This window comes from Vespa mandarinia, chromosome 12 (genome assembly GCF_050613455.1).
Source record: "Vespa mandarinia isolate Hongniang chromosome 12, ASM5061345v1, whole genome shotgun sequence".
In the NCBI taxonomy this organism is placed as follows: Eukaryota; Metazoa; Arthropoda; class Insecta; order Hymenoptera; family Vespidae; genus Vespa; species Vespa mandarinia.
Genome location: NC_140821.1, coordinates 16,436 through 130,013, shown reverse-complemented (window position 1 = coordinate 130,013; position 113,578 = coordinate 16,436). Strand labels below are relative to the sequence as shown.

Sequence of the window (113,578 nt, the reverse complement as noted above, 5' to 3'; positions counted from 1 at the left end):
GATCATTTTCCTGTGAGACACATCCTTCTCTTCTCCTCCTGTCCCCGCCCTCAAGTTATAAAAGTTATAGAGTTCAACTATCGAATTTCTAATTGTTTTTGAGGCGGCGCCAGTAGCTATCTCGCTAGTTGACCCCGTTAATAGATGACCATAATGCTAGCTAAGATGTAACCGCTGGTCTATCTAGAAGCAACATCGTCAAACGTCGGTGTGAAAGAGAAAAGTGGACCAGATCCGAAACGATAAAGTTTTCATTTTGCGCCCTCCGACGATGTTCTTCGACTTTCCCTAACTGGACGAGAAATGTTCAAAAGTTTCGATCGATATTAGGAGAAGGAGGAACAGCAAGAACACGTTGGCTTTTACCGCTTAATATATTCGTCGAATTAATTCTCCGCTTGGTGTGACGGAACATTTCTCGCGTAAACGGCTATCGATCGATCGTCATCGTACCAACAAATTTACGCTACATTTACTTGCCAATGATAATTAATAATCCGTCGAAGCGCGGCCACGGGAGCCAATCTACAAAGGAGTCTCACAAGTATACACGAGATAGAAAGCCTTGGTATGGTCGATCACCTGTGTCCGACCATCCTACTCTAGTAAATCTTTCCTGTTCGCCTAGGATCCTAGGGGTTAAAATTTCAGAGACGCGAGAAGAAGACGTTTCCTCTTTCCGAAATTAGTCGCCTATCGAAGCGAGTTCGGTCCTCAAAGTGATGCTTATACGTAAGCTATATAATATCGTAACCTAGCCATTAGAAGTAGTCACGGTCGATATTATATCGGACGCGCAATCCCTTTGATTTTGGTTACGCCAAATATAATCCTCTCGCGAAAAATTCTGTCTTCTGGGATTCTGAAAAATGACGTTTATAGTTGACGATGATATATATATATATATATATATATATATATATATATAGGTGAAATATAGAAATGATATTTCCCTAGGAGATTTTGCAATCAAATTGTTTTCGACTCTATATATACCGACCTAGGGTAGGTATTATTCTCGACGTATGAAACGAAATATCGTTATTGCATTTTAAAACGTTCCGTTTCTATTCCACAAAGAATTTAAAGTTTAAGCATCTCGTTCTGCTCGATATCGGATTGGTCCGTCCGTTCCATTAGGAAGATAGAAAGAATTGTACGCAGAAAAGGTTGGAAAAAAGAGAGTTCGGAATCGGAAGCGAATCTCTCGTTCACCTTGGCAATTTCGCGATTCCGCTTCAATACGAAAGGAGGAAAAGGCACGATTTCACGCGTATACGTGCCGGATGTCGTTGCATTTCCAGGAACGCCTTATCTTCCTTCCGGTACTCGAGAGAAAGAGAACTAGTTTCTAACTGGATCGTGCCAAAAATGTGATCGTCTCTCGAATCTTTTTATTTTCCCAATTTTTTCCAATTTTTATTAAACGAAATTTGATAAGAAGATAAAGAATACATAGATGTGGGAATGAAAAATTTCTCAGATGTAAAAGATGTTTAAGAGAAAGGAATTAGCTCGGTTCCCGACGAGAGGAGGAACTCAGTCGTGCTCGCCTGGCTAGAAATATGAAATGGGCAAGGGAAGAGGGAGTATCGTAGGTAGATGGTGGAGGAACCTTCTCGGTTAAATGAGGCTAACTCGAGTTCTCTCTTTCTCTCTCTCTCTCTCTCTCTCTCTCTCCTTCTCGATCTTCACCCTCCGTCTTTTCCCTCTTCGTAGTCGAACTCGGTACGTCAGAGCTGGGCGCGGCCCCGCACCGACCAAAATCGATTTTGGAAAGACGAGGAGAGTCCGGGATACGAAAGCTGCGAGAGAAGGAGAAGGACGCGGATACAGATTACGGAGGAGGATGCCACACGAACGGGCTTCCTTCGATCTCGCCTATCAGAAGGGTTTCCTCTCTTCTTTCGAGGACGCCTCTTGGCTGCAACTCCCTATTTTCTTCGGATTTTATCTTTTTCTTTTTTCCGTTTTTCTCTATTCTATCCGTTCAAGAAATTTCGAAGCTATTCTCGCACAGAGGAAAAGACAATCTATCTCGAGGGGATCTCTCTTTTGTTTTCGAACGTTTGCATGTCGTGCCTTAGCAAAAATCATTGCGAAACTTGAAAACGTCGTAGACCGTGTGGTGGAAAAATATCGCATAATATTATTATTATTTCTCGGCACTTGGCAATTCATCTACCGCCTTTTCTTTAACGATAAAATTTATCCTTGGACGTTCCAGTAAAAGATCTTCTCTTCAAATTTATTCGACGTCCTAATCCTCTCTCTGAGTTATGCTCCGACGTAAGCTTTTCCACTTTCATGGAGAACTACTAAGATTTTTCCTTCCTTCCTTCCTTCCTGGTTGCCTAGCTGCCTGCCTGCCTCCGACTAGATCGACTCAACGTATCGGCCCCGCGAACATTGAAGGTTCGTTATTGTCTCCTTTGTACCGACGACGATAATGTGATACACGCAACGTAATAAATGGCATTGCGCCGCTTGTCACCGAAATATGTGACCACTATTCGCGTTAGAGTAATACCGTGTGATGTATACATGCCGTCTCGTCATGCTGCTAACTTGAGCCACCATAAATATCCTCCTTCCTCTCGATGGTTCTTATTCATGTTCGACGCTCATCAAATTTATTTCTCGCACAACGAATGTCATAGTACTGTAACTTATATCTCTAACATAGCTATTGCATCGCGCTAACAATGATATATAGGTCTCGCTTGAAAAAACAACGAGCCCTGCTTGAAATCGATGGCTTCGACTAGCGTTTCCAATCGAATCGAAAGTTTTTTCTTTTAAACGCGATTATCGCCAAAACGTGCTGACAATAACCATAAGATATATTTGGAGCTTATTCACCTGGCACATGCAAATGGCTTCCCTTAGAGAAGGGAGCAAAATCAAAGGAAATACATCGTCCCTTTCGCTTCCCGTTATTAAAGGTTTTCGCGAGAAACGACATTTCCCGTGATGCCTCGTATCTTTTCTTTTCCTTTTTTTTTCTTTGCAAGAAGAAAGGCCTCGTCTCCCTCGAGGAAATTCGAACTCTCGGCAGTGAGAATTGGACGTTGCTCGTACGAGCTTGCGAACGCAATGAACAAGCGATTGAATTTGACCGGAGGGTCGAGAGAGAGAGAGAGAGAGAGAGAGAGAGAGAGAGAGAGAGGGACTTGGTTCGTTTGAGGATTAGGCCGTACCACGTTTCTTCTCTTCTTCCGCTTACCTACCCGCGCAAAGAAAGATCGGATTTTCTTCTCGACGTGCCTTTCAATTTGTTTCACTTCTCAACGCGTACGAAAGAAAAGAGAGCCGGACTTTTTCGTCGATCTTACCGATGCTTTTTATTCCTTGAAATATGATGAAAAAATGGAGAGAGAAAATTTAATAATTTACGTTGGCGAGTTCATTTCGATTCCGAACGATTTACGTTGATTTAACGAGTTTTCGATGAACCACGAATAAATGGAGCACGGTCATCGAGGAATAACCGACGCGACGCACGGTACGAATTTTAAATAGATTTCGCATCGATTTTAAAGCCGTTCAGTTAATTGAAACGCTGATGATCCGTTACTCGCGATCAGCCTGGTTTTCGAAAAAAATATATGGGAAGAGAAGATATATATATATATATATATATATATATATATATCACCCCGACACGCGGTCCTCGAAAAGAGATCAATACGGGCCGTGAAGCCGAGCTAAAGCTTCTTTTCATCTTGTCGCGCGCGAGTTAAACCCTCGGCGATGCTGACCGCACGCGCGTGCGTTACAAATACATATATACGTACCTACATACATACATATATAGATTGTATTTATTTCTCACGGCATTCGCCTTTCGTAGAAGAAAAATTCTATCAAACTTTGTTGTATCATTCAAAGTATCTTAAAGTAGTACGAATTCGCTAGGGAGAAAATCGTCATCTCCGCTCGAGCGGCCGTTTTGAAACATACAGGAGACGTCATTTGACCTTTCCCTTTGGAAATATCTCGGATAAACCTCCGACACGAGGAGTACTGACGGGGCGCCGCGCCCCCGTCTCTCTCTTCTCTCTCTCTCTCTCTCTCTCTCTCTCTCTCTTCTCGATAAGATATCGGAGAAACCTGATAGAAAGTTGGATGCGCGGTACGTAATCAACAAGAGAGTGGAACCCCTTATGAGATACGTGTCTAGCATCGGATATTTCAGGGCGTAATTAGATCGTTGCATCCAGAGTACGTATATCTCTGCTTTTCGTCGGTCGAAATTTGGCAAGACGATGGATCGATCAGACGGGACGTTCGAGCTCCACGTTCCTTCGAAATCAATTCACGTAGGCCAACCCTAATTCGTCCCTGATTCCTCTTCGCGATATCTACCACTTTCTACTGATTTATCCATCGATCTTTTCCTCTCCCCTTTACGAATATCTTTACAATTAAGCCGACGGTCCGTTTTCAACCCTGACATAATCGTCTAAATTAAAAGAAAAATCATAAATTCATCGACTCTACCTTCCAATGAAGGAAGAAAGAAGAGCTTTTTCAACTCTTGAGGGTTTCGTTGATACGCACCCAAAGGAATCGATCGAGTCTCCCTCTTTCATTCTTTCTCTCTCAATTTTCCTTTCTTTCCACTTTCCGAGTGTTATTGCGGCAAACGCGCGAGTCGAACTCGGCCATATCGTGTAATTCGTCGAGTTTTAGGATCAAGGGTCGCTCGTAAACTTTCCTAGAGACAGTAATAAAATCGACCACGAAACCTTCTCACTGGCATCTCCCGAGAAAGTTTAATTTCATGTACGTTCCCACTTCATGATATACCGTAGCGCTAAATATACTCTTTCCTCTCTCGATGACTTCTCTTCTCGCGACTTTTTTCTAATATTCTAACATGTACGAGTATCGTCGATTAAGCCGGAGTCTCGAAAGTATGTAAGTATACAAATTCGATGTCCTTTAATCATGACGACGAAGAATCCAAATTCTCTCCTCGAGTTGTCCTCGTCGAGAAACAACGGGTGGCATTGTTGCTCCGGAATCCCTTGAATTCCGTCAAAGGGCAAATACGAGGTGGGTTCGATCCTTGAGATTCCTCGAGGATCGTGATTATACCCTGTTGCACGAAGTAGGCGCAAAACAATTCGACACGTTCTATGATCTATCACTCGAGTCAAATCGATCGGTAAATCGAATAGCGATTCGATCTTTCAAGTTTTCCCGTTAGAAACAAAAGCGTGGAAACGTGCACGCATCGATAACACTTTTGTCAAACTACTCGTTTGTCTTTCTCGTCGGTCTTCCAGGTCGCGAGCAGCCTCTTTCTGGACGAATTACCTTGCGATTCAAGCAAATACCTTGTCCTCGTTTTAACGGGTAGCTTTGTTTTTTTTTTTTTTTTTACCAAGGGAACAGGAGGGAAAATGAAAGGACGCAAAGAGACGAGAAACGTCACGGTTGGAAGAGTCGTTTTCCTCCGTTCCAGAGGGAGGGAGAGTGGGCCTTCGTAAAACGATAATTGGATCAACTTGCTTGGAGGAGGCGCGAACGGAAGAAGAAGAAGAGGAGAAGGAACGCATAATTAGGTAATTGTGCTCCAGCTAGGCCTTCGATCGATTCCTTTTGCCCTACCGACCGAGGCTACCAAAGTAATTTCATTTTAATCAAGTACTATGTACCTTCCTTTTCCTCTCTCGTAAATTGTATCGTGAAATCCGCGTTTGTATTAATAATAATTGGATCGACGGTAATGTTGAATTTTGGAGTATTACCTCGATCAAGAAATGATTCTAGCTTGTTAACTACGTGGAAATACGAGGAAGAACTCGTGAGAAACGAGCTTTACTACTTTCGGATAAAAGGAAAGCCAATAAGTGCAAAGAAGGAGAGACAGAAAGCGTAAGGACTCTTTGGCTAAACTTTAAAACGTTCACTGCAGAGTTCGTAAAGCTCGAGATCTCGTAACTGAGACGTTTCAAATTGGGGACACGCAAAGTCGAATATGTCCTTCCGTCTCTCTCTCTCTCTCTCTCTCTCTCTCTCTCTCTCTCTCTCTCTCTCTCTCTCACTCTCTGTACTCACATACAAATCCACGTATACGTGATTCTGGAAGCATAGAGGGGTAGTTCCGCTTAATCCCAGATTTAGCGTGCTCGGATCGTCGAGTTCAACCCCGCTAATGGAAGGTTAAGCCAGCTGATCCTACGCTAACTTTGTACACCTTATCGAGCAAGGAGACGATCGAATGCTCTTGCGTTTACCTTGGCTTCCGCGTTTCGTTCCTCGATCAAACAGGTGTTCGCCTCGGCAAAATTTACATTACCGACAGACGTCAGTCTCTTTCTCCTTAATTACATCATTCCTGGAAACTGATTTTCGTAACGACCTAATTCGTACAACGTTCAAACTATCGTATATAGGTATCAGCGAAATAATTGGAGAGTAACGAACCGATGCAACTTTGACAATGACTTTCGATACCTGGCCGTGTAATTTATAATGCTATTAAATATGATCTCGAGTTAAGATTGTGTCGTTTGTTTCGATGAAATCACGAAAGAAACTTGAGCACATCTTTTGAAAGTACGCGCTGAACTCAATAATAGGACGAGTCCTTATATTATTTGATTCGACTATAATGAGAATAGGTATATTTCGAGCGACTAAATCGGAATTCAAATTATCTAATGAATCGCGAAAAGAGAAGAGAAGAGAAGAGAAGGTATAGCATATTGAAAAATTGATATTTTTCTGTATTTAAACGAATTCAATCGCACAACGTTTTATCCATAATACGAGAAACGATAGTTACGATATAAAATTTTCGTCTGAGAATCTGCGGGGTGGAGGGGTGGGGAAAGGGAGAGAACAAAGAAGACGACAAGTCTGATCGAAAGAAATAGAGAGAAACGCGATGAATAACGCGTGTTTCCGCGTATTTTATATATGTATATCCATCTTTGTACCGAGCAAAGACATTTCGAAAACTCGTTTCTCGTAGAATGCATCCCTCGATTTCTATCTTCCAAACCATTCGGAAGGAACGAAATAAATTTTCTATCCTGTCTGTTCTTTCGCTAGAAGACGTACGGAGTAACGGAAGAGTACAGGGTTCCGCTACGTTAAGCTTGCACGCGAATCGAAATGCGCCATAAGTCGAGTCATATGTATTACATACGAAAAAGGGAAGGAGAGAAATGAATAGAGATAGACTGACAGACAGACGGACAGATGGTTATATGGATATACGTGTCGATGACAAGTCCGCTCGAAATGCTATATAATTTGTATCTTAGGGTATCGTTGGCCTCCTACTGGCCATTAAGAGAGACGATTTACGGGCGGTTAGATTATCTTGGAGATAAAAGCGGACAATCGATCGGATAATCGTTGACATTCAAAAGAGTCCTATTAACGGAAGATCGAATTTATCAAGTTCGCTCCTCGTCTATGTTCCGTTCGCCGAAGAAAAGGAAACTTTTCTAATCTTCCATTATCCTCTACGAGTCCCACTGTTCAGTCAGCTTTCTGAAAATGATATTAAACGGCTGGGCGTAACCAAAATAACTTTCTCTTGTTGGTTTTCCGATGAGACAATGCCACGGCTTAACACGTTGCTATGCTCATTTTTACAGCTCACGTTTTCAAAGGGAAGGTTATCGTGCCCACAGTTGCCGCACGGTGGGAATGCCATTGCTTACCTAAGCTCGTGTAATCCACGCTAGCTTCGTATAACATTCATTTTATGTATATATATATATATATATATATATATATGTATATACATATATGTATCTTCGTCCCGCATAAGAATTACCCAGCCTCGCTAAACTCTTATACCTTTTATGCTAGATCGTATTTCTTCTTTCTTCGCCATCTTTCTTTTTCTCTCTTCGCGACTCAGGAAACAACGCAACAGTCGGTCGGTCGATCGGTCGGTCGGTCGGTCGTCACGACGGGAATAAGAAAAGGGGATCTGCTCGCGTATCACCTTTATACTCGTAGCCTCGCGAGTTATTTATTTTTATGGGCTTTCCCTAGCCTTCCTTCGCGAAATTTCTACAGGATTCGGACCCTACGTTGCTCGGTAGGCAACGAGAGAGAAAGAGAGAGAGAGGGGGAGAGAGAAAACGACCGTATTCCAGTGGAAACCCTCGCCGGGAGAATCCCTGTAGCCGGTTAATGGCGCTACGGAGTTGCCATGACGACGAAACCCCATGGAACCGGCGCTACCAACGCCACCGCGCCCGCTGGAAAGCCCATCCATTCTGGAAAAACATTATAAGAATGGCACGAGTCGAGTTCTCGTCGCCTTTTCCTTACTCGTAAAACTCGTGGTAGTCTCAGCTGCGAGCACGTGCGAAGCGATTGTCGAAAGGGAGAGTATTGGGGGGGGGGGGGAGGGCGTAGAGAGAGATAGGACGATTGGTTTTTCACGATGACGACGAAAAAGTCTGAGAAGAATCTTACTATACGAAAGATGTAATATCTTTTCTCTTCTCTTTCGCGTTTATTTCCTTTTTCCTCTTGGACAAGATGCCACGATAAATAAGCGTCTCCTTGTCATCGCCCGACCGGAAGGAATTCATCGGAGGAGAAAGTTCGTAAGATTCTTAAGCACGGACTTTTCTTCCTTTTTCCTTCCTTTTCGAAAGCTTTATAATATACAGGAAAGAGTGACTCTGAACGACGTTAAGATTCAAGAGAATCTTTTAATCTTTTTACCTAAAACATTTTCTCCTTTTATTCTTTCGCATACCATCGTAGAATTGTCGCCAAAGAAAAACTCAAATAGGTATCGAACGTGAATGAATGCCCGAATCGAATGAAATTCAAAAGTTAACGTCGTGAATTTTCATTGTGGAAGTGAAATAAAACGTTTGTGAAACGTTGTGGCTCTCCGAAAAACCCTTCGCGGTTGAAACGCGCGTCAAAACATCGGCCAATTAACCCTCGAGGGGATTTAAAAGCAACGAGTGGAAGAACTCGGAGCATAGGATAGGCACACGTATATACGTATACATATAGAAATTCATGGGGATGAGGTGGGGGGAAGGAAGCCCCCCCCTTGGGGATCGTGGGTTTCTGAGAGACCGCGGTGGGAATTACTAAGGATTACATGAAAATTCTATTATCGTCTTAATGTCGAGCCAACCCCCTTTTATATCTTCATGAAGAAATCGGGCTAATGTTACGAATCAATTCTATGCTGTATGAAGCTTTTGCATCCATACTCAGTGTCAACCTACAATTTTGTTTCCTTGCCGATATTGCATACTGTTTTGCGTGCCGTCCATGAGAATGATCCGAAGAGATCATTGTATTTACGGTCTTGCGATTATTGACGTTCCGCAATGGGGATTAATATCCGATCGTCCGAGTTCCCGCACACACACACACACACACACACAGATACGTCATAAGAGACACTACAAGTATATATATTTACTGATAGAGATTGATACGCATGGAGATGTGCGCACGCGCGTACGGAGCTTATAAAGGGGTGCCCTCGGAGGGCTGGGAATGTGGCGAGTACAGCTTCCAGTACGAACTAGCCGCAGCCAATTATCGTTCCCTCATTAATCCGATTAATCGTGGATCATGCGAAAAGTCTATTATCGCCTTACAAACGTGTACGACAGATTTTAATGGAATCACATCGGGTGTCGAGCGGAATGCGATTTTGATTTAGTCGACTTTCTCTTGCTTTCTCATAGAGTAAATTAACCTCCCGTTTCAACTCGGATAGGTCGAAGCACGCAACTTTCGTTCGAGTAATGCTTATAGACAACTCGTGCGTAAATCGAACATTCATCGTTTTTGTTTGAGAAGAAGGGAAGGATCGTTGGAAAGATTTATCCTAATCTCGATTTGATCGATCGCATCGATAAAACACCGACGATACAATTTGCAAGGCAATTCACTCGGCTTCCCGAGCGCGTTCTAGATACGTCCTTCGTATTTTTCCAGCTATTACCTCGCCTATGTGGTTAGAAGCGTCTAACGCACATTTGCGAATGTACAGGTCTTTCTCTACGTACAGGTTGTTACGATCGCGCGGAGAATCCCGATAAATGCGACGTACGCCAAGGGCTGTTGAACGTTGGTCGAACGATCGCCCGTGGTTGCCCACAGCCAATTAACGTTCTCTCATTAACCGTGTAATAATCGTTGTCGGCTGCATCGTCCCTCCACTTTCTCTTTCTCTGACGTGCACTTTCACATTTAACCGTCTAGACCGTTATACCTATGATCGTTATACCTATACCTATTGTTCTGTCTTATAATTAATGAAGATCTAAAGGGAGAAAGAAATATACGGTCTAGCCCGATCGTTTATAAGAGAAGGTACTTAACGAGAGATATAACTAATTCGTGAATATGCATACGTTGGAAAGAAGCAAGGTAAGTAATTGTCGGTTAATTGTCGTACCCAACTTTGGAGTTAGAGGTAGGCACAGGAACAATTTAGAGCGACAAAAACAACGCATAATAATTTAATCGTCGAATTAATCGCAACGGGACGAGAATTACTCGATCTCTTCCTTTTTTTCGCGTGCAACATGGATCGTACGGAGATGCGTTTGTAGGAACCGCGTTACTCCCTTACTCATGAAACTATAATCGTATAATATTCGCCGATAAAATATCGAGTACTCTCCTCGCAGACAGTTTTTAATGAAGCAAACGAAGGCATTTTTAACGAAATTCAATACTTTCAATTCTCTTTCGCTCCCTCTTTTCTTTTTCTATTTCGACTTTCGAAATCAAAGACCGAGGACAAAGAAGAATCAAGCCCTCTCCTCTTTCACGAATGGCTACTTGACTGGCAATGAAAAAATTATCGAAATCGTCGGATACCTTTTGCCCGAAGGGAAAACTTTCCAAAGGCAGCGCTCCGTTTGACCGTTCGTTCAATGGTAGAAACTGAACTGTTTAATCGATCGCCTGCACGAACGCAAATATTAACGTACCCACGTATGCACATAATGTGCCCATTAAATAACGCAAGATAGTTCCTATTGAAATTATGCTATACACCACAATAGAACGTACCATTTCCTAAGAGAGAGAGAGAGAGAGAATATAAAGCTGTCTCATCATTTTTGCAAATAAGAAAACGATTGCGTAACGGAAAAGTCATATAACGGATGAAGATGATTATTTTCTTCTTATGGGGTGCGTGCAACTATGAATGGAATATATATGAGAGAAGTGAAAAGGTATGCGAAGGGTCGGTGCAAGTCTGCTCCTATGAGCAAGGTTAGCTTGTGCCAACGCGTAGTAACAGTCATCGAGGACGAGAAACCTATTCGCATGGATGCGTCCCTCGAGGGCGACTTCCCTATCTAGAAAACAGGCCCACGATGGCCCTTCATTTCGTACTACTCACGTTTTCCTTCTTTCGACGCCAAAAAGGACATCCTCTCGTTTATGATATCACAGGAGAACTTGGAAAATCTCCTAAAAAAGGAATTAAACGGACGAACGGCATTTGTTATCGATTCGTTTTCTCGTCGCTATCGAATCTATTTATCCTTACCGCGTATTTTTTCTCTCAGAGGGAGACGTATGACGAATAGAGATTAATTATAATTTTTTTATTATATTTCATTTATCCATTACTTCGCGTTTAATATAAGAACTACAGGGAAGGTACGCGCGATACATGTACGCGTCTATTTTACACGCTTGCTTATTTAAAAGCTTTAATTATTCGATTAGAAAATTGTTATTTACATTTAAAATCGAAATTAATTACATTCTTCGTGTATATCATACTCCTACGTATTCATATTATATATTTTTTATTATTTTTAATCAAAGAAATTAATATTTGTGTTGACTCGCTATGTACCCACAGTGACGCCATTATCCGAACTACGGGGTCCACTCTGCGTGCTGACAAGTGTACAGAATACTTTATCGCTCCTCATAGTTGCAGGTAATTACGACATTATTTTCTAACATATTACCTCTTCCGATATATCAATCGATAGCCGAACGTGCGATACTTAAGAGGCCGTGATCACGAGTCGGGCGATCAACGCGTTCGAAAGATATCTTCGAAGATATAATCGAAGAATCCCGAGTGGGATCTATTACGTCATAATTTCTCTCTTGGATATTTTCCTTTTATTTTCACGATATCGATATTTTTCTCGCTTTTTACGATCAGTAATTTTACAACGATTCGATGCGATGTCTCTTGCATCGAATTCGAATTTCATATATACTCGTCTGTACACACACGCGCATATATTTTCTACACGCACGCACACATGCACGCACTCTTTTAATCTTATCCTAATACTAATGTAAGATCTTACGCTTTTCAGAGATTTCCCAAAATTTCACAAGATGGAACAGCAGAGCGCCAAAGTAGCTGTTGGTGTATCATTTCTTCGTGTTCCTTGGTCAGGAGGATGCTCATAATCCAAAGGATCAACGATATATCAGGTAAGTAAATTTCTTTCTTAAATATTTCCTCGATAATTGTATAAGAAGCAGCATAACCTGTTATTCTATATGATCGGAAGGTTGGGCTTTTCGAAGAATTTGTTCGCCTATGTACGTCGTTATATATATATATATATATATATATATATATACATATATATATGTATATATATACGAGTGTGTGTGTAAAAAACTACTTATTACGAGCGTATTGTCGTCGCTGAGCTCGACGTTCGTCTACACGTCTGCACTGTCCGTGTGGAAAAAAGCGACAGTTTTTTTTCGTCCTCTCTTCCGCATCGAAATCGGATATTTTCTAAGAAATTACATAGGTCAGTACGTCGATCCAGTTCTACAATTTATATAGGTTAGTCGTCACATCCAAAAATATATGTCGTGGTCTCTTTTTCATTTCCACCGTCTATATACATTCAATGTATTCCTTCGCTATGTAAATACATATATATCGTTTTAGTTTCTTCTTCTTCTTCTCGATAATTGACCATATCCGGCTATTATCGAATCATGATGCATTACTTTGATCATATAAATGACGCACGATTCGATATTTGTAGATAGAAATTCGATAAAATATTTCTTCCTTGCAAGATATATATATATATATACACATGTAAATAGGTAGATTCTACGAATTGTCCGATTTAATAATGACCGACGCAGAGAGAGAGAGAGAGAGAGAGAGAGAGAGAGAGAGAGAGAGAGAGAGAATGTAGAAACTAATGATGGCTCGATCGTTTCGTCTATGGATAAGAGTAAGTAGACCTATGTGTACACTATTGAAATGGCTATTCGATGGTTTAACAGAGCTTTGAGTCTCCCTCTCGAATGGAGTAACGACGTGAAGTAATGCGTTTCGAGACTGATGGCGTCATCGTTTTTGTTACGGGGCCGTATCAAAGGCTCTCTCTAGATGATGTTTAGGCTTCGAAAGCCGAAGCCGGTCACGTTCCTGATATAAGAGGAGTTTTTCTTTTTTCAACACAGTCTTTTCAACGGGACGAAAATTATTAGGGCGATCAACCGCGCCGATCGAATTTCTCTTCGTGGAAAGGAATCGCGAGATATCGATCTATTATCGTTGTTTCGCCGACGTTTGCTCGATACTTTTTCGATAATTGCTTCGACGCGATATTTATTAACGACTAACATTATACGTATTTATAAATGATTATGTTTTTTTCGTAAATATCTCGCTCGAGAAAAAGAATCGTACATGGATGTTGCTTTGTGTCCCATCGGACACGCGCGGGCACGTTCACATACTCGCTTTCAGGGTCGGCTCTCCTAACACTTTGTCCTCTCTTTTTACCCCCTTCATCGAAAGCCCCCGAAGCCGCAGATTGATGCGTCGAATTATATTTGTCGCATGGCGCAGCTGCTGTCTAAATTATACGCTACATTTAGTCGGACAACCCTCTACCTCCTCCTCTTTCTCTCAACGTCGCGTACAGCTAGGCGCATCGTCCCTCTCATTGGCTTTGATGTACTCCGAGACTCTTGGGAGTCGATGAATTTTATTCCACCTTTGCGGTCGTCGGGAGAGAAGAGAGACGGGGGAGGGAGAGAGAGATTTTCAGACGGGGAGAAAGTCGATGGTGGATTATTTGGCGTTCTGTGACGAGAATCGGATAGGAGAACGAAGAGAGAAAATGTTAAGTCGTTAGAATTTTGCGCCTAGATCTATCGGCTGCTACAGATGAAAATCCTAACGATACACAATCTCTCGCCATAGTCTCGAATTCTGAGAGAATTTACACTAGATTCGACCTCAGCGTACTTTCTTTTACGCTTTTAAATTTTGACGCATGACAAACGACGGCGGGTGTGCTTCCATTAATTTCTTTTTCGTGAGAATCGACTCTAAAATTCGACATGCATTCTCTTTAATATCTTGGATTACGTTGGAATTATGAAAAAATATCTATTGTTTTGGATACATCTTTTAGATGAATGCTTTTCTATATATTTCAGTTTTCTATTATGCTAGAAAATTATTTATCTTTCGAATAACTCTCTGTATATACGCATATGTCAGATTATTTATTCGAATCTTCAAGCCATTTTAACGTCCGCGCATAAGCAACGTGTTTTTGCGATCATCTCGGATGGAAAACAGATCAGTTTGTTCGTTTATTTTACAGTACTCCGATGCAGGCACACGAGTGATTAAGTTTCAGAATATAGAGGTGGAAAGGGCGTCGACGATAACAACGTTGACCAACGAAGAGGTTACATCGATGACACGTTGTTTACGAACAAGGAGAGGGTGTCGATAGACTAGAAGGCAACGAATAACGTGTATAAGAACGTGTACAACTCTCGTCCAAATATTCTTTCTTCTCCTCCTCCTCCTCCTCCTCCTCCTCCTTTTTTTCCTCTTTTAATGCGCACATTTTCTTATGGATTTTCACTTAAAGACGATCGTCGTCGTCGTCGTTGGCGAGCGAGCATCTCCTTTATTTCATATCGAGATCAACCTCTCTTTCTACCTGTCGGCTCGCGTACCTGACGCGTACTAAAAAGCTTTGAAAAATAAATAAGCTCGGTTATACGCTACGCTGCGTTGTACCATTCATCCGTTATTGCATACCTGGTTTCGTGCACGCGCACATAAAATAGAGACAAGTGCAGCTTGTTTCGATAAAATTGCAACCGACGTTTTTGCTTTCCTTTCGCGATCATGCACGCGTTGCAACAAGTTTTTTCTTTTTTTTTTCCTTCTTTCTTCCAACCAATGGAGCACCGACGAACGGAGAGAGACTCGTTGCTTTATTATGAATTTGTTTCACGGAGGAATGGCGATTCAATATTCCATGTTGTATTTATTCTCTTCGTCGACATTGTCGTCGTCTTAATCGTACATACATATATCGTTGAATGAACGAGCATTTTAGTATTTTTTAATTGACGTCGATGAGAGGTTTCAGTCGAGCGTTATCGAATAAACGACTCTCGTTTTTCTTTCTCCTTCTTTTCATCTCTCTCTTTCTTTTTTTTTTATCTCTTCACCCATTGCTTTTCCCAGTATCACTTTTTCATGACGTTTCACATTGGTGCATATAATCTCGACGAGGAACGAATTTTCAAGTGGTTGATCGGTCTCGTCCCTCTCTCTCGTCCCTCGGCCTCTCGTCGGAATATTATATATATATACATATATATATATACACGACGAACTCCATGAATTATGCATATTTTCCGCGATATGAGTGCCTGAGCGATGGGGTGGCACGTAGATTTGACAGACTGTAAATTAGGTTGGAAAAATGCACGCAAGCCCAGAATCCGACTTCGTATCGCGATCCTCTCTGATGCGTCGAGAGAGAGAGAGAGAGAGAGAGAGAGAGAGAGAGAGAGAGAGAGAGAGAGAGAGAGAGAGAGAGACGAGAGAGAGAGAGACGAGAGAGAGACGAGAGGGACAGAAAGATGCGTCGAGAGATCGATACATGGCCTCGTTTAAGAACGAACGTCATATCTTTTCCAAGAAGTTTACAGACACACGAACGAAGAATCCCTTCGCATACGTATTCCTGAACGTTTTCTCGACTATTATTTTGGAACTAGTTCAGCAAGATGCATTTCAATCGTTCGCGCTGTCTAACATCGATTTATCGAAGAAAAGAAACATGGAGCTTTCCGCGAGAAAGGGAATTAAAAGACAGAAATTACACGGTATCTGTAAAGGTAGCGACGCGCTTTAACGCTTGCCTAGACGTTAGGTAATGCGATTACTAAAATGAAGTGCACTTAATTAGCTTCTATTTTCGTTTTCCACCTATCGAGAAAAGGAAGACAGCCACCTTGTCTTTTCTCCTTTGCGAGACGAAAGAGAATTTCCGAGACTACAATTATATAAGCTTATATAGGTACTTTGGTATAATAGGTATTTTTTCATTCTTCTTTGCACCTGTCACTTTCATCGTTTCCTCTTGAAAATTTATTGCGATTAAGTGGTAAATTTTCGAAAATGTTTAATAACAGATTCGAAAGGAAAAAAAAAAAAACACGAGAATCTCGCAATTTAGAATTTTGCAGGTGATTGGCACGTAGCTTTACACCTCGAATTACTATCGTTCTCGACTCACTAGCTCTCTCCGTCTAGAGCGAGGAGAAGAGGGAGAGAGAGAGAGAGAGAGAGAAAGATGGTGACAATAGCATAGAAATGATAAGCGCTTTCGAAAACGATCATTCGAACAGGCACCGTCCATTCGCGTCCAACCAAGCACGTCGTCGAGAGGAGGACGCTGTTCGATAATTCTGATACTACCTTCTATGAATGTAAATCGACAACGACGATTCCGCCACGTTGTAACATTTATTTCGTACTATCGAGTTGCATCGCGAGATATTCCTTTGTTAGAATTCCATGCTAGTTCGATTATTGAGAATCTTGTTTCTCGATGAGAGAGATCTTCTGCCGCCAACTCTAGATAGTTGGTCTAAATATCTAAAGAGCACGAGCGCATAATTATACCTATATAATTCAATAATATCCCTGTACATTGTATCTCTGTCTTGTATCGTTACAGAAACATCGAACCGATAGAGGGATCGTTTATCATCCGTTTATATCCATTTACGTCACACGCGTATCGATCCAAACTACATTATTGATAAATAAATTATCGAATTTCACCGTTAATTCGTTATGTCATATATTCGAGGAAAAATACGAGCGATTTTCTACCGTAAAACTCGTCGTTACCCTTTGATATCTAATTTGTCATGGTAGACGGGGTATTTCTAATCGATATCGTTGCATCTGTCAAGTTTACCCTTCCGCAGGTTGAACGCACTATATAATTTCGCTCTGCGAGCCTTCTCTCCTTCCCTCCCTCCCTCTCTCTCTCTCTCTCTCTCTCTCAAGCACTTCCTAAAGCCAAACAATGCGTAACCATATTGGCACGTATCACGAAACATTAGAACAGATTGAATTAAACGCATCGATCTTGGACAAATATAATGTTATAACTAGCCTGTGGGCTTTATGAACCAATATGTATGCGCGCTCATACACACACACATATGCTTAGAAATTCATAAATTCTATATAATCATTATTGCATATCAAATTAATATAATTGAGAGCTATCGATTGCATCGTAGAAAGAATTAATCGTTTTCAAGATCGGATCGTTCATTTTTAACTTAGGTGAAGAGAATATTTGCCAAAAAGAAGAAACATAATATCTTCGAAGATATATACGACACTATATTCTATGAGACTAACGTAATGTCGACTAATTTATTGGTTAAATATTTGCACAGTATGCAATTAATGTTACAAACGACTGCATGTGCGTATCACGGAAACTGTATTTACACACGGCAAACGAGATCATATTCTCGCAATTAGAATCTCTCTCTCTCTCTCTCTCTCTCTCTCTCTCTCTCTCTCTCTCTCTCTCCCGGCACTCAGATAAAGATAGGAAAACAGCAAAGAAAGATAAGAGTGAGATAGAGAAAAATTTACATTTACTATAGAATGGTGACATAACTTTTGAGGTAGATGGAGTATATAAAATTGATGAAAAAAAGAGTATGCGTTTGTCTTTTCTTTTTCAAAGTAGAAATTCTTCGTTGGCGTGGTAAGAATAGCTAAGAACGTAGGCAGGAGTTATCGATTTTGTTTGAATCTCATAAGCAAGGATAGAAAAGGCAACTCGTAGAGCGTGGAAGGCAGAAGACTCGAGTATGAGAGATGGTGGATGGTGGGAGACGGGAGGAAAACGGCGACACGATTTCGCGACGTTAACACGGATCGTCGTCCTTGGAGATCGTCCAGCCGACGGGGTGTTCGTTGCCAGGAAACCCGGAGTCACCGGAGTCCGACAAAACGCCATGGAAAAGCGCCTCGTCCGACCTTTTTGTCGGCGAGCAGAGAACAAAATTCGTGTCTCTGCTCGCTCGTAAAAGGGATCAGAAACGATTTTCGCACCGAGTTTTGTGCCTGTTCTCGCCTCGAAAATCTACCTTTGCGTATTACCTAGGTACTTTTGCAACCATCGATCTACTCGTCGACGGCGACGACGGCGACGATAAAAATGTTTCCTCGACTTTACTCGTTCTAGTTTTCTTTTGTTTCTTGCTTTCTCTCTTTTCTATAACTTTTCCTATAAGCAAAACGAATTTATTATTTGATCATTTCAATGTTATAATTTACGTATATATTATTATTTTAATAAATGTATACTCTGTCTCTCTCTCTCTCTCTCTCTCTCTCTCTTATTTTCTCTCTATAACGACACTTGCGTACTTTAACGCTTTTCGAAACCACAATCGAATCGTTATGTATTTATAAAAGCTCGTTTATACGCGTTAGAGCTCGAATTAGAACGTACATTGATACGTACTGTGAATTTATGATATTCTTTATTACCCTGTGCATATTTATAAATTGGGGTTGTGCGACGATATACGCACAGAGAGATAGATAGAGAAAGAGAGAGAGAGAGAGAAGGGGGATAGAGTATTCAATGTTTGGAAGCCGCGACGAGTCGTACCGAAAGAGATCGTGACGAAAGATTTAAAAAAAGATGACGACGGGGAAATCTTTTCTATTCCTAAATTTAGCACTTACGCGGATTAAAATCCATTAAATCGCTCTGTCCTTTCATGGAACATGGTCACGGGAGCTAACCCGACCCGCTTTTGTGCCGTGCGTGTACATACAATAGACAAGTATCCCGTGGAAGAATTTGAATTTAATACGTAAATGGAGGCAATACACTCTGCTAATACAATAATTGCATTAGGTCGAAACGACGTTCCAGCGCGATAATTCAAGAACCCATTGCCCATCTATTTAGACGTCCACGGAGTTCCGGACGACCAAGTTTCCCTTTATTTAAGTGCCGAACGATTCTAGCTGTGCTCTTCCATCCGCGACCGATCGAGAAGCATCCAAGTAAGGAACGATAAATGATCGCGAGTCGATGCACAGAACTTGTCATTTATTTTCGAGACATCAAGGAGGCACTTTGTGTTTTTGTTTTTTTTTCCCTTTAATTACTTGCCAACATTCTTTCTTTCAATTTGTCAGGATAATCCAGCGCACAAACGAACTCGGTACGTGATCGTACGTGACCTACCCCCTTTCCTTCCTCCAAGCGAAGGTACGTGTATTTTCTTCACAAAAGAATGTTGACAGAAACGAATGAATTCCGTTTGCATAACGCACCAGTCATATTCGTAATTTGCATAGCAATTTCCGCGCTCGCTGCCTTCCTCATTTTCCCCGTTCTAACGTTCTTTGCTCTATTGTATTCGTTCAGGAAAGAAGCAAAGAGGAAAAATAGGAAAGCAACGACGGCAACGATAATAATATCTCGGTTCGGTTAAGACGGTTGATAAGTCATAGAAGAAAATAAGCGGTTGCGTGTGACGCACATGGACGAGAAACGTTTAAAATTTATCCGGACAATTTATCGAGGACAAGTACAGGAAAATATCGCAACTGTACCGTTCCTGTTCAAATCGCACAAAACTGAAAGAGCACTTTCTTTGCGTAGTTACATCTTTATCAGTGCGCATGTAAAACACCGATATCGACAAGACTCTCGATAAAAGGCGCGCATGTGTGCATGAAAAGCTACTCGTTAAAATTTTTACGACGCGGAAACGCCAAAAAGGAGGAAAAAAGAGAGAAAAGAAAAAATCTCTGGTAGAGACAGGTGATTCTCTAGCGAAAAAACAATCTTTTCTCGATTATATGGGTAAAGGTCAAAATCCTGTTTCCCTGTTTTCTACTGGAAATCGAGGAAAGATAGCGCAGCATCCCTTCCCCGAACTCGCGCGCTACAAATTCGCCAAGTCCGGTAATTCCAGGATACGCCGTCGGACGAGGGTAACGAGGTTCCTGTCGGATTATCTGGCGCTCGCTGGCGACCTGGGAGGGCTGAAAGGGAGATATATGTACACGCGCACATCTATGTATAAATGTATATTGAGAGCGAGCGAGAGAGAGAGAGAGAGAGAGAGAGAGAGAGAGAGAGAGAGAGAGAGAACTTGGCAGGAGGGTTCGCGTGTGCGTTGAGTATCGTTGAAACCCCCTCGGACGGCGCATCGCGGAAAATATCGATCTTCCTTCTCTTCTGGACGTTTAACAAGCGCATTACGTTAGCCCCTTTTAAAAGATCGCACTTCTGACTTCAATGGGCCGTGTAATCCGATTAGGATCGGCACAATGCACCCTTCTTCTTCTCTCTTTGTTGCAAATGTGTAACGTTCCATGCCGTTTGCATCTGCTGTCGGTCTCTCTTTTTCCGAGGATATGCCATGGCCTACGTAGCATGCATATGTCCGATTTGCATCGATCGAATATCACCCGACAACGAAGTGGTCCACATTACTGGACGTCGAATTTTTATTACGCGACTTCCCTCTTAATTAATAATCGTCATTTACGATCGTCATTCCCTTCTTCGTTTTTATTTTATAAAATGTATTTTTCGAGAAAGAGTCGACGATCGTAAAAAAATCTTTCGGTTCCTTCTTTTCAGAAACGCTCGATAAAGATGTTATGAAAATATTTAAATAGAAAACGATTACTCTCGTTCCAAGATTCTCTGAGTAAACGCAGACGCGAATGCATCATTTTACACGATATAAAAAAGAATTCTTCGCAGGACGATAAGCGATTACCGTTTCTAGCGCGTTATCGTCCTTTATCGTGATCGAATTTCTCGAGCGAGGGACAACGATGATAAGGAAACATCTGCTTAAGGTACGGCAAGAAGGTACGATAATCGAAATACGCTGTTTCGCGATCCCTCAGAGTTATCCAATTGCATGGAGGCTTGCTTAATAGACGCTACAATTTCAAGGATGTAAACTTTAATTGGCAAAAATTCCTTCGAAACTCGAGGACGATGTACTCTCTATATCTCCGAGAAAGGGAATTTCTACTTTAACGGGTTCGATAGGGAACAGACGATCGCTACGGTAGAATGCCGATTATTTTCCAAGTTGAAGGGAAACTAAATCTTTTATCCGGAGTATATTTCCTTTAGATTATTTTTAAACCTTATCGATATCAAAACAATATTACAAAGTTTTCCTTTTTATCGTACATCGTCGTAACCACTTTTCCTATTAATATTGATAACTACGAAGAAAAGGGAAGAGAAATAAATGCACATCTATCATCTACGTATCTAGAAATCTAAACTTTTTACTTCCGTCAGTCGAAAAGTGTTTATATATCCTCGAAGAAGGAGGAGGAGGAGGAGGAGGAGAGGGAGAGGGAGAGGGAGAAAAAGGTTAAAGAAGGAGTAGGTAAGTACGCACCAAGAAGACACGAACAATACTGCCTTTTTACGGATAAAAAGCGGTTACTGTCTACGTTCGAAAGTTTTCCCCTCGGAGAAATAGCACCTTTCTTTTGGTCGTGCTCGTAGGACCGAATAAATGTAACTTTACCGGCACGGTGCGGCTTCCTCCTTAAGACGATTCACGGCCTCGCCCTTCTCTCTCTCTCTCTCTCTCTCTCTCTCTCTTTTTCCCCAAAGGGGTGGGGTGAGGTAGTCTCAGGAGCAATATTTCTCAACTCAGTCCACCCTACCTAAGTTCTACGTGTCCTCCTTTTCCTTCGAACAGCGGACCTATCGATTTGTCCCGCGGAATATTCCGATTCGGTGAGCCCAGAGAGACTTTGATTTTCAACGTAGATCCCGGCATTCTTATCTTCCTCTCGGTACTGAGAAAAAGCATTAAAACATTGGAGAAATCCTTATATCGGCGAATCAACGATAATCGTCTTTGCAACGCGATTTGGTATCCGTTCTTGTTTGGCAACATTTAGTTTCTCTTTGTAAATGCTTTCCTCTCTCTCTCTCTCTCTCTCTCTCTCTCTCTCTCTCTCTCTCGCTCTCGTCGAAGTAGGACGACACAAATATCTTTCACTCCCCGCAATATCGTCTCGCGTCTCGGTTGCTCTAACAAAGAATACGTATACCGACGACAGATGCTGTCCTCGTCTGGTCGATGCGAAACCCTTTCCAGCAGAGGCGCCCGCCTGGCTGCCTGCCTTTCAGGCGCCAGCAAACCTAGTTCGAAGGAAGAGTAGTGGGAGATAAAGGGAAAGAGAAAGAGAGAAAATCAGCTAGCAGTGCATCTCCTTCTTTTTCATCCATCCTGCGCGTCTTTCTTTTCTCTTCCTCTTTCTTTTGATCCATTTTGTTTCGTTTCATTTCTTCCAACAGTTACACCTACCTCATACTTTTCTAAATGATAAAGAAGCAAAATTATATTATATGGAAAATTCATATGTCGTTCCAACGGCTACTCCGCTACACTTTTCAAGGCACATTTTTTTCTTTCAACTTTTACCTCTTTTAGAGGTAGACTCTTCGAATTGATTTATCTCATCCTATGAGTCATCCATTTCTTCGCGTTCGTCGTTCCGAGCTCACCCTCGAGCCCTTCCACCTAGCTGCTCTTTTACTTCTTCTCTAAAAGTTCGACGAACCTCTTCGAATCGCACGACACTTTTCTCGATCGCAACGTAACGCAAATATTTATTTAACGTTGGTATTTGCTTCTTTCGAAGTTTCTTGACCCGTTGTATATTTTTCCTCTTTCCCCGGTCCCCATTCTCAAAAGCAATGCTTTTCTATTCAGGCAGAAAGATTTAAGTGTTTAATAACCGAAAACTTTTATCGCGGCTTTCTAGAGAAACGGAAAGAAAGAATTCTAGCATCTAGTCGACGTTCATCGGGCATCGATGGCACTTTACTCCTCTATCTGGCTTTTCCTCCTTCATTGCCTTCGCCTCTGACGTCTCCATGAATCGACGATACCCTCGACAGGCGTTTATTAATCGTGCCTTCCGTCGGTGCAACGGTGCCGCTCTAGAAAATGAAATAAAACCATTCGAGGAGGGTAAAAAATCGAACAAGGGCTGTTCGAATAAGAAGCCATGCAAAAAAGGGTCGTCTTTTTCTAGAGAATAGAATACCTCTGAAAAATTCTCATGGAACTCGTCGATCAACGTCGATATTGCTCGTGGCATTTCGACATTAACTACAATATGTTATTCACAATGGAATTATCGGATTGACTATTGGAATGTTCCAACTGGTCCTCATTCTAGAGAACGTTCGCAAATGATCTTTCAAAGGGGAATCGTAAGAGGAGGAATCGTTAAAAAGTTTTTCTCCGTTGTTCTCTTTCGCTTTATGTAGAACGCGTGCACTGCGCGTGCATGCGCATAAACGTATATAACGTTTGGATTATCAATCACGCCAATTGTGATGCGAAAACAACGAAGAAATTTGTCTTTTTTCGGATTAAAAATGAATTACTTTCGTGGCAAAGTTTGAAAGAATCGACTCGAAAGAGTGATCTTTTTGATATATCGAAGAAGATGGAAAATACGTGGGAAAAAGAGAATCATCTTTTCGGTTCGAAGAATAAACGTTCTGCTAACGAGAAGTTTTTTACTAAAAAAATGAACGGCCCTCTCTCTCTCTCTCTCTCTCTCTCTCTCTCTTACTTCAGTTTGTAAACATCACGCCACGCACCGTGACAAATGACAAATATGTAAAGAGCCCTCTCATCTCCTCTCCTTCCTCTCCAATCCTCTCTTTTCTTTCTGCCGAGGTGGATAGTCGGTTAGACTCGGCAGCATCGCGTTTCCTTGCGTCACGAGAGGCAAGTTGATGCCGCGAGCAAGCGGAGGAGGGTACACGCGAGAACATAAACCATCACTGTGGGGTCGACGAGTTTATTTGAACAAGTACGAATCTCGAGAGACAGAAGGGAGAGGGAGAAAGACAAAAAGGCTCGGTTTGGGCCAAGAAGAAGATAAAGGGAAGGAAGGGAAAGAGAAATGGAGGAGAGAGGGTGTTTTTCTAAATAAGAGAAAAGCACTCGAAAGAAGTCCTGACTTTGAGTATCGTTCAGTGTCGGAACGTAGGTTTGTCGTCTCGCCTCGTAATCGGACCGTCTCTTAATTTGCATCGCTATCGTATCTTTTGATATTCGCACATAGATGCCTTTTAATTTCTCTTCTTTGTCTTCTTTTATTCCACCATCGTCGAATTAAATTTATGTTAATTGAACATAAATACGCCTTGAAAGTAATTTATAGCTACTACTACAACCATACGATCAAATTCTAATTGATTTGTTCGGGGGAGAGTCGTTGGTTGTCGTTACGCGTGTTTGCCCAATCATAAAGCAATATGCAAATTGCACGAGGTATTTTGCCATGATAACTCGATTATTAGCATAAATTTGCAGATTTATCTTTGCTCTCATATATAACGCGAGCTTTAAACGAAGTCGTATAATTTGACTCCAGAGGAGTACCTGCGTCTTTACTTTTCACTCGTTCTGTGTTCTACGATCGAGAGCAAGATAGATGAGTAGACGGATGGATAGAGAGAGAGAGAGAGAGAGAGAGAGAGAGAGAGAGAGAGAGAGAGAGAGAGAGAATGAGATAATTTTCCAAGCATCATAAGCAAATCTTCGTGCAAACAGCATACCGATTCTAGGCGCCTGGCTCGAATAATGCTGAACTAGGAACTATCACATGCTCGGCATTATACACACGAGCTATTATCACGCGCCTAATTACAATGGAAGAGTCGTATCGCGATGGCGATATTTGTTCGAGGTTTACGACGGAGCTCATCAATCTTCCAGATCCTCGAGAATCATCGACCATTCGTAATTCTCTCTCTCTCTCTCTCTCTGGTTCTTGCTCGTCAGTTAACGAGAGGGGCAAAATCTTCAACGTCGAGTATAGGTCGCACTTAGCAGCCTGCTACACGATTTAATTTTTACCTCTTCGATTCGAAATCTTTTATCTTTTATTTTTTACGCGTGTCAACAAAGAAAGATAGAGATCGTGCCATGTCGCGATAAAGAAATATATATATATATATACATATATATATCTTTAGAAACGTGTGCCGTATCAAAGAAGACATAACCTGATTCGTAAAATCGTACCTAACCTCAATTACGTGATATTTCATGCCTTTTTTTCTTCAAAATGGATCGCTCACAGAATTACAACATAAGTTTGCTCGTTCGTAATAATATGGTAGTAGTCATAGCATTGTTACAAAGCTAAACGATATATAATGCACGCAGCATAGCTAAATATCGTTTACGTATCAGTTTCTCTCGACAGTATTGTATTTTATCTCGTATTTACCAGAACGAGAGGGAGAGAAAGAGAAGGGGGAGTGAAATCGAACGGAGGTAACGTCGAATCGAGGTAAATTTTAGGAAATGTAAACAATTTACCAAATATATTGACGTAAAACGTGACTAATATACACGAAATATCGTAGCGTTTGCGCGTCTATAGAAATAAATGCAAATAGGACGCGTCGACACTCGCCCGCCTCCTTTCCACGAATACGTGTTCTTTGCTTCTGTCGTATAGTTTAATTAGCTAACAGAATCATTTATTAATACAACCCTTAATTGATTCGAATAATATTTCTGGCGAGATACATACACTTTCGAATTCTTTATAGTCTATGATGGATAATGTCGATCGATACGCGATCGACTTTTCTATCGTTTACGTTACGCTTTCTAACGTATCCCCATTTTACGTATCGTCGATTGCTTCATCGATATCACTCTTTTTTCTTTTTTCTTTTTTCTTTTTTCTTTCTTTCTAGTAGCAATAGCAGCAGTTCATTGAAAACGACAGTCGAAAATAATACTAATTGCAAGGACAAGACGTTTCATTGTTCAAATTTACCTGTACTAAATACTGACTTTTTTTACGTTCGACAATGCATAACAGGCCGTAGCAAAGTTAGTTCGTTATCTTTCTCTTTTACACTATTTTAATAAAGCAAACTCTACGTTTGGCGTAGAAATTCTCTTTCGCGAATTTCATTACCTGTACACCGTGTATAAACGCGTTGCGTGTAGGAGGTACGTACGAACGGAAAATGCGTATTATAACGTATATATGTCCGCCGCTACCACCACCACGCATATGTGTGTGTAGAAAAGAGAGAGAGAGAGAGAGAGAGAGAGAGAGAGAATACGAGCACAGCCGAAGGTCGACGATTTCGACCGAAGGCCGAGCCGAGCGCGTTCGCGGCGCTCCCCGTCACAGTTTGAGATCGGCCAGCGTGACGATACGACGTGGAAATCAAGTAAGAAAGAAAGAGAAAGAGGAGGCGCACCGTGTGGACTCTCACCTTTGCATTTTTTTTTCCCCTCTTTTCTCTTATGCCGGTGATGGCGCACAAGATGCAAAGTATATAACGAATTTTTTTTATTTTACATTCGTGATTATTAACCGTCGCTCGTTGGCCAAGATAATAGAGAGTTCGCGTGTGGTGAAAAAACGATAGTGCGAGAGAGATCGGAGAACGGTGAGATTCCACTATAGTAGAAGAAGAATATATTATTTTACCGTCGACGACAGTCAAGAAGAAGAAAAAGAGTGGAATCAGAGTGGAGACGAGAAGGAAAGAAAAGGCGATCGGTTAATCCACGATGGCAGATCACGGGCATCCGGCTGCAACAGTATGGCTCTTTGCGTTATTTTATCTTATAGGTAAGCGAATAAAGGAAAGGATAAATTTTATTTCTTTCTCTCATTTCTCTTTTCTGTTTTTTTTCTTCCTCCCCGTCCCTCACCTAATTCATCGTCGTGATATTAGCAAAGATCTCGTCTCGAAAAAGACGACGCTCGATCTCGCATAGGCGGCGAAAAACACTTGCGTCTTTTTTCTTCTCTCTCTCTCTCTCTCTCTCTCTCTTTCTCTCTCTCTCTATTCCGCCATTGGTAGATGGCGGTTACATTGGTTGGAATTCGTTCGCGATCGCGGATTCATACGCTGTTGGCGCCGTGATTTCAACCACGTTTTCCCTCGTAAGTCAGCGACAGAAGACGGAGAGAGAAAGAGAAAGAAAGAGAGAGGAGAAGATCGCTGCCTGGTTCGAGCGATCGCTACCTTTTAGAATCGTCTCTTTGCCATGACTTCGTCTCGCGGTACCACGTTCTCAACCTTTTTCTTAGCGGTGATTCATCGTCTTCTTTAATACGCGTGAACTTGTGTCGTTCGAGGCTAATTAGACGGCAACGTAAAACCTAGTACGCATTAAGAAAGGACGTACGTTGACCCTCGTCTCTCTTTCCACGTACCTACGTACGTATTTACGCGCGCATAGAGAATTTTTTTTCTAAAGGGCTCGTTGGGCCTTGCCACGCACCTGTTAGAGGCGGCGCTTCGGATTACGACACCTTTCGAACGGAAAAGAGAAAGAAATCGACGACGAGCATTTTTTTTTATACCTTCGGAGAAAGGAGGAAAAGGAGACTCTTTTGGTAACGACTCGTTTCTTAAAAAATCGTCACGTAGATAAAAAAATCGCTTCTTTTTTTACGACCGGTGCTAATCGTCGAAAGACGTCGAAGAGAGATGGCGGTGGGGGGGACTCTTTCTCTCATATCTCGAACGCGATTCGTTTCGTTCCTTTACTATCCCCCGTCTTTTCTGCGAGGCCGTGCGTTAAACTCTCTTTCCCTTTCGTCCTTTGCTCTTTCGTTCTTTCTATCTTTCTCTCGCTTCTCTTGGTCCGGTTTCAAACGACTAGCCTCCGTGAGCTCGTCCTGCTTTTCTTCTTTTTCTCTTCTTGTCCCTTTGGTTTCCAAGCGTACGAGCGCGTTACTGCTCGTAGCCTCTCGTAGATTTTAATTTACGTTTTAAAGAAGCGTGCCGAGAAAGAAAGAGAGAGAGAAGGTAGATAGCCGATGGATAGCGCTTATATACGATACGCCCGCATGTGTATATATATATATATATATGTATTAACGTTCCTTCGATATCAGGTTTCACTTTCGAGCGATTTCGATTCGACGAAAAAAGAGGTTTGCGACACCCTACAGTCCGTTCGCGAAAATGAAATATTTCGTCTTACCGATCGAGAGGAAGTACAACGATGATATATATGATTCCATATCGAATTGTTCGAGCTCTTATCGATATCGTTCGAGCTCTCTCCTCCTTTTTCTAAGGAAAGCGTTATAAGAAGAAATGTAGAAATAGTGCCGTGAAAAAGGCGCTCCTTTTATTCGAGGCGAAAGCAAAGATCGCCTTGTTGGTGCGCGCGGGCCTTGCGACAAAGCCAAGAAAGAGGAACACCTTTCCTCTTCTTTTCATACACTTTCTCTCTATCTATCTCTCTTTTTCAGCGTACAATAAACGATAGAAAGGTGAAAAGCGTATCGTATGGATGATAAAGAAGCTTCATTCCCTGACAAGCACGCGCACGCACACACGCGCGCGCGCGCTTTTTCTTCTCTTCCTCTTGTTGCGTTGTAATAAGCATGCGCGTGTGTATGAAGAAGAAGCAAGCGAGGAGGTCGTCAATCTTCTACTTCTCTCTTTTAACACACGGTATTGTCGTACCGTGACCCGCGCGCGTATGGATTACGGATTCTCCACATTCCGTTCTTTCTTCGCTCGACGACAATATTTTACATACCTACGGTTATCTATGTACGTTCGACGCGAAGTGGCTTCCTCCGGTAGTCGTCGTCGTGTCGCAAGAAACTTCCTATTCGAACAATTCCGCGTTTCGAGTACACCTCTAACGTAGGGAATATTTATTCCATTATGTTGGAATTTTCCGAAAGAATATGGTATGTCTCGTTGTGCACGCTTTTTCCACTCGATGTAATAAGAAAAGATGGGAACGCGATAATTCGTTGGAACATTAACGTGAAAAGATAGCGATATATGCGTGCGTACATATATATATATATATATATATATATATATATATATATTATCTTATCGATAAAACGACGAGATAAATCGGAATCAATGGAAAACGAGTACTACTATGGTAGTAAAATCATTAAGTTACATTAAACGCGATCTTTTTCTTTCAATTTCTATGACAAAGATTACGATGGCGAAATATGCGTAGAGAAGAGAGAAGAGCGTGTTCTCGAAGCGTGAAAGATATTTCTTTATACTTTCGAGACAATGATATCCTCTTTCGTTCTCACGAGACCTTTTATTTCGATCGTCACGCACATCGCTCTCCGTGTTAGACGAGAGAGAACGAGACAGCCATCTTTTTTCTCGATCTCGAATTTAAGACCACCTTTAGAACCAAAATCCTGAAGGTTCGCTTTTTTTTTTCTGTTAATTCTTAAATCACGATCCCCACCCACCCATCTCCCTAACTACCATTTCGAGTCATTATAAGGGAATTTGTAGTCTTTTTTGATTTTCTTTTTTACAACGACTATCGTTGGACCTTTCAACGATATATCCTTTGAACGACTCAAAATAACTTTAATCGACTCGAGACCGTCGAACAAGTTGTTGTACGAGATAAAAACGTTTTACGTTTTTAATAAAAAGATTGAATCGATTATATGTGCAAAAAGGAAAGAAGATAATTGGGAACATATAGTGTTTTGTTTGGGTAATTAATCGATTAAACGATTTCTTTTATCACCGATATCGACGTTAATGGACGTAATAGGAAAGGGAGATTGATTTGAATCGTAGCGAGCCATACCAAGGGTTTATCGTTTGAGAGAGGAAGCATGCAACTTGGAGAGGAGGGATATTAGAGATACCAGCAGGCAAGAAAAGAAAAGAAAAGAAAAGAAAATGAAAAAGAAAAAGGAGGAGGAGGAGAAATGAAAGGACGTAGAAAGAAGACGTATAAGAAGAGATATAGACTAGATGCACGCATTTTCTCTGGTCTATATCTCTTCCTCCTCTCTTCATCTCTCTTCCCGCCCTCTGTATCTCTTGACAAGCCGAAATGTGACGTCATCGAGCAACCCGTAGGATCAAACAGTTAAATACTTGACGCGAATTAAATCCACTGCCCACCCGTGCGTTCGTCGAAGGCACGTCGGACGGTGACTTACTAAAATAACAGACGTTGTTATTTAATGAGAGAAAGGGAGAACGCATGGATCACTCTCTCTCGAGGAGGAAAATAGGAGTGGAGTTGTCGTCGTCGACGTCGTGGTTAATACGAAATTTTATCCTTGAGAATTCAGAACTCAACCGATTTTAGATTCTTCATTTACGCACGTAATTTTTTTCTTTTTTCTTTTTCCCCCGTATAACATAACAATAGGGCTCTTTTCACTTCCGACGTTGCTCTCGTCGAATATTCGTTTTTGACGAATTCTTTAAACGCGTCCTAGTTTAAAAGAGACAAATTACGATGCCCGAATCGTTCCTAGACATTATACGACGATTCTTTTTCGTTTTTTCCTCGCCTCGTATTTTACGACGCTGTCCTCGCTGAGATGGAAAAAAAAAAGAAGGTTGAGACATTGTGGAAATAGAATTTAATTAAAATATCCCCCAGCACCGTTTGTTTCTTCCTCGCCCGTTATTGCTATTAAACCGGTAGAAAAAAGAAGATAGCTGTTCGAAATCATCCCGGTTAAAAAAAAATAAAAAGAAAAAAAAAAAGAAAAGGTGAGATATCTTCGGGAAAGGCGAGAGAAACGGTAGACCTCTTATCTCTCGGGATAAATGAGACATTCTAGGTAATTAAAACCCTCTTGGCATGTATTTCCTTCCTGTGTTATCTCTCTCTCTCTCTCTCTATCCCTCCCTCGCTCGCTCGCCGCGTCTCCTTTTATTTTCCCAAGCACGGAACTCGATCGCAAAGAGACAGAGCGAATATGTATATCGAGGTTCGAAATAGCTTCAAAATGGTCTTGGAAAGATCCTACGAAACGTTAGTTTTAAATTGCTCGAGGTAAGAGAAGTTAGCGACGTATTTCTCTTCTCTTTGATGATAGAATTGGATTCGCTGCCTAGAGTTCTCCTCGGTGTGTTTTCCAATTCAAAACGCATTCCCTCCACGAGGAAGAAATAGAGAAAGGACGGATCCGTCGAATTTCAATGCCTTGTCCCTTGCGCGGATTTTTGTGGAAACCTGTTTTGGGCTTCTGCCAGCAACCTGCCGTGTGCACCTGTACGGACAAAGGGCCCCTTCTTCAACTTTTCAACGGACCACCGAGTGCTGCTTCCCCTTTGAGATAGTGCGTGCCTTTCGTAGGTAGGTAGGTAGGTAGGTAGGTTGGTAGGTAGGTAGGTAGGTAGGAAAGGCCTCGCTCTATATCGGGTGTCTAAACTAAATCGTAAGTCGTCGAGCACGAAACGTAATTTATCCTAAGTACAGAATCGAGAACAACCGACTTTGTTGCATTTTGTTTTATCACGCGAATTAAAAGAAACTCGAACTTTTCTTTTTTTTTTTTCTCCTCATCTCATCCGCAGGACCATTGAAAGTTACTCTTTTTCTCGATCGATCGTATCGAAAGATCTCAGGAACTCGTCATTTTCGACGATGCCGTGGAAATTTATCTCGAAGGCTCGTTAACCGTCGAAGAAACGTAAGAAAGGAGAACCCATAAAACCGCCCTCTCTCGCCCCTTGAGTTCTTTTTTTGTTCTTTTTGGAGCCCATTGGAGGAAGTCTCTCCTTTGAGTCGACGGGGGGAGAGAGAGTTCGTCGTTGTTACGACGCGAGGTCAGCCGTGACTCCCTGTGGTTCTAAGCTTCTTTCCGTTAGTTTCGCGTCGACCGATACGAACGTGAGAATAAATCAGAATCTTCGGTGTCAAAGAGTCGAGTGTGGTCTTTTTTTCTCTCTCCCCCCCCCACCCCCACCCCCACCCCCCAAGTTCTATATTACTCACCCTTTACGATGATAGAGCTAATTTAGCAAAGGTTTCTTCTTGAAAGCGATAAGAATCCTTCTTAATTTTCCTTTTCATCCTTTTGAAGGATTTCATCGTTTTCCCTTTTTCATCATTATTGTCATCTTTTTTAAACGAGGAACGATCGCTTAATTGCTTTCGTCGAGAAGCGAAGGCCGCGCGATAAATGACGTGTTATTTAGGCCGATTATTTACCAAACCTGTAATCATTATTTTCTTTTTATTATTATTTTTCTTTCCTTTTTTTCCTTTTATTAAAAATTCTCGACCACCTCTCTTTCCTTCTCTATTATTGCCGATTGTGCATTCAAAGGGTCGTTTCGACAAAAAAAGGGCATAAGGAAAAGTAAATCTTTGATACGAGTCCCTCTCCATAGAAGTAAACGCTTTGAAACGAGCTCGTTTCATCTTTCTCTCTCCAATTTGTTGAAATATCTGGTCCTAAGTGGTATTCAAGCAGTGCACGAGGTACCCACGGTAGAAAGGAACTCTTGCGTTGCTCCTACAGGATACATACTTCTACCTATCTACGGGACTTTTGCGCCGGCTTATTAAAATTGAAGCCAAGCTCCTCCGCTTGAATTTTTTTTTTTCAAACTTGTATACTTAGACGAAACCAGTATAAATCTAGTCTAGTTCTCTGCCAGTGCTTCATAATTTTATCGTAAATCTAGACACGCGCATTAACGACCTCGCGTATGACTCTTTCTCTCTCTCTCTCTCTCTCTCTCTCTCTCTCTCTCTCTCTCCTTTTTCGTAGTAATTTTACGCGCGACCGATAACGAGAGCGACGAGATAATCGATAAAGTATCGATGAGATATAGATAATCGAGCAAGAAAGGGGGAGATAGAGAAAGAAGAAAAGAGCACGATGACCAAGAACGATGTCAAGTTTGCGTTCCCTTTAACGCGCGTAATCGATGAATAATGGATTTCTAGAATTCTGGATATGGTATCAATGACTAATTTTCACGAGCATTTTACGATTTTTTTCCACCGAGAAGACGCTTGTACTTAGTACTTTCCAATCTGAGAATATCCTCTTGGGGACGATAAGATCTTAATCGTTTCAGAAATAATTTCTAATGTTATCTACTTTTTTGTGTTGTATTTTTTCAACTCTACTTTTTTCTTTTTCATTTTATCTGCAATTCCTTTCCATTTTCTCTATCCCCCCCCCCCTCTCTTTCTCTTTCTGTTCCTTTTTCCATCCAAAGGATCCTGGAACAAACGAAACGATCGAGGATCGTCGACGGTCTCTATAAATATTTATCCTTCGCTACGGGCTATTGCCAGCAAATATTTGGCCGTATTACGGCGGTAGCAGCGACAAATAATAGTTGGGAGTGTACCTCTAACGATATATGAGAGAGAGAGAGAGAGAGAGAGAGAAGCTGTGTACCATAAACGGGGCCGGTTGAGCGAATAATTTATTACCAGAGTGCGGTGCGCAGCGAGATTTGCATAAAACAGGGGTTTTCGCGCGGGAATCGATCGAAAATTGTAACCTTCCTTCTCTCACCCCTGGTGCGTTCTAAAAGAGAACGCGAAACATACGAGTTCCTCTAGCTCTCTCTCTCTCTCTCTCTCTCTCTCTCTCTCTCTCTCTCTCTCTCTCTCTCTCTCTCTCTCTCTCGCTCGTATGAACGTGGCCAACATCACACCAGCAGGTAGAAAACGTAGCTTACACTTTCGATCGAGGGTCATCGGTTCGATTAATAAATTAGTACGGCGCATCGAATCTAGTAATTATCGAAAATCCAGGGAGTATATGGGATGCGCCTCATGAACTCACTCATTTTCTCTCTCTCGCGTGCGCGCGTTCTGTTAACCGTAATACGTTGTACGAATCGTAGTAAAGAGGGTTGCTCGCGTTCGTCCCCCTCTCTCTCTCTCTCTCTTTGTATTGCAACAGACCAAACAGACTTTCTGCTTTCCCGTTCATCGATCTCTTTCATCTCTCTACGTCTCTCGCTTTTGCTCACTTCATTTCGATCCTTTAGTTTTCATTGAGTGGACCTAGCGTAAAGTCAGCGATCGCGAAGGGACGTCATTAATGAGTCCGAGGGAAATCGTCATCCTCCTTATTAACCTCTGTCACCTTGCTCGTCGTCGGAAATGAAACGAGGAAAAAGTTTCTAATAATCGTCGAGTCCTCGGCTAACGGCTTTTTCATGGAATTCCCGCCAAACGATCGAAGGCTATTAAAAGTTTCGATGTTGTAAACCGAGAGATAGAGGGAAAGAGAGCCATTGGTGGTAAATAGGAGGCACGCTATACTTTGAACGTTTCCTTATCGATGAGGATAAAGAGATTATCTATTTTATTCCGTATAGAATAGCCCCCCTTCCTTTATCTCTTTTTATTTCTTAGCTTCTTCCCTCTTTCCGTTCTCGACGTTGTCGCGATGGAAAAAAGAAAGGAAAAGAAAAGAAAGAAGAAGAAAAATAGAGCGTAAGTAGAGATCGAGGAGGAAGATGTCTGGGTCCATTCGATCGCGCTTATGAGATCGCGAGCGAGAGTATCTCGAAACGAGACAAAGTTACAAACTGAGACCTGAATCGGATGGCGATACTCGTCGTCGTGCTGCTTCCGAGTCGATTCAATTGGAAATTCCTCCATTTTCTTAGATTAGAGTCTTCCTCGTCGTTCCTTTCCACGACATCCTCCCCTTTTACCTTTTCATCTCCTCGTCTTCGTGATAAGGACTAACAAAAAATATGTCGAGATTCCATATTCATTTCGTTCATTTCGGCCTCGATAATTTCGGTCGGCTTTATTTTTCGAAGCTTATCGGCCATTAATCGCGTCATTGCATTCTGTATGGGCCAACGAAAGAGAGACGAGAGAAAATGGTCGAAGGGTGAGAGAAATCGAATTTCGCTTAATAAACGATGTATACGGAGAGTATGATTCGCGCGCGAATGCACGACCGAAAGGATCCTCTCTCTCTCTCTCTCTCTCTCTCTCTCTCTCTCTCTCTCTCTATTATGCGGTCGTCTATTTCGCAATTCGGTACGTATTTCGTTTTTTATTTCATTTTTTTCGTCGAACGTTCGATACAGGGACGTCGCGATTAGTAGTCGTGTTAAATGGATTATTTCAGTCGTAGAGGAACATTCATAGTAATAAATTTCCCGATCAACGTCTTCATTCATTCATTGGGGCAATCCTTCTCCCCCTCCCTCTCTCCTCTTTCGACGCATTTATTTTCGAAGCGCCGTCGCGTCGCGTAGTCGCGATTCGTCATCGACTTTTTCGCCGTGCTACCCGTTCGATGCTTCGTCAAAGGAACGATTTATTTATTCTCGACTCCAAATATTTACCCTCGGATGGAAGAGAGAGAGAGAGACGTGATAGAGCGGGAAGGACGCTGGACAAGTAGAAGCATTTTTGAGAGGAATGAAAATGGAGAGAGAGTTCATTGTAATTAATAGCCCGCAAAGTCCTACGACGGTAAAAAAGAGATGGAAAAGGAGAGAGAATTAAAGGGGAGAAGGAGACTCGTTTTCAATTGAATGGAACGTAATTCGGTTGTGGGCTTGTGATTTCTTTGTGAATAGAGCTTGATTCGCCTGCCTCCTTGTCGTCGTCGTCGTCGTCGTCGTCGTCGTCGTCATTAGGACGACGCACGCAGCCATCTTGTCGGCCTACGACACAGAGAACGAGAAATTGCGCACAGGGCCGATTTTGATGGATCGTTCGGTGATATCCTATCCTTGTCCCGTTGCCAGGAGAGAATTTCGACGAATTTCTTCCCGTGGGATCTGACCGAGCTCTCTTCGCTCGACGTAGACAGGACATAGAAAGGCACTCAACTTGAGATGCGAGTTTCTAATCGGGACATATTCCTGGCCAAAGTTTTTTTTTTCCGATAGAATTTGTTCTCGAGAACATTGAATCGTTCATTTTTATTCATAAATCGGAACCCGCATCCCGCACGATCGAACGAATAATAAAAGTCTTTAAATCATTTTTGCCCATTCGGATTATTAGATAGACGGGACTTTTGGGAATTGCATGCTGTGAGTTTTTCGAGCGTACGATAGAGCGTCGATATAATACGCCGTACGTACCGCGTGCAAGGGAGACGCGAAAGGAAATACAATAATTGAATTTAGATCGAAGGGCTGTGTTGTCACTCGTCGTAGTCAGTCTTTTTCTCTTTTTACGGTCGCTTCGCTTCCTCAATTAATTTGTGAGGCTTCTCTCGCGTGCCCCTATCCTCATCTTCGCTCCGCCTACCTTGGGAGCCTTTTTCTCGGGATTCATCATCCCTTGTAAGTCTTCCGCGCTTGGAAAAACACTGTCCAATGACTCTGCATTGTTTTCTTTGCCGTCTCTCACTCGCTTTGTCCTCTACCCTTGGCCTTTCTCTCGATCTAGACGACGCGCTCGATAATCAAATATACTATTTCGAATGAGCTTCGATATGGCTCGTTGAAAAGAAATTGAATGCAAAAAAAAAGGAGATTAACTGTTTGTAAAATTTCAAGGATTTTTAAAAGAAGTCGTAAAATAATATAAAATTTTTTTTACATGAGCCTGCAAATTGTGGAAAAAAGTGGGAAAGAGTTGCATTATCAGAAGAGGAAAAACGGACGATTATAACGCCTCCAACTCCATGTGCCATCATTTTTCTCTCAGTTTGAGTGTAGGCAGAGACTTTTGTCTTTTCTTCAATCGAAAGAGGAGACAATGATAAAGATTATTACGCGTCCTTCCTTCCTTCTCTTCTCTATTCGTTTTATTCGTCGGACAAACATGGAAATGGAGAGAACGTTTCTCATTTCTGTTCCCCCGACAATTTTTTCCTTTCTTTTCCACTTTTTAAATTGCGACTTGCGTCGTCGTCCTCGGGGCAATGGAATGCGTCGCGGAATTTACGAACGTGCGTGCGAAATGAATTATTAATGACTTCTGCCTGCGTCTGCGTGTACCCGTGTACGTATGAGAGAGAAAGAGAGAGTAATCCAGTAGAGACTGCTTAGATTATGTACTATCGTAAATAAAGTATTTTTCATTAACCACTTTCATTGCTCTTGCGTTTTCTACTTTCGTTGATAAATATGTGTATCGGCAATGTAGAGGAATATCTCCCTATAATTTTCAGGACACGGTGAATCTCTTCTTGTTCGGTCTCTCGTCCTTTTCTGTGCTTTCGTCGACTAAAGATATGTGCCTTCATGCGTACATACATACATACATGCATATATATGCATATATCGTTAATCGAAAGAACATTTTTACCAAGCGAAATCGAAAATTCGCTTCGTGGCGTAAGCAAGTTCCAATTATTAGCTCGATCTGAAACTGAGTCAGAAAACACGATCGAAAAGTCGGCTCGAGAGAAAGAGTGGGGCGAACACACACTGGTAATTTCTCGTAGGATTAATGATGAGAGCGTGTACTACGTTTAATGGATTCCCCCCATGCGTCAACCATTGTTCCGGAGGATCGTTTGCGAGAGAGCTTTGAGAGTATTTTTCCGACGGAAGAAAATGCTCTTTATGAAACGACTTAAAGAGAAAAATGGTAAATAAAAAAAGGCCTTAATGTACTTTTCTATGTATATTTACCAAGTATCTTACTAATTATATCTGCAAACTTTGCGACGATGTAGAAAATGTGATTTTCAGCTCACGCAAAAATCACGACTGGTTCGCGTTGTTCAAATCGTCGACGGTGATGGTAGATAGTGCAGACTTCCATAACATGACACTAACTACTTGGATTTAAGGGCAGACAAAGCGTTTGTGTAACTCGAGTACCAGGAAATCTCGCAATTGCGTACCTCTTACCAACTCTCTCTCTCTCTCTCTCTCTCTCTCTCTCTCTCTCTCTCTCTCTCTCTCTCTCTCTCTCTCTCTCTCTCTCTTTGTCGTCGTCGTTGTCGTCGCAGTAGAGCCTTCGATATCCTTCGTATAATCTCGTGGCCCATCTTTCACAGCTCGAGGCGAGAAGTGGAAAGTGACACGGAAACGTTAAAAGAGTGTTCCGAGGGTCGCGTGTACCGTAAAAAAAGAAATGAAGAATTCCCCGGCTTTTTTACGAGTCCGTTTGTTGGCCTAGTAGACGTTTTGCGGAAACACGAGAGCCTTCGTTACGACAGAAGAGGATAACACACAGCGTACTTTTCTTTCTTTCGCTCTCGCTCCTCGCACTACTCTATCTTTCGCATTTCCTTTTGGTACACTTTGCCCGAATCATTAAAAGACTCGTCGTCTCTCGTGACTCTCAGTGAGATCTTCTTACTAGTAGATCGGATTTTGAAAGATTATATACGACGTCAGTACGTTGACCATAGTTTCGTCTTGTTAGTATCGCTCTTTGTCTCGTCTGTAAAAAATAAGTACTTTTGTGTCTAAATTTTTTTTTGCTCCCAACGTTGAAAAATAACAATTTTCTACTTGTAGGCTTTTCTAGAAAATCCTGGTAATTAAAGCTGATAAATGAGGCGTCCTAAGTCAACTAATGCTTTACGTCGCGTTGCTCGTAGTCGGCGAGTAAACGTGAAGAAGTAAGAAGGAAAAAAGAGAAAGAAGGAGAGCCAATTCTTTTTCTACAACTCGAAAGCGTTCTCGGTAAAAATTTTACGAGTTCGCCTTACTGCCGCTACCTTTGTTGCTACCTGCTACTCATTGAAAAAGTACGAAGGAAGATTAATCGAGCTAAAAAGAAGTCGAAAGAGCGAGCGGATTTATTAGAAAGTTTTTTAAGAGAAACTTTTTCAGAGTTACAAGTGATAGAAATGGAAAAAGAAATTGTAATGGTAACTGCAATAGTAGCAAGTACTGTTAATTTTTCGGGACACACGCTTCAACGATCTCGAATTAAATTGTGAAAGACGGAATGAGAAAATTCGAGATAACGGCGAAGCACACTTTGTGCTTCGGGCAATTCCGAAGTTGCCTCGGAACTAGTTCAATTTACTCTCTCTCTCTCTCTCTCTCTCTCCCCCCTCCTCTTCCTAGTTACATTGTTTTCGTTCAGCGAAAGAAACGAAAAGAGAGACGCGCGTAGGCAGGCACGACCTGTTTAGGCTCGTACTCTCGAGAAAGAGAAGAAACTTTAGAGGTTCTTACAACAAAGTGTTGCTCGAGGTGAAATCTTTTTTTCTTTCTTTTTTTCTTATCGTTTCGTCTGTAACGAGAAAGAAATTAAAGCAAGTCTTTTACAGTAGTTTTGCCATTTTTCCTCCCAGCTTCTCCCCCGAATTCGATCTCTCTCGTAACGTATCCGATACTTGGCGACCGGCCAAGAAACTGTGAATTTCGAATAGAGAAATTCTTTTTCCTAGAGAATTCGTTATTTCTGTTTTTATACCTCGAGCGACAAGCGGGCGTTGGTTTTGAGTGTCAGCTTGGACGTTTGCAAAAATTTGAAAGACGAACGGTCATGGAGAATAATAGAAAAAATTTGTTTCTTTCTTGTTCCTTATTTATATATACAGATATGGGGACAGACAGGTCGAAGCTCATAAATCTTTTCGCAATCTTTGATTACGCGTTCAGAGCATATGAAATCGCGAATCCACTTGTCATCGTCCTATTTTAATTGGACAGATAGATGTTTTCAATAGCTGTCAAACCGCAAGCGTTTGCATTCGAGCATTATTGGAGAATACTTGGATGAAAAAAGAAATAGAGAAAAAAAGGGACAAACGAATAAACAAACAAGAGCAAGCTACTCTTCGAACTTCCTTTCGATTATGATTTTTTCATTTCTTTCTTCCTTCGTTATCTCGATACGTCTTTTTTCTAATATTTTCACGCTCCCGCTGTTCTTTGAATAACTCCTTTGTCGTATCTCTTTATGCGTTGGCAGAAAGCCGAGACAAGGAGAATGAGATATCAAAAGAGCTCGTCGTGTGTCCGCGCCTTATCGGTCTCCTCTTCGCGCGCGCGGGAGAGAGAGAGAGAGAGAGAGAGAGAGAGAAAAAGTGCGATGACTGTCTTCGACGGCCGTCGAAGAAGTACTACCTATTCTCGTGGTCACACACGTGTTTCGCCTACGTTGTGCAACACCGAAACTCCCGTGTGAACGCGACTTCCATGCTTTCCCAAACGCGTGCCACCGATCCCCACTCGTTGCACGAGTCCAGTCGACAATTTTTTTTTTCTTTTTTTTTTTTTTTTTTTTTTTTTTATCTCGGCTCTTGGACGAGACGTTGGATTATTTACAGATTTTTTTTCTTTTTTTTTTCCTTTCAAGATGTGGCAATTTCAGGAACATTTTCTCTTCATTTTTTCGCATATCATGTCTTAACACGATATACGATATTGATCATATTTGTTGGACGTATTTACAGATTGGTATTAACAGGGAGTATACGTACATTCACGAGGAAACGCTCGATAGTGTTAATAGTAACCGGATTCTTCCGATACTTTCTCTCTCTCTCTCTCTCTCTCTCTCAATTTCGATGTAACCACCCCATATTAGCGGATCAGAGACTAATACGTTCGCGCTGCAGGAGTCGATAGGACTCTCCCGGTCTTAATTAAGACCCAATAATCTCCGACCCTCCCCAGGCTGAGGGGAAAATCGGGTAACGTTGACAACGAAAGAAAAGAGATAATTAACCATCGAGGCGAGCAAGAAAGGACGAACAAATGGTTCGCGCTCTGGTTCTCTAATAAAGGTAAATTTTTCTTGCTCTCGATTCGCTCGATAAATAGAAAGATTATCTATGAAATATACGTAGCACGTATGCATCTATATAGAAAAAAGAAAATAATAAGAAATTAAATCGAATATTCGACGAGGAAAAATGATGGTTAATTTTCACTTTGTTAGAACGCCAGGGCGTATCTCCTCGATTTCTCGCGCGCTCTCTCTCTCCCTCTCTCAACGCGAGATCCCCGGGGATCCAGGAAGCACCCTCCCTTTTCCTCTTCGGTTCGTTTCTTCCACCCTTCGCTTCCAGGCTCCCACACTCCATCCCGTGTCTCTTTCGAATTATATCCTTTGAATCTACAATTATGGAGCGGCACTGGCATGCGGGACACGTTTTCGCGAAAGTTTGCGCGCCGAATACTAAAGCCACGTGGGCAAACAGGATCAATACCTGAAGGAGAGGGAAAGAAGAAGGCAGGCTGCGATATTGTACGTGTTCTTTGGTTGGTCGACCGCTCGTTCCGCTTTCTTTCCTTCCTTCCTTCCTTCCTTCCTTCCTTTCAGCTTCCTTTTCCTCTATATACTTTCTTGCCTTTAGCTGTTGCCTTTCTTCTCTTTTATTTTTCTATCCTTTGTTCGTTTTATGCAACCTCACGAACGATCCGCACACTTCGAACGGATAGATATCGTTCTCTCTTTTTCTGTTAGGAGTGTTATGTGACACGTGATTCGAAATTCTACTTGGCTCATTCATCTTTGATTCTTTCAGATCTATTCTCAGAGATTTTCTTTCATTCGAATAATCGGTCATCGGACGTAAAATTGGATCTACGTGAAAAATATTTTCTCTGGAAAAGCAACAGCAAATGGCTCGATAAAGAGTACCTTCTTCTTCTTCTTCTTCTTCTTCTTCTTCTTCTTCATTTATTCCCTTGCAATTCTCAGAAGAAGATGACATGTCTTTAACTTCATCTCCTTACATTCCCGAATTCGTATTTTCCATTACGATTCTTTTTGGCCGTTCAAAAAAAATGAAAGCTTTAACTCGCGCGAGAAGATTAACCACGAGGATCGTAAACGACGATGATCCTTTCGCGATAATATATCTCTCTGTCTCTCTTCTCGATAATAGCGTACAAGAAAGGCATAAAAACTCCGAGCAAAATGGGCTTTTTAGCGAATGAATCGAACGAAATTCGATAGCTATCCTATTCCGTTCGACCTATTTCTCTTAAAGAGAAAAAAAAAGAGAGAAAAAAATAGCCAAGAGAAGACTACTATGCTAAAAGAAGAACGAGAGGGAGAGAGATAGAGAGTAGCGATGGTTAAGGGCGGAGTTTCGAATTTCTCGATAAATTCTCTCTTTCTCTCCCCTCTCTTCCCACGTGAAACAATGGCAGAGTGGCGTGGAAAGACGTCTCGAATTTCGCTGAATCAAAGGTGATGGGTCGAGATAGAGAGAGAGAGAGAGGGGGGGGGGATGGCATAAAAGATGTTCGGGCGGGGGTGTGAGGAAAGAGAAAAAGGTGCAGAGGGGTCGGTCTATGGCATGGCCAAGGGTGTAATCGATTTTGTCTAGGGTCTTGCGTACCGGCCATATTATCCCTTCGCGGTTTTTCTATAGTGTCATTGTTGCGTTGGAAAGAGAGAGAGAGAGGCCCAAAGCGAAGACGAGTTCTAGTAGCGTGTAAGAGAGAGAGAGAGAGAGAGTGGAGGAAAGGAATACTCGCCGACAGTCTGAGTGGGGTAGACACAAAGCCTCAGCTATATTACGTTTCCACTTGTACTTTTGTAGTGTCTCCTTGGGGGCCTAGGCGCCGACGCCACGTTCCACGTGTTCTTTCCTCGCTCTTTTGCTCTTCCTTCGTGGTTTCCGTTTCCACGGAGAGAGAAAGGGCTCTCTGTCCTTCTCATGCTCCTCGTTGTAGAGGCCTCTTCTCTTTCCTCTCATATACATAGACATCTGTTGCCAGATTTCAAAACTTCCGCAATTTATCGTTCAAGGTTTTAGCGATGAAATTCAAACGTATACGGTAAAGATTTCTAGAATATTTTCTTCTTCTTTTTGACATAGAAAATGTCAGAAGACGATTTGCTTGAAAATTTAATTTCAAAGCTTCGATAGACGAGGATGCACATCGTGGTATTACACTCACGTAAATATAGGCACATCAAAGGATTAAAGGCACCGCTCGCTGATTCAATCCGCTTCACGTTCTTCAATGGTTGCTGTAAAACGAGTCGCGTGTGATGTGTTTCTGTCGGCTATATACTACCCAGATACGATCCGTTTAAAATTAAAGTACCCTTGGCCATCGTTCGCATCGAATTCGGCTTCCTCTCTCTCCCTCTCTCTCTCTCTCTCTCTCTCTCTCTCTCTCTCTCTCTCTCTCTCTCTCTCTCTCTCTCTCTCTCTCTCTTTCTCTCTCTCGTATTCGTTTGCGCGTGAGTGAAGGTAATTCTTTAATTAAAGGATCCGCCGGTTGATCCTTGGTATCGAATATGGAACGACGTTAACGTCTTTGATCTCTCGGTGTTAGCTTCTTAGATTAGTTCTTCCTCGGCTCCTCGTTTACGCGAATATCTTATCTCTCTTTGATTTTAATATTTCACATCGTCTCGCTAAGCTCTTTAGCTTTGATCTCTCTCTCTCTCTCTCTCTCTCTCTCTCTCTCTCTCTCTCTCTCTCTCTCTCTCTCTCTCTCTCTGTTTGTCGATTTCGCGAGGCATCATTAATTCGTGGCACTCGGAAATGAATATCTTCCGAGTAGTTTGGCGAGAATTATTTCTTTCTGCTTCCGCCTTGAAAACCACCGTAGAATGGTGTTCACTTTTCGAAGCCAAAGAAAGGAGAAGAGGAGTCTCGCAAAATGGCGTAGAGCAGCTGTTTCATTCACGCGACGATTCGCGCGCATGCGACTTCCCTTCAATTGATAATTTTTCTTCCATCTCCTTTAGCCCTGTTGCTCTCTTCGAGCGGACTTGACCGGCCATTAATCCTATGGATAGAGTCTGGAACGCGCGCGCGCTCTTTGGTATCGAAAATGCGATTAAGAAGAAGTCAGATAGAGAAGGAAATTAGAGGTCGACTCTCGGTCAAAGTTCGCTACAATCCGACGATCGCATTAAAGGGTATTCTCTCGTTATACCTTTCGCAGGAGAAAGCGTTTGATGTTTTTTTTTAGTAGCCGTCCTAGCTGCCAGGAAAGACTGAATCGAACGATCTTCGGATCGTTATTTTCTTTTTGGTTGGCTAAAGTAGTAGTACTCGGTATCGAGACCGAAGGAAAGGTCGATTCGAATTAACCGTTCCGAAGAAGAAAATCCGTCTTGCCTCGCTGGACCCTCCTTTTAATCCTCGGAGAGAGTCTCAATCCTGACCAGTGGGGATCAACGAGAACGAACCGTTCTTACTCACCGTTATAAATCCAACGCTTTACGTTGAAGGAAACCAGTCGTGGGGCTATGCTTGTTCCTCTTTCGTTTTCTTTTTCGAACGAACGCGCAATTAAGTGGAATGTTTAAGATAAACTGTGCGATTTCGTTCGAGAGAAAATCGTTTCTTTGCGCGTTCTCGAGTATCCTTCTTTCTACAAGCCATTGCATATTACTGGAGCCAAAGGCAAGCCTCTTAAATATATCTACGTAATGACATCGTCGAGAGTATCGTTCAAGAGTAATCGTTTGTAATATTTAAATAAGTCGCATTTATTCTTTATCGACGCGAAGTCTCCCCCTCTATCTACCTATCTATCTATCTATCTCCATTCAACTTCAAGATTTATCGCATCGTCCGAATTTCTATTCGCGCGTCGAGAGAGAGAGAGAGAGAGAGAGAGAGAGAGGAGGGCAAGCTAGCCACTCTGGTTAACTTTCCCGAATGCTGCCCATGCGGCTCTGGGCGATCGGATTGCCAACGAATCTCGATATATGAATCACGATTACTGTCGGCTGAAACAATACATTTCCCATAGGATACGCGGGAGCAATGGAGATACAGACGGAGAGATAGCGAGACTTATTAATCATAATAGGCGGTGTTACGTAGTAAACGTAAACGTCGTTAAACTTTTGTCGATCGACCTGTAGCCTCGTTCCTTCTTCCGTCCCTAAATTGGGGATTATCCGAAAAAAAGAAAAGTCCGTATAATCTCTTTTATCGTACGATCGAAAAAAGTTTGAAAATTCGCCGATTCTCGTTGCTTTATTGTCGTACCTTTTCCTGGCTCTTCCTCCTTTCTTCCACCTCGTATATTTTAACTCGCGAGACGTGACTATGTTGCGTAGCTAGATAACGTTATTACGGTTAGCAATATATCCTACCTTCCGAAAGGATAAAAGGAGAGTAAGTATGTTATATAGCATCGTAACTTACGATTAACTATGATTATTATTACTCGAATGAGCGTAGAGAAACAGAAGGGAGGGAAATTACGTTCTTCCTCTCCTTGCAAGAGAGTCCTACGACTACAACGAATATAAACAACCGTAGAATCGGCAATAAAAACCACTAGGGTAGAAAATTATCAGGGAAAGAAATCACTAGCCTGTAGTGTTTTTATTACGTCCATCGGATCGAACCTGATTTTTTTCTTTTTTTATTTTTTTTATTTTTATTTTTTTTTTCTTTCTTTTTTTTTTTTTTTCCTTTCCTTTCTTGTTCATTTTTAGAGTAAAAAGGAAGGTCTTGAAGCGTGAAAAGATTCTACCTTGGTGGTCTTTGAGAATCGAGGGTTATACTTTGACCCATCTATGCGTCAGTGTTCGTAGGTACGGAACACGGAGAGGGGTGTCTTTGTAATCTGACGAGAAAGAGAAAGAGAGAGCCTCGATTTTCTCTTTTTTCGCGATCGAGCGAGATACTTTTTGATGGAAGCCCTTACACGGTAAACATATAAATGTAAATTTTTTGAACGTTGCCGCGCTTCTGCTTGAAAAAGAAAAAAGAAGAAAAAAGCGAGCTTGGGACGACACAATGGCCGAAGAAAAAGATGGGTAGCATAAAAGAGAGAGACCCGACGTAACTTCGTTGCGGAAGATTGCACTTTGGTTGTTGTTAGTCGCCTCGTACCTAGTTGTTTTATGAGAGAGAGAGAGAGAGAGAGAGAGAGAGAGAGAGAGAGAGAGAGAGAGAGAGAAGGAAAACGGTAGGATCCTTCGAAAGAAAAAGATGAAAGTGATATTTTGGTACGAAAGAATGGAAGGAGGGACGTCGTGCAATCTAGTATTATCAAGCTAAATGAAGGGAAAGTTCGATCGAATGAGGAGAGGCGACACCAGCTAGAAACCCTTCCACTCGAGTTTTACGCGCGTACCTAGCAAAGTACACATGTCGTGGATATACGCCTAAATGCATTTTTTATCTAATCGAGAAAGAAGAGCGCGCCAATGATATTCGTTTGATTTCATTTTTCATTCATTGCACCGTTATAATATGCTCAACGAGTTCGATTATTATTACGTGCGAAAGTTATTTCGATGGTTACGAAGAGTCAGCCACCACGTGTTGCATATCCTTTGTTCGTCCATGCACGACAGGGTAGATCATATGCCTATATGTTTATGTATGAGAAAAATATTTTCAAATCCAATATTTTACATTTCATTTGTTTTCTATATAATCCATTATTAGGATATGGAGAATCGCGCGTAGTGCACGAGCGATTAAATTTGTATCACGTTATTGCGAGGGCAAAATCATAGATCGTTTTCGCACTTGTACGGCGTTTGTTCCTCATACACAAGGGACGAAGAGGAGGGTGCTGACGAGAGAGAGAGAGAGAGAGAGAGCTACTCCCTGTTTGCACGTCAAGCCGTTTCGTCACAATGAGACGATAAAAGCGAGAGAAAAGAGAGGAGAATAAGAAGAGAGACGAGAGAGGGTGGGTTTTTCTCCCTCTTCGAAATATGCTCTCTCTTTTCTCGCGCGAACGCCCTCGCAATTACTCTGTTTATGTAAGGGCGTGGTTTCCTTGCGTTTAATTCGAAACTGTGCTGTGCTGTGCTGTGCTGTGCTGTACTGTGCTGTGCTGTGCTGGCCTGTGCTGTGCTGTACTGTGCTGTGCGCCGGTACGCTTTCCCCTCTCGTCATCTTTACGCGTGACACGCGCACACAGACGACGAGCTCATTTACCTTTACATTCGTGTGCAGAATGTCCTGTGCGTAAATAAAGTCGTGGCTTATATTGCTCCGAGGATTGGCAGATCCGGTCTAATGGGCGACGACGATCTAATCAAGCCATGCACATATAGCTATTCCTAATATATATATATATATATATATGTCCTACGAGCCACGCGCACACTGCGCACGCTAGTTAGCAATAAGCGTCTCTTTCTCTATCGTTCGAGAGCGGAGACAGAGTTTTCGAGCTTTCGACGTGGGAGGATGCCATGAACGATTAACGATGATTGACTGTCCGTTATTATATGCTGTTTCGAGAAGAAAATAGTAAACGAAGAAGGCGCGTTACTCGATACCTACATCGAGAACGTATGAACGATGGGAAGGAATGGACCGTTTTTTTTTTCGACGAAGCTTTGGCCCATTATTAGTGTCCATGATCATCGGGGATGAGTCATGGGAACAGTGGAATCGGACTAAGGGCTCAGAAAAAGAGCGAGCGAGAGCGAGAGAGAAGGATTCTAAAGTAAGGACACGACAGCTTGGTCAGGCTGACTCATTCAACGTGATGTAAGATTTAACCCTTTGAGTTCTTACCGTTCCACTTAATTCATAATGCGTGAGACGGAAAGAGAAAGACGTTTAGTACGATTTAAATGGCCTCGAGACTGGACGCGTAATACCTTCCGAGCATCTTCATTAAGATACACGAGCGCTGCTTTAACGAAGTACGCTCGATAAAACGCTCGAGTAGAAGAAGAGGAAACCGGGGAAAAGAAATAATGTCATCGTGGGATCAAGGGATAACGAACTTTTGTCCAAGATCCTCGAAAAAAAGCGAATAGCAAAAGAAGTAAGTTGAGACGAACGAGGAAGCCCTTTGAAATCGATGAGTGGAAAAAGAATGGACCGAAGTAAGGAGAGAATTATGAGAGCTGATATCGAGGATAAAAATTGTCTATAGGGATGAGTCGTCGTAGCTCCAGGAAATGATATGCAAAATTTTATGCAAACAACCCTACTCGATAGGCGTGTATCGAGAAGTACGAGAAGCGTAGACGACACTCGATACGTTCTACTTTCTCTCTCTCTCTCTCTCTCTCTCTCTCTCTCTCTCTCTCTCTCTCTCGCGTTCCTTATCATTGTTCTTCTTCTCCCCATTTCTCGATATCTTGGCGAAACGTTCTCTTGAAACGCGATCCAATTCAGTTAGGTAGCATCGTAAATGCGTATGCGCGAGGGCTTATCGAGAAACGTTTGTTCGATTCCAAGTTAAAAAATGGACTTTTTTGTTTTTTCTTTCTTTCGTTCGTGTAAAAGTCCATTAATATAGCATTGCTATTAGTTTGATCGCTTAGCCGACTTTTCGTAGTCGAATAGTTCGTCGTCGTGAATTTCGGTTGCGTCGAATTCTAAAGCGTTTCCGTTCGGTGGCGAGCCGGAAGAGAAGGGATCGAACAAAAACGCTGTGCAAAAACTAACGCGACCGAGACGAGGGTGAGAATGGACAAGGAGAAGGGGTGGATGGATTCCAAGGAAATTCATATCGTATCGAATGACGGACCGAGGGACAATCATCGAAGAGACATTTGATCGCTGGAGCAAACAGAAACGAGCGTTGAGCTGCTCTATGCAATCGATCCGCGTCGTCCGCGTTGCGAATAACAAACGTATTTGTTCTCTCTCTCTCCCTCTCTCTCTCTCTCTCTCTCTCTCTCTCTCTCTCTCTCTCTCTCTCTCTCTCTCTCTCTCTCATAGATCCACAAAACCTTTGATCGATAGAGAATTCACATTTACCTACGGGCCTGAAGATTTTTTTCAATTTTATCAAGTATCCTCGCATAGTAAAAATATCGCCATTTTCGACTATTTTGACGGTTTTATTCTTATCGCGTCTGAACCAACGAACATACATTCAATAGCATCGATCGTAATGCTAAACTAGCGCCAAAGTCAATATTCCGTGGATGTTTCCGAAAATCGAAAAGCCTATAGTATATCTTTCTCTCTTTGTCGGTACGCGGTGCAAAATTGAAAAAGTGGACATGGACAAAATATGTTCCATATCTGCTCTCGTTAATATGTAAATATGCCGATCAGAGGGAGACGCCAATTTCCTGTCCAATTCTCAGATCGCCTATTATCTCGGAATAAAAATCGTTTTGGCCATCGCCATGAGCCACGGAGAGAGAGAAGTAGCCCATTGACGATTCGTCACGATTTCCATATTAATCTTTATTTTATCTTTTTCGGAATTATTGTCGTATAGGATCTATGACACATATGCGCTATATATTTATATAGATCGCGGGGATCTATTGAATCCCGGAGGGTGCATTTTTGGATCGACTTTGACTATGACTTTCTTACGATGTTATCGAAAGATCTATCACGCAATTTATCACGAGTCTCGTTGTGTTATCGTCGGCCACGAAAAGAAAATTTAGTCACCTTCCACGTGAGTTTGATCGATCGACCAACGTACGTATGTACTGTATTTTTCTTTCCTCTCGCTATATCTAATGTGTAGCGTCTATGGGATATTTCGTTGAGATCCTATGGGTATATACGTATATATCTATTACGTTCTTTTTCCGTGCCCAGAGTAGATTGGCACGATACGAACGCGTAAACCCGTAACACTCCGCTATAGGGTCCCTATGTGCTCCCCCTATAAATTGCACCCGCGAGAAGTCGAACGTTCCACTTCTCTCTCTTTCTCTCTCTCTCTCTCTCTCTCTCTCTCTCTCTCTCTCTCGTGTTGTCCGTCTGTATGTATGTACATACGTATATTTCTCGTGAGAACATTCCGAGCTCTCTCGAGTAAGTGCTTTAGCAACGGTACGTTACTCGTTAACGTTCGCTCGCTTCGTTTTCATAGAAATTTCGACCTAGGGATTTTTCTACTTACATTTCCACTCTCGAGAGAAAAGGAAAACTACATAGATACGTACTTAGGCGTATATTTTTCGACGAGTCTTTATCTTTCTTGAGATGGTCATTTTTGCAGGGAGCATAAATTATCGCAAAGAAGAAGAAGAAGCCAAGAGGCGGACGTCGCTAAACGAAAGAGCAATCAAAGTTCGTAGGCGAACAATGAGGGTTGAGACTTTAAAGGATGTATCGAGTTAATAACAATGGTGTGTCATTTGCATTGCCGCTGCTATTGCCGCTTACGTTGCGTCGTCGTCGGCCTTGCGCGTTGCTCTCTTCGAGCTCGCCAGCTCGAGGAAGCTGATAAGTACCTTTATATATATATACGATTCTTATTCACGGATGATCTCGTGGGCGTGCCTGCGGCATGAGATCGTTGCACCGTAGAGCCATTAAGGCAGAGATAGATAGATAGAGAGAGAGAGAGAGAGAGAGCGAGAGAGAGAGAAATAGCTACCCTTAAACCTTGATCCTAGAGTGAACTCTTACGACTTAAGAATTACGACCTAAGAGAAAATTACGATCGGTCGAGCCGAGTCTAGTAAAGTATCGCTGTTCCACTTTCTGTATTTGATCGTCTACGTGGAACGTCGTTGCCCTTTTATGACTTTTCCTATAAGTTTCGATATCGGACGAATCGAATTTCAGGCTACTGTCCAACGTTAAATTATTTCGTTACCTTTTTTATTACCTCAACAAATGCAAAAGTCAATAATTTATCGCTTTATCGTCGACATAGCGATAATGTATTGTAAAAGATAATATACCTACCCACCACCGTCACCACGAGTGACGCTCGTAAAAAATGACAAACCCTTTCTATTTGAAAATAAAACAAAACGACCGTTTGCCTGCCCGCGCCTGTCTGTCTGACAAACATACGTGACTCGATGGGGGTGGGGCGTCGTGCTGACCACCGAAAAGCAATATAATAACGCATCGCTGAACAAAATTCGACGGGAAATAAAAAGAGACTCTTTGTTCTTTTTTTCATGCGATGCGATGCGGAGAGAGAGAGAGAGAGAGAGAGAGAGAGAGAGAGAGAGAGAGAGAGAGAGAGAGAGAGAGAGTCTTGTACATACGTATGTATGTCCAGAAAAGCATTTGTTAGCCGAGTCGCGTGATACGATCGACAAAGACTTGGGTGTTTTATACGCGAAGCAACAGATAGCCGAATGGTCGTGGCACTTCGTTCTAAATCGACTCGATGGATAACGCTTGGCATATGCCATATTGTGTATAATACATAGTATTGTATATATCTATACACATAGAAGCAAAGAGGAACATAAACGGGGTCAGTAGCCCGGAAGAAGGAAAGAGGGCTCGATCGCGCGTACGTACGAGCGCGAAACTCTCGTCGAGAGAAGAGAGAGAATTCACCCAACCCATTGTCGTAGTTGTCGTACTTGTCGTCGTTCTTCCGTCCGCGTATTATGACTGATCGTGGATTAGCCTTCTTTTCATTAAATATAACAGCGAGGGTGAAGAATGGGGAAGGGATCTTGACGTTTCTGGCAGTCACATTGCTTTATAATTGACGTTTCTCGGGGGTGGGCTCCTAAGCTCATACCGCCTGTTTCCTCCCTCTGACATATGAGTGTCTGACATATGTGTGTGTATGCGCGCGCGTGTGTGAAGTGAAGGAGGGTAAACCCAGAGAGGAGAAGGAGAAATTGAGATTGACAGTTAATTTCGTCGTCCTACGTCCTGTGCCGCTGTGTGTGCCGCTTTTGTTGCTGCTAGCTGGTCCGAAATTTCGAAGCGTCGAGATTGACCTTCCGCTCGGCCGAACCAAGTTCAACCATCGAGGAGAGATCCCGCCTAAAATATCCATTAAAGATCCCATGGATCTCTGTAGGAGATAGAAGGAGATGTCGAAGATGGTTCGTAGACGGTGCTAATCTTTCCAAACGAACTAACGTTCGCTACGATTTTTCATTCGATCCTTTCGCTTTGTCCTTTTTTTGTTTTCTTTTTACGCGTCACGAAAACAACGAACGAATTAAAAGAGCACCACCTTTTAAGTCACCTCTCGAGAATGAATTTATTAATCTCAGTAGTCTTCGCGCCTTCGTGGTCATATACCATGCGCGAGAATTATTCTAGTTTTCGACATGGGTGGCGCTTTTAATCTCTGCGACATCCCGCTGGAACGGCAGCTCCGCTCTCTAACTCTCGGACAGTCAAAGGGTGCACGACGAGGCATCCCTTAAAAGCGGAAGCTTCGGATTACGCGCAGAGAGAGAGAGAGAGAGAGAGAGAGAGAGAGAGAGAGAGGAGGAAATCGAGTTTGCTGGGACGCTCAATTTACTTCGTTTCCTCCATATGCCTTCTTAAGCTATTTTCGCGTTGATGAAAACTTTGCTCACGTACCGGCTGAGAAATAAATAACTCATCGTTAATCTCTTCCATCTTTCAAATTCTTTATCCTTTCTATCGTTGAGAAAACTTATCGTAAGATAAGTTAATGAAGTTAAACATCAGCGTTGTGCCTTTGCCGCCTCTCCGGATTTATTATTATCAGAGGAACTTAATTGGACACCCACGAATCTTTCTCTCTCCTTTGCAAAAACTTTCTTCATTTCGACGTGAAACTTTGACAAATACATTTTTTCTTCTTTTCCTTCATTTTTTCATTACTGCCGTAGTAGAACAACATTCATTCGATACTTAGCTAGTGCGAGAAAATAAATATTTCCATGTCTCTTCTCTTTCTTGTATAATAGATATTTCGTGTTTATGAATATTCATGTATCCGTTCCACGATCGGAGATAAAATATGTATAATTGCATTTTTCCATAAAGATGAGAGAAAAAAAGAGAGAGAAGTGTTGTGCGCGCTCGGTACGTACGTGGCTTGTATACGCACCATGCATCGCGCGATTTTTTTTCCTTTTTTATTTCTATTAATAATCCGTGTGCAGTAGCGATTTTCCGGATTATATAATCAATATGGAGAATTGGAAGATTTTTATTTAAAAATATCGTCTCTCCATATTTTAACGCAATTTTGTACCTTGGAAACGTACATTGTATTTAGAACATTTGTGTCGCAAATAATGATCTTTTTTATTTGAAACACGAAATCAACGGAATATTATACTCGTATATTTTTTTGAATTACCACTAATCACCATGTCCGCTTGCAATTTCGAAACGGTGACGCAGGTTTTTTTCTCGACACGTGCGAACGATGGAAACGGATGGAAAAAATTCTTTTTTCTTTTTCTTTCGGACTCGTTTTGTCCTTGCTAAAACGTGATAAAAGTAGAGGAGAGAGAACGTTTGGATTTCTTATCTAAAAGAACCTTCCAGTTTTCTCTCGGTTTTCCCTTGGCTTCTCTCTCTCTCTCTCTCTCTCTCTCTCTCTCTCTCTCTCGTCCTTTGTGGGCGGATGGCACGAAAAACTGGCGGAATGCGAAATGGCAGCTGTGCGGTGCTCTTCCATGAAGGGTGGAGAAGCTCGAGAAGAGAAAGTTGTTGGAGGCCTCGCGAAGAGTCCCACGAGTGAATTATTTAAGTCTCGTGGCCCATCTTAACCGACGTGGCCCTCTCTCTCTCTCTCTCTCTTCTCTTCTTTTCTCTTGGCTCGTCCAACCCTCGACTAACTCTATCTAACTCTATCTCTTCCCTTACCGCTGTGAGTTCTCGAAGGAAATTTAATTTTGTCCCTCTTGGAGAAGTAGAAACGGTCCTTCCTCCTTCTTTCTCTCTCTTGTCTCGAGCCATGCTTTTTCTTCCGGAGAACCACTCATCCTCTTTGTCTTTTTCTTTCCTCTCTGTCTCTCGCTAACCCTAGAAATCGTTTTTAATTGGCCCTAACGAGATCGCTTAAAGAGAAGTCTTAACAAAACACTCGATCTATCGGAAAAGGAAAAAAAAAAAAAAAGAAAGAAACAAAAGTTAAATATACCTTTTCAAGTACTCTAACGCGATCTCGACGTTCGCTCTTTCATGTATTAAATTTAATTTGAAATTCCTTCTCGCCACGAGAATATTGGGAAATCCGATAAGATTTCGAAATATCGAGAGAAAGAATTCGAAACATTCACAGAGAAAGAATTTATAACGTAATTTAGTAGAGGCAATAAATCGAATTCAAGATTTATACCACTCGGATTTAAGAGCAACGTATGCACATAGATAGATATGTATATGCGTTAGATACGTATTCATTTTATTACACGTATTTGCCATGATCTCATTTCTAGATTTCTCTCTCTCTCTCTCTCTCTCTCTCTCTCTCTCTCTCTCTCTCTCTCTCTCTCTTTTTGCCTTGATATTCTCTTATTATCTCTTCTTCTTTAACATCTCGTTATAGAGACATTACGTTTCTCCATTCCCTCGAGTTCAATGTAATCGGATCTTTACCATTTTCTGGTAGTCACTTTCCGTATTTATTAGATATTCGACGCTTATAAAGATTTTCTTTCTTTTTGACGCGACTTTAAAATGACGGTAAAGAAATTGCACTTTTCTTTTAATCTAGCTTTAGCGTTGCCTACTTTGCGTTGCAGTTGAAAGATGAGAAAGAGAGATAGATAGAGATAAAAAAGACGATATAACGTGATTAAAATCTAGCTGAAATTTTAATACTCGTATAACAGAAGAGTATATTCGAAAACAAGAAAATATTTCGTATGCCAGAAAAAAAAGAGATATCAATTTATTATTATAGTGAAAAAATAATGGAACACGATTTTTATTTTCGCTCTTTCGGATCCCAATAGCGCTCGCACTGTCTTTTTCCTCTTAGACTGAACATGTAAATTTCATTTACACGTCCAGAAAAAATTGTGCAGTCCCTTTTGCGTTAAGTCTGATTTCATGCTCTCTCTCTCTCTCTCTCCCTCTCTCTCTCTCTCTCTCTCTCTCTCTCTCTCTCTCTCTCTCTCTCTCTGTCTTTCTCTTTAGCAATCTATCCATGTCTATCCGTCCATCTGTCTTTGTTCTTTCCATCTTTGCATCTGGGTTGCGTATTTCTTTCTCGAACCAAGGAGCAAGGAAAGGAAGGTTTGTCTCGTTGAAGCCGAATTTCCCGGACCGGCGAGCACCCCTTCGAGGATACGTTTAACGTTTCTCAAAAGTTTGGTCCGACCTTTGTGCCTCAGTCACTCCTTAGAATCAGCTTGCCGTTTCTCGTTTTAGTTTCGGAAAATTACTGAATTCTACTCGCGAGTAGAATCGGACCATGGAGGTAAACTAGTCAACATGAAGATTCTAGTTCCTTTTTTTTTAGCCCGAACATGCACAAACTCGAAAACTAATCAAACGCCATTTCCTCTGATATCCATTTACATTTCCTTTATCTTTAATTTCGATGTTTCAAGTGCACCTTCCTAATTCACTTTCTTTCCAACATCGTTTTCTATAAAATTAAGGGAAAAAAATGAAAAATGTGAAGTTCTCCCAAACGTAACTGAACTTATCAACTTAGCTTCTACCAGCTATCGGGGTCGAAGAGAAAAAAAGATGGGGTAAAGGAATCACCTAAATTTCAAGTGTCAGAGAAACGTGTCGGCACCGAATGAAGGAAAGAAAGTCGAGGGAGGGATGAGAGAGAGAGAGAGAGAGAGAGAGAGAGAGAGAGAGAGAGAGAGAGAGAAGAGGGCTTGCAGAAGCTCCTCTTCTTCGCGAGCTCTCTTGGAAGAACGGAAAGTGGGCAGAAGGAGGTAGTGAATTACGACTCGTATACTCGAAGGGAGAGGGTGAGAGAGACGAGAGATGAGAGGAATACCCCGGAACGTCGCGAAAATCGATGGAAAGCGGAACGTTGCGTGTACCATTCACGTGGAAGCCGCTTCCATAGGAGACAAGGCCATGAATTAGGGGAAAATAGCTTTTAGTTGAGGTACCACTACCGCGATGGTAACGGTAGTAGCGTCATCAGGTGTACGAGCAGCGACAGGCTGCTCCGTTATATAGCAGAACCCTTTTACCGAAATTGCTGGGTATCTCTAGAGCTTGTGTTGCTCGGGTATATGCGTTTTCTCTCTTTCTCTCTCTCTTTCGCACGCACTGACTATACACTATACTTATATATCTATATACACCGTGGTGTCGCGCAGATGCGCGTTCACTTATCGAGAAACTTAATCTTAATCCTAAGTGTAATTTTTCTTTTTCTGCAAAAGTAAATGGAAAACTGTTCTTTCGCGAAATTTCTTATTCGAATAGTTAATTAAAATAGTCGATATAAGCGCGTTGACTCAATAATAGATATACCTAGCGTAAACATATATGGATTTAACACGATGCGCGTGCGTACGCGTATACATTTGGCTCGGTCTAGTTGGAAAGAACAGAGAAAGAAAGAGACGCACTCGTCGTTCACGTGCACGAATCCAAGCGTGTGACCGCTCGAGTTCCAGCTCGTGTGTGCACTCGCGTAACGCGATAAACACGTGCAAGCGGTGTAACGACTGTGTCCTGTCTTTCTCTCGGTAGAGAGAGAGAGAGAGAGAGAGAGAGAGAGAGAGAGAGAGAGAGAGAAAAGGCTTGCGTTTAACGAGATCGCTTTGAAGAAGCCGGTCGTTAGTAAACGAGTAGCTCCGCTCTCGTAATTTTACAAGAAAAGGGTTAATTCTATACCTTTACGCGGTCACCTTTAACGCACACGCGAGCTTTGCTCGAGCTTTACTCTATCGTCGCACATTGGCTCGATCCTTCGAACTTTTATCGGAGATAAAAGGTTTATGAGATAAATCTTGCAGAGAGAAACGTACAAGATAGAAAGACCGATCCTGTATTCCTTTTCTTTTTTTTTTCGATTTGTAACTTTTTTCCATTGTAAAATGTCTATGTAAAAAAGATATACGATTCTACCTAGCTGATAATAATTTCCAATCCGTTTCCGGCAAACGTTTTATTTTATCGTTACGCTCACCTTACTTCCACACGTTGGATCATGTTCGACCGGATGTATGCGTCCTCTTCGCAGATGCGGCTAAAAGTTCGTATCGCATGACCGGAACTTTGTACGCAAGAACTGGTGATCGAAAACGATCGATATATCTACGCTTCTCATCTCTTTTCCCATATTTTTTCCGATCATTTTTGCATTCGAATTTCTTACATCTTTCGCGCCATTCAACGATCTCGAGAATAAGTCGTATAAGTAGAAAGTTTTTTTATATACTTTCTCATTCTTCTTTTCGATGTAAAACAATTTCACGCATTTGTCGATGTTTAAAATTAAGTGTTTCGTTGGAACAGAGAGAGAGAGAAAGACGAGACATTAAACGATCACCGATGAGAAATTTTCGGATCGTTTCGTTCTGAATTATCCTGGCTGGATCGATTGTATCGAGCTTCCTTAATCGGCAGAATTTATCTAGAGGATTAGAACGGGAATTAGGATTCCCTAATCGAGAAACTTTGAGAAACTATCCACGGAGAATATATCGAATCGTCTCGGTTAGACTTATTGCCTCTGGGAAAGCAATTGTCTTTGTTTCTTAGAACGCATTATATATATCTACCGACGAGATGAGTATCGATCGTATCTTCGTTACGTATGTACATAGCTCTGATAAAAGTATTCTTAAGAGCACTCTTAAGAAAGAGTTCTCGTGGAATGAGGGAAGGAAAGAAGGACGATCGGGCCGATTCTTTTCATATCTTTTAAGTTTAGCAGGTACGGTCGTACTTTGAAAATTGAGGAAGTCAGATCTTGTTCTTATCCAGCCAATTCGATATCGTGGAATTTGATCAAATCCTCTTGGCCCCCTCTATTTTCGTCTCTTCGCGTCAGAGAAAATGCTACCCTGACAGGAAAACGTATCCACGAACAGAGCAGGCTCGTTCTGTTTCTCGAACCCTCCTAGATCGAATTCTTCCAGCTCGAGTGACAACATGTCGGCGAGTTTACCCGAGCCCCCCCACGTAGTGGTGGGTACCTCCCGCGATGCGCCTCGCATATACCGGCCAACGGGGGAATGCGTTGGTAACCAAAGGAACCACCTTCCGATACACGGACAGAAACGCCCACCGATGACACTTTAAAGGCAATGTACTCTCTCCGGTATACATGCGTATCTACACGTGCGCGTATATACTAGCACTTACACCGGTCTTTCCGATACCCCCTTGGCTTTTCCTAAAGCAGTCAGGGGCTGAGAAAGAGGAATATATATGTACGCGTGGAGTAGCTAAAATGGCCCGGGGTCGGGGGAGGGGTGCTTTCGTCGTCGAATGGCCCCTAGGGTGGTTGTGCCAACAAACCCTAACTAACGTAAATAAGATGTCCTACGAGGGTAGATCTCGCCCTCTAGCTATCTTCTTCTATTTCTAACATCTTGACTATAGTTATTCCTCCCTTCCGCCTCTCTCTCTCTCTCTCTCTCTCTCTCTCTCTCTCTCTCTCTCTCTCAACTATCTCGTTCCTTCTATCTCTTGTAGTCCGAAAGCAACCCTCTGGCCAATTATGGGATTTCTTCGCGAAAATTTCCGGAGGAGAAACTTGTCTCTCTCTCTCTCTCTCTCTCTCGCACGCCCTAACGATTATCCTACGAGTGCATACGACGAAAACGATGATTCCGCGAATTTCACAAAAGGGCCAACGTAATAACGTACAATAGTTCGTGTATCTATAGAAGGGAGTGCTTTTGCAGGCTTGGAAAACGTTCTGTTGTGCCCAGTGACTCGTCCAAATTTGTTAAGCGATTATAGAATTTGCCCTCGAAAGAGAGGCGGAGAGAGGATTCGCTTTTATCGAGGGCGTTTATTATTATATGTACGACGATATTTCTATGATGGGTTGAAGCAGCGTATCCAGCTCGAAAAATGTCACGCTGATAGATACGATATGTAGTTACACATCGTTGAGGGAGATGATTTAACGTTTTCGCTAAGAGATTCTCTTATCGTTCTCTTCTTTCTTCCGATAACATCGTAGATTCGTTCTCTAGGAGGAGGAACGACAGATATAGATCAAACGTTTTCGAGTTGCTCGGTTTGCGTCGACTATGAGACTTGCATATGTACGTGCATGCATGTACCCCTCGCGTAAACGAACGACTCGATGGTTTTCATCGAATCGCTTTATTGCCGGTAGTTTTATTAATCGAACACGGTACATTCTTATCTATTTCGCACGAATTTAGCGCAGTCATATTTAGGGCAGTCGTTTTTAACTTTTAAGTTATCAGTTATTTCGTGCCGAACGAAATGACTTTGAGAATGCTCTCCCAACCATCCCCATTATTTCGCTCTCCGAAACACATTAAACTCTCTCTCTCTCTCTCTCTCTCTCTCTCTCTCTATATATATATATATATATATATATATATATATATATATATATACAAGAAAATCATTAATTTCTCCCCCCTGTCATAGGAGACTCGACCCCTGATACTTTCCTCTCTATCTCTCTTTCTTGGTGCAAAGCAGCAGCAGCAGCAGGAGATGACGAATTTGCGAGTCTTATCGGGAGAGAAGGGAGAGAGAAAGATGGTAGAGTTATCGCGATGGAAGAGAGAGAAGAACGAAGAACTTGCTTTTACTATACCTTATTCCTCCTTTGTATTTAGGATACGAATCTGTACGAGGGGTCGCTCGTTTCATTTTCTTTCGATTACTAAAGACCACTCGTATTTCGATGAGAGGAACAACGGAGCTCGTGAAATTCAAAATCAAACCTCTGGCAGAAATCATCTCTCTTACTCTCGTCGAACGTAATTTCGAAACGATTTCGACTCGATTGCAAATCCAGACGCAGATCAAAAAGCAAGGAGAAATTTGTCGATCGAACGAGAATATTATTTTCCCTTGTACGCGTATTATATAACCTTCGCAAACCGATTAAGGAACTTTCTTGAACATATTTCATGAACGAGAGGATCGATCTTTAACGCATCCGTCCATGTGTGCGATCAATTATACCGAGCGGAAAAAGTACAGGCACGTAATTACTCCGTGTGCTTACCGGTCCACATAAGTATGTAAGTACGTGCCTTGGAAAATTCTTGGAAATCATCGGCATTGATTTCGATTAATTACGTGTTACTACCCACCGTCTTTCTTCCGCTGATTATCGCGCAAAACACGTTATCCTATATTATATCGCATTACCGAGCAATGTAGCGGCATGTTGTAGGTAAGCTAATTTCCGCCTATACGAATTAATTCGTTTGGATCTCGTCATGTGAGAACTCGCGTATATCAATCGATGAAAAGTTTGATAATTTAAATAAAAATACAAGGAACATTTTGTCGACGTTATATCGTTTAGTAGAAAATATTCACAATCGATATCAAGCGATCCTAAATGGTGTAGTCGTATTTGCGTTGTTGTTTTAGTTCGAAGAAGAAATCTTCATTGTTCGTCGTTTCTTATTCTCTCTTAGAGCGCGTGATAATTTCCTCCTCGATCATTTCAAATACGGTCTCGAAATCGAGGAGGAGAATATCACACGGTTGTTGTAAGATTGTGAAAAGCGAGAAGGACGTTTTTACATCGTTTTACATTTTTACATTTTTACCGTCGTCGTCGTCGTCGTCGTTGTCATCCTCACCGCGTTTGACGCGGTCAAACCATTTTAATTATCTCACAATTGGCGATTACGTCAGTAACCGTGGAAGTCATTTTACGCGTCAAACGCGTTTCGCTCGCACGTGGATTATATCACAAGGAGATCGTAAAAGAAATCTAACTTTTCAAGTACTCGAAATAATTTCAATTTGGTTTAACAATTCGTAAGCTTTTCGAAGCGCGTAAAAAGCAACATATATATTTTCAATGTAAATTTGTCGAAGGATCAATCGAAAGGCGAAAGGATTGATCGCATGAGAATCGATGATTACATAATTAACATGAGGATCACTTGACAAGGATCTTTTCTAAGAGACGGACTCGGTAAAAGAAACTCGTCGTCGGAAGCAATAGCGATAGATTAGGAAAAAGGCGAGGTCCCTCGCGTTTCCTAGTTAGGGCAATTCCGCACACTTTCGCTCGTCGCAATTAATTAGCTTAATTCTCGCTTCCTGTTGTCTTGGATGTATTATCAAGTGAGCGGTGAAGGGGGAGGAGGCGTTTCAGGCCCGTCACGCACGCACGCATGCCAGCGCACATTCCGCGTAACGTAGTTCGCCTCGCGCGTTTACCGACCTACCTACCTCCGGATGATGAGAGAGAGAGAGAGAGAGAGAGAGAGAGAGAGAGAGAGAGAGAGAGAGAGAGAGAGAGAGAGAGATCTAATGGTTATGGCAGGCATCGCGTCACGAGCATGAGTACCGAGATGTCGATCTGCATCTCCGTACTCTGCGTTTACATGCTAGCGCCGCTTCCGCAACAGCAACAGCCGTCACTTGCCACGGCTCGATTAGGTAAGAAGGAACCCTCTGGTGTTGCATCTAATTAAACTTAATATACCGTGTCTTCTCTCTCTCTCTCTCTCTCTCTCTCTCTCTCTCTCTCTCTCTCTCTCTCCACACCTCTTGGATTCTCCCCACCTCTTGGATTATGAAATGGTGAAATCAAATGTGAATTGTAATAATGAAATTGTTAATTTTTTTTTTCAGCGTACGCGAATGCGGCTTCTCTGGAGATTTTGCCGAGTGGCGAGACACAAACAAAGCCTATCGGATCTAGCAACATTTTTATGTGCAAGCCGAACGTCGATAACTTCGAGCTGATCACCAACATGCAATGGCTCGATCCGCAGAATCGCGTTATAGAGTCTCTCAAGTGAGTAGCGATTAAAGTATAGTTTCTTTTTTTTTTTATCGTCCCGTCGAAAAATTCCAATCGAGTATACACGTTTTAGAGTCTCCGGTAATACGCGAGTTTGCATTAATTAAGGATGCTTGTTCTCCACGTCCGTGTGCGGAATTGTCCAACGATCGATCCAGTATATATTATACGTACGTGCATACGAAATACATAGAGATAATTATTCTCTATGTATTAATCTTTTCTCGGATAAAAGTTGAAAAGCGTTTTATTCGCTCGTTAGATCTCTCTCTCTCTCTCTCTTCCCAACACGGACGAAACTCGATTATCCCCAATTATTCTTCCTTCTATTCGGCACACGTATATTACAGCATTATGTTTCGCTATTTCCATGGTAATGGGAACTCGGCCGCGAATATCCGACAATGAGTGAATTCGAACGAAAGAGAAGCGTAATCGAATTTGGATAATCGAGGTACCGCAGTACGTATCCGCACTGTACGGAGTTAAATTCAATTTGACCGAGAATAAAGTGGATATAACCACTTGCGATCTTGCGTACCGTTTCTCCCTCTATGTATATATATATATATGTATATATATATATATATATATATATATATATATATATATTGTTGCTTGTTGTTTAAAACTATGCAGTATTAACAAGAAAAAAAGAAAAAAATGAAAGGCATATCAGCCAGCGAACCGACAACCAACGAGAGCACTAATGTTAACGAATTTCTCTTCATTTCTATCGCACACACACACAGATTCGTCGTATTGCCGATCGAAAGGCGAGTATACACATATTTAAAAAAGATTTTTACATGTAATCATAGCGTATCAGATTTTTCTTTTGTTTTTTTTTCTCTCATTATGTTATCAAGCGCATTTAGTAAGAAAAAGAGAATACATATGCGTCAGTCCTACGTACAATCATCGAACATCACCGGCATCGATTCGGCTTCGCTATCGAAACGCGTCGTGTCTCGTTTAGATCGTTTAATTAAAGAAACATCTTTTTAAAGAAACATCTCCGAGCTTCCGTACGAATACCCACCAACGATAAAAGTTATCGTTTGTTCGATGATTACAAACTTGTAAATATTCGAAACACACTTGTGGAAATTTCAACGTCGACGATAGCGTAACGTAGTTCATGCGTACAACTGCTTACCAACGTTTACTTAACTTGTACTTTTCTCTCGTCATTATTCGAACAAATTCTCGTGGCAATTTCGTTTCTTCGATCGTTCGAGTTAATTCGTCATCATGGCCTAGCGATATAGCGCGCAAGTGGGCGCCGTAGCGCGGGTGTCATTAAATTTATAAAATACAAACAGTGTAGTATACAGTTAAAAAGGCTATGATCGGTATCTTAAAAACGTCGATTAACCGAGCGCGTGTCATCACACCTACCCGCGCGCCTATAAGTACATTTCCAATTATGCCTGTCTATCCTCCTATCGCAGCATCGTCACACACATACACATGTCATGCAATACCCCATAGCGAATATCGTGCAAAGTCACGTTAACTATGTTTCTTCGTAGTTAACTTGCTTGCTTGCTCTCTTTCTCCCTTTCATTGTGCGCCATGATAATCCAATTGTAACTCGAATTATAATCTAGTTATAATCGTTTGCCTCGACGATTTTATTCGACGAGCGTCACCTTCTTCGTAACGACTGACTCTTGAGGACGATTCTTTTTCGCAGTACGTCGCCGGGCCATTCGAAGCCGGCCATGTATACGGAATTGCATCAGGACAACAGTCTCTCGCTCTTCTTCAACTCGCTTCAAGAGGAACAGGCAGGGAGATATACCTGCAAGGGAACGTACGCGAACTCGGTGCCTCTAAATAAATCGGTCACGATCGATACCATTGGTGAGTTTTTCGAAGCTTAGTCGCAATGCCATCGGAGAATAAAATATCAATGGGTATTTTAATCCGCCGAAGAAGATTCTCTAACCGATATCCTTTTTCTTTTCTTTCTTTTACTATTTTTCTTCTTTTCTTTTGTTTTTATTTGTTTCTTCTTCTTCTTCTTCTTCTTCTTCTTCTTCTTCTTCTTCTTCTTCTTCTTCTTCTTCTTCTTCTTCTTCTTCTTCTTCTTCTTCTTCTTCTTCTTCTTCTTCTTCTTCTTATTCTTCTTATTCTTCTTCTTTCCTTTAATCGCTCACGAGAAACGTCAACGATCGGCCACAGTTTGCTAACACTTTGATCGCAGTTAGGAGATATTGAAAATGGACGACGTATCTATGTCACAGTTGCGATTACCTGGGACGACGCACCGAAAAATCAATATCCGATCCTCGGTGAGGATTTCTCGATCCTTTGCAAAGTCCGCGCCAGACCCTCACCCTCTGTCGATTGGCTTTACAACGGGGAGCTGGTAAAGACGAACGATCATTACATCATCGACACCCATGCGCTAAAGATAAAAAATGTTCAAGAGTCCGACGACGGTATTTACACGTGTCGCGCCTCCGTGCCGACTACCGGTGAACTCCGGGAACGGCCAATACGCGTTGAGGTAAATATCGACGATAATCGCTTATTTATACCCTTCGTAGATATTTATTCGTTCGCAGCCGTACCTTACGGAGAAGAACTCTTTTAGGAAGAACGTTTATAGAGAACGTTGTTAGAGGATATGTTATTAAGATTTTAATACGTGTTATATCAGGTCCACGTACGTCCAACCATCGAGGAACGTTCCACTCCGGTCGACATAATCGAAGGAGAAAACGAGAACATCGAGTGCAAAGCGAAAGGCAAGCCACCGCCAAAATATACCTGGGTGAAATCCCTTACGAAGCAAAATCTTTCGAACGCCGATCGTTTTACCGTTAATCCGGATACCGGTGACTTGGCCATTATCACCGTAAATCGCGAAGACGCCGGGGAGTATCAGTGCACCGCGACAAATGCGGCAGGTTCGGCCACCAGCAACATAGTCGTAAACGTGATCGTAAAGCCAAAAATCATGGAGTTCCCTAACGTGACGGTGATACAGGGTAACGAGGTTGACGTCAGGTGCAAAGCGTTTGGTAGGCCACCACCCAGGGTGACCTTCAGGAAGCACACCGCCGAGAAAGCTTACGTCATTGGAACTCAGGCGGACGACGGCAGAATAGTTTTGGTTAATCAACCGGACGAGGTTACCGGCGAGACGGTTGGCACTCTTAACATTCGCGACGTTCTTAGATCGTACGATGGTCTTTACGAGTGCGTGGCCGAGAACGCCGGCGGGGTGGCTCATAAAAATGGTCACGTAACCGTCGAATTTCCCCCGTCGTTCGCTTTCATGCAGAACAACACCGTCTGGTCTTGGGACAGGAGGCCCGTCAATTTGACCTGCATCGCCGAGAGCATACCGAACGCCACGATCACCTGGATGATGGCCGGAAATAAAAAGATCGAGAACGTGCCGGAGATCAAACAGTACGGCAAGGGTCCGAACTCCGTGCTCATGATCGTACCATTAGACAGCAGATATTACACGGATTACAAATGTATCGCGGCGAATTCGCACGGCACGCGAGAGATTATTATCGAATTGAGACAAGCCACGAGGCCGAACGAACTCTTGCAAGCTAAGATGGCCGAGATCACGGCCACTACCATCCGATTCGATCTCGTACCGCCGCCTACTCATCCAGATTTGCCCGTTAAAAGTGTCATCGTACAGTACAAAGAGGAGATTCAGACTTGGGCCGAGGCTAGGAATAGGACCTGGTCGATAGGTGAGTTTCTTTTAGTTTTTATTCCCCTACGCCAAAACGCTCTTATAACGAAGATCTTTTCTTTCTTTTTTCTTTTTTTTGTTTTTTTTTTGTTTTTTTTTTTGTTTGTCTTTTTTTTTTTTTTTCTTTTTTTTTTGTCTTTTTAACGAGACTTTTCTTACTTCTATTAGATTCCGTTTACGTCATCGAAGGCTTGAAACCTCAAACCTCTTACGATTATCGATTTGCTGCGATAAACAAGGTCGGTCAGGGCAATTGGGGTACGTTTTATCGTGAAACCACACCCGGAAGGACCTTTCCCAAAGAACCAAAGATCATAACGAAAGGATCGAGCGAGTACGACGTCTCGGCGTTCAGCAATCAGTATGAACTTTTCTGGACCGTTCCGCCGGACAACGGTGAACCAATAGACATGTATCTTATTAGATATTGTCAGATCAAACGAGTAACCGACGGTGGCTGGCAAACCGAGGAGGATACCTGCAAAACATTGGACGTTAAGGGTGCCGGAAGAACGAAATATTGGCTAAAGGATCTCCACTCTGACAATTTTTACAGCGTCGAAGTAAAAGCTCACAATGCTATGGGATTTAGCAAGCCGGGTGTCACCAAATTCAAGACTGCCAGGGGTAAGTTTTCTCTCTTTCTCTCTCTCCCTTTCTCTCTCTCTCTCTCTCTCTTCTTCACCGATCGCACCCCCTTATGTTCTTTTTTCTCTCTCTTTGTTTATTATTTATTTATTTATTCATCTTTTTCTTTTTTTCTTTTTCTTCGTATAGTTTACTACCTACTATTTTTCGATGTTCAGTATATATATATATATTTTACTCTAAAAATATTAATCTACATTAGAGAAACCAATGCACAAGGCTCTCGCGCACAATTAACATATATTATATATACTTGAATGTATGTACACGCACACATGCATAAATATATATATATATATATATATATATATATATATATATATATATATGTACATGTGTGTGTGTATATATATATATATATTTTTTTTTTTTGTTTTTACGTTAACGATTCGAAGTCGTACTTTTGCCTCTGTTTCTTTTATATAACAAAATGAGCAGGGAGAAGGGCGCGACCACGTTGCATTGTCACGATTATCTCTAATTTCACGATTAATTTTTTTGCTCGAATGTTGTTTGCAAGAGAATGATTTTCTTGATAATTTTAAGGCCCTTCGCCCCACCCGTAGAGACATGCATCTGAGATTTCTCATCTAGTCTAGTTTTTTTTTATCTCTGTCCGATCTCGTTGGGTCCCCGTAGTAAATTGTGTTAGAAACAAGAAATTATAGAAAAGAAAAAAAAAAAAAAAAAGAAAAAAAAACGAAAAAAAAAACACACACACAATGTACATTCCCGATTAAAAGAGAAAAAAAACATACCTTTATAAGAGACGCTTTTTATCATTCAGAATCTACAGGCAGCGTTGTGGACTACACAATAGTATCATCTGGGGATACTTCCAAGCTCACCGTGACCGCCATTGCCACGACAATAATGATTCTATTTTCAAACATTTAAAATCGTCGTCTCTCTTAGGATCGTATCGTTATATTAAATTAATTCCCTCCTGTTGTTGTTCTTTCTCTGTAAATTGTATAACACGCAAATTTAGTACTCTCTCTCAGAGCGAAAATGAAACAAAACACCTACGGCACTTACTGCTACCCGTTACTTACACCGCTGGCTATACGACGAGTCTACGTATACAAAAAAAATATACTACGTATCGCTTACGTTATTATCGTTCGACATTTATGTTTTACCGGGATTTTTATTTGTTCATCGCCGTCGACGATTCACATTTATTATTACTTCTTCTCTCTCTCCGCCGCCGCCGCCACCGCCCCCCCCCCCATCCCCAGGACCCCTTTTTTTCTCTCATTTCTTTTTCTCGATGGATAAAAGACAAGAAAATATTTCGGTTCCAGCCTTTAATCCGCCCGTGAAAACGAGCTATACTCGTCGCATACGTACACGATTACATTTGTATATCAGAGTACGCGCGTGAAAAGATATACATTCTTCTCGCTACGAAGCATCGACTTTTTATGTGTCGATTTACGCGTTGAAAGTAAAACGGATAAAATTGAAACGAAACAAAACAAAACAGAGACAAGAAGGAAAGAGTTGATAAAAGAGTTCCGTTCAAATTCTCCTCGTCCGTATAGAAATGATGTAAAACTATCGGCACACATACACATACATTCCGAATTTAGTAGTGCATCGAAAATAGCGTTTAAGGGAAAGAAAAAGAAAGAAAAAGCAAATTATTCCCCCACATTTTTATATCTTCATATTATTTATATATGATGTATATATACGTATATACGTGCGATACACACACATAGCGTATTTATAGATAATTATTATTAATTGCTCAAACCTTTAGACGAACTTTTAGACGAACGTTAGTTCTTCCTTTTGGTTTTCCTTCAATTTTTTTTCCTTCTTTTTCAATCGACGAAGCTTAACGCGCTATGTCTCTTCGGTGTTGTTTAAGTTTTAAAAGGTTACAGAGTACGAACTTGCTTTTCATATTTCAATTCGAAGCGTTATTAGTGCTCGGCACGATGAACTGCGAATTATTTTTTGATCATAGGTACGTCTAGTTTCTTTCGCAAAGATAAATTTATAGTTTAATTATTAACGAAATATATCGGTCTTGTACAAAACACAGGCTCGAAATTATTCGTCGAATGGAAACGTCGGTGCAACGATAAAAAGTAAGAGACAAATGAGGAATAATTGTTCTTTCCGTTTTGTTTTATTTCTCTTCCTGTTTTTTTTTTCTTTTGTTTTTTTTTCTTCTTCTTCTTTTTCTCTTTTTCATACCACGGCATACGTTTGCGCGTGCTCCTACGTGTTTTGTACAGTCGTGACGATAGTTTGGTGCATATACGATAATATAATACACACATAGGTTTCTATTTTCACGTGGAATCTAAGAGAAATAAAAGTTACTTGCTTTAGATTGGCCTAAGGTTAAATGCTACAAAAGCAAAAGAAAAAAAGAAAAGCGTAGAGAAAAGCCAACGGATAATATTTGCAGAATAATTTGGCGATTTTTTTTTTTTCTTTCCTTCGATCCTCCTATTCGCGTATTCCCTTTTAACAGAAGGTTGAAATGAGACTCACTCGATGTTCTCTCGTCTGGACGATGCGCGTGTTTCTCGAGAACCAAAGAATCCCCAAGCAACCGAATCTCGGATCTCGGATCTCGGACGTCGTTATTGCGACGTTAATAAGACGCGAATGTGTGAAAAGCGGACATTACCGTGCGAGCGCATACGAGGACGAACGAGAGAATCGATCGATTGGATAGACTCTTGCATTTTTAAATATTTCCCTTTTTTTTCTTTCTCATTTTAGTTTTGCGCTCACTTATACGCGCAGTCGCATACGATTCTTTTCTCTTCTTTCTTTTTTTCTTTTTATTGGGATTTTATTCAGTCATTAGTTTTGCTTAATTAGTTTTTGGAAAATACGTGTTTAGTGCGCATGGTCTATGTGTTATTATTATTATTATTATTATTATTATTATTATTATTATTATTACTACTACTACTACTACTATAATTATTATTTACTTATTATTACTACTACTACTATTATTATTATTATCATCATCATCATCATCATCATCATCATCATCATCAACATCATCATGATGACGCATAGGTAACATTATTATGTTCATCATCATCTCTTTAAGTAGTTATTATAAATCTATTATTATTATTATTATTATTATTATTATTATTTTTATTATCAATATATTATCATAATATCTGTTGATATTGTACCACTGTATTACTACAACATATTATCGTTAGTATTAGTAATTACCAATACCATTATCATTACCATTACTATTGCAACCATTGTTAGTTGTTACAGGAAGGATCAATTTTTCTCACGAACAGCGAAGCGATCGAATTGAGATTGATCTATCGATCGAAGCACAACTCGAAACGAAAATCTCGTCGTTTGGTATCCGAAATTTGTCTCGATCTCTATCGACTTTACTCAAGTGCCTAATTTAATGTGAGAAACGACGGCGAGATTTTCGTCGAAGACGTTCATTGCGAATCTTTTTATTTTTTTTTTCCCCTAGTGTATACGTATACGACATAAATTATTATTTATTCGAGTGTGCCTGGGTTTTTGGATATATATATATATATATATATATATATATATATATATATACATATACCTATGTATATTAAAGGCCACCATACCATCTCGCATGGCATGCGCTGCTTTCTCTCTCTTTTTAATCTCGTATTATTATTTTTTTGTTTAATTCGTTCGTTCGTTCGTTCGTTTTTAGTTTTCCTTTTACTTCGGTTTCTATTTTGATGTCATCACGGGTGTTTGCTCATGCGGGCCCGCACACATGTATATATATATATATATATATATATATATATATATATATATATATATATATATATATATATATATATATATATATATATGGCTGCGTGCGTGCGCGCGCGCGTGTGTGTATATGTGTGTATGTACGTAAATATATCCTTAGCTCTTAAGAAATTTATGATCGATCTGCCGAGGATAATATATTCGAGGATGATAGTAGAAATATACATACACATGCATATATATATGTATACATATATATGTATATAAATACGCACTTGTATCGAGGGAGAAAGAGAAAGATCCAATGTCGGAAAGGTGGAAGAAATCATTCCTGCTAATAATGAAGAGCGAAAAAGATGAAAAGAAAAACGTTTAAAAAGCTGTCTTTTCTTTCTTTCTCTTTCTACCAAGAAAATTATTCTCGAGTGGATACAAGATACTCGGGGTTGTTGCATTCGCGAAGCTTCTGCGTTGCATCGTCTTTTAAAGGTCTTCTACTTGATCTTATCGATATACGAATGACCAGACGACGATAAGAGAGAGAGAGAGAGAGAGAGAGAGAGAGAGAGAGAGAGAGAGAGAGAGAGAGAGAGAGAGAGAGAGAGAGAGAGAGAGAGATCATTGATGCTCTTGAAAGCAAATTCGTTCAAGGAACTCTCGTAGAGAAAAGAACGGTGTTGTTATAAATAGTACACTTTAAAGAGGAAATTGAGAAAGATGGAGGAGAGGATGGCGAGGAAAGGGAAAGATTCGTGATATTCGCGTGCTAACGATGGCTAGAAGAGAGAGAGAGAGAGAAACACGTAGAAAACGTAGGTCAAGAAACCGCAAAGATCTATTTTCGAAGTGGCTCTTTTGTCCAAAGTCTCTTGAGAGGGAGAGAGAGAGAGAGAGAGAGAGAGAGAGAGAGAGAGAGAGAGAGAGAGAGAGAATTTGCCCGCGTGCCATGAACGACGTTGATGCGATAATAGTGTTTGGCTTTCTCTTTCTCTCATTCGTGTTCCGAACGTTAGAAAGTTTATCGCTTGCACGCATTCGTGACGAAAACACATTTAAGCCTTCTCTTTTCCTCGTTTCTGAAATAAGATTGAAAAGGAACCGTGAGAATTTGGATTTTATTTTTATTCTGAACGGTCCGTTTGATATTTCATGTTTTATCTTTTTTTCGTGTCTATGCTTTTTTCTTTTTTTTTTCATGTCGTGTTTTGTTTTTACGCCTTTCATACAATTTTCTCAAACTCTTTCTCTCATCTGCCACCCGTTCGTACCCACCTCGTCCTCTTTTCCGGGATATATTAAATGGAAGAAAATCAACAAAAGAAAAAACAGCACATGCGTCGTTGGTCGTATTCCAGTAAAATATACAACACTTATATGATGTAACATGTACAAAAAACGTATCTTTGTATTAAATATTAATCTTAGATAGCATTTACACGCGCGTTTAAGGATTATGTATTAGCCTAGTGCCTACATGAACATGCTCGTATTTATGGTGAGAATTTAGAAACGTGTGTGTAGCCGTCATTTTCCTTCCTGAGGAACGTGCAAAACATTGTAAATATTAGACGCATAACAAACGGAAAATATATGTCAATGTACCAAGGAAAAGAGATATAAAGAAAAGGAAAGAAAAAAAAAAAAAAGAACGAGCGATCTCGTCGAAAACGCGTCGAGGGAGAAGCCATCGTCAAATCCGTCAGTATTTTTCACATTTTCCTTGATCGACCGAAACTACAAGGAAAAGAATAATGGGGGAGGAAACTGTCAAGTTTCTCGAGTCTCTAAAAAAAAAAAAAAAGGAAAAAGAAACAAGAAAATTTGGGCTAAAGATCTGCACGAATTTGAGATGGTTTCTTCGCCAGCCGTCTCCTTTATTTGTTTTTCTCGCTTCTCATACACTCCATTTGATTTTTTTTTTTTCTTTTTTTTTTCTTTTTTTTTTTTTTTTTTTTGTGATACAAAAAGAAAGAAAAACGAAATTGTTCAACGGGAAGCAACGCGCGGCAAGCAAGGACGGTAAATATGCCTGTATAACACACGCATAACAAGAGAAGATACAACAAAGTAGTATTACACGTATCTACTATTATCTGCATACACACGCACACGCACACGCACACATGTATATCACATTTTATTGCTACAGTAGTGTGAATTGTAATTGAAAGAAAAACAAAAAAAAACCCAAAAACCAAAATAATAATACTAACGAATAAAAATAAAAAAGTAGCAAAGGAGGATGCGCGCGAGGAGGCACTCGATGGAAATGCTTTTTTGTGAAGGTAGCACTTACGTAGATTAGCGAAGGCTTAGATGGAATTAAAAGAGAAAGGAAAAAACCAAGTAAACAATTAACACACTAGGCGTATTCGTCATAGGCGTATTTATCGAACATAGCTTTTTCATCCCATTTTTTTTCCTCTTACACGGATATTTCCCTTCCCTTCTTTCTTTTCTCTGAGCTTTATCACGACCAATAGTCTAACCCTATTCTCTTTCTCTCTCTCTCTCTCTCTCTCTCTCTCTCAGTGTTGTTATTGCGTCGCTGTATCGTTGTTAATCTACCGCTTCTTTTATCTCTGTTGCTGCACTGCTACTCGTAAAGAGTTAACGCCTGACTTGTGTACGCTATTCCTCTTTTTTTTTTATATTATCACATATTCTATATTTATTAATCGTGACATGTACTACACATACGTATGTAAAACCATCGTTAACTTTGGTTTTTTCGTAAAAACCTGCTTTGATAAAGACGGATTTTTGGCACGTACCCAAAAGCCCATGTTCGACAACGGTATCACCTTTACTTCCAGCCCCCATCAACCCAACCTACCGTCTTGTTTCTTTTCAGGATACTAAAAAACGATTGTACGAAGCGAACGTGTCAGGTGACGTCGACGAGTCGAGACGAGCATTGCGTTAGGATTATATTGATTGTAGTTACTGTGTAAAAAAAAAAAAAAAAAAAAAAAAAAAAAAAAAAAATGGAAAGATGAAATTCGTACATGAAATCTCGTTCAATCGTCTCGTCGAAAATGTTATTTCGACTTGTCACCAGGCATTTTCGCGACACTCGAGCTTTTTGCACTAACGAAACCGCAATGAAAAAGGCTATTACTATTTTTGCAAAAGTTTTCGACATAAAATGTTCTTGATACATTCATCCTTTTTCTTTTTTTGTTCCTCTTGAAGGTCTAGATACGACGGTGGTACATCATCAGGGTCCTTTGATATCCAGCGCCGCGATAATCGGTATTGTTATCGCCGTGCTCTTCATCATCATCGTGATCATTGACGTAATATGCTGTTGCGCGCACAAGACGGGTACGTATAGCGAGAGAACACTTCACTTTCCTCCCTTCTTTCTTTTTTTTTCCGCCAAAGTAACATTGAAAATTGATCGAACGTTGCTACGTTCAATCGTATCACATATGGTATGATTTCAGGAATCATATATTATATATGCGAACGATCTCGACGGAAGCCCGTCGACGAGGAGGACGCCAAGCTCGGCAGGTAAATTAATTAATTTTATCGATTTTCTCGTGCGCAAAAAATTTTCCCTACGTATCCACTACGTACATCATCCACAGACATTTTTGACAAATGCACACGCGCACGTACATCTGTCGTACGATCGACTTTTCCGATAGTTTGAAGATTTCTTATCTATTTGCGATTCGTGAATATATATACATACGTACATACATATTTATCTCGAGATTGTTCCGTTGATTCCAATTGAAGAAGAAAACGAAACGAATAAATAATTATTTACGAATATTATCGACGATGTAACCCGAAACATAGATTAACAGGGCACGTTCATTAAAATCTTTAAGGTCAATGAAATCAGGCAAATGAAATAAATATGCATCGTTGAAAATAATATTTGTGAATAATAATCGGACGAGAATCGCTCTCCCTTATATAAATCATCTTCTACATCCTACATTTACGCTTTGGCAAGTCTGGCGCTATAGTATATACTATATACATACATACATACATAATATTTATCTATATCGCATCATGTTTTTTCTAATTTATACCGTCCGAAGACTCTCTCTCTCTCTCTCTCTCTCTCTCTCTCTCTCTCTCTCTCTCTCTCTCTCTCTCTCTCTCTCTCTCTCTCTCTCCTTCTCTCTCTCTCTCCTTCTTTCAACGAGCGTCTCTTGATCTCGACGTATTTACTTACCGCCGTCTACTTTACTACTCGTTCGATAATAAGCTGCGGGAGAGAAATTTCTTCCGCAAAAGACATTAATGCGGAAATACTATGGGAAGATTCTTATATAAGACGGAATTTCGTATACAACCTTTTCGAATTTTATTAGAGGCGCGAGAATAAAATTAAAAATAAACAAAAATATAAATAGAAAAAATATAATGAAAAACGCAACACATAGGACAAATACCTTTAAAGATCCTCTTGCATTTTTCTCTCTTTTTTTTCTTTACCGGTAGTCTTTACGGTTGGCGGTTTCCATTGCCGTATTGCGACCAAAAAATGGCCAATGTCGCCGGGGTGACGGCCATCCAAGACTCGGGTAGTGGAAAAAATACCATTAGATTGGTCAAACACACTGCCATGTAAGAGAAATATGACGATACGTATATAAGTGAATCAGTAAGAAGCATGAATGACCCGTACGAGGGCTTTCTGACACGGTTTTCTACTTGGCATGTTTCTCTCTCTCTCACTCTCTCTCTCTCTCTCTCCCCCTGTTTTTGTTTTCTCTTTCTTTTGCTTTTGTTTTCTTTTTTATCCCTGCCCTGTTCCCGCGCGCGTGCGCATTCTCCTCCCCCTCTTTTCAACCATCTCTCGCTCTTTTTTTTTTTTTTTATGTGAACCTATAAAATGTCGAAATTTCTAGAAAGTAAGAAAGGATAAATAGTACATATAGAGAAAAAAATGTATTGTTTACGTTCGTAACGACGAAAGAGCGAACGATTCTTTGCATTAAATTTTTCTTGCTACGTTTTGTTGTTTTTACCGCCAACCAAAGAAACGTCAATAAAATCGTACATCGCTCTCGGTTCATCGTAATCGTCTACGTTGCTAAATATATTTATATTCTTTTTCACAGTTCTTATTACGTTTCAACTAGCTTGCTCGTCATTATTGCTCGGCTTATATTCTTCTATTCTCTTTTTTCTCCTTCTCCTTCTCCTTCTCCTTCTCCTTTCATTTTTCTCGTCAACCTACGCGAGCATATTTATCATCGCTTCTCGTAAATCGATCAACTAATATCGCTAGAGCTTTGGCCATGTTGCATGATAGACACTCGAAATAATTAGTTTACGATTATAGATAGCGCACTTATCACTTTTCTTTTCTTCCTTACTCGTTGTAATAAACGCTCGTAACGTCTTTTCATTTTCGTCGATCGAAAAGGACAAATGAGAAACGTTGAACGAGAGAGAAAGAAAAAAAAGGGCTTAACAAGTAGCTCTCATCGAGTATACTTGACACCACACTCACGCACACATGAGCGCTCGCGCGTGTTTGGTCCGTTTGCGAGTAACACGATACCTCCGGTGTTTCACATGAGCAGAGAAAAAACAAATATCATTGATTATCAATTTTATTTCTTTTTTTCTTTGTGCGCGTGCATAATGTTCCACGAATGATTAGCATGTCTGACCTGCTACGGTACATTACGTTGCATCCATGTTGCACCTTTGCGACGCATCTTTCGACACGCGCTCGCTCTCTCTCTCTCTCTCTCTCTCTCTCTCTCTCTCTGTGTGTGTGTGTGTGTGTGTGCGCGCGGTGTGCTTACCGAGAAAGGAGATAATCAGTTCGTTCGATGTGAAACTTTTCCTGCCTCTTAAACGAGAAAAATAATAATAAATGTGGATTTTTCAGAGACGAGAAGGAACCGCTCAAGGAGGAGAAAAAGATAACACCGATCATCGACTCTGGATTACGTAGGGAAACGTCGGTCACCTTCGATGGCAAACGATCCGTTTCGAAGACTGGTTTCGTTGGAAAGGATTCGGCCGTCTAGATATTCTTCCGGCGTACTAGATTGTAAAAGATACTCTCTCAAAGTAGATACGATATATATTTACGTACGCCTTCTTTTTCGGGCATCGTTCAAAGCAAAAGTGTTCTCGAAAATTTCAACGAAAAATTATAAATTTTGATGACGGTACATTCGTGAACCCGCGCTCATACACGTAACCTAATAACGGATATACGCGTACCAAGGGAAAATCTTTTTTCTATCGTAAAAAGATCTCTCAAAATAATTTTTCCCACGGTCGATTACACTTTACGACGTTACGTTTGATTCGTATTCCCTCTTTCCTTTTGATTCCAATTAATCGCTCGGATCGAAAAAAGGGAAGATCGCATTCGAGACGTTCGTTTATGAGTGTGTGCGTGCGTGCGTGTATGTAATATTAACGTAGCTGTTTATAAACAATCGTAAAGGAAGTCTTAGATCAGATTTCAATTTTCTCTACTCTTTATGTCTCTCTTTCTCTCTCTTTCTCTCTCTCTCTCTCTCTCTCTCTCGCTTTCGCTCTCTCTCTCTCTCTCTCTCTCGCTCGCTCGCTCGCTCGCTCGCTCTCTCCCTCTTCTCTTTCTCTTAACGATCTTTTTTTCTTTTTTGGAGAAAAAGATCGAAAAAGCAAGGGCAATCAGCTAAACGAAAGTACGATAGAGAATTTCGATCGATGGATCGTCGTTTTAGAGATAGGAACACATTCTGAATGTATTTCTAACGTATTACTTACATATATCCAAAAATGAGGAGATAAAATTAAAGTTGGATTAGATCGATCGTTTTATGAGAGGAAGAAGGAAAGAAGAGAATGAAAGAAAACAGCAACGATAAGTAAGAGAAAAAGAATGTACAAAATTCATCACGAGCATTGGTAAAAGGATGTATCGATAATTAGTTGATCAATGCAGCTTCGAGGCACTGTTTAACAAAATAGAGAATAATCACGCAGTCTAGTACGCTGGGTAGCATAAGTGCGTTCGTGCCGGATCATCTTACTTTTTTCATGAGATATCAGGCACGAAGACGAGATCCGAATCGTGCTCTGTCGTTTCTTACCTTCTCTCGATGACCTTCCGAAGCGAAGAAAAAAGAATAGAATAAAAAAAAAAGAAAGAGATACGTTTGAATGAGAAAAGTGTGAAAGAAGAAAAGAAAGCAATGACGAGAGCAATAAGAGCTCCTCGGAAGAAGGTCGGCAGAGTTTCATTACTCTATATAACGTGTATATATATTTTTCAATATTATTCTCCCTGCTCCTACGCTTACTTGTCTATCTACCTAAATCCATTCGATATTCTCCTTGATTTGAAGAAACGATAATCGATCTTGTGATTTTCATTTATATTTGCGATTATCCACATTTTCTTTCTTTCTTTCTTTTTCTTATTTTCTCTCGTATCCTTCGTTCTTTTAAAGACTGACTGACTAACTGACTGATTCTTTTTCGTTTAATCCCGAAATCATATTTATTACGATTCAAATCTTTTCTTTCCTTCGTCGTTTCATAGAAATTCATTTTATTCTCATCGAACGCTCGATCTTTTTGTTTCCTCTAACATGCCAAAAGATTTACGTGTTCTCTCTTTCTCTCTCTCTCTCTCTCTCTCTCTCTCTCTCTCTCTCTCTCTCTTTGAATCGTTATCGCTTGGTCTTTCAATCGTACATTTCGTTTCGCGAGCGAAACTACGATTTTTCTCGTTGTGTATATTTTCGTAGTAAGAGGATTGTCTTTTCTCGCGTTAGACAAGATTTTATGTCGAGGACAACGACGAAAAAACGCGCCCGTTTTTGTTCTTCTCGTTTCTTTTTAATACGTGTTTCAAACTAAGGTGCGTACTTACGATAATTTTCGATAAGTATTGAGAAGAATCGCAAAGTAGCTGACCACCACTCGCGTTCCCCTAGAGAACGTTACATTGGCGAGAACTCGACGATAGAAAAAGAAATTTGCTCGTTGATAGGATCATTATTCGATAAAGTTTGCGAAAAGCCAACGAGTATGTAGTTACTTAAATACATACTATATAGAAAAATATATATCCACGTACGAGCAAGTACTTGACATAGAGGAATTGTATGACCCTTGTGAAACTCGATCCGTTACTACTCTCTAGTATTATTAATTGTAATTTTTTAATTTTTATTTTATATTACTTTTATTAACTGGCGTTGGAACAAAACGAAAAATCCGCTCGCTCTCTCCCCCCTCCCCACCTCCCTCCCTATCTCTCTTCGAATATACTTAGATACATACGTATATAAGGTGAACGTAATCGATGGCATTTCGAGGAGTCGTTTCGTAACTTTTTAAGACGGTAATTATAAATAGAAGAAGAAGGAGAAAAAGTAAGAATGCGGACGTAAGCTTGCCTGTTCCACGAAACGATTTGCCTGTTGTACACGGAGTCCGCACCTACGATTAAACTTTGCTCGTTCGAATTTATACATATTGTTCGTATATTGAAAAGAAAAGAAAAAGACTTTGAATTTCCAAAATCAAATTCGAACGTTCGAGGTTGTACCGTAGGAGGAAGTTCACGACGTGAGACACGCGTGAACTTTTCTTGTCCTTTCTAAAGAATAAAGAAAGAAAAAAAAACATATATATATATATATATATATATATATATATATTATATATATAAAGTATGTTGTATAAGACGGCTTCTTTGCAAAAACGCAGTTAAAAATGTGATACGTTTTTGTAATTACGTGCTTGTAAACGTTTTTCGCCCCCTCCCCTGTAAGAGTTAAGGATGATAAATTTAGGGAAAGTTTCGATAGAATTAAAACATTGTACGCGAGTTCGCTGAAAGTCGCGTTCGCGAGAAAGAAACTTATCAAAAGACTAAAGTCTCTTTCGAACTGGATTTCGAAAAATTCTATAAAGATCCGTCGAAACTTTGATTTTTTAGTTTTCATCTTGCGAAGGCGACTTTCAGCGCGAGTAGCTTTTTTACGTAACGTGACAAGGAAGAGTTTTGCCAAATATATAAGTACTTATTAGCTCTTAAGTCTTTATTAGCTCGTAACGACATGTGAGGACTAATGATGTATGTGCGTGCGTGTATGTGTGTGTGTGTGAGTATATATGTATATACATATACATATACATATATATATATATATATATATATATATATATATGTATGTATGTATGTATGTGTGTGTGTATATATATGTGTATGATGTATATACACATGCATTGATCGAGAGACGAAGAGAAAAGTCGAAACAAAAATTATCGAGATCGACGCAAAGTTATTTGGTCTTTCTCGACGATGATGTTTCAAATTGGAGGAGGCATCAACGTTACACTTTACTCGTTCAAGCGATTTTTGTATCCACCGCTAAAATGATCGTAAAATGGGACAAATGAAAAAAAAAAAGGAAACTGGAGGTCTGCATAGCTTCTTCTGAAAATCAAAAGAGGGCAAAAAATATTACTGCGCAGCTTCCAGTTTAAAAAAGAATATTAACGATTATTATTATTATTATTATTATTATTATTATTATTATTATTATTACTATTATTATTACTATTATTATTATTATTATTATTATTATTATTATTATTATTATGATTAAAGGTTCGTAGGTGTAAGGCATATTTTTTATGTATGCTTTTTCTGTACGCGAAGAAACGTACCCGAATAAAGACATAAAGACATTTCCAAAAGCTAAAGGAGAGAAAAAGGAATGATGATAAAAGGGACTCGGGAAATTTTCGCAATGATCGAATCCAATAGGAATTTTTTTATAAATACATTTATCCTTTATTGGTTTATTTTAATATCAGGAAAAAATATAAGATAGAAAAAATTGGATCGCCGCGTCTGATAATAGAAGCATGCGCGTAAAAGGAATATTATAAAATTCTTTGAATTATTTGAAACAGAAATAGCTGCTTTAAAAGGCGATATCGATGAAATTAAACGTCAATGATGAAAACTAAGTAAATGAAATATCGTTGAAAGAAAAAAATAATTTATTAGCATTGCCCCATCGCGGTTGATTTAATAAGTATTAATAAGTATTAATAAATATTGAAAAATTGTAAAAAGGAAAAAATCTCTAAATAGTGATTGACTTGACGAAACATCGGACGATAATATATCATTATGATTCGTTGGTATGATACATTCCTACCTTATTGACAATTCCCATCGCGCGCGCGCGCGTCTCGTAAAATTGTGCGCACGCAAAGGAAAAAGAAAAAATAATAATTCTTTTATTCGTTTTTCTTAATTTTTCTTTTATCCTAAGAATCAATGACGCCTCGTCGTTTTCATATGCGAAATTATTTTCTTGATGGCACACGGTCGATACGTTTGACTATGCAAAACGTATCGGTGCTCTCATCGTTCACTTCGATTCGTGTTTAATCGAAGACACTTTTTTGTTGGCAAGTAAAAATTACATTAACATTAATAAGAATTAACGATTAGACCTCTATCCCCATATCCGAACGTTTTCCCTTCTTTATCAATAGCTGTTCGACGTTCAGCCGTGGTGGTTCTGTTCGCGTATGCCAAACGTATATCTAAAATTCGTGTAAAGAGTTCATTTAAATATAGATTATGTATTCTTAATTATCCAAAAATAGAGATTATACTCACTTTTGTACAAAAGTCTGCTAAGGGCTCTAACTCGTCTCTGGTAACAATTTGTCGAAGAATCTCGCTCTCCTGATACCCACCCTGCACATCGTAAGAAAATACGGCATCGTTATTCTCTAAGAGGAGCTTCAGGTTAATGGCAAAGCCTGCCATATCAATGGGGAACGGTCTGTCGGGTTTCCAAGCGGCATTAAAACCAATTACTTTATTGGTAGCATTATCACAGATAGGTTTCTCCACCATTAGACCACCGACGAGACCAACCGGCCAAACACCGACCTTCCGAATCTTCTTCATCTGAAATCAATGGGGTGGGCGAGGGATGGGGAGGAGGAGGAAAGCAATTGCCGGTTAGACAACAATAGTCCGTTTGGGAAAAGCTTTTTAGATTTTTTTTTATATTATTTTCTAGGCCTCTCTTCACCTCTTGGAACAATTTTAGGGAATAGGTATTGTCGTCGTCGGCGAAGAACACTACGCCGTTGTCGTTCGACTTTAGATTCTTCCTGAGCCAGTGCAAAGCGGCATTCCGTTGCTCGACGCCTCGAGGCTTCTTCCAATTGGGATCATTTTTTCCAAGCTTATAATTGGGAGGAGTAGCAGCCGCCAGGTGGGTGTAAATCAAGCAACTTTCCTCGAGCAACTTCGAGACGAGCCTCGTCCTCTCGGGCGAGTCCTCGACTACGATCCAATGGAAGTTTGGTACGAGTCGAAAAGTTTGGGAGAGTCGCGTCAATTCGGCCTTTTGTACGGCCCTGGCGAACGTCGGTGTTATAGCGTATACCGTTGTTTTATCGTTTGTCGTCACTGTCTTGTTCAAATCAAATATCTTTTGTCTCACCAACATTATTTGATATTGAAGCATATCTTGCGTCTCACGTTGATCGACTAGCAACAAATCTATTTCTTTCCTCATCTCTTGCCACTTTTGCAGTTCCTGATAATCTAATAAAGAAAAATCATACGTAAGAAATATTCGAAAAAGCGTCTCGGGCTAAAATCTATTTCGCCTTTATCGAGACTTTAATAAATGCAACGTTAATAAATATCTATTATATTTGGATATCGTGAAAGTATACGATTCCCCGCCACGTAAAAAGGAGAGAAAAGAGACGTAAAAAGGCGGGTACATTCGAATCGAAGCGGGCAACATTCTGATATTTCTTCTCTTTTCTCTTTTGCCCCCTCGAAAATAGCCCGACAAACCATATACTTAAACTTTACGCAGACTAAAATTTATCCACTGATTTCAGTCGAGCGCTCGTCTGACCGACATTCTTTCAAACTATTTAAATTTGACATCAAAACTGTCTACGGAAGCGGCCATTGGGGTACCGGTTCTCTCTCTCTCTCTCTCTCTCTTCCTTTCTACATGCATCATACACTCACAGCAATAGCAACAAGCAAAGACACGGGGAAAATATAACCTACGGATTGGACAAACATACTCACAAGTAAATTGTTGTACTGCGATAAGACTAATCACGAAGAGACCGAGAAAGCCCTTTCCACAGGAGTATGTCAAGTATCCGAAAAGCATAACGCGTTTCATGATAAATTAGTCACTCGACGAAACACACTCTTTCATCTCTAGGTCACACCTTGTCCAAATGGTCGTTCATGTTCTTCGAACCATGAGCTGACATCTACGTTCCTTACTTTCTATCCTTCCAATAGTTTTAGATTCATTCACTCGTGATGGCGCTCTCGAGCGTGTCTCCGTCATGAGTACCAATTATCTATTCGAGCTCTTTCTTTTTTCTCTCTTTTCTTCTTATCTCGAAATATTATTATATATATATATATATATATATATATATATACACACATATATTGTAATAAGCGAAGTAAATCGAACAAAGTAAAATTCTATTAGCCAACATTCGTAGAAGGCTGGACTAGAAGCGATCATTCCTTCTAGTGACAAAACTATTGACTCTTCCTTTCTCTTTCTTTCCAACGGAGAAAAGTCCCTAAACCGATTCTGCCATGTTAACGTGAATAATACGGTAGGTGGCGAGAGTGGTCAAAATGATGCAAAAAAGAATATATACCCATCGGCAGAGAGAAGAAGAGCGATATTCTACCAGACTTTGAAGCTCTAGAACGATGGTCGAAAAGAATGAACGAAGTTAATCATTGTGATTATTGTTCGAAGACACGAGGGACGAGGAATGGGAGGGTAGGTTTATTTCTTTTTTTTTTCTTTTTTTTTTTTTTTTTTTTAACATCCCTAGCCTCGCACTTATAATGTTAAGTATCCATACGATTTTATGGTCTGCATTTGAACGACTTGATATCGGAGTAGGATAGGGGACGAGACGGTGGTACTGCACGTGCGTATCTTAGACTCTCTGTCACCACGGTGCAGCGTCACTCTGCTCGTCGCCAGTAGCCTTCTCGACAGTGTCGGCACAACACTGTGCGCTTTTCAAGAGGGTGAAAGGGGGGATGGGTCACGGCGGCGGGGGCTAGTCGATAGGGCAGGAGAGAGAGAGAGAGAGAGAGAGAAAGAGGGAACGTCGAGTCCTCACCTTGCAAGAGGTGAGCTCCACCACGCATTGCAAAGTGGCTGCTGCAAAAGTGAGCCGACTCTTCTTCGGTCAGTTGCTATTTGCAACCGCTGCTGGCAGCGTTTGTTATCGCAGCTCCTGCTGTTATCTTTTTCTGCTAAAGGATAGAGGTTTTTGTGGAGGCGATAGTCGTGGTGGTTGTGCTCGTTTGATAGATAGTGGTAGGTGCTTGTGCTTGTGCTGCGCCTTCGTCGAAAAAGGGAAAGATAAAGATAGGTAGAGCTAGCGAGAGAGAGAGAGAGAGAGAGAGAGAGAGAGAGAGAGAGAGAGAGAGAGAGAGAGAGAGAGAGAGAGAGAGAGAGAGAGAGAGAGAGAAAAAAGTAGCCCTCGAGGTTACGAGGCCAGAGGAGAAAGTGGGTGTTGCCGAAGTAACGTGTTGGACCGTTCGGGAGCTGCCGAGGGACATGCCGGGAGCCCGGACAGGTGGTGGCGTACTAGAATACAACGAAGGATAAAGAAGGAGATAGAGAAAAAGAACTAAAGAAGGATGCCACTTTTCGTTGATTCTCGATCAACGAGTCATCGACGTCATCAACGCGTCCTCGACGTAAATTTCGTGTTTAGTGAGTAAGTCATGTCAATCTTTTTAATGTTGTGCCTCTTAAAGAGAAGAAAATATTTTCTCATTAATCTGTCGTTTGTACTACCGATGCATTTCGCTTACCAACGAATATCCAATATTAAATTCGTTAAGAGATAATTCGTTGAATAAGGGATGCTCGAGAGTAATCTTAGGTGCATCTCTGTTGGCGGAGATTGGAGGAGACTTGAGAAGGATCGCATAGTTTCGTACTCGTCGAGGAAATATACAGGTCGGATGCAAATTACGATCGCGAACGAGACGGTAATTGGGGCGAAGGGATGTTAAGACTCCTAACGTAGATTGGGATGTTTTCCAGCCCCTCTCTCTCTCTCTCTCTCTCTCTTTACTTCTTCTTATCAACCTCCAACCATCCCTCCTTTGCCTCCATCCTCTCTCTCTCTCTCTCTCTCTCTCTCTCTCTCTCTCTCTCTTTCTCCTTTTTTCGTTTGTTTTTCTAAAAGAGGAGGGAGACCGCCGGTGCGCAAAGCTCACGTCAGTGGAACTTTCCGACGTAACGAGAAGAGGAGCTAGTCGCGTTATTGTATACAACGTGCTCGTGCCCTTTTGCACTTCACGTTTTTTCTGAACCGCCGCGATCCACCCTCTCTCTTTCCTATTTTCCACTACCATCATCTTTTCCTTCTCCTCCTCTCCTCTACAAACGGCGTCGAGTGTTACACTAGAATACCGAGAATAATACTCGAGGCCCGTCGACAGCTCGAGAGAAGTTCCTCACCACCTCCTCCTCAACCCTCTAACCTCACCCTTCCTCTTCCTCTTTACTTCCACATTCATCGCTACCTCCACGAGTTTCACCGAACGTTCCCTCTCTCTCTCTCTCCCCCTACCCTACGTTTTCACCCATCCTCCGAGAGGTGTGTGCACTGGCCTCGATTAGTCCCCGCTTATAGAGAGAGAGAGAGAGAGAGAGAGACAAAGAGAGAGAGAGAGAGAGAGAGAGAGAGAGAGAGAGAGAGAGAGCTACCGGATTATTCCTTTTTTTCAAGCAGGGCTGCGAGGGGTACTCGCTAACGACGTCACCGTGTCGAGTGAGTCACGGCTTCTAAATTGATCCCCCACCATCGAGCTCAGACCCTTCTTTCTCACATTTCCTCCCTCTTTCTCTCTTTCTCTTTATCTCGACACGCTCGTCAACCTCTTTCTTCTACCATTCTTTTCACCAACATCCCACGACCTATGTACGTACATACAAACGTTTGTCCATGTTCGCTCGAAGGTCACCGTGAGGACAACTTTAATGATTTCTCGCGATGTCGTCGATATTCGGCAAGGTTTTATACATCCTTTGTACTTATATTCTATCTGTTTTCCTTTTATTTCGATAATCGAGTTCATCGTTCCGCGTTAGGAGATACCTCGGCTAAGTTCTTTGTCGAAAGCATACGTTGGGATTGATCAAAAATTATCAAGGTACTTGACTCGTGTACATATCCTTCCCTATAATTTAGTACCACAGATGACTTTATCCTCTCTCTCTCTTTCTCTCTCTCTCTCTCTCTCTCTCTCTCTCTCTCTCTCTCTTTCGCTCCCCTTCGCTCCCCTTCATTCACTTTATCTTTCTAATCTATCTGAGTGAAACAGACATTTCAGAAAAAGCAGTCGGAGATAGATTGGAAAAATTTTAATAACACATTTACGCGCGACCCACGAACCGGATTACGGGTATACGAGTCAGTACGATCTTATCGATCACGGCGTATCGATAAACGTGTCTCATCGTGATTCATCGAGTTCGTTGTTATCGTTCCGATCAAGTATACGTTCTCTCTTTTTCTCTTTCTCTTTCTGTGTACTTTGCATCACCGCTTTTGCATGATTTCTCTATTATGACACAAAGACAACTTTGGACTTTGCGAGATGAAATATAAAACAATGTCGGCACTAGGGCAAATTTCGTTCATGCTACACTTTACGAGGGAAACTTTATAAGCTTGATCGATAGGGAAAACTCGAGAATCGAGCTATAAAGCATTCCAGGATACGTGTAATGAATTACGCGTATAGTATCCTTTTGTTACCTTTACCTTCGCTCGCCCTTCTCTTCTTTGTTTGTTCGCCCGCGCCTGTGTTGGCGCGTCTTTTCACCTTTTCTTTTCTAAACACAGATGACATCTCTTACAAATAACTTCAATACGAAGTTTCCACTCGTTTGCTCTTTATTCAACGACGAAATATCAGAGCAGAAGGGACGCGTTCTTTCGAATTTTTCCTCGATTGGCCACTTTCGAGCGAACGTGTTCGGTCTACCAACCTTTTTTAAAGGCCTGGAGCGAATCGTCCTGCAAAGTGCATCGCCTTTGCCTTCGGCATTTTCATTTTCGAGAGAGGGAGACCTGCAGCGAATATACGAAAAGGAATGGCAGAGAGAGAGAGAGAGAAAGAGAGAGAGAGAGGTGGAGGGGGAGGGATTTTAATAGTAACAATAAATAGAGAACAAAGCTCTCGCACCCTGACATTTTTCGTTGCTTACCGAAAGGTCAGCCCCAATTTTTGTTTTCGAGAGCTGGAGCAGGTAAAGTCTCAGGGGGAATCAGCCACGGACGCATCGGTGACTTTATCTCGATGAGAGAGATTATAAATGAAGTATGAAAAATCCAGTGGCCTATAATGATTCATCTTTGATCGACAAAGAAGGGAGTGCGAGAGAGAGAGAGAGAGTGAGAGAGAGAGAGAGAGAGAGAGAGAGAGAGAGAGAGAGAGAGAGAGAGAGAGAGAGAGAGAGAGAGAGAGAGAGAGAGAGAGAGAGAGAGAGAGAGAGAGAGAGACATAGACATACAAGTATACTTGATTGGCCTTTTCTTCAATTTACAAATCACAAGAGTCGTTATGACATTAACTATCGATCATTGTATATCGATATGTTGTTAATTTCGATCGATTTAAATGGGACACATCCTAGAAGAATTTTCCTATAAAATCTTCGAGATCGATCGAGTGGCGGCGAGCAAGGAATATACTAAGAGGGGTAAAGTTAACGCTTAAAACTGTCCAATCTCGAGCATCACTCGACATACTTACATAGATCGTAGAGTTGGCCGACTCTTAAAGGTTAACGTACGGTGAAACGTCGTGTCTTGTTTACGAGTGGGAACAATGAAGATCTCGAAAGGATATTGGAGAAGAACCCTCGTATAATAGATGTTGTATATAAATTTAAAGGAGGAAACTTTTACTCGTGTAATATTTTCCTCAAAGTGATATCACCGTTACGAATCGATGTTGCTCTCGCAATCAAGCCGAGTACAAGACTCTTTCACTCACTCACCCTCTCCCTCGTCCTCTCGGAGTTATTCCGACGAGAGTGTCTCGTCTTTTCAGAAAGTCCGTTATTGAAACGTCACGAAAGAAGAGGACGACGAACGCTTTCCAGTCCGATCGATCCGCTCGTACCGAATTCTTATTCCGTGTGGAGGTATTTGTGGCAGGTATTTGTGAGTACGGGATAAATAATCCAACCGACTCTACTCCGGTGGTAAAGAGCAAGAGAAAAACCGAGAGAGGTACATAACGATGGACGAAAGAAATAACGAGCGTCGAAGGCGCTTTTTCAAACTATTCGGGTCAAGATGTATTAAATTCTTGGCTCGATGCACCACCTGCCCGATTAGCGACGGGACCTTCCCGTTTCTTTCCAAGATCTTTCATGCTCGTTTACTTTTCGAATGGGTATTTCATACGAACGGCCAATTCCCATTTTCTATTTTCTTGTTTCCTTTCCTTCTTCTTTTATATATCATGATCAGAATTGCACCGCCGTCCTCGATAACCATTAAGGATCTATTATTATCGTTGTTTGGTTTAAGAATTCATTTAAACGACGATTATAAAAGCTCCGTATAAAAGCTGGTAGCCTTATTTCCATTTCAGTTTGATCGCCGTACGATAAAGTTTCGATATTCGATATTATATTCTTCAACTTTTACAGAAGCCTGCTCATTCTATTGTTCATATATTTATATATTCATCTATGCATTCGGAACGTGTTATCGTTTAATGCAACAGTAGATGTTTTCATATCAATTACTTGTTTCTTTTTTTTTACGATTTAGCATCACTATAAGCAATATTAATTTGTTTGACCTCCATACCATAAGCACACGCATACCTTATCTCATTTCTCGGCAAGATCTTACAATACCGTTTCTCTACTTTACTTGCTCGGACGACGGCGAGTATTCGAACGCGCGTTGGTTATGAAACAAAAAGAAATTTAGGGGGGTAGGCTGTTGCGACGGTGAACTTTCGTCCGAGACGATGCTTATCTACCAGTTTGGCGCGTGTCAGTAAAATGTATAATAGGAGAAAGACGAAGATGGAGGGTGAGAAAGACATAGATAAATGGGGCTCGAACACGGTGACGTTTGTCTACGAATCACCGTAATAAAGCACGCTTTATCGTTTTAGGCTCGAAACTCGACGAGCACGCGAGCATGTTCGAAGTTGAACCGTGCGGCTTTACTCAGCACTATATACGACGGCCACGTACCTTAGTCGGTACGATGTAATCTCGAAATAATATTAAACAGTATTTGCAAAACAGTATTTCTCTATGTATTTATTCGTGATCGTAACGAAGTAAGGAACAGAATGTTAGTATCGAGTTTGCGGTTTATTGTTGGAACGACGACGGAGTAGGGCTTTTGCTGCTGCTGCCGATACCGCGAGAGCCAGAAAGAGAGAGAGAGAGAGAGAGAGAGAGAGAGAGAGAGAGAGAGAGAGAGAGAGAGAGAGAGAGAGAGAGAGAGAGAGAGAGAGAGAGAGAGAGAGAGACAAATAATACGAAAAGTTATTGTCGAGGAATAATAATGTCTCGTCATATTGCTGTTTTAAGAGGCATCACGAAGCTATGCATTTCAAGACCAAATGGATACAAAAAGGAAAGTAAAAAAAGAGGAACGATCTTGATATTTCAATGAATTCTGCTTTGCAAGAGAGAGAGAGCATTCTCACGATACGTCGAGATTCGTACTTATGTAAGACACCTTTCGTATTTTCTCGCATCATCTCGAGGATTCCTGTCCAACAATTTACCGACCCTCGAACTCTCTTTTTCTTTTTCTTTCTCTTCTCGTAGCAGCCCTTTTTTTTACTCGTTCGAAGAGACCGAAAAAATATTAAAAAAGTACCGAGTGCCGAGACAAAAGAAGTTTCTTTCCTCTTCTTCTTCTTCTTCTTCTTCTTCTTCTTCTTCTTCTTCTTCGAGAGAGAGAGAGAGAGAGAGAGAGAGAGAGATAAGAAATATTTCTCAAGAACTTACGAAATAGGAAAAAAAGAAAAAACAAAACAAAAAAGAGAAAAGAAGAAAATGAAAACAAGTTTTTTAATGAAATAATTATTACCAACATTTCCAGATGACAAATGTTTGGGTATATATTACGGTATGCAACTTGTTGATCTAATGCAAAAAATGATACGCGAAAGAAATTCGTCTCGCATCATTCCTTCGTTTATTTTCGTGGGGTGATTCTTTATCGATTCGATCGAACAACCAAGTCGATGGGAAGATGGAAGAGGTGTTCAAATCTCTAGTACAAATAGAACATACCTTAGTTATTTTTCGATTAAGTTATTAATTCGTTTACATCGCGAACGAAGCGCTTACCCACGATCTTAGATATTGGTCGCTTTAAAAAATTCGCTGCTATATACGGAAGATTAATAAAGAGGACAGCGAGGCGAGAGCAGGGGGAAAAAAAAGGGCGAAGGTCAAATAAAGCAGGCGAATGCCCGAAAGAACTAATGGGGCATTTCGTAATTCTTCCGCTTAAAAAGATTTCAAGTTTCAATTCTCATTTAAACACATGTGTATATATATATATATATATATATATATATATATATATACACGTAAACGTACGAATGATCTTGGAGTTCGCGATTTTACGATCAAAGTTCGCTAACATTCTGTAACTTTAAGGTCGCTGATGCAAATACGCACACGCACACGCGCACGCATCTTCAGGTATCACTATTATAATAAGCACATTAACATCGAGAGATGTTGCGAGTAACGAATTAGTCGACTATCCATTTTATATCGGAAATAATATTGGGAGAATCGTAGACTTTTATGACCTTTACGATAAGGTTATCTTTACGATAAGATTATTTACAATGCGACGAAATTACATTGTCTAGCCACATGTGGGTTAAAAAAGAATTTGGATTCACGACGATAACGAGGTGCTGCTATTCGTTGAAAAAAATGACAGTATTTCATAGAGAGCGGAAGAAGAAAATAACAGATATGCGCGACGAGTTAAAACGTCTTCGTACGAGTTTGGGAAAGTCGGCGACAAATGACGGAACAAATTCAAGAAGTTATCGACCTATCGATCGACGACCGGTGATAATAGAGAGGGAGAGAGAAATGGGAGGTAGAGAGGTCTGCTAGTCGTGTCGGTCGAACGAAACGAGTTGCAAATCGATATGAAATTTCAATTTTCCACCCTCTCAGATTCATTTCCTTCCTCTCTCCGAGGAAGGTGTATCCCTTGTACGCGATGGCCGACTTCATCTGTCACTTTCCATTCGATTTCTATTCGATCGTTCTATTAGTTTGCATTCGTATTAGAAAAACAGCTATCGTTCGGTCCGGCATAATGCGTTTGCTTCGCATACATTTTCAGTTCGTCGTAAATAATATATTAACCCGATATAATAAATAATATATCGAGCAACGTTGATATTTCTAGTCTTTGTTAATAGAACCTCGGCTAAATCTTGTAAGAAAAAGAAAAAGTCTATATAGCATTGTTACGTGACGAGTGGTAGCGCGGAGATTGGACTGGAAGATTCTTCAAGGTTATAATCCATTGAAAGAGTAAATCGTAAATCTGTGTTTCGCTCGTTCACACTCGGTTTATTCGTAGAATCGCTAACTTCGACTATATCCTAATTGGATGAAAGAGAAAGATATCGTCTATTAAATGCGAGAGTTTATCGACCCCGATAACTTCTTTACGTTTTTCGCTTTCCAACAGATATTTTCATTGTTCGAAAATTTTCTTTCTTCTTCTTTCTCCCCACTTCGACAGATTGATCGACCTTTGGCATATCGGGATTCAGGTTAAAAAGATATTTATAAGGGCCCATATTTATTTAATCGGCTATGTTGCAACGCTCTTGTTCAGGGTTGAGAGGATCTTTTTATTATACAGACAGATTGATGCTCCGTCGATCGCACGTAAAGACAAAAAGAGTCCCTTTTATCCCGTCCGAGAACGCTCTTGCGATTCTAGGAAGAAGACAATGCACGCGTTGTTCTACCTCTACATATGTAGCATACGTTGTATATGGGTATGTATCAGCGGAACCTGGTCGTTCGAAGCCTGGATCGCGTTCCCTTGGATGTTATCCAACGACCTTCGGATTGCGTCGAGATCTCGAGCCAACCAAGGCTCTCTCTCTCTCTTTATATATATATATATATATATATATATATATATATATATATATATAGAGTACTCCTCTCGAGGAAAGAGATAACGATAAAGGGAAAAAATAAATAGCAATATCTAGGATTACGTTCGATCGAAAGATAACGAGTACGATATACTAGAGATTGGAACGATCACGGATAATCCGATAATGCTGATCTCGATTAATTACGTAAACGATTAATCCCTCGAGAGATCGATAAGCAATTATCTTGTCTCTCTCTAATAACGCTCGGTTTAACTTGCTTACAAAACGAGTTTTTGAAGAATTGATTTGCGCGAAAGAGAAAGCTAAATCGGTATCGTCTTTCTTCGCTTGGGAAAGCTTTTTCTCTTCGGAAAGTAGAAGTCGTCGACGTTGATCGTAAGTAGGTCACAGAGAGTACGAAAGCTCGCGCGTAAGTCGTGTCTCGAATCATTCCGTTTGGGGAGGGTTAAACTGGGCCACGGTGCGTCGGCCTCGACACCAGAAATATTGTCGACCCTTCCCTTACCCCTCCTTCTTTCTTCTCTTCTACGTCAACGAAGAGAAAATCGTCGGATGTTCAACTATAAGCTCGATAAATAAACGAAGATGAAAAAGAATGACAAAGCACGGTGGGTTGGTCAGCCGGCCGTCTGTCCGTCCGTCCGTTCATTCATTTATGTTCTTTTAATTTAATTTATGTTCTTTTCTCCTTTTTTCTTCGATTCCGTCTACCGTTTACGCCGTAGGGATATTTTTAACTTTCCTAAGGCTTAACATAGCAGGCTCGATGGATGGTATCTCTCGCCTTGCCTCGTCTCTTTTATTTTCTTCGCACGAGCAATCTCGCCTATCAGACGGAGAGAGAAAGAGGATACAGTATCACCTCTTTTCTTTGTGCAAAATATAATCTCCTTAAGGAGGTTGAAATTGCTTCAATAAAAAAAGAATCCTTCTCTCTCTCTCTCTCTTTGGTTGCCTTCGATAAAAGCATTTTCGATGCTTCGACATTATCTCGCAGATAAAGAATTCTACGCTATCGGGATGGGATTTGTCCTTTGAGGAATAGCGATTTACTTATTGCTTTGGTGAGAAATTGCGAGGAAAATCTTGGCAAGAATCTTCGAAGGAAATGTTCAAAATGATTTCATTCACTTATATTTCACTATAACATGTGATTCATTATTTCCATTCGACTTTTTTGTCTAAATTATTTTCAAAGTTAAATTCGTAATAAGGCGTAAATATGCGTTTTGAAAGTCGTTTTGAAAGACGGAAATCATTGGAGATGTTTTAAAGGAAAGGATTATCAAAATTGTATCGTTAGGACGAATAGAAGGATATTTTTGTAACGTCGTCGATCGCGAGGAATGAATGGTGTCGTGAGTAAGAAAAACTGAAAAAAATCGAGAAAAAGAGAAGAGGGATGCTGCGATGGAGCAGATGACGCGTGGTTGGGATTTTTCGCGCGGCTCCCATTTCTTTAACGCTCTCTCTCTCTCTCTCTCTCTCTCTCTCTCTCTCTCTCTCTCTCTCTCTCTCTCTCTCTCTCTCTCTCTCTCTCTCTATCTCCTCGTTCCAGTGTCTATCTCTTGTCTTCGTCCGTTGAAAGAGGTCGTTGATCTTCCGAGCGAGAGAGAAAAGAGAGGAGCACGTTTGTGGGCATACGGCCTTCGAGCGACCTTGACACTGGGACGTGTTTAAAGCGAACTACTTTTCAACGGCTTTTTATCACGGCTACTTAATTTCCGAGTAAAAAAGTCGTTTTCGAATCGTGCGAGAAATCGTTACGTCCAAGTGTTTTGTAACGGTCGTGCCTACGTCAACTCCCATTATTTTCTCGTAGATGCAGTATGAAAATTCGCCTTTCTCTCCTTTATTCATTGCTAAAAAGGTACAAAATGTTCAATCTTCGATTTGAAATGTTTTTCATTTGACTTCTTAACTCGTATTTTAATTTGATAATATGATTGTATCGAAGGACGGTAGATATTAATCGACATAGATCTATCCCCGAGATATCGCGAGGAATCGTGAAATGGACAAATTATTCGACAAGTGACGTATTTATTTTCTGTCTTGGCAGAGGACCTTTGGCGCTGAGGAAGGTCCGAGGAAGATGGCCGGAGGATGGAGTATAGTATCTAGACAGACGAGACATCGTCCTGCACGAAGTTGGCCCCCGTACGATTAGAGAGAATCGAGGTAGAAAGGTGATTGGCAAGGGAGAGGGTGCTTCCTTCCATTCTGAGGATCGAAATGAGCGATCTACAGGCTACCCTCGAGTTCTCCCTCGAGCTCTGCAAGTTCTACAATGTTGACCTCTTTCAGCGAGGGTAAGGAGCATTATTGAAAGCTTCTTTTATTGCACGACTTATGAAAAGGTTCCAGTCCAGTTCGATAGAGTCGTAGAAATAGAAGCGAACGGATAAAGGAGAGAAGAGAAATCATAGTCCCAACTAAAGTTTCACTTTTATCATTCCTCCTCCCTCCCTCTCCTCCTTTGCCCAGTGATAATCCTCCGATGAAAATATGTCCTATCTCTGTTCACGTAGATATTACCAAATCCGGACGGCTCTTCGAGTGTCGCCAAAATTGCCGGTCAAGGTGGAAGTCAATCAGCCGCGAAACCGTGAGTGTCCGTCGAGATCAGACCTGGGTAAATGATTGCGAACCAAGGACGATACGGATGTATCAGAGATCGTATCAGAGATTTATTGCTTCAATTTTTATTAGAAATATTTTTTTCAAGAAGAGATAAAAGTGAGAAAAGAGATAGAGGTAGCAAGTTCAATTAAAAATCTATAATAAGAATAACTTGTGATAAAACGATCACGAGTTTCCCTTGCTAGTGAAGAAATCAATTACTCGGGTCTAATCGAATCATCGTCACCCTCTAATTGGGCAATAGGGGAACGTAAAGACGTCGTTTTAGATTCGTTGGAGGCACCGGGCACGAGCAAACGCTTTCCAATCTTGTACAGAAACGAAGAGGTGACACTGGGTACTTCGGTCCTATTTCGTGCCCACGTGCTTGTACACAGTCACAAGATCGAGGAGGCCCTGTCTCGCACCCACTTCAATCTCGGCGTCGAGCTATGGTTCAGTGAACATACACAACCCGGAAACATGGCATGCGTGTCATCGAGGTGAGCACTTTACCGGCTGCCTCTTTCCCTTTCTCTCCCTCCTCCTGTCTCTCTCTCTCTCTCTCTCTCTCTCTCTCTCTCTCTCTCTCATTTACAATCGGTTTATCGCGATCACGATGAAACACACAGACGTAACTCGAGACCTCGTGGATACGCTCACGCACACATGCATGCACGCACACGTACCCACACGTAAGCTCGCACGTATTAGAAATGATACAACGAACGAGTGTTCCGATGAAACGGACGAAAATCGATACTTTCGAACAACTCGTGCACTCCTTTCTCTCTCTCTCTCTCTCTCTGTCTCTCTATTTTTTTCTCCTCCTCTCCTTCTCTTTCGCGCGTTTTTTTCTTTCATTATTCTCCGTTCGATTCCTTTTCAGGGCATTGCAGTTAAACTTCGCGCCAACGAAGGGCCTCCATTATCATCTCCCGGTACTCTTCGATTACTTTCATCTCGCCGCCGTATCCATCACGATCCACGCTTGCCTCGTGGCGCTTCATCAGCCGTACATCAAGTCGGTATCTCTTTCGTTCTCCTTTCTCTCTCTCTCTCTCTCTCTCTCTCTCTCTCTCTCTCTCTCTCTCTCTCTCTCTCTCTCTCTCTCTCTCTCTCTCTCTGTTTCTCTCTCTCTCTCTCTCTCTCTCTCTCTCTCTCTCTGTCTTCTATTTATATATTGGCACGCTGTTCATTATTCTCTTTCGTGTTCTTATATTGGATTTTCGCGCGCGAACAATCAGGAAGAGCATCCTGCATTATGTTCAGAGTTGGTAAGTTTTGAGAAATCTTCTTTGCATATTTATTAATCTTCCCGTTCGGCCAATCAATCCATTTACGTAATTTGTAGCGCACCACGCGGTGGGAAGCCTTGGTTGCAGTTTAAACAGACGGCAGCCAACAATGAGAATAACGCAACATTCGGGAACGTTGTAAGTTTAGCAATCAAGTGGTGGTTCATTGGTTTCTCCCTAAACTGACTGCGATTGAATTCTCCTCATATTTGTTGGCCGTAGGAAAGCACGACAAGGTGCGTCGGTTCGGCTACCAGGATGCAACACGCCAGGTTGGTACAACAGGAAGTGACGAGATTACTTTTAGCCGCTAGGGAATCCCTGTTGAACGATCTGGCCGATCTAGCGAGACTTTTACCTTCTTGGCAGCAAAGGGCACTCGAGCTTGCACAGAACACGCACAAAGAGATCACCAAGGTCGTGTGTTAGTTCGCTATCCAATATCCGATCGGTTTATCTTGAAAATAACATGTCATGTATGTAATCGTTTGCAGATGATGGACACGGAAGAGGCAGATATAGCTCAATTATGCGCACAAAATATCGTCCTCTGGCAACACTTTCTGGAAGCTTTCTCTGGTCGCGAAGCTGTGCATCAACATCTCGCTAGGATTCATCATCAGTTGAGAGTAAGATATTGCGGCTCGATCGTTTGTCCTCGATCGTACTTGTTTTCACCAAGCTCGTTTTTCAGGTCAAACGCTTCGCCGAGGGTTTCTTCGTGTTGGAAAATCCAAGAATGTCGGCGGCGGGCTGTTACGACGCAAATTACCAATCGTATCAGGCTGTAAGCGAGACCGCACGAAGATCGCGTTATCTCGCCTCGTTGCCACCGTTGCCGGTACATTGCCCGGAATTGGACGGCGATCTTCATTCGTTGCCTTTAATATTCGAGGATCAATATGCCGATATGCAGCAGAGACATAGAAACAGTAGTAAGAAGAAGACCGTTCGTTTGATACGATTTAGATCGGTTATCGGACGTTTTCTCGTTAAAACGAAAAAGAGATAATACGTTATATACGTAGAATGTGTTATCCTTCAGTTCCCAGTATGGACGATTGCAGCTGTGGGATCGCCGCGATTCTGGAGTCCAGGTCTATGGGTATCTGGTCGCCGAGAAGCGAAGGTGCTGCGCAGGATATTGGAGCGATGCAGGCTCGTTTCGCGACCAGCCCTTCGACATTGCCGGCCAGACATAGCAAGTCTCTCGATCAGCTGGGCCCCGAAATGGCGCCGTTGCAGCCAAGGTCGTCTCCTAAGACATTACCCAGGTTTGTTTGAGCGTCGTTGATCGATCGTTCAACTCGTGCGAGCCAATTAAAAATCTTTATTCTTTATGTGATTTACGCGTATAATTCAAGATCGGTCTCGACGCAATTATTTCCCAAACAACGTGGCGGAATTAGAAATGCGACCCCGCCAGCGACGGTTCCGTCGAGAGGAGGAAGGCCAAGGTCAACGTTACCGTCTGGCAACACCCTCTTACCACCGTCCGGACAGCAGCAGGCATGTTCGGCGCCAAATCCATCGTTGAGTTCCACTCCGGTGATACCTCTTCCTCGTGCCAAATCCACGCAGATGTTGGTGCAAAATCGGCAACAAGTCGATCCGCAATCCGCGTCCATCGGTTCGCTCCTTGTGGCGATGTTTCCCGAGCTACCGTCGGACGCTCGACTCCCTGGCTATCGGCCGTCCGGTAAATCCTGCGAACAGAATCTAACGGTACCCTCCTATATCAGAACGTTGGACTTGGCCCAGCTGGCCGATTGCTTGAATACCGAGAGCAAATCTTCACAAATCTCCGAAGGTATGATCTTTTTCTTTGTTTCCTTTCCTTTTTTCCTTTTCTTCTTTTTTCCTTTCCTTCGGTCCCTCTCTTAATTTTGTTTTCGTTACATCTCAAATAAACGAACGTATTATCTCACGTTGAGGCGAGTTCATTTGCTTCTTTCAGATTTTCACTCTTTGGACACCAGGAGGATACGATTGGAGCCAAGGAGTCATCGATTGTTGAATCGCCAAGGCCTTTCCGGCAACGATCAAAACAATTTTCCTCTTGGCAAATCGGGTACAAACGTTGATGGTTTATTGCGCGAACAACAGCCTCTTCACACGGCCACTCTCGACAGGATAACATATCGTGGAAATGGTAGAAAGCAGGCACATCAAACAGCCGGTAAATACAATCAAACGAACGGATTGGAATCACGACGTTATCACACAATTGGGAAAACTAGCTCGGGTCATGGACAACGCAATCGGGAAATGCAGAATTCGATGAACGGTACGACCCTGACGAGCAGTCATTCGTTGCTGATGGAACCGTTGTACAGAGTATCGAATTACTCCTCGACCACTACGGATTCCTTCTTTTATCGAACGAACGGCACCAGCGGCCGTACCCGCGACGAGACTGATCGACCAAAGAGACCAAAGAGTACCGACAGACTCGTCGACGAGGTTGAGAGGAACGAATGTTGCGAGTTTAGGAGAGAGAGAACGAAACGGAAAGATGAGAGAATGACAAAGTCACCACGAAACGGTGTAACTTTGTCTTGTTACATGGAGGAGAAACAGCAAAAGCGAGGTCAACGCGAAAAGAAAACTATCGAATCACCTAACGAGCCTCTCTACGAGGTAATTACGCTCAAGGTAGAACCAAAGAGGGAAACGCGCGTTGAAAGAAGAAGGGATAAGCACGGTAGGAGGCCACATTCCGCTCCCGTTCTCGACACCGAACGTCCACCCGAGGATGTTAGAAAGTGTGCGCATAGGAACAGGAAGGCCGCACCACCGCCTCCGGCTTATCAGGATCCGGCTATGGCACCTTTGCCCAAGTATCGTCATCCACCGCCAGCACCTACGACCAGTGTCCTCGAAGTTGAGAACAACAATAAGATCATTCTGAAGGTAATGATAATGATTTGCTTTCGAATTCTTTTCTTCCGTTTCGTCTGATTTGCGATAAATCCGATATACATACTTGTATATATAACATATTCTTTTTCAGGTTGAACCGATAAAGTCTCCGATCGAGATATCGGTTACGAACGGGAAAACGCCATCGTCCGAGATTTCAAGTACCGGTGAACAGCCGCCCAATGTGAAAAGACTGAGATGTGCCAGCGTACCCGTGGCACAGAACAAAATCGTAGTCCCGCGTAGCGCCGTTTCGCTACCATGCATGCCGATACGCGATAGCAAAGATAGCCTTAGCAACAATCATCCCGTCATTCCAAATCCCCTTAGTCCGCCGTCCACTCGACCGAGTAGTCCTACGACGAGTTCGAGCTCTAGCAACTTGACGTCCGAGTGTTCAGGTTGGGTTAGCAGCGGCGACACGTCTAGCTCGGAACAAAGGCGTAACGCGAGATTGTCCAGCGAGCAGTTGCGTCAGAAGCTTTCCAAGATCGTACCGAGGAAAAAGAGTCCGGCAAAGGAGAGTAGTCCGATCGAACATTCTTACGAAGAAGTTAGACTGCCGCCACCCAAGATGTTCCAGGACGAGCCACCACCTCCCGAAGAGTTTCGTGATCCACCAGTCCCTATCGACAATCCTCTTTATCACGTTTACGAGACGGTAAAGAGAACTCGGAGTCCCAAGCGAAACAAGACGGCACCCTGTAGTCCTCAACGTAATCGGGAAAATGCATACGGTGCTGGTAGGGATATCTGTTTGGATTGTTATCAAGAAGGCAAGGAACTTTTGCAGAGCACACAGGACGACTTGATCAATTTTAAAAAATGCAAGGAGGAATTTAAACGACAGATGAGCTTCTCTGGAAGGATTTATAGGTGTGTATTTATTAGATTTTGAGGATTGTCCTGACCAATGCTCTCGGTTCCTCCGATACTCTTCCGACAGACCGCAACGATCCTATCTCTCTCTCTCTCTCTCTCTCTCTCTCTCTCTCGAAATTTTTATCTTTTGTTTCTTCCCGCTAACGCAAGAATGTATTTGTAATATGGCGTGTTCTGTGTCTTGGATGGATTGAGTCGAGGCATTTTGATTCGCCGTTTCTAGTCTCTCTCTCTCTCTCCCTCTCTCTCTCTCTCTCTCTCTCTCTCTCTCTCTCTCTCTCTCTCTTACTCCGCTCCACCTTTCCGTTCGTATTTTAAGTTCTCTTTATCTACCTTACCCTATTTAGAGAACGCAAAGAAGCGCAGTATCGCTTCCATAAGCGTGCCCGTTCTTTCGGATACGGTGACCTTCTGACCCCGTCGTCGATTCAACCTCTAAGATCGAATGTGCCTCTTAGCGATTACCCGAGTCTGGCCTCGACCTTGCCGTATTTCCACATCAGCGACGAGTACCGACTCTTCTCGCCGGAAGGTGCTCATCTAATCGTTTGCGTACACGGACTCGATGGTAATGCGGCTGATCTACGTCTCGTCAAGACTTATCTCGAATTGGGTCTACCTGGGGCACACTTAGACTTTCTCATGTCCGAAAAGAATCAAGTTAGTGTTTCCATCTTTACATCATATATATTCTCCTTTCTTCTTTGATGTGTATGACTTTGTTGTTGAATTAAATCTTATCGCTTTTAAGGGTGATACATTTTCGGACTTTGACACGATGACGGATAGACTGGTAGCTGAGATTCGTCATCACATCGAAATATCGGGCTTGAATCCAACGAAAGTGAGCTTCATCGGGCACTCTCTGGGGACCATCATCATACGAAGTGCTCTAACGCGACCACAACTTCGGCCATTACTTCCTCGTTTGCATACTTTCCTTAGTTTAAGCGGACCTCATTTAGGGACTCTTTATAATACAAGTGGATTGGTTAATGCTGGTTAGTGAGATTATACTTAAAAGGGAGTCAAATATATGTTTGTATATACACACATCTGTTGATATATCTTTTTCATATATCGCTAGGTATGTGGTTCATGCAAAAATGGAAAAAGTCCGGATCGTTGCTCCAACTTGCAATGAAGGACGCACCAGATGTCAGGCGTTCCTTCATGTTTCGTTTAAGTCAGAAGAGCAATTTGCAAAAATTCAAGCACGTACTCTTGTGCGGAAGCGCTCAAGATCGATACGTGCCGCTTCACTCGGCGAGAATAGAACTTTGCAAGGCTGCCGTACGTGATCCGTCCGATCAAGGTATTCCAATATCTCACCTATGGAAAAAAAAACCATCAGAAAATATTTTAACTTTTTTTTCTTTTCTCTCAATCGAGTATATTATAATTATACGCACATACACGAATATATAAATGTGTCTATCTGCATATGTATTATATTTAATTCATGACAAGTTTTCTTATTTGTAGGGGCAGCGTATCGCGAGATGGTGCAAAATATACTCTATCCCGTGATGTCGGCATCCGGTGTGAGTTTGGTCAGATACGATGTCCATCATGCGCTTCCACCGACAGCAAACGCTCTGATCGGTCGAGCAGCTCACATCGCCGTCCTTGACTCCGAGCTTTTCATCGAGAAATTTCTCCTCGTTGCTGGTCTCAAATATTTCAGATAAGGAACGGGCACAGTTTCATTCACGGATGAGAGTACGGTCATAATCTGTTGTGTACTCTAAGTCATAAAAGCCAAAGAATGATGAACGACAAGAAGGAACAAGAGTAATGAAAAATATACGATAGTATGTTGATAGGGAGAGAGAGAGAGAGAAAGAGAGAGAGAGAGAGAGAGAGAACGGCGCGTTATCGTCGCTTCTTTAATAGCTAGTCCGTTTCTAATCATAAGTATGGGAGACACCGCATGATTATTGATTAGGTAGTTTGATTAACGACGAAGAAAAAAAACGATTACATTTTAAAAGTAAACGATTTTCCCACGATCGCATCGGTTTAAAAATCTTTCGGCCTAGTTCGAGATCGATCGACGATTTTTAGGAAAGAATACAAAAATCAAAAAAAAAAAACAAAAAAGAAAATCACGAGCAAAAATTATCGGGAATCATACGACGGATCCTCGTAACGCCAATTTCATCGATATGTCGCGACGAAAAGTCATACATACCTACATTAATTTAATTGTAAGATCGTCGAACGAGATTGGTTAATTGATCGGGCAAGTATGCGTCGCAATGTACATTTCTTTTTCAATTTTTCTTCCTTGTTTCTTTTCAAGAATTTCAAAAAACTCGCAATCGACTCGAGTCATTTGTCGCAATATACTTGCCGCTTGTTAAAAAGTACGCAGACAATGTTTCGCTGACTCTGTCAGACTAATATAAGAGTTCATCGTTAATCCGTTAGTGATATAAACATAACTCGTTTTAGTTTTCATACATGCACATTAAACTTATCAACAGCAACGCTCAAATTTTCACTACGTTAATCGAATGTTATTGTTAATGCATTTTGTCGCTAAGAAACGAACAAAATTATGATACCCGATCGATTATCGTATTCATCGAAAATCGTATTTAATAAATATTCGCAATTCTCATTTCACATTTTTAAATTGACACCTCAAATACAATTTCCTCCGATCGGTTTTTGTCAATGAAGTCACGGATAATTCTCTTTGTAAGAGTCAGCGATTCGCCGCGTATTTAAAAGAAAAGAAAGGAGAAAAGTTAAAAAAAGAAATAAAAAAAAATAAAATAAAATATAAAATAAAAAGTACGCGAGAGAGAGAGAGAGAGAGAGAGAGAGAGAGAGAGAGAGAGACTATGCGAGAGAAAGCATTGTCTAGGCGTTAGGAAAGTTACGAAACGCATGTCAATTGTTACCCTCAGATAAGTGTGAGTGCGTCCCGTGCGTGTAGAGAGGATGGATGAACAAAATAAGAAAACGAAAAAAAGGATGATGGACGAAAAGAAAAGAAAATAAACTAGAAAAGACAACATGAATTGGAATATTATATTTGTGCGATTTTCTTTGGTGTTGCACGGCGAAACGAAACGTGCACAATTCGATTAGAACTTTTGAAGGAGCGTAACGCGAACGATCTTGTGAACGAAGAATATATGTCGCGCTAATGGAAGATGAAAGGGCGCTCTATTTTCATGCGAAGAAAACGGAAACGTATCTAAAGAAAGAAAGAGAAGGAAAGAGAAAAAATCGTTTCAGGTATATGAAATCCCTCCAGTACTAGATCTCAATTGCTCGTAACAATCTACGGAGAATTATAATTAATTAAATAACTCGACCTGCGGATGTTCTACATAAGGAGATACGCCTATTACATCGATCGATCAATCGTCGTCGGAACGAGAGACGCGCGCGCGCCAGAGAGGGAGAGAGAGAAAGCTGAAACGAAATATATGTGTATATATATATATATATATATATATATATATATATATACATACATATATATTAATAATAAAGAAAGAAAAGTGAAATGGCGTTATAGTTTCGTAGCATCATCGTCGTAGCTTGTCGATCATTATCGTACGATTAGCTTTTAATTAATTATAGCTAAGACTCTTTACAAGACTCTTCAGTCGTTGGTGCTAAGTATCGAAATCTTCATTTCTTTCTTCATCATCATTTATTTATATGTGTATTCAAGACCGATTTGTTCCGCTTTTCATCGTAATATTAAAAGCCTTGGGTAATATCATTCCTTTTTATCGCAAGTGTGTGCTTAATGAGAAAGAAAAAGAGATCCAGTAGAAATTGAACGCGAACCTTGATCGATTTTTTTACGATAAATTAAATAGATTTTTGCGACTCATCATATTTCCTTTTTCCTTTTTCAATGGGCTGGTATCCCATATAAAGAAAGAATAAAAAGAAAGAGAATGCTTGTATGTGTTTGTGTGTGTGTGTGTTTGTGTGTATGAGAGAGGGAGAGAGATAAATAATTATTATATGACCATCTATGATAAAAAATTATTAACGATTTTTAAAAGGCATTAACAATGACGACATTTGCATATTAATTAATTATATGAACAAATTGATTATTATAAATGAATTTGTTGGAGTGTAAACAAAGTTTCATTTTTACGATTCGACGAAATACATAACGGCCCTTTCTCGTCGCATCGCATTGTAAGAAAAAATACGGTGACCGCCAAAAGAAAGGAAAAATAACAAGAAAGGATTCGAAATCGAATAATATAAAGAAAATTAGGCAATATTGAATAATGATCTTCGAGGGATAATTTTTTCACTCATCGTAAAATCATATGCCATAGGAATTTTCATTAAAATCATAATTAGTTGCTCGTTCACATATGAGTCTTTGTAATCATATCGAGAATTAACATACGTGTACCATTTGAATTGATTTAACATAAGTCAATATGTGTATACACACATATATATATATACACACACATGTATGAACATGATTTGTGTAATGTTTTAGTTTCTTATCGTCGTACGCATGGCACAATTTTTCTAGAAACTCGTTTTGACGAGGACAAAGTTGCGAAAACTGCAAACGAAGATACGATCCGACGATAGATTCTAACGATCGATCGATCGATCGATTGATCGATATACATGTGTGTGTATATATATGAACACACGTAGGTATATCATTTAACCGTGAAAACAAAATGCACATTCGCAATTTTAGAAGGATTTACTCGATGGATTTCTCGGCAGTAGGGCAAGCGCGTCATCGATTTTAATCTGATTTCTTTTTTTACGCGCGTACGTGTATCGATTGTTATACTATTTTTAATTACGAGAATCGACCAAACGACAAACGATCGGCGTGTTCGACATTACGTTCGATCATGTTTGAGATCTTACGATTGGCAAAAAAGAAAAAAATAAGAGGGGACATGCCTGACTCGTTCGTCCGTTGATTAGTGGTATATTTTTTAATTCAGTTTAATCAATGAGATCAGCAAGTATTTATCAATACAATTATGTATGGTTTTGTGGAATAAGATCCGTGTATCGTGCGAGAGGGATTAGAGAGAGAGAGAGAGAGAGAGAGAGAGAGAGAGAGAGAGAGAGAGAGAGAGAGAGAGAGAGAGAGAGAGAGAGAGAGAGAGAGAGAGAGAGAATGAGAGGGGGAGAGAGAAGTACAGCAAGAAGTAAAGAAGTTTGTCGTTAAAGGAGAAACACCAATGAAGAAGTAACAATGTATACACTATACATAATATATGCGTACATATGAGAAAAAATGAAATAAATCTATACATAAAGAGATAGATTAATATAAAATCTCGATTTATTAATGAAGGGCATCGGCTGCATGCCAATAACCTGATTTTTATCTTCAGCTTGCTCTATACTTTCATAAAGAAGAAAAAAAAATGAAAGGAATAAAGACACATTTATATAGTTTTATTAATAGGATTAAATCTCTCTCTGATTACATAACAATCACGATAACGAACACAATCGAAAGTTACGTGCGAGAATAAAAATTCGAAATAATTTTCACCATTTCGTTCTTTATATCTTCGAAATAAACGTGTTTGAAACACTATAAATAAAAGTCATAGACGTACGTGATAATCAGAGAAATTAAAATCGTATATACACGCGTGAAATTAACGTGTCCCTTGTAAATTTTACAAACATTAAAAAAAAGAAAAGAAAAAAGAAAAAAAATAAAAAAGATATCAATATCGCATAAAAAATTTGCTAAAACGATAAATTGCTAAATCGATTGATGGATAAAAATTTGTAAAGTTATTCGATCTTGAATCTTTTGTAGAAATGTTGCTTTGCTTCCGATTAACGATATGATTTTGTGTGTGCTTTTGTGCGTGTGCGTGTGCGTGTGTGTGTGCGTGCGTGTGCGTGTGCGTGTGCGTGGGTGTGGGTTTTTTTAATTTCTTAAAATAATAATAAATAATTAGAAAGGATAGCGTTCCGTCCTATTCGACGTTACGAAAGTCCTCTGGCGCTTCCTCGTTTTCCTCGTGAAAATTTCCAAGAGCACCCTCGGCCATACCGTCAATAGGTCCAGCAGCATTCATACCAATTGCTTCGTCTATGATCATGGCAATGTTCGTCTCGGTAGGACCTTCTCCAGCTTGATCCGGTTTTACACGACCATTTGTAGTTGCTTGACCTAAATATCGACGAGAGACTTTTAACAATAAATCGAATATTTAAAAAATATATAGGATAAGGGAAGAGAAAAAGGATTATAGGAAAATTAAAGGTAAAATAAAATAAGATAGATCAGACTTACCTTGACCAAGATCTCGTACTTTGCTGAGATAGGAGTATTCTCGTGCGTTTGATAGACCAGATATCACGCAGGCACTGAGTGCACTCCGATTGAGATTCATCGGCGACGCGTCGTACCACTCGTTGCTATCCGCATCGTAGCACTCGACGTAGGCGATAGTGGTTGTACCTAATGGTTATGGGCGATAGTGATTCTAGTTCTCGTTTCGATCATTGAAATAGATCATCGAGAAGCCAGTTAGAAACTTTTTGACTCACCATTGAAACCTCCAACTACAAAGATCATATCGTCGAGGATCACAGTGGCAAAATTACTTCGTGGACTGAACATTTCGGTGACTTCCTGCCAATCCTCGGAGTTGTTAGGACTGTAACGTTCTCCTAAAAGGAGATCAAGGAGATGGCTAAAGAAAAGTAGAAAGGACAAACTGATTGTCGCTCGGGTTTCGAGTATCGAAGAAACTTTCACCGGAACTTAGCCTAATGAAGCCGTTGAAGCCGCCCAGAGCGTAAAGACTATCTCGAAAGGCAACCAACGAGACACCAGATCTAGGACTGATCATCGATCGAATGTAACTCCACTGATTGCTTTCGAGATCGTAGACCTCGGCGGAGTCGAGGATTTCCTGACCATTGAAACCGCCAACGATATAAATCTTATTGCGGAGTGCGGCCGCACTAGCGTCCGAACGTTGTCGATTCATCGGCGGTATCATTTCCCATTGATTCTTCTGTGGCTCGTATCGTTCGGCCGAATTCATTCTGGTTCTTCCATTGTATCCTCCTAATGCGTATATCTTGCCACCTTTTGGAAAAATAGAGGGCACTTGATATTAACTTACTTTCAAAGTTTAACCATAACTTACCGTGCGTACAAACGCTAACATAACACCTAGCGTGGTACATGCAAGCTCGTTCACGCCATTCCTTCGTCACTGGATCGAAACATCGGACGGTGTTAAAGTGTTCATTCCCATCAAATCCTCCAATCATATAGATGAGATCGTTGAGAGCGCATATCCCGTGATAAGCTCGTGGCGTCAGATCCGTGCTTACTGATAGAAACCATCTGTCAGCTCTGTAGTTTACACAGTTGACATTTACACAAATATGATTCTTAAGGCATGGATCACGCAGATATTTTCTTCGCTATCTATCCTTTTTGTTTCCTTTTATTTTATTTTATTTTATTTTTCTTTTTCTTTTGTTTTGTTTTTTTTTGTTTTTTTTTTGTTTTTGTTTTTTTTTTCATTTCCATCATTCTTTTCTCCGCACGTTCTCTTTATTTTACTATGGCCAATCGTTTCGCGACGACATGACCAGTTTTACCTCGTGTCGTAAGTCTCGACGAAACTGGTCGGTGAACCGGCACTCCAACCGCCAATCGCAAAAAGTATTTCGTAGGGTACTCGTGGTCTCGACAACGGATTCTTCATGTCGATTTCTCCGTTCTGTTTGTTGTCTTGTTCGGTTAGATAAGCTTTTGCCGACTGCAATGTTCGTTGACAGGCCTGGAAGGAAAATAAATAAATTGGAGACATTTCAAATTCATTCCAGTTATGTTTATTCCCTTCGTATTTTACCTACTTCGTTTTCCCGAATGAGTTTCCAATTGAGGACGTTGTCTGCGAAATAATTGTAGCTCATTGATCCATAACGTATACATTCCAGCAACTTTGTCACGTGAATCTTCCTCTCATCCACTTTATACTCGACCCAGGTTTTAACGGCCTCGAATACTATCTCTTCGTTTTTCACGTTGAGTTCGTCGTCCTCTAATATTGACTCCAATTCCTCCGACTGCAATTCCTTGAACTCTGAACTCTCGTAAAGTATTTGTTTGAAGTGATGACGAATGTATCTTCGGCCTTTCTCTTCGAGATCCCGGCAGAAATAATGACGTGCAAATTTGAAGATTCCTACGATCGTACAAAACGAACTTAGGATCGATCAACGTTACTTTTCGTCAAAGTCATGTCGCGTATTGACCTCCCTAATACCTAGACAATTGTCCGGTTTGAGTTCTTGCAAGAGAAACTGACAACAGAGCTGGACAACACCAAGGACCTCGAATTGATCTGCCAAAGGTAAGAGTTGCTCTACGTTGTCCGCGTTAACGTTGCAGGTGCCAGTGTAAGCATAATCGAGGATCAGAGCGAAGATTTCGCTGGGTACCGAGTCGATGACTACCTCGGTAGTCTCGCTCTTTCCACCCTTGAGGCTATTGGTAAAGAGGGCTTTGAAGTAAGGACTAACCGCTGAAAGTATGGCTCGATGAACGGGAAAAAACTCGTCCTTGGCACATCTAATAGCACCGTCGCAAAGTTGTCGATTTGCTCTGAAAATAAATCGTTCGTTGATCGTGCGCTCTATCCTTCCTAAGTAGAAGAGGAAGAAGGAGAGATAGAGGAAAGGAAAAAAGAAAAGAGCCCCTTTATTTGTATAATCGATATTATTGGGTGTATTATTCGACAATCCTCGTTCGCACAATATCATCATTCGATTCATATCTATGTTAGCTTATAGAGAAATAATCCAAGTCCACGCCGCTAGGTCGGTCTAGATAATAGCCTGAAAAAATAACCTAAGTTCCGACCAGACAATTGGGAACTCGACCAAGGCGTAATTGGAGGGGAGACAAACACACTTCCTCACTCTGGCTGCCTGTTTTCTCTTGCACTGCTTAAGTGCAAGAACAGCGGCAGTACGAAAACGACGTCTCGTAATATTTGATTGGGCAACGATAGCTTCCTGAGCGTCATCCTGACGTAATTGTCCATCGGTTCGTGGCCTTGAACCGAGTCGTCGACCTGGTAACGATGAAAGTAACGGTCGGAGGATTAGCAATGGATTTCGTGCTGGTCTTCCTCTATTGGCTCCTCCTCGCCGACGAAAAACTCCTCTCAAATCTTCCTCCCTCGAATCCTCTTCGCTCTCGTTATTATCAAACCCTGTCCAAACGTAACCGCGGAGACTCGCGGCCATGACAGACGAAGGCCAAAAATTTCCACATTCGAGTTTGCCTGATACTACTCTTAGCTCGATCGATCGTGTTCGATCGCGTCTGAGAGAAAGTCGTTAATCGAATTCGACTCGTATCGTACTTCCGATTGGAATTCTTCCATTTTGAATGAATATCATTTGAAAATGAGACATTTTTATTTTTCTTTACTTCTCTCTTTTTTTTTCTTTTTTTTCTTTTTCTTTTTTTTTTTTTTTTTCTTTTTTCAAATTACTCCTTCTAAGTAGTAAATTGTGGGCCGAGAGAGGTTGACCGATACAGGGAAAATTATACTTCGGACGGTTCCTTTCATCCGAACATCCAAATATCATTGTTGAATGATTTCGAACGTTTCAACAATATTTTTTGAATTAGAAAATTCTTCTCGCGTATGTAGATGAAAAGTTTATCAGAAAAACGGACAAATTTGTAAATTGAAAATATCATTTTTAAGCAAATCAAAGAAAGTACAAATGAAAGATTTGGGTTCGAAGACGACGGTGGCAGGTTCTCATTTCAAGGGCGGGGTCGATGTCGCTTTCTCGCCCTTCGTGAAATGGTGAATCCCTAATCTTACGGCGGCTGAGGGGTATACAGGGAGGAGGAGCAGCATTGGATGGAAGGTTAAGGGCTGTCTAGGGGGCGCGAGTCGCTAACGCAGCGAGTCGACACGTACACACACGTGCGTCGCGTGTTGGCACGCAACCCCGCGCCAATCAATATCCAGCTATATAGGGTGTGTGCGCATTCACTTGCCGTGGGAATTTAGGCGAGTCTCGATCTTTCAGTAGGAACCCGATCACCAACCACACCTCGTTGAAGCCTGGAATCTCGATACTCTCGTGCGTGTTTGTTTCTTCGTTTCTTGCCCCTTTTCCTCTTATCCATTTCCGTACGTGCGTGCGTGCGCGCGCGTCTCTGCGTATGTGCTAGTGTGCGCGCGTACTCTAACCGTGAGACACGTTTCGCTTTCGTTTCAGTCTCTATCATCTCGGCTTCTCGTGACTTCGGGAGAACCAGCGGGATTATAAAGGTATGGAAAACGTCTAAATATAACGAAAGGGAGACTTTTTCGCGCTACTAGCTCGCATCTTGTTTACTCCTTCGATTTTACCTTATCTCCGTTTATTATTATTATTATTATTATTATTTTTATCTTCGTTCTTTTTTTCATCGTCGTCTTTATCAAGACGTTTTATTAAGATTTTTCCTTTTTCACGTTTACAGAAGGATCATATACGTTCGAGTGACGTTTAATTAAACGTTTAAATAGACCGGCGATTTTTATTTTCGTTCGAAAGAAAGTGACACAATTTGATTTTTCATCTCCGAAAGTATTTGTTAATTTTTCATTTTTCTTTTTTTTCTTTTCTTTCTTTACTTTCTACATCGTAACGCGAATCAGACGAACAATTTGCTCTCCTTTTTATGGTGAGACGAGACAAAATAAACGCGAGGGAAAAGATATGCGATCTTTCAATCGGCGAGTCTTATTCTAAAGGGCCATACACGTGTCAACCGGCAAAGTTACTTTGATACGCGCTATGTTTGACATGTGGTTCGTATGGTAAAGCGCTTAGAACTTTGTCTCGTGTATCTCAACCCCAGACTCACGCACACGCGCACGCACGTTACCTCTCTCGTACATATGTAGATACAAAACCTCGTAGGGGATTCGCGGTGGGAGACGCATTGGTAGGAAGGAACGGAGAAAGAAGAGGACACTTTGGGAGTAAGCGCGTGCGATAAACGACGCTTTCAAACTAAATTCAGTGACTCATGTACTTACTTACGACACATGCGAGGAGTAAGCGAGTGAATACAGTGAGACAGTGAGACAGTGAGAGAGAGAGAGAGAGAGAGAGAGAGAGAGAGAGAGAGAGAGAGAGAGAGAGAGAGACAGAGGCGGGTGGGAGAGAGAGAGAGAGAGAGAGTGAGTAGGAGGGAGGGAGTAGACGCGCTTTTGTTCCGTTCCACCCTGAATGATGGCGCGGTCTTTCACGATAAATCGAAACATTCGATAGCATCAGCAAAATCAACTCGTCGAGAATCAAATTCAAAGTTACGAATCGATATCTCGTTTTATGCACGACAATCCGGTGAGCATTGTCAAGGCCGAGCAAGGCCGAGCAATGCCGAATCGGTCGCAGCCAAGTTCATTGGCAAGTGACTTGGATTGATTCACAACATTATACGATATATAATAAAGTGTGCTTCTTTTTTCGCGTTTAGGGAGAGCCATTACGATTCAGAACTAGGAAATCAATCGAAGGATGGAAGTTAAAGGGCGAGTTGCCCTGGTAACCGGGGCTGCTTCCGGTATCGGCAAAACTTACGCCATCGAGTTATTAAATCAAGGAGCCAAGGTGAGCTAATAGCAATATTTCTTGTCTGTTTTCGCATCTTGTAATTGTAAATACTATATATTCATAATACTATATTTAAGAATGGACGGACAATTAATAGAAAGATAGAGGATGTTTAATTAGAGAAGACGTTTGGAAACACTGTAATCTCTCTCTTCGTTTCTGTAGTCATGTAAATCTTATATCATCAGGCCGTTCTATCGATTTGACACAGGTATCGATTTGTGATATCAACAGTACGGAAGGTGAGAAATTGGCCGACGAACTGACCGTGAAATATGGAAAAGATCGAGTGATATTCTCCCAGTGCGATGTCACGGATTATCCACAATTCGAAGGTAACGTCATTACGATCATGATCATAGAAATGTACCATGGGTGATTTTTCTCTTCTGATTGATCTCTTTTCACAGCGTCGTTTCAAACAACGATCGCTGCTTTTGGACATATCGACATCGTCATCAACAACGCCGGTATCATGAACGATCGATTCTGGGAGCTCGAAGTCGACATCAATCTTGTAAATGAATATTTTCCTTTAAATGACAATCGAGAGCGACCATTTATATAGCGAGAAACATTCTATACGGCGAATCTCGTTGTTTTTAATTCTTTAGAACGGCGTGATACGTGGCACTCTTTTGGCTCAACGATTTATGGGTACGGATAAAGGTGGACAGGGTGGTGTAGTCGTGAATACCGGAAGCAATATCAGTATCAACCCCTACGTCAGCGTGCCCATCTATTCGGCTACGAAGGCGGCAATCGTTAGTCTTACCAGAGCATTTGGGGTACGTCAGTATGGAAAGTTTATATAAGGGATATAGATGAGAAAAATCATTTTTATTATTTCAATTAATAGATATTATTAATGTGACGTTCATTGTTGCAAATAGGATCAGTATCACGTGGAGCTAACGGGCGTCAAAGTGATGGCACTTTGTCCAAGTGCCACGGACAGTAATTTGGTGGCAGATGTTGGAAAACAGTTACTTTCGCCACGATATCAGGATGCCTGGAGTCGAGACACTGCTTCTTCGGTTCCGCAAAAGTGAGCAAAAATTAATAAGTGTCGATAATTAATCATTATAGTAAAACGAATTTGTTAAATGATACGTATACTTAGATTTGCTGTTTTTATCATCGATATATTTCCAAATGCATACCGTATTCCTTGGATAATAGATATTCTTTGTCTTCTTTCCTCTTTTTCTTTTCTTTTTTCTTTCCAGAGCGGAGCACGTTGCCAAAGCGTTGATTCATATTTTGAGTACGGGCAAAAGCGGAAGCATTTGGATGGTCGAGAACGGTGAAGCACCTCGCGAAGTGAACTTTCCAAAGTATTAAATAATTCACTTAAGAGAAAATAATAAAAAGATAAGTTTTAACGCGTCCGTCTTGCACGACACGTGATTCTTCCTCGCTTTGACCACAAGATAACTATGCCGTACCATAATATTACGTATAATTGTATCGATTTTATAGTCGAACATTGCCGAAATCGTAAGTTCTCGATCGAACTCCGTGACGATCACGCTCAGGATCACAATTACGATATGGTCGATCGATGTTCGCTCGATCATCATGTCGAAAGACGATCTGTCGACATTTTGTACGTTTTTACTCATTCAACAGACCTGTAAGTAGCACCAATCCGATAAAATTAGCACGCTAGAATCGCGTCGATCGCTTGAACGTTAACGGATACGTCCGTTGATCATCCGCTTTTAAAAATGGAAAAAAGTGTGAATGAGTGAGCGAGTATATGTGTGTGTGTGTGTGTGTGTGTGTGTGTGCGCGTGAGATAGAGGAGAGAAAGAGAGCGATTGACACATGAAGTACATACTCGTATTATAAGTAAATAGGTACTATTCGTCCGTCGTGCGTCGACGAAGATAAAAACATAAAGTTATAAAAAGTAATAAGAAAGCATTAAATATACCACATTTTTCTACATATTTTTGCGCCAGAATAAAAGACAGCAAATTTGAATAAAGGACTGGGCCAATTAGCGAGGGCCTGACAAATAATATTCACAAATCGCTTCTTCGAAGATTCGAAGCATTCTTATCGTACGATAGAAAGCTCATTTTTTTACTTGCAAAATAAAACCTGATAACAAATAACTGATATCGTCGTTAATAATAGTAACAATTTGTGAATAATTATTTATACGTATCGATGATGCTTAAGAACGACAGACTAACGATCTTAAAGATCGAAGCTTAATCATTAATAATAATTAATCATCGAAAAACGATTTGGGTGGGCTGACTTTATAATTTTGATACTTATAATATGCATAATATCATAATTGCTTTATCGACTATTCGATTGCACATTTGTATACACGATTTATATAGTTTTAAGCCTCGACCAATTGAGGATTTAGGATTGATTATTTTCTATTGTCAATTTTAATTTATAATTTTATATGTTAAGTCAATTTCAATATATCATAATATAGGTGACGAGCGAGATTTCGGAGGATGAAACACGTTCAAAGCAAATACATGCATACATACATACATATGTGTATATTACGTATTCTGGATCGACGAGATATAAAAGAAAAAAAAAATCTTCGTAGGTAGTGGAAACTGTTGTTGGTTTGTTTGTTATGATTTGCTGAGAATGTATGTTGCAAGCTTTGCCAATAAAATCGCATAGCTTTTTAAGAAAATCGAAAAGAAGAATATGTCCTATTTGTCTTTTAATCTTCACTTTATTTTCTTTACGTCGACATCGTAACGATTAAAACGAACAAAGAGAAAAACAGAAAACTCGATCAAACGTAAAACCGGTCCATTCGACAATTATTTAAACGTTGTACAATGCACTCGTAATACGAAGAGACATTAATTAAATAATTTTACATTTCGTAAAGCGTTTCATAGCACGTAAGACGCGTTAGATAAAATAGCAAATGTTTTTCAATATCAGAAACGGTACATATTCGAACGACAGATACCAGCTCGATACGCTTTCGTATCGTCCTCGTTGAGTTCAGGTACGTTGCAGATTTTTTCTAACATAGGTCCTCTTCTTATATATCAATGATAGTTAAAGACGTGAGATCGCGATCACAAATTTAGGTATTGTCGCCTTTAAAAGTTTTCCAGTTGAGAAGAAAATCACGTAGATTTGATTATAGTAATGAAGTACGTAGTATACGTTTTATTATTATTCTTTGCAAATAATACGAAAGATACTAAGAATAGAACCAAGGATTTAATAAAAACAAAACGTGACTCCACGC

General features: G+C 41.1%; 5 protein-coding genes across 18 annotated transcripts; 3 read left to right on the top strand and 2 right to left on the bottom strand.

Annotated features, from left to right (window-relative positions):
- The first annotated feature begins 26,547 nt into the window (after positions 1–26,547).
- On the top strand, positions 26,548–76,864 carry Fas2 (neural cell adhesion molecule fasciclin 2). Of its 4 annotated transcripts, none has more exons than XM_085660766.1 (10): positions 26,548–27,010; positions 61,376–61,541; positions 63,247–63,416; positions 63,800–64,065; positions 64,219–65,278; positions 65,449–65,907; positions 72,886–73,017; positions 73,140–73,209; positions 74,161–74,286; positions 75,566–76,864. In XM_085660766.1, the coding sequence occupies exons 1-10, from the start codon at positions 26,950–26,952 to the stop codon at positions 75,705–75,707; spliced, it is 2,652 nt and encodes an 883-aa protein (XP_085516892.1). In that variant the 5' UTR covers positions 26,548–26,949; the 3' UTR covers positions 75,708–76,864. The 4 variants fall into 4 exon arrangements, with proteins under 4 accessions (XP_085516892.1, XP_035738480.1, XP_085516893.1 ...); XM_035882587.2 differs by lacking the exon at positions 26,548–27,010 and adding an exon at positions 61,048–61,180; XM_085660767.1 differs by lacking the exons at positions 26,548–27,010; positions 74,161–74,286 and adding an exon at positions 61,048–61,180.
- Positions 76,865–79,549: 2,685 nt separating this feature from the next.
- On the bottom strand, positions 79,550–81,993 carry GlcAT-I (Glucuronyltransferase I). The gene is made up of 4 exons (XM_035882607.2): positions 81,782–81,993; positions 80,754–81,274; positions 80,330–80,626; positions 79,550–80,253 (listed from the first exon to the last, which is right to left on the bottom strand). Exons 1-4 carry the CDS (start codon positions 81,879–81,881, stop codon positions 80,155–80,157), a joined length of 1,017 nt encoding a protein of 338 aa, XP_035738500.1. The 5' UTR covers positions 81,882–81,993; the 3' UTR covers positions 79,550–80,154.
- Positions 81,994–82,401: 408 nt separating this feature from the next.
- Positions 82,402–103,811, top strand: LOC118448820 (protein FAM135A). Of its 8 annotated transcripts, none has more exons than XM_035882578.2 (18): positions 82,402–82,511; positions 92,997–93,246; positions 93,466–93,542; positions 93,846–94,059; positions 94,446–94,580; positions 94,804–94,833; positions 94,911–94,992; positions 95,077–95,271; positions 95,349–95,483; positions 95,549–95,789; positions 95,900–96,128; positions 96,219–96,664; positions 96,812–97,767; positions 97,868–98,652; positions 99,006–99,318; positions 99,410–99,659; positions 99,746–99,973; positions 100,144–103,811. In XM_035882578.2, exons 2-18 carry the CDS (start codon positions 93,170–93,172, stop codon positions 100,347–100,349), a joined length of 4,599 nt encoding a protein of 1,532 aa, XP_035738471.2. In that variant the 5' UTR covers positions 82,402–82,511; positions 92,997–93,169; the 3' UTR covers positions 100,350–103,811. The 8 variants fall into 8 exon arrangements, with proteins under 8 accessions (XP_035738471.2, XP_035738470.2, XP_035738469.2 ...); XM_035882577.2 differs by lacking the exon at positions 82,402–82,511 and adding an exon at positions 82,741–82,873; XM_035882576.2 differs by lacking the exon at positions 82,402–82,511 and adding an exon at positions 82,754–83,465.
- Positions 103,812–104,088: 277 nt separating this feature from the next.
- On the bottom strand, positions 104,089–108,047 carry LOC118448830 (uncharacterized). Its single transcript, XM_035882615.2, has 9 exons — positions 107,537–108,047; positions 106,953–107,290; positions 106,540–106,871; positions 106,282–106,463; positions 105,819–106,030; positions 105,422–105,757; positions 105,211–105,333; positions 104,954–105,121; positions 104,089–104,830 (listed from the first exon to the last, which is right to left on the bottom strand). Exons 1-9 carry the CDS (start codon positions 107,935–107,937, stop codon positions 104,634–104,636), a joined length of 2,289 nt encoding a protein of 762 aa, XP_035738508.2. The 5' UTR covers positions 107,938–108,047; the 3' UTR covers positions 104,089–104,633.
- Positions 108,048–108,702: 655 nt separating this feature from the next.
- On the top strand, positions 108,703–112,971 carry LOC118448833 (15-hydroxyprostaglandin dehydrogenase [NAD(+)]-like). 4 transcript variants are annotated; one of them, XM_035882617.2, is made up of 8 exons: positions 108,703–108,795; positions 108,934–108,986; positions 110,186–110,319; positions 110,534–110,657; positions 110,733–110,839; positions 110,937–111,110; positions 111,216–111,370; positions 111,552–112,971. In XM_035882617.2, the coding sequence occupies exons 3-8, from the start codon at positions 110,227–110,229 to the stop codon at positions 111,664–111,666; spliced, it is 768 nt and encodes a 255-aa protein (XP_035738510.1). In that variant the 5' UTR covers positions 108,703–108,795; positions 108,934–108,986; positions 110,186–110,226; the 3' UTR covers positions 111,667–112,971. The 4 variants fall into 4 exon arrangements, with proteins under 4 accessions (XP_035738510.1, XP_035738513.1, XP_035738514.1 ...); XM_035882620.2 differs by having other exon boundaries at positions 108,779–108,986; XM_035882621.2 differs by lacking the exons at positions 108,703–108,795; positions 108,934–108,986 and adding an exon at positions 109,929–110,052.
- Positions 112,972–113,578: the final 607 nt, after the last annotated feature.

Bases quoted from the DNA above. Each gene is read 5' to 3' on its own strand.
- Fas2 (XM_035882587.2), top strand. From the start codon at position 61,081: ATGAGTACCGAGATGTCGATCTGCATCTCCGTACTCTGCGTTTACATG. The intron at 64,066-64,218 runs GTAAATATCGAC...GTGTTATATCAG, and splicing joins AACGGCCAATACGCGTTGAG to GTCCACGTACGTCCAACCAT. The intron at 65,908-72,885 runs GTAAGTTTTCTC...TTCCTCTTGAAG, and splicing joins CAAATTCAAGACTGCCAGGG to GTCTAGATACGACGGTGGTA.
- GlcAT-I (XM_035882607.2), bottom strand. From the start codon at position 81,881: ATGAAACGCGTTATGCTTTTCGGATACTTGACATACTCCTGTGGAAAG. The intron at 81,275-81,781 runs GTGAGTATGTTT...TTTCTTTATTAG, and splicing joins CGCAGTACAACAATTTACTT to ATTATCAGGAACTGCAAAAG. The intron at 80,627-80,753 runs GTGAAGAGAGGC...CATTGATTTCAG, and splicing joins CCCTAAAATTGTTCCAAGAG to ATGAAGAAGATTCGGAAGGT.
- LOC118448820 (XM_035882578.2), top strand. From the start codon at position 93,170: ATGAGCGATCTACAGGCTACCCTCGAGTTCTCCCTCGAGCTCTGCAAG. The intron at 94,834-94,910 runs GTAAGTTTTGAG...CGTAATTTGTAG, and splicing joins CTGCATTATGTTCAGAGTTG to CGCACCACGCGGTGGGAAGC. The intron at 99,974-100,143 runs GTATTCCAATAT...TCTTATTTGTAG, and splicing joins ACGTGATCCGTCCGATCAAG to GGGCAGCGTATCGCGAGATG.
- LOC118448830 (XM_035882615.2), bottom strand. From the start codon at position 107,937: ATGGCCGCGAGTCTCCGCGGTTACGTTTGGACAGGGTTTGATAATAAC. The intron at 106,464-106,539 runs GTAGGTAAAATA...TTTTCCTTCCAG, and splicing joins AACTCATTCGGGAAAACGAA to GCCTGTCAACGAACATTGCA. The intron at 105,758-105,818 runs GTAAGTTATGGT...TTTTTCCAAAAG, and splicing joins TGTTAGCGTTTGTACGCACG to GTGGCAAGATATACGCATTA.
- LOC118448833 (XM_035882617.2), top strand. From the start codon at position 110,227: ATGGAAGTTAAAGGGCGAGTTGCCCTGGTAACCGGGGCTGCTTCCGGT. The intron at 110,658-110,732 runs GTAACGTCATTA...CTCTTTTCACAG, and splicing joins GGATTATCCACAATTCGAAG to CGTCGTTTCAAACAACGATC. The intron at 111,111-111,215 runs GTACGTCAGTAT...TGTTGCAAATAG, and splicing joins GTCTTACCAGAGCATTTGGG to GATCAGTATCACGTGGAGCT.